Raw genomic sequence first — 131,814 nt, forward strand, 5'->3', positions numbered from 1 at the left:
GGTGCGGCTGGGAAAAAGCCGCTGAAGTAAGAAAGCTTTGCTCACTCGCTCTGTCACTTGCTGCTCAGCTGACGCTGTTTAGCCTGAAGAGCAGAGGAGTCGCATCAGTGCGACCAGCGTCTGCTTCCTGAGAGCGGAGGCTGTGCTGGTCCGCCCCACTTCAGACCAGCGATCTGTGGAAGGGACGTGGAGCAGGACGGCCTCCTGCCCGATCCCGTGGGGGAGCCCGGGGGGGTGGGGGGGGGTGTGGGTTTGGAGGAGACGTTCTGTCCCCAGGATGCGCGCGTGTGAAGCACAGAGAGGCTTGCTGTGTGAGAGGCAGCGCGCTGTGTGAGAGGCAGCGCGCTGTGATTTAGAGCGTGCTCTAATGTCCGAGTGGGCGGCGCTCCAAGGCCCTGCTAACCCCGCCGTGTTGCCGCGGCGTCCAGCGCGCTGCTGAGACGGGACGATCGATGCTGCCTCAGAGCGCCAGAGGATGAGAGGATGAGAGGATGAGAGGAGGGTGGAGAAGTGGAGAGGGAGCGGAGTGGAGAGGTAGTGGAGTGATAGCGCTGACTCGGGGGAGGCGGGGCAGAGTTGGGTAGTTTATAGTGTGTATAGCCATCTCAGTGTGTGTGTGTGTGTGTGTGTCCTCTGTGCTGTGTAGTTTATACAGTGTGTAGAGCCATCTCAGTGTGTGTGTGTGTGAGTGAGTGTGTGTGTGAGTGCGTTCTCTGTGCTGTGTGTGCTGGTGTGTCTGTTCCATTGTGACTGGATCAATAGTGGTGGTTGGGGCCCCGTGTGGGCGGGGCTGGCTGGGGCGGGACTGCTGACACTGTCAGAACAGGGAGATTATGTCTCCTGTGAATCTCTGTGAGTGTCTGTGAGTCTCTGTGAGCCTCTGTGAGTGTCTGTGAGTCTCTGTGAGTGTCTGTGAGTCTCTGTGAATCTCTGTGAGCCTCTGTGAGCCTCTGTGAATCTCTGTGAGTCTCTGTGCGTGTCTGTGAGTCTCTGTGAGTGTCTGTGAGTCTCTGTGAGTCTCTGTGCGTGTCTGTGAGTCTCTGTGAGTCTCTGTGAGTCTCTGTGAGTCAGCAGCTTCACTCTGCTTCAGGGATCCTCTGCGCCACGTGCACTTAACCCTTTACTCCCCAGGGACCCCTACTGCACTGTCTGACACCTACTGCAAGCAACAGCCCTACTGGTGTGCTGATCACTGCTCCACACTGCAGCTCTGAACACTGATCCGCACGGCTGCTCTGTCTCGTACTCCTCCCTCCAGCACTGCCCAGTTTTGTTAGCATGCTATTTTTGTCCTTAGGGCCTGGAGCCAATGTCCCCCCGGTGTTTGGACTGGATGTGACAGACGTTTCCGATTGGGAGAAGACTGTTCTCACACCTGCCTTAGAGGTTTTGGATAGTCTTCAAAAGGTATGGAGGCTTTGTTATAAATACACTCTGGGTTTAGTGGCCGTTGCCTGTGTGACTCACAGCGCACGTTTAGTAAAGTCCCTTGTTCTGGTGTACAGAATTAGTGTCCCATCCTGGATTCAAACCCGCAACCCTCTTGTCACAAACCCCACTCTGTCGCTGCCCGTTACATCTGCTGAAATCCCTGCCCCTGTCAGTCCACACGGACCGCAGCCAATGGGCTCACGGCTCCAGTAAACCCTGTTTCACTGCTCCATGCAACCACAGAAGTGCACACTTGTTGCCTTTAGTGTCACGCCCCAGTCTGCTGTACTGAGCATAGGGCACCTGAATGAGTCCGAATCTGATGGGGCGGTTATGTGGGAGTGCAGCAGGCCGGGCACACGGCCTTAGCTAAGGGAAACGCTGGGGCAGTCTGCGCTGAGACAGGGAGAGACACAGGGGTCCGGGGGCATGGCCTTAGCTAAGGGAAACGCTGGGGCAGTCTGCGCTGAGACAGGGAGAGACACAGGGGTCCGGGGGCATGGCCTTAGCTAAGGGAAACGCTGGGGCAGTCTGCGCTGAGACAGGGAGAGACACAGGGGTCCGGGGGCATGGCCTTAGCTAAGGGAAACGCTGGGGCAGTCTGCGCTGAGACAGGGAGAGACACAGGGGTCCGGGGGCACGGCCTTAGCTAAGGGAAACGCTGGGGCAGTCTGCGCTGAGACAGGGAGAGACACAGGGGTCCGGGGGCATGGCCTTAGCTAAGGGAAACGCTGGGGCAGTCTGCGCTGAGACAGGGAGAGACACAGGGGTCCGGGGGCATGGCCTTAGCTAAGGGAAACGCAGGGGCAGTCTGCGCTGAGACAGGGAGAGACACAGGGGTCCGGGGGCATGGCCTTAGCTAAGGGAAACGCTGGGGCAGTCTGCGCTGAGACAGGGAGAGACACAGGGGTCCGGGGGCATGGCCTTAGCTAAGGGAAACGCTGGGGCAGTCTGCGCTGAGACAGGGAGAGACACAGGGGTCCGGGGGCATGGCCTTAGCTAAGGGAAACGCTGGGGCAGTCTGCGCTGAGACAGGGAGAGACACAGGGGTCCGGGGGCATGGCCTTAGCTAAGGGAAACGCTGGGGCAGTCTGCGCTGAGACAGGGAGAGACACAGGGGTCCGGGGGCATGGCCTTAGCTAAGGGAAACGCTGGGGCAGTCTGCGCTGAGACAGGGAGAGACACAGGGGTCCGGGGGCATGGCCTTAGCTAAGGGAAACGCTGGGGCAGTCTGCGCTGAGACAGGGAGAGACACAGGGGTCCGGGGGCATGGCCTTAGCTAAGGGAAACGCTGGGGCAGTCTGCGCTGAGACAGGGAGAGACACAGGGGTCCGGGGGCATGGCCTTAGCTAAGGGAAACGCTGGGGCAGTCTGCGCTGAGACAGGGAGAGACACAGGGGTCCGGGGGCGTGGCCTTAGCTAAGGGAAACGCTGGGGCAGTCTGCGCTGAGACAGGGAGAGACACAGGGGTCCGGGGGCGTGGCCTTAGCTAAGGGAAACGCTGGGGCAGTCTGCGCTGAGACAGGGAGAGACACAGGGGTCCGGGGGCATGGCCTTAGCTAAGGGAAACGCTGGGGCAGTCTGCGCTGAGACAGGGAGAGACACAGGGGTCCGGGGGCATGGTCTTAGCTAAGGGAAACGCTGGGGCAGTCTGCGCTGAGACAGGGAGAGACACACACCCGTCACTTTACCCTCTTCTGCAGCGGGGACAATGGGCTCATTCAGGGGGTGGCCACGCACTGTGTATTATTCATGCCGTAATTAAGTCATAAAAGACCTCAGCGGGAAATGGATATCGGTCAAATAAGGAAGACACGCCCACTGAAAGACATCCGCGGAAAGGGCGTAGTAAAAGACGTCGACAAAAACCGGTAATAAAAAGAAAAATCAAACGCGATTAAATAAACGAGACACGAGCGGATCGCCGCGTGAAATTAAAATGATTGGCTGTTTTATCGTCAGACATTCAAACGAATAAATCTTCAGGTTGCAACGGCTCGGATCAATACGCAGCAGGCTGACATCATCTTCTTAAGGCGAGGCTTGTGGGGAGGTCTGTGGTTTGTTCCCATTCGTCTGCCGCTGATGAAACAAACCGTTTCAGATGGCGCTGTTTATTTCGCTACAGGGCGTGCGAGCTTAATCACTTTGGCCGCTCGTCACGCAGTCTTCGCCTCTCTGCCGCTTTGGCGTGAGCTCCCTCTGGTCTCACGAGCGCCTCCGCTCCATTTCAGGGAGAGAAGCCGGCCCTGGAGCCAATCAGGGTGGAAGGGGCGGAGCGGAGCAACAAGCGCAGCCGACACGAGTGCGAGCCGTGCGCCAGGGTGATCATCGGGGAGCTGGAGTGGGCAGGTGAGTTAGCGCAGGAGCCCAGCGCAGAGGCTAGCGGCCCTCTGCTGGGGTCCCCTCCAGGCACAGCGAGCGCAGTGTGGTCTACCTAACATCCTGTCGACTAGGTTTCAACCTCGTCTTTTTTCTGAAGGTTGGGGATAACAAAATATCTGAATGAGTTCTCATGTGTGTGTTTTTTTTTTGCAATTTCTTTTCAAGTACACCTGAAGTCCAAAAGCCACCAACACCATTTGAAAAAGAAGAGGAAGTCTGAGCTCGCCGCGCAGCAGCACCAGGCCTTGGCCTCTCCGTGTGACGCGCCACCCAGCACAGAGAGCCCGTCGTAGGCCACTGCCGGCACTCCAGTCCCAGGCTCTGAACGGGCCTACCTGAAGCCGGACGCAAGGGCCCAGTTCCTGCATGATGTCATGGCCCACGAGGGGCTTTAAAACTGTGTCCACCTGCACTTCTGTACCAGGAAACACTGCTGTCGTGACTGCTACTCAAAGCTGGGCGGTGCTGGCGCAGGTGGCAGGAGAATTTGCGGGCGTTTGCTCTGGTCTGCGTGTGGGGTCCTTCTCGGCTCCAGCTGGCTCTGAATTCGGCCTGGACACTCTGTTTAGTAGTCCTCCTCTCCCTAAGACCATGGTCTGAACACACTTTAATACGCACGGCTGCTGAATCCAGTCAGTGGCTCTGACCCTCGTCCATGGGGGGAAAGTATCTCTCCCTGGCTTTACTTTATTCTAATCTGGAACGACACACTGCAGGCCTGCGTCACTCAAGACTGTGCGTGTTAGTCTAAAGCGTGAGTGACTTGGAAGTATGCGTGGGACTTGCGAGGATGATTGTGTGTGTGTGTGTGTGTGTGTGCGTGCCCATGCGTGTGTATTTGTGCGTGTGCATGTAGGCTTGCTTTGTGTGTATGTGTGTGTGCAGGCTTGCTTTGTGAGTGTGTGTGTGTGTGCAGGCTTGCTTTGTGCGTGTGTGCAGGATTGCTTTGTGTGTGTGTGTGTGTGTGTGTGTGTGTGTGTGTGCGTGTGTGTGCAGGCTTGCCTTGTGTGTGTGTGCAGGATTGCTTTGTGTGTGTGTGTGTGTGTGTGTGTGTAGGCTTGCTTTGTGTATGTGTGTGTTTGTGTGTGTGCATGGTTGTGTGTGTGTGCGCACGCTTGGTTGTGTGTGTGTGTGTGTATGTGCATGTGTGTGTGTAGGCTTGCTTTGTGTGTGTGTGTGTATGTGCGCGTGTGTGTGTGTGTGCAGGCTTGCTTTGTGCGTGCGTGTGTGTGTGTGTGTGACTCAGGAGTCCTGATGTCACAGCGCAACTGTTGGTATAGAGCCCTGCTCTCCACATGCAGGACAGGAACATGGCAGCGCATCACTGACAGCGAACGTGTCAACAGTTAAAGTGTTCGCAGCTCTGGGACACCGATGATTCGCCAAGGAGGCGGTGAGCCGGCCTGCTGCCTGTTTGGATCAGACCCCTCTGGTCAGCACACTTACACATGACGCATCTTTTCTCCCAGGAACTTCTGTGCTGCTACTTCCTCTTCTTTATGTGCCTTCCTATTTACGCAGGAATTGGAGTTTGCGGTCGAATGTGAAGAGAAAAGGAAGTTTGGTTCAAAATGATCTTTGTCTCAAATGCGGGCCGTTTAAAGGAAAATGTATCTCTGTCATCCATATTCATTTCTTATGCAATAATACAGAGAATGTAGTGTCTTAAATTCATGGTCAAGTGAGAAAAAAATTCTTGTTTGTTTTAATCAGCATTTGGAATGCAAGCTAACTCAATAAAGCGATGCAATATTATTACACCAGTGTTGCTTTTGCTCCTCAGTGTTGCTCAGTACCTGCTGTCAGTGTCACTTTCACAGCAATCGGAGGTGTGCCAGAGCGAGTCTGTGAAGAGGTGCCTGTTTCCTGCAGAAGGTTTTGAAACGCATCCCACAAATGTAGCCTCTGATCTTGTCAGCAGTGGTCGACGCAAACAGAAAATCATTTACACTTCAAAATAACTGCACGTTCAGAGTCAGAAAGGTTGTTGATTAGACTTTACAAAAATATACAGAGTAAACTACAGAGTAATTTATGGTAAAGTTGGTCTTGAGTTAATAAAAAAAAGTAAATCTTGATTTTTTTTTAAAGTGCAAAGGTTCTGGTGGAAGAAATAAGTGCTAATTAATGAAATATTCAGCTAAGTTAAACTGATACTTGTTGTATTGTACTGACGTTGACATTGCGACTGTTATCCATGGCAGTTGGTGAATTGCCCTGGATGAGGAGCTCTTATGTGCTCCCTCGCAGTGACTGAGCTTTGGACCCCTTGGTCCCTCCATCTTTCTCAAATCTGGCCTGTCTCCATACTGGCTGTGTTTACGTGAATCAGTTTTATTGAGCAGCTAGAGTTCCTCTGTGGCAATTCCTTCCTGATCACCGGGATCACCAGATTTCTGGCTTCATGCAGGAATAGTGCAGCTGACATGGTTTGGGGTGTTTCTGTAGGGCTTTGAAGATGCTTAATGCACTCTTAACCAGGCTGGGTACATGGGCGACAAGTCAGAAATCACACCCAGCTGGACAAACGCAACAAAGGGGGTCAAATTCTTCCAACACCATTACCTTCCGTGATATGTTTGTTTACACGCGCACGAAAATAAAAATGTACGTTCGTGAACTGCCGAAGATGCCTAACCCCAATTCTGCTGGCTGTTGCCATTTTTGTTTTTATTTTTGGACCGCTTGTTTGTCAGCACGACAAGAGGCATTGTATGCTGACTGCTGTTTATGCTGCGTCACGGCTCGGATGGAGGAGGTAAGCTTGCGCGGTTTGTGACATGAAGCAGGCGTAAGTGGGGCAGTGGGTCAGCGTTCGACGCGGCCGCTCGCCGCTGAGGGCATTTATCCGCCATCCACGCGGCTTCGGCGTGGCACTGCGTTTTCAAAACAAAAACACGCGGGCCGAAAACGCCGCCGTCGCTGCGGACGAAAATATCACTGGCCCTCAGCGTGGAGCGGACAGCGTAAAGCACTCTTATTAGCATGGCTTTAATGAAGATGCCCCTGATGTGGAAGATGGGTGAAGACTACTACAGTAGATAGCTGGGTAAACGAGCTAGGCCTGTTTATAAAATCAACAGGACAAATGTTGAAAAGGAAGAGGGAGATAATGAAATGAAGTGAACCAAAACATTTAATTGTTGAGCTAGGCGGCTTGAACGCTGTTCGACCGTAGAACCGGCTTGTCCATACGCTTAGTTGACGTTCCTGATGTTTATGATTACATCACCTATTGCATCACATTCTCCACATTAGCTACATGATAGACTGTTTCTCCTTCCACTGTTTGCTCCTCACTCTCAAGGTGTGACTTCAGTGTTTTTATTACACAAGTGCTGAATGGTCACAAGCTTCGCTAACTCTCTGGAGTCCTTTCTTTTCACCGTTGATGAGCCTTCAAACCGCACAGGTTGGTGTCGGAACATTTAAACATTTTGTTTATTTTTAAAAATTTATTTTATTTTATTTTTTTTTTACAAAAATTGTTAATTAAATGAAGCTATACCTATACCCAGAATGCAATCCCAGCAGTGAAAGTAAGTTTCTCCCAATGGTAAAACACACTTGCAGTCTTCCAAGACTGTATCTGGTATTGTTCATTTTAATAAAATAGCTTTTCATTATGAATACCTGCTGTGGTAAAGACAGGTTTCCAGTGGTCTCCAGTTGGGTTCAGCCTGCTAACGATAGGTTGATTTTAAATGAGTCAGGGTTGCCCTGGTTACAGCTGCATTTGTTCCTCCCTCCTAACTGCACACAGGCACTTAAAAGGCTGCCAGAATTCAGGCAGATGTGGTTCTGATCTGCGCTAGCTCTCTGCTGTAGTTCTGTGTGTCCTGCAGGCAAGAACAGCAGTAGAATGGTATTGCATAAGCTGCAGTTCTTGTGCAGAGAGATAAACTGAGAGGAAAAACTGGCAATTCCAAGTTAGGGAGAAAATAAATGGAAGAGGGGAGGGGGTTGCTTGAAGAAACCTTGACATCAAGTGCCCTACATTCGGATTTGACACCATGACCTGTTAGTTCTCCGGTACAGTACGGTACATTGTGAGATTTCCTCACCAAAACATTGGTGCGCACAGCTTGGTCCTTTCTAAGTGGGTCAGATTTGTTCAGGCAAATATATTTATTTATTTCTTGTTCCTGGAAAGACGGCACTGAATGTGTGATTTATGTGGAGCAGTTAATGGGTGCATACTGGATGTAACAGGAACACTGACACCGCTTCAGTCCTTGTCCTCTTTGCTGTTATGTGATTCCCCAGACAAGCTGTGCCAGGGTGATGCCAGCCATGATATCTGCCCTCTCTTCTCTTCCCTGTTTTTCCTTCAGGTGTTTCGATCCTTCTATCCCTTGTAATAATAATAATAATAATAATAATAATAATAATAACTTTTCAATACAGGTAACAAAGTGCTTCACAATAGTCAATACCAAACACAGAAACAAATAAAAATAATAAAATAACATAAAATAAAAGCTCACCCAATAAACGCTTTATTATAAAAATATGTCTTGTTGGCTCTGATGCATGCACGTCACCCTCCAGACCCCTGTCTCTCCCCCTCTGGCCTTTACTGTTTACTCACTTACACCCCCCCCCCCCCCAGCAGAGCTACAGATTGTTTGTGCATATTTCCCCTTATGAGGACCGTGTCTATTATTTTCCTCCCTCTGTAGACAGTAGCCTCTCTCTCCTGCACTGGGGGGCTTGTGTTCTCCCTGTGTTGGCTGTACTTACTCTTCTCTTTCATGTTGCCTCAGCTTGCAGTGGTTCGATCAACCCCTCTGAATCAGTGTCCAGCAGACAGTGTTAAAGTTACTGCTGAATTTGGAATCTTACTCTGGCCAGATTGTGGTGAGATCTTCATAGTGTATATAGAAAATATACAAGGAAAATGGTCAGCATAGTTTTGCATGTAATAAATTACTTTCCAGATTAATTGGTAACAGCACTGATGGCCAAGAGCTCCACTTTAGAACTGTGCTGTATCAGGCAGCTAATATCCGTTCATCGTGTGTGAGTGTGTGTGTGTGTGTGAGAGAGAGAGAGAGATAGAGAGAGTGAGAGATTAGATTAAATGTGTCCACCTGCATGTGGCTTTGTTGAAATAAGTGAGCGGGGATGGAGCAGGTGATAGGGGGCGTGTCTCCGTGTCGTCACTGTGGTGCGGCCGGATTACTGTCGCTGAGCCCCGCTGGTGGGGGGGGGGGGGGGGGGGGGGGGGGGGGGGGGGGGCCTAAAGGCATCTGTGAAATCTGAAGAAAGTACTAATCCTGTTAGACAAAGCACCGCCATCTGGGCATGGCAAGACTGGGCCTCGAACCGAGGGACACGGGGAATGGGCCGCTCTCCACATAACCCACCCAGCAGCACAATTCAGAACCAAGCGATTTCACCCGCTGCGTTTCAGCACTCGCTACAGATTTAACTAAGTGATGAGTCATCATGATTGTCGGTTCTGTGGGCTGTTTTCAAAATCACATTCTGCTGAGGGTTTGTTCTTTTAATGATTTTGGGACTTGTACATGTTAGCAGTTTAACAAAAATAATTGGAAAGAAAAGACAAGAAGCTATACCAAATGCAAAACATTTGCAGGGCAAGTTTTCCTCATCCTAAGAAATGGGGAATACAGTGATTCATGAACGCAGTGATACAGTAAATGTGTATGTACATGTGCCAGTGCCACTGTTAATTTGACCAAGTTTGTGTGCGTCGCTGTATGGGAGTATATGCTTGTGGGGGTACCTGTTGAAGGTGTATGGGGGAAAAATAACTCCGGCAAATTGCACGTGGAACAGTGGAGTGCATGTGAGAACACGAGGGCACGTTCCGTGTGGAACACGGCACGTGTGAAAGAGGGTGTTGGTGCATGTTGAATGTAGAACAGCGGGGTGCTACGTGCACGCCCCATCGATTCGGGAACAGGTGGCCGATACAGCAGGGCCTCAGGAAGCTGGAGGTTAAGACCGCTCCATCGCTTTGTCCTCCCGTGGCGAGAACGCCGCTCGCACTGAACCCAGGCGGCTTTTAGCTGTGTGTCCGACACCCAGGAAGGACGCCGCGCGAAAGCTCGCCAGCGGTTAAGAGCAGGGGGACCGACGGACGAACGCCAGCGGTCTCCGTGACTCCTCCGGAAGCCGTGAGGTCAGGTCCTCTGACATCACGCATTTTCACATCTTCGTTCGCCTTTCAATTAACGAGCTCGGTCACGTCAAGCCAGTTATCAGTTTGAGCTGACCCAGTGCCCCCTGTGGAGGCACTAATTATCTTCCTGTTTGCACTTCATATTATTGTCAGTTTGTGTAGAAATTTGCTTTTTCTTGTCAGGTTTAGCAGTGCAGTCTTAGTCCTCCACCAGAAGTTTGCTCAAGGTAGTTTGGCCTTCGAAACACGCTGTTAAATATGAAGAAACACAGTCAGAGGATAGTCATCCCTGGAAATATTAAGAAAATAACATTAAGTGCTTTAACTTGAATAAAGCATTCACACGGACAGTACATTCCTCTTTTTCATTCTGGACACAGTGCATCATCGTGGTGCATCTTTTCAATTCTTTCAACCCCGGGTAGAGGCTCTCTTTTTTTCTCTGAGGAAGTGGTGGGCAGAACACCCCCCCCCCCCCCCCCCCCCCACAGACACACACAGCTCTCTCCCTTTATCTCCCTGTGAGATGGCTAGGTGTCTCTATTTTTCCCATATGGCTAAGTGCGATGGCTAAGTGTCTCTATTCTTCCCATATCCCCCATAAAATAAATAAAAATGCTCAGTATGCAGTTATGAGACTGTGCCTGAAAATTGGGTTTCTCCCCTGAATTCTCCTCCCATCCCAGAGGACTGAACGGGGAAGCTGTACAGCTGATGGGGAGGAAGGGCCAAGTGATGCGTTTTCCTCATTTTGACTTGGCTTGACGTGGTTTTTTTTAATTTTCCCTGAACTTCTTTGTTGGCCTCCATCTTGCTCCCTTGCTTGTCCAAGCAGCTGAGATGATCCCCTAATCTTTCAAACCCAGGGGATTTATAGGAGTTGTAGTCCACAGCCACAAACAGGGTAGAGTAATCCAGTAGTTTGCTGGTTTTTGTTATTGTTAGAACCAATCCAGAGATCTAGATCCAGCGAGTTCCAGATAATCAGCAGCTTTGGATACCTTACAACCTGCTTTTCTGCTGATGCCTTGCTTGCTCTCAGGGCAAGAGTTCAACGATGCCACTGTAAAGAAAAGGAAGAATAACAAAACCTAATCCGCAATGGCCTTGAGTATCATGACGAATAAACGGGATTAAATCTTACGGCAACAATAACCCTCAGTAATTCATCAAGGACTTCTGACTCAACATCCTGAATGTGTTCTTACCACATTGTTTTTTTTTTAACTTGTTGGTACCGAGGGAGCTCACTTTGGGAACCCTCACAACTTCTAAGACTCCTCCACCCAAAGTGGTGGGTGAGGCACCGGATAACTCCCCCGCCCCTCTTTTTCTGGAAAGCAGACACCCGGTTCCCGCACGCGGGAGCCTCTCCCCTCCCTGTTGTGCCGTGGGGCTTTCTGACTTGCTGGCGGTTGACTGTGACAGATCTGGGTCATTGTTGCTTCCTTATCTGTCACAGATCCCTCAAACGGCGGCCATTGTGTGTGGCCACTTCCGCACTCTATCTCTCAATAGAGCCAGCATTTGCATCTCCCTGATTACAGCCAGAGTAGAAACATCTCTGCTCATTATGAGGAACTGCCACATCCCAGAGCAGAGGGTCAAGGTGTGTGTGTGTGTGTGTGTGTGTATGTGCAATGTTTATGGAGGAGGGACAGAGAAGTTCTCAGTTCTCTAAGCATGATTTGTACATATTTTATTCTTATTAATAAAAATTGCCATTAGTGTGGTCATCCATCCATCCATACATTCATTATCTATGCCTGCTTATCCTGGTCACTGTTGCGGGGGGTGCTGCAGCCTATCCCAGCATGCATTGGGCAAAAGGCAGAAATACACCCTGGACAGGTTGCCAATCTATTGCACTTCTATAAACAAGTGCAATAGATTGGCGGTTGGTGTAAAAAAAAAGCTAAAACACTAAATTCTACCCTCTTGCTGTATATACTTCTCCCTCCATTATCACATCTGTTGCACCTCACCAGCAGCTTTGTTTGTTGTATTTCATTGAGGCGGCTCTGGATTTGAGCTAATGGAAGCCGCATGCACTGCTTTCGCTTTCAGCAGGTCACAGGGCCTAAGTGTGCACTTCACTTAAAATGCTCTAGCAACTGAGACACACTGGGCTGTGCGATTGCCCTGATATTTTTTTGACAGGACTGCATATACATTCACAAATAAATAAAAAAATATACCAGTCTTATTCTGCTGCTTCCTCTTTGTCTCCTGTTCACATGACATACCTCTGGTTTAGCATTTGTCATTTCCATCATGGTGAAGCTCAAGCCCGGGTAATTTGGGCTGATAAAACTGTCCAGACCTTGGAGCACTGAGAAGCAAACGGTGCTCAGAATCCATTCCCTTCTCCTCGTCTGAGGCAGCCAGCGAGCGGGCACCAGTGTGTGATGTGGCAGGCTGGGATTTTAGGGCTAATTTCACAGTACTGCCATGGAGAAGTGCTTTCACAGTCTTGGTGGAATGAAGAGTTATTGCCCTATTTTTACACGCATGCGCGCACACACACACCTATGCTGCTGTTTGTTAACTGTGCTTGGGTCATGGAAGTGATAGGTTGACATTGCCTTATCTGAAGAGCCTGGACAGTCGGCACTGCAGGCCTAACAGAAGGGATGCATTCCTGCAGGGGTAGCATAGCCTGAGGCCTCGATGAGCACCTGAGGGCTGTGTGTGTGTGTGTGTATGTGTGTGTTTACTGATGTTAGTGTGTGTGTGGATATTAGTATGTGTGTATGCATGTTCATGCGTGCTTGTGGATGTTAATGTGTGTGTTCATTTCTGTGTGCTCGTGATATTAATGTGTATGCATGCATGTGTGTGTGTGTGTGAATGTGTGCGTGGTAGGAGGCCTGCACAGAGAAGCTTAGAGGAGTGCACACACACACCCTGTCCTGGTAGCCCTCAGGAACTGAACTACCAGGACCAGGACCCTTCCTCCACACTGTGACTGTGTCAGATGGGAGTGTGTGTGCGTGTGTGCGGCTACCCTTGTGTGTATTTGCATATATGTGGCTTTTTGTTTTAACGTGCATGTATGGTGCTGTATTGTTTTGTGTCTGCCTGTTCTTAACCGTAGTCTCTTTGTGTTGTTTTACATGTATGGTGTTCTATGTGAAGGGATTTTTATTTTGTGCCTTTGTACAAATATTATTATGTCCCTGTGTTTAAAAAAAAAAAGTATTGAGTGTGTTCACAGGAATTTCTGTATTTCTATGTGGACATGTGTTAATGTACTTTACATGCAACTGTGGTCAATATATATGCTGTATATGTAAAGGAACAAGGATTTTGTTTATTTGGGTATCCGTGTATCAATGCCTGTGTATGTGTTTATGTTAGCACTAGAATGTGTGTATTGTTATGTGTATGTTCTGTGTGTTTGTTATTGTACATGCCGAGCGGCAGGACTGAGAGTCTGTGTGTGTGTGTGTACCCAGACGACAGGGGGACTGTGAGCCTGTGTGTGTGTGTGTACCCAGACGCGCGGAGAGAGGGGGGCTGTGAGCGTGTCCTTTGTTGGAGACTGTTTTTTCGCCACTGCAGGTTTCCTGCTGTGTTATGTAACAGGGGGAGCCGCTCTGTTTTTCTCCGTGACCGCATTCGGAGCCAGCCAGCTTCGCCGTTACTGGGCCAGTCTGGCCCGGGGGGAGGGCGAGGGGGGGGGGGGGGGCGAAGGGTCTTCCTGTTTTCACTGCGGCTTTTTTAAAAACGCAAAGCGCCGTCCCCCGCGGGCTGGAAGCGGAGCGGGCGCCGGGGCAGCAGCGAGCGGCGGCGCAGGGCTGCCAGGGAACCTGCTGTCCCACCAATGGCAACCCAGACTGCCTCTCAGCCCCAGAGGGCAGACGCAGGCGCACCTTCATAACCGTCTGCTGAGGTAATCAGGTCAAGAGAGTTGACGGTACATCAGGTTTGAAAATGTCTACCAAGGGGAGTTGGGGGCGGGGTGGTGGGTTGGAAATACAGACACGTATTGTACCGTTCAAGGAGGAAAGATTTAATTCCTCATTCTGTTCTCCCTATTCAGCGTGAACTAATGTTCCACATTCCCAACATACCATGCATACCACTGCCTGAACATTTTGTTTTTTTCTGTTTCCTTTTTTTTTTGTCTGCTTAATTCTTCACATGAAGTGGACTGCTGGGCTGGCTGTAAAAATGCTTAATGTTGCAAGTATAGGAGAAAACCTGAATGCATATTCAATGAAATAAAAATGCAACCTTGGCAATGAAAGCATTTGTTACAGGATGAGTATTTTGTGCATTGAACACAGGGTTTGCTCTATAATAAACCTCTGGTAATACCGTGTTCTGTTCCCTCTGTGGTCTTGTCTCTGCTGCTGCACCCCTGCAACCATGCACTAAAACGTAAATTTATCTCTCCCTTCCTCTCGCGCCAAAAAAAAGGGGGAGGGGGGACTGGGCGTCTCTTTCTCTGCCCAGCGCTGTTCAATGTGTCTGTGTGTACAAGGAGTGTTCCCTGGTGGTTGCCTGGCGACGGGTCTGGCCGATTGCCGGGGAGAGAAGGGGAGGGGCAGCTGATAAATGTAGGAAACAGGAGTGGAGTGGCTGGGGCCGCACTACACTGCAGCAGCCGCGCTCGGCCAGCCAGTGTTTCCCGCCATTTGAGAGTGGCGCGGAGGAGGGGCCCTGGCCCGGAGCCTTCACAAAGAAAGGAAGGAGACTTCCCGCCAAACGGCGGCTATGCAAATCGGTGGGCGTGGCCAATTGTGTCGTCCTGCTGCTGTTAACTCCTGCAGTCCCGGAGCTTTTGGTTCTGAGTCTCATTTCATTTTATCCTGTTGCTGGTTATGATTCGTACCACAAGTGCCTTTAGCTCGCTAACTTTAAATTTATGGAAAGCAGCACTTTCACTTTCCATTACATTGCTATTAATGTTGTTCGTTACCGCCCCTCCTAAAAAAAACGAATGTTTCTTAACTTGAAATTTTTAAATGTAATTATCACACAATTCGCTACTTTTATAAACATCCGCTGCGTCTTACATCTACTGACTAATACCCATTACCTAATGACATCTACGAACAACATAACATAGGGCAAAATGCATTAATAAAGTTTTTATAAGCTAAGTTATACGAAAATGTAATTGTGTGTTAGTATAACCTATTCTAAAACAAAGATTTTGCGTCGATGTATCAAGTTCGCCAACCGCACATTATATCAGTTGTTGCTTTTAATTTTTTGTTTCGAATCATCCATCATAATATGCCTATTGGTCATTCTGAAAGGATTGTCTTGAACACCGGCCTCTACATCTTCAAGTTCCTCTATCTCCAACAGGTAACTTAAATCATGTATAGAGACGCAAATCAATATTTGTAATGCAATACGACACTGTTATAGTGATCGTTGCTTAGATTACCTAAAATCGGTTTAGAATTAGCATCTATTCGCCGTAGTCTATCAAATGTTCACCTACATTACCTGTGACCTGCTCATGCACTGAGGTGTCCGTCCTCAAACTTGCTGCTAATTTATAACTCTAATAACAGTAGTAACAATGAACTGTATAAGAATTTATACAGCTCATGAGTAGTAGGCCTAACGACGATAATCTTTCTATGGTGTTATGTCAGGGGTCATGACCCGGAAATTAGCTATTTGTGTCTCACCTTTTCGATTTAGGCGAAAGCATGGGGACGATAATTCCCCACGGTTGCAGGTTTGCACCGAATGTAAACCTGCCGAGATCAAGTCCACGAAAACAATGGAACCAGTCAGTAGCTTGTGACGAGGGCTCGGGTCACCTTCTCTTTTGGGCGTGAAGTTGGCACCACGAAAAGGCAGGTGAGGAAGCTAGAGCAAGAAAGTGTAATTCACCTGTGCAAGAAATGGCGATTGTTTGGCAATAGAAAAGTGGAGCACAGTCGTTATTCTGGGCTACTGCAAACACTCCATTTGATAACGGACACCAGCTCACACAAAGCGACCTCGGTCGACACACCAGGTGGCTCCGCTGCTTGGCACTTCCAATGAGAAAACATAACAAATAATACAATAATAGGCTCATAAAGTAAAAGATTGCCAAGCAAATCGTCACCAACGGCCCGTGGTTTGTATTGCAGGCTACTGCGTACGAACTCATACACGATCTATGAATGTCCCTAACTGACAAAACAAATCTCCAACTGCCAATGAATCCACAGTTTATTACGTAGATACGTAATCAGTGGAACAAATGTCACTTGTTAAAGTTGCTTGCAAATAACCGTTCATTAGGCTACAGCCTACCTTCCTTGTCCAAACATGACCAGGCTGTTTTGGTGGGCGGTACCACAGGCTGTTATCAAATTTAATGGTTTAAGTAGTTAGGGGGTTTGTTTCTTTATATGATCAAGATATGTCGTGTGGTGACCTCAGAGAACAAAACGTTTTCTTTCGCGCCGTCAGCCTTCGTGCGCGGCGCAGATAGCGCGTCTTTTCAGCGTTCCAGAGAGTGTATGACTCTCAAGAGGTTCGGGGGAGTAAGAAAAATGCGAGAGGTTGTGTGTGAAATCGTGAGGTTTTGTGCGTAACGCTGGTTGTCAGATTAGTAAGTGTGTGCTTGAGTGGCAGATAACGCATTTGAGTTCTACAAGAATATTTTGAAAAAGAGTGAAGGTTTATGTGTTAGACCTGTCTCCAGTGTCGCATTTTTCTTATTTTGAGGCAGCGGTGCAATTTCTCGTATTTACAGTTAGCTCTTCAAAACATTTTGACTTAGCATATCATAGCCACAGTCCCAACGCATCCTCAAGCTCCCCCTGCCCTAAATCAGATAACTCCTCATGCCCTTAGTCTCGGACCTCACGTTCTGACAGAAAATACACACGCACACGTGCAGCACGTACATATGATATTTGGAACTAACTGACGCTTTTTAGGCGAAGTGCAGTGCTTTGAATCATTCCTTAACCCATATTTTACAACTTAACTTTTCATGGTGACTTTAAGTAAGTTAGGAACCGTATTAATTACTCATTAACCAATCAAAAGCCCAAAACAAACACTAACAGGAAATATGTATTTAACCTCAGTATAAAACATTTACATGTTAGTTATATACAACAACTTAATGGATGCCTAAAAAATAGACTCATTCATTGTTTATCTTTTGCTGCCCCCTTGTGGTGTAAAACGGAAACATTTGTTGCTGTGACGAGGAAATCAGGCCAACAAAACTGATTGAAAATAGATCCACGTAACTATCCTACATAACAATATGAAACACGGAATCTTTGAGTTTTAAAACAGACCTCTCGTATTATTTTGTATGGCAACAATTAGAACTGTCAATGCCAATTGTCATCCTTGCCAGACAATACACAGTGTATGATTATCATTCTATTTCAATCAATCAGTTTTATTTGTATCGCGCTTTTAACGAAGGAGCTTTGTCACAAAGCAGCTTTACAGAGAACCGGCCCCCAAAGAGTAAGCCTAGGGCAACAGTGGCAAGGAAAAACTCCCTGACTGATAGCAGGAAGAAACCTTGAGCAGAACCGGACTCAGAGGGGGAACCCATCTGCCGGGGCAGGCATCCTATTTCAGATATGTTTTTGACAACGTGGGATACTTTTACATACCGTGTGGGTATATATACCTTGCAGGATGCTGTGTTGCCGGTGAATTACAGTCCCGGCGTTGCACTTTGAATTTCTGCAAAATATGGTTGAAAATGAGAGAGAACGAAAAGACCCCCGAGGCAGAAGCGTTTGGTTATGGTCGAGGGCTGTGGGTTAACTTTGAAGCCAATCCACTATAGGACTTCGGCATTTGGCTGCTTTGTGCCTGAAGTTGGGGATGAATTATGTTTTCACCAATGCGCGACTTAATTAACAAAATGATATGCTTCAGTAACAGTAGCGCACTAGCTGACGTGTGTGTACAGTAGGCGTACAGTGTCTTCATCAGAACCACGGACAGCGTCCCGCGGTCTCCGGATAGAACAGTTATCTCGCCTCTTTTTTGTCTGTAAGTTGAGAAGGTAGATCAGCCCAGTTCTGGAGAGAAGGGACAGTATCCCGTAGCCGATTGCTAGCGCTTCATTCGTTCAGCGTTACCGCGTGGTAAAAATTTATGACTAATAAACATTTAATGTATTTTTGTATTTTTAAAGAGGTAATGGAAGTCTGCAGGGTTTCGCCGTGCTTCAGGAAATAACTTTCAACCCTGGCTCCTCTATAAATTGCGATCAATCATGTAATAATTACACCTAAACAAATAGGTAATTAAATTAGGTATGAACATGAGTGTAGTTTCTCTCTATTGTCCGTGATGATAGAGACGACTTCCTCCTCCTGTTGGCTGACATTAGACATATCACCTGGACGCCTTGATGTCATTTCCTACTATATGCATAATTGAGTTTTATGACAGAAACGTTAAAATATTTGGAGTTCACAATTAAATTGGACTGTTTTACAGCTATATACGAAGCATTAGAAGCATCCCTGCTTAAATGTGAATTTGTATGGGATGCTTCTAGTGCTTCATGAGAAGAATTTCATTGGAGAGAATTAAAATGCACACAACACCGGGCTGAATGTAATAAATGACAAGTTTATTGTTGCACAAAATGTACAAAATAACAAGCAAATGGACACCCTTCTCAGTTTCTTTCATCAATATGAAGTAATAAATCTGAAACCTATGACTACGGCCAGTCCAAAGGTCCAAGCCAAGAGCATGGGTTAGATAGACGACACATACCCAATCCAGATTCACTGAACAATAAAAATGAATTAAAAACACTGTATTTACACGTCTCGTCAGAACTTTTACAACATGCCATCTATATATTTATACAGTATATGCATGTACACATATACCTGTATAGAAAATATATTATAAGATCAAATTAAGTTTGACTTTCTAAGGGCTAGGGACATCCACGGTACAGCACTGCGTTTATCTCCTTTGATAAAAAAAATCCCCCACTTAAATTACTTATTTTTTAATTGCCTCATACTAAAAGAAGGATTTTCTAGTTGATCATAAGCACATTATTTTCATAGCCATCCACACCCAGCCTACTTTGATGCCTGGTGGAGTAGCCTGGGGTTTTTTTTTTTTGTAGAGACTCGCGCCCTTATTTACACCGTTTCTCTCGCGACTTCGCCCGCGGCTCGCTTTGTTCTCATAACTGCACGGGACTCGAGGTCACATGGTCTTGGACCCCGACTCCCATTCTGCATTAGGGCAGCGGCTAAGCTAGTCTTTGTCTTCCGTGTTACCTTTTAAGTATATTTTCATAGCGGAGATGACAGTTTATGTTCTCTTGGAAGAAGAAAAAAAAAACATTCCCCCAAGACTAAAAACAGTCCAGAAAACAACTTGGCTTGTGTTTTTTAATGACCATGCTTGGCCTACTCATGGCACACCTGTGAGATATATTTGTTAGAGGATCATTGGGGCCTGCATACTGAAGGGGAATGGATCTTCTCTTATTGTAACATGCACGTGACCCCCCTTGTTGGGTAGGTCACAGTTTAGAAACAGTCATTTACGGTAGTTAAAAGTGAAGGAGCATTACAGCAATATTTCTATGGCGAATAGATGTTGACTGTGCTGTAGCATTGATTATGGATCCTGGTTTAACCCATTACACTGGAGACTGGTTCAGGATGAACACATTGATATGACTGGAGCAGATTCAGGCCGTTTTACATTAAATGCTAATAGCACCATTTAAAGTGAAGACAAATTAAGGAGAGAAGTTCATTAGGGTGCGAGGTGTTATTTCATGTTGATTGTGTTTCCAATCTCCTTGTCTATCTGTGTGGCGTTAGCTTTTTGTTGAAGGCCATAAAATACCTAGTGAAATAATTATTCTAGTATCCTATTGTATACCTGTGTGTTTTTAAAAAACACCCAATTTTATTCAAACATCATAGAAAATAGCTTCTTGTGTTCATACTGTGCTTTTAGAGTATATACAGTCATGTATAACACTCTGAAATATGCATTTGGTGATTTAAATATCCTGAAAATGTTTTTTTATGTTTTGTAATAAGCCTATTCATAATATCTGTTGGATTTATTTATACTATATGACACGGTATGTATAACTGCCCAATCAAAATCACTGTAACTCAACTGAAGAAGTAGTGGCATTGAGGGAATTTATCTTTTGTGCCGTGTAGAAAAAATGAACTACATTACCCATATTGCAAAGAGGCATTGTCATGGGCTAAAGGTGACTACGGGTAAAATGAGGCCATGGTGTCAAGTCAAATTAATCAAAATGCAGGTACATAGAGTTTAACTGTACACTTAATTTCTAGATTTTTTTTCTTTACAGTAAAACCAGTGATGGCATTGTTTTCTTTGTGAGTGCAAAAATACTCTTCAGACTTACATTGGAATATGGACCTTTTTTCGTTTTCTTGACCGTAGAATTTTAATATAGTTTTCCCGTTTACTCTCCTGTCTTTATGTTCATCTTCTACTTTGTGTGTAATTCTGTTTTCACTTTTTTACTTTAATATATATCTCTATATTTTCTCCTTTTTTACAAAATGAGAGACATGAAGATGAGTGATTGACAATATATATTTTTTTCTTTTCTCCGCCTTTCAGGTTATTGACATTGAAATTGTTTTGCATTTCATTCTTGTAAACAGACGGGTTTCTGAGGTTGGGTCGCCCAAGACTGCCAGCCACCCCTGTTTGTACCTCCTTTGCCTTTTTTTCTCTCTCTCTCTCTCTCTCTCTCCACTCTCCGTCCATCCTGCACTCCCCCCTCTCTCCCCTCCTCCCTCTCTCACTGCAGCATGGCTCTGATTTGTTTGGAGGTGCTGTCATCATTTAGATGCCGTGTTGTGTACCTGCGGAAAAGAAATCAAATCTGTTTTTATCCCTGTACCAGCAAGATAGGTCTCACCATATGTCCTGCAATTGAATCCATTCAGCCAGCTAACTGCTGTCTGCAGACCCCTTCAGAATCCCTCCACTTCGATCACCTGCCATTTCTCCTGAGTCCTGAGTGACCGCAAGCTCAGACGGGTAGTTCCTGCTGATCTCAGACTAACCCTCCGTTTCTAACAGCTGATTGCAGCCCTGCTCCAAGTCTGTAGCTGCTGGTCCCAGACCAGCCCGTGCTCTCTCATGACAGATCTCAGACAGGCGCTCTTCCTCTAACAGCTGAGCCGATTTTGGCAGGCCTTAGTTAAGTACATCCAGCAGTCCCCTTCTTCAGTTTTTCAGTTCATTCATTAACCCCCCTCCCACATAAACTCTCATGCAATCAGTAGTCCCCTCTTTTGCTGTCAGTTGTCCCATTTACGGTATAGCCTGCAATACATGCATCAGTCTCCCTGTGCAGTACTGACCTCAGTGCATTCAGCAGTCCCCCCTTACAGTACTGACCAGAGAACATGCATTAGTATCCCCCTGTAGTACTGACCTCAGTGCATTCAGTAATCCCCCCTTACAGTACTGACCTGAGTATGTGCATTAGTATCCCTGTGCAGTACTGACCTCAGTGCATTCAGTAGTCTCCTCTTACAGTACTGACCTGAGAACATGCATCAATATCCCCCTGTAGTACTGACCTCAGTGCATTCAGTAGTCCCCTCTTACAGTACTGACCTGAGAACATGCATCAGTATCCCCCTGTAGTACTGACCTCAGTGCATTCAGTAGTCCCTCCACACTGTTTGAAGGCTGTTCTTTCAAAACCTTGATACAGCCTTTCATCTGCAGACAACAAAGACACAAACAGGCTCTCAGAGGAAATGTCACTCCGCTCTGAACCTATCTCCCCTGCTGCTCTAATGTCATAACTCACCCCCCCCCCCCCCTAAAAAAACCACCAGCCACCATTAGACACACAGCATAGATTAATTTGTATGGTATTTTTTCTGAAATCAACGGGAAAACAAAGAACACAACAAAAAAAGGAAAAGGCTAATTTGGTGGGCACCAATTTTTAAATATTTTACTTATGAGACATATATCATCGGTCTCTTTCAAAATGTATCTATAATTTACTCCATGCATGAATAATTTATGGTGTTATTGACAGTTTGCCTGTTTCTAATTAGTTTTAAAATAACTGTATTGCTTATGTATTGGGAATGTTGTTTTGGCGATGTTCCCACCTAAATTTTGGAATGCCCAATCATGTTCTCTGAAACACGTGACATCAGCCGCCACGTCTCAACACGCCAAGTTGAGCTCGCACAGACGCGAGTGAGAGGAAGGCACACTATGTGCAGCTGAACAGGCAAACTTGAGAGCACCCAGTCGAGCAGCGGGGGTAACTGGTGCATGATGGGACAGACACTGTTATCCTGCCTGACTGAAACCATCCCATCCCTGGGCAACGCACAACTGGCCATAGGGTTACCCTGTGGTGCTGCTGGCCACATTCAGCACTGGCACAGTCCAAATTTAATTACTGACCGTAGGGCCCGTGTACGCACGAGACCAGTGCCTTAACAGGCAGAGTCCCCTTCAAATGCCTCATTAATACTCCGACTTTCAGCAGATCCACAGCTGCTCTGCCATTGGCTGTGCAGTAAAAAACCACGATCTTTGATGTTTGGTCCAATCAGTCACAAGTGTGTGACCCATTGGCTAGCAAAGGCCACGCTAACCCCGCCTCTCTCTCCCTCTGTCTCCCTACTGTCTCTCAGGTCCCACCCCGGCGGTTGGCGGGAGGCTCTTACGTCGATCTTGGAGGTCTTGGCGAAGGCGCCCACGGGGTGGACGTGGTCGTAGAGGATGATGACGCCCACCATCACCCGCATGCAGAACAGCATGGTGTCCGTGTTGGTGAAGCGGCACCTGTACTCGCTGTGGACAGACGGACGGACAGAGGGGTCAGTTAGCCGCGCCCAAATGACCACCTGACACTTCAGATAAAACTCCTGGACACGCCCCTCTCTGCTGTCCAGTGGGATTAACAGTCCTTCCCTCTCCAGTCTCTGCCTCAGATGGTGTAAGGTAACTGCTCTGGTGAAAAATGGCTGCTGTTACTGGGGGTGGTGCTACACATTGGTGGTGGATGAAGTGAGTACCCCCCCTTAATTTGAAAGTGCTTTGGGATCAAAGGCTATATGAATGCAATCCATTATTGTTATTATTCCAGATGGTCTTTTCTGTGGCTACTGGGTATTATACAGCTGAACAAAGCCAGTCTCGTCATTGTTCCTGTATTAACCTTCACATAGTTATGTATGTTGTGCAACATGTGTATAAAAAAGAGATCTAGTTGTGCTAGAAATTTTTACAGTGAAGAATGGCTTTTTCCTCTTCCAGGTAGCCATTTTAATATTAATCTGGGAGTGTAGTCTTTTCTAAACTCAGAGACGGGACTCTGCTGTGTGAAGGAGCAGGCTAACTGACTCGGGGTACAGGTGAGCGCGAGGCTGGGGTTGAAGTCAAACTCACGGGGTCTCCAGCATGACTCTGCACACACACGCCATGGTGCTCAAGCAGTCTGTTGTGTCCTCAATTGGCAGCGTCTTGTTCTGAAACAAAAGCCGAAGTTGGTACCATACCATACACGGCCACTAGAGGGAGCATCTCAGCTGTGCTTGTGACTAATCTATGGTTCTCCATTGTTTCTCTTCCTTTGTGCCTAAGCAGTTTTATGGATCACAATGTAAGGGACCAATGAAAGTCAAAGGGGAATCCAGAGAAAATGTCTTAATTTGAGGACTCACCTCTGACACAAACTTAGTGGTGGCGTTGCTGAGGGTCTTCAGCATGGGCGTGGCCTCCGCGTAGAACAGTGACATTCGATTGGCCATTTCATTATTCACCTCATTCTCAGCATCCAGCTGCAGCAGGAAGAGGGGAAAATTGGGTGTTTATTGTCACTATTTCAAAGATAACAGAAAATGAGGACGTGAGGCACTATGTTTAGTATGTATGGTATGGGGTTCAGTTAATAAACTACACGAATGTGTGTTTTCCCACGCTTACAAAACACAATCAATGCAGCATCTTGAATATGTGGACATGATCTTTGTCTGCTAATAGGATCTTATCAGTCTTATCAGTCTGCCATAGAGTTATAGCTCAGTTACCTGCTGGTTGTTTAGCCGGTTCCTACTGATGGTCCTCCTGTAGTAACTGAAATCATTCTGAATGGCTGGATTTGTCATCTGCAGGGAGAGAGATGGTTATCGACTTGAAGGCTAACGAAAAGAGATATACATGGACAAAACAGGTCTTAACATAAGCTATCAGTCATTTGTAATAGACTTGTGTGCCCAAGAATTCAACAGCACAACATTAGCGACCAAATATTCATTTTTATTTTTCATCCTGAAGATTATGGCAATAGTGAATTAATTTTGAGGCAGCTTAAACCATGATATCTGTAAGCTAAAGGCAACATTTCAGAAACAGTGGTTATAGGTTACAGAAGCTCTGCGTGGAGGTTGTAAGCAGAGCAGGACTACTCTACCCTTGCAAGGTACAGTCACTTGGATAATTATGTGATGATACTATTCACAGCACTGTAATTCATAACTGAGGAAAGCAAGGAATAACTCAAGAATGTTGCCAGTTTGTGTTCCTAAATTACTAAATCGCCATGGAAACTTTCAAAAAGCCCAGCTCTAGCTCGGCTGTGGTAGGTAGTAATCCAGAGTGGAGACAGTAGATGGGAAGAGGGCAGAGCTTAGTGTGTTCACTGGGTCTGCATGACTAAATCCTCCAGTGGGGGGGTTCTATCCAGGATTTAAAGCTGTTTCCCTTAGTAACAAATCTAAAGCTGTAAATAAGGGATTAGTTAATCTTGTATCTTAAGGGTGTAAGGTCAGCTAGGAGGGACACATGGTTAATGAATTATGTTACTGATATTAATCCAGCTGCAGAAGTGTAAGTTACGGAGTGTAGCGGAGATTGATTTGTAGCTATGCTGCATACTGTACGGCAGTCACCTTGTATCTGAAAATCATTCGTTGGCCAGGGGTAAACCAAGAGGGAACGAATGTCTAGATTTGTCCCGTATTGCATGCGACAGTATTTCTGATTGGAACTCCAGGGTTTTATGTCTTCTGACAAACCCACGGTCAGACCAGAGCGGGGTTTTTATTGCCGTGGAGACGGCCTCGCGCGAGCCCTCACCTTGAGCTCGTCGAAGCTGAGGGTGAAGTGCAGGATCTCGGCGAACTGCTTGGCCAGGGCCTGCTCGCGCTCCAGGTGCTGCATGGGGGCGTAGGGCGGGCTCGTTAGCGCCTCCAGCAGGCTGCGCAGCGCGTTCTCTGAAACGGCAGACGCGGCTGGTCAGAAGGCCCGTTGGTCCCTTTGGGCCAGGCGGACAGCGCCCTCACGGCTCGCTGTGGGGAGCCCGATAGACCCAGGTCACATGCACAGGGATATGTGAGGTCCAAATTAAAACGGCAAAACACCTTTTAAAAGCGGATTTAAAAATGAAGATAATATTTTTTGAAAAAGAAACATCAGAAACGTGTTTTTTTTTGGGTGCGTCAACCCAACTATGGCTGGCTCAACAGGTTTCTAGTACAAGCTCCCTCTTCTTCCTTACTCAGTACTCCCCATGTAGAGGGCTCTCTTTAACTGCATATCAGGTAATGACACACTCCATTTCAGTCTAAGCTATAGAGCCAGTCCAGTTTTAATCCCACTGACTTTGCTTAATCTTCTCAGGCTTACGCTCCTTTTAATGCTTACTTATGCAATTATCAGGATTCCACACGCATTTTCACCATCCACCAATCACAGCTCTCCCAGTCCTGGCACATGTGCAATTCAGGTGAATTAAGCATCCTCTAACTGATTAAGAGTGAACTGCAATTTTCTTAAGTGGCTCAGCAGTAGCTGGCTAACAGAAACAGGAATAGATATTGATTTCAGCATTCTGCTGCTGTCTTGAGATCCCTATTTAACACAATGTTCGCTTGAAACACATTTTGTGCGCAGCCAATCACTGACAACTGATTATCCAATCACAAACAACACATTCATACTCATTAATCAGTAACAACAAATCATTGCTACCTATTATCTTTTAACATCTATGCAATTCATTAGGTGCTCAGTCAACTTGGCAGAGAAATACAAGTAAAAGGTGAACACATTTGAATCCACGACTGTGTTTTAAACTGAATACTTTTATTCTATCTAGAGCATATAGCAGGTATGGACGTAAAACGGTCACGTGATCAAGTGCGTTCTAAACTCAAGAATGCAACAAGGCAAGAATGCAAGATTTTACTGGGAGGTCTCTTTCTGTTCTTGGCAGGACTAAAAAACAGTGCGCATCAAAGCAGACTTTTCCATACTTTCCCTTCCCAGTAGCCATTGTGTTTGCTACTCTGCATTTGAGGGCAAAGGACACTCTATTACTCAGCCAATGGATGACAGAAGGCAGGAGGAGTACAAGTGTAAGTAAATTAAATTTATGGATTTTTGTAGTGTTGATATGTTTCTTGCTGGTGAAAGATCAGTAGTGGTAATGTCAAAGTAAGTCTGTTTCAGACTGAATGGATTTTAAGCGTTCTTACACTTGATAGTGCATTCTCGTAAGTGTACTTGGAAGTGTATTTTTGCAAGAACAGGCGAACACAGAATACAGGTATGCTGTACAGTTTGGACTGAACAGCCCACCTTTAATGTGGATGTGAATTTCCACCAGAGAATGACGTGGAAGACATCAGGTATACGATCAAAATGGCAGTGAGTAGCAGCCAAAGCTGCATTAAGTTTGTGGCTCCAGACTTGTACCTCTGCCAATCCTAGAAGATCCAGGAAGCCCTAGCTAGGCCCACAGCTTCACTCAGAAGTCACCGAGCCAGTATTGTGCCTAATATTCTATTTTTCACAAAAAGCCTTGTGTGTCTGGATATCAGTGTGCTTCTGGTCCTGGTTATCTGTCAGCCGAGGTGATATTTGAATGGATCAGGTGCAGTGATGTATAAAAGCCATGATCGCCCGGAGTCGGCTTGTTTCACAGCTTTCCCCATTGTGTCGTACAAATACTCATATTTACACTGCATCTGCCCAGCCACAACAACTGGGGCAGGAAAGTCATTCTGAGAAATTACAATAATTCTTGCTTTTGTTCCACTTCAAATCTTGATTGAAGGGCTGGTAAATCAACCAGTAATTGAATGCATAAATAACAGATTTATTTAAAATTAACCAGCACATGCACAGCCACTGAAATTTTCAATCGTCAGCAGTTCCAAGTCTATCTCTGTCCCCTCTACATGGAGAAAAATAAGAATTCACCACATCCAATTAAAACCACCACGCCTTAGTGATATCTTTCATCTTTTTTTGTGTTGAATCCATCTACTGAAGGTTTGTAGTATATATTACGTGTGCTGCTCTGAGAGCCATCCCTATCACTGCATAAAATACCTGAATCCCTGCAACAGTCAGCAAAAAGCCCTTTCCCCGTGTGTAGACTGAAGCATGCTTGAGTGAAAGGGGACAGGAGAATCGGGGAGGATGCTGGGTGGAGTTGCTGCTTCGCGGGGAAGCTGAGGAAGCCATCACAGCGGTGGGAGGGCGACTGCGGCTTCACAGCGAGAGACAAACAGGTGCCATCAGTATTCACAGCCTCGCTCAGCGTAGCAGATCCCGTCGCCATGGGAACGGTGCTGTGAGGTCAGCAGTCGGCAGGGGGGGCTTGAACATTTGGGGGGGGGGGGTCTCAAACAGCTGCCTTAAATGGAGACTCTTTATAGACTGGCCACTCAGGAGAGGGATACGCAATCCAAAAAATGATGAGTGTTCTTTTTCAAATTACATATGCTGCAGTGCTTAATTTGTGCGTGGAAACAGAGCTCACCACGTACCCAGCCTGAGGGAGAACTCGTAGAAGCGCTTCAGTTTGGCCACCAGGGGGCAGACTGCATTCCAAGCCTTCTCCTGCAGCTGTAGGTCACTTGGGTTCTGAATAGCCTGGAAAGACAGATTAACTGTAGCACCCATGTTCAGCACAGGTCTAGTGACATCTGCACTAACATCTATAACTCCCTTATTTCATGTGATACAAAAAAAGTTAATTCAGTATTTCATCTTGGACTACAACTACTGTTTGGATTATCCAAGTTCTTCGTTATTAGACTAAATCCATAAATTATTTTAAAGTGATTATGAATTGGTAACAGATTTATGTTGTACTACTGAAAAATCCAAAGGTCTAAATTTTATGGTAAAAACTGGAGTGCCCAAAATTGCAAATGACTTAAGTCTACGATGTTAATTTGAAGAGATATGATGCTTCCCAGTGTAGTAAAGTCCTTACCTCTCTTATCTCCTGCCCTGCCCCGTTGTAAGACTGCAGCTCTGCCAATATCCCATGAGCCTCTTCTAGCACGGCGCTCACCTGGTTCCATACCGCTGTCTCGGCCTCTGTGGGCTGGGCGTCTGCACAGAGAGAGAGGGGGGGGGGCGAGCGGGGGGAGGGAGGCAGGGATGAGAGAGGGCAAACGAAGGCAAGCGTACCTTTGTTCCAGGGTCACAGAGTCATTCTGTCACACTGGCGGTGGTGTTGAAGGCTGGCATAAAAGAGCATTTGCTATCTGGAGCTTGGAGCTTGCAGTTTACAGTGTAATCCTCTGTAGAGTGAGTGAATGTAAAAATCTTTTGGCTTGGTCTTGACCAACTGTGGGAGAGCTTTAGGGGAACGATGACCAGGGCACCACAGACGGTCAGTTGGGCTGGAATAACATGATTGAGGGGAAGTTGAGTGCACAAACTCATGCTGGGTAGCAATGGAAGGGGCAGCTTTCAGTGCCTGTGTTACAACCTGTCTGCTCCGCCCAGACTGACAGCTGTTTCTCCCCAGAGATCCTGTCGCTAATGTCGTCTGTCGTGCATTTGGAAGGGAACGCTGAGGGAAAAATCTGTCCAGCGGGGGAGATTGTGTGCTGCCCTCTTTTATCCCTTCTCCTCTTTCTTTGGGGCTGTGGACTTTATTAGAAGAAGGGTGGGGTCTTTATCAATCGGCAAAGGCTTTGCCTGACAGCAAAAAAAAAGGCTCTGAGCAGATTTTTCTGGGCAGCAAAGTGGTGTGAGCAGTAAGTCTTAAATCTCAATTCCTGGGTAAGGCATTGCAGCTGTGCTCAGTCTAATTGAGTCCTGCAGAAAAAAAAACTGAGATGCTATGGGAGATATGTCAGCGTAGTTAAAAATGAATAAACAATGTAATGTAATAAAAATGATATTGCCTGTGCTCCCGAGTGGCTCACACATTAAAGGTGCTTGCACTGGGCTGAGCCCTTAAGCTGGGAAGTCTCAGCCTGTGCTCTGCCATCAGTCAGTTACAGCCGGGAGTCTGAAGCTGTCTGACTGTAGACGGCTTCATTCTGCCAGGGGTAGGGCGGGTTTTAGCCAGCCGGGTTTCCTCAGGTTGCCAAGCAACGCGGCTGGTGTCCGCAAGCTACCAGTTGTCGTTCGCGAGAGGTGCGCCTCTCCTCCAATCAGCGCTAGCTCTCCTGTGGTGCTGCGTGGCCTACATTGGGCAAGTAACAAAGGACTGTGCATCCTTTATCTGCTTTCCTCTGCAGATGACACTGCAGGAACTACTGCCCATTTTGTATTAGGGAGAAATAAATGGGAAATATTATCTTGGATGGAAAAAAGATATTCGTTTAAGCCTTGCAGCGAACACTGGAGTATACCGTGAACTCTATAATGTTTCGGGAAAATCTGAGAACATGCACTTTAACCACCTGTGAATTGGTATATTACATATTTATTATATTACAATTGTTGAGTACAGAGGCAGATCAAGAAAAAAATATGTCTTTGTCCCAAACAATATGGAACTCACTGTATATCCTTCTAAATGTGCATATGAACAATAATGCCCTTTTTACATATTTTATAGACCATATAATATAAACTTCTTTCTTGCTCATGAGGTCATACTTGCCTTGCTACAGGCAGACTGGCCTAATTTGGCTAAAGGGATTGCCACCGTGTGTTGTTGGTTTAAATCCCAGCTAGGGTTCTCGAAGAAGCTACTGGCCAGTACTTAGGCTGGACTGGTCTTATGGGGATAAATATCCACAATTACAAGGTACGCAAAATACCCCAGTAGAGTTGTAGTCAAAGGCCACGCCTGTCTGTCTGTCTGTTTCAATAAATTGCGTAGCAAATGTTTGTGGCTATTGGCCATGGTCACATCAGCTGATCAAGCGGACAGTCAGCTGAACCACCATGCACTTTTTAATTCTCTCTTTCCCTCCACTACTCTCTCTCTCTCTATATATATATGTATATATATATATACAGTATATTCCACTCTTTATTTTTATCTCTCTTCTCTTCCCCTCTACCTGTTTCTGTTAACAGAATGAACAGTGTTAACTCAGTGCACTGTGACTTTGTGGGCATGTCTGTGAGCGGAACTTCGCAGGAGATTTGTGGTTTGGGGCTGATCACTTTGGGCGGGGCAGGATGAGCCAGAAAGACCACCGGTGCATGCATGTGCTTCCCCTTTTTATAGGCACAGGGAGTGTACTGAAATGACAGGAAATTGTACCCAAGCCCTTGGTGTACGTATGTGTGTGTGCGCGCGCGCGTGTGTGCGTGTGTGTGCATGCATGTGTGTGTGTGAGCGAGGATTCGATCATCTTCCACTAATGTCTCCCCCACAGAGAGCAGTAGGAGCTCCATACTGCTCCGTATTACTATAGGAATCGATCACTATTTTCCACTGGTCAAGCCATTACCGTGGAACTTTCATTTCACTTTCTGGAATGTTCCATTTCGCTTATGTTCTGTGAAATTCCAAGAACAGAATCAGGCTGAGGGCTACAGTACGGTGACTGTTATTACCTGACTTTTTTTTGTTAGTTCAGGGGGCATCACGAAAACTCATCATTGATTTAATGAATCGGATTATGAAGTGGTTCTGCTGTGAAACCACAGGGCTTCCTTCGTAAATGACTGGAGCCACAGGTAGATGCCAACTTCACAGCGATGCAGGGAGCCAGAAATTCACACCTGCCAAATGAGGCTTGATGGTTTTGTTTTCCTCTGAGGCTGTAGTTCTCCTGGGAGACCCAGGAGAGGACTGTACTGTGTACTCCCGTACCTGATTCTGTTTGGCTATACAAGCAAGCTCCACCACAGATTAGCCTCATTTAGTTTGTGCAAATAAAGTTCCATTTTTACAAATGGATTCTGTCGTCTGATCAGTGGAGATCTCAGAGGGGCGGGAGTGCCCAGCGCTGATCTTCGAGGGCTGCGGTCTATAAAAATTTCATTTTGCGAGCGCTGGTATCATCGTCTAATAGCCGTCCCACACTGGATCAGCTGCGACCCTGGACCCGACCGTGAGCGCTCTCGCGGTTTTGGAGACGGCTGGAGAGCCTATCAGACTGCAGCCCTGGGGGACCAGGCCTGGACGCGCCCGCGACACACGAGTGCATCTCGACCCCCGAGGGGCGAACGCTGTGGTTAAGTCGCGGAGACGCTGGAAAAAGGACAACAGGAGGGAAGAAGCGGTTAGACGGGGGTTAGAGGGAGACCGCCGGCAAGCGGTCGAAGCTGGAAACCGGGGTTACCGAGGAAACGGCGGCGTCTACGTTGCTGTTACCCCAGAGGCCCACTTCACACCCGGCTCTGACGGGCACACAGAGCGACAGCGAGACGTTGGACGCAGCCAATGACAGATTTGCAAAGGAAATGAAAGGATAGTGATAGTGGAATGGGGGTGACCATAGATCGTTGTAGTAGCTGTACAACTATTGAGTAAATAATTGTACTGGAGACGCAGAAGACACAGCAGGCATGGCATTCTGGGGAGGTAAATAGGCCGCAGGACGACTGATGTCAGTTGTTCATGATGCTTTCTGATTTATAACAGATTTAAGAGCATATTGTTTTTGTGCCTTGTTCCGTTCGGTTAGGTTTGAGTTGCTTTTCATCAGCATGATAGACCTTTAATTACCATAGCGTTTATTTTGTACAATGGTTGGCACTATACTTTCATTTCTACATACTCACAGTTAGATTTTTTTCATTACTACGCGTTCAATTTTGTGTTGGTGACGTTTCATAGAATCTGATTTAGAACCTCCCTGGTACACTAATATTCAGAGCTTGCTGAAAGGGTGTGAAACACAAAATAAACGCTTTCTGAATGCCAGCCTGCAGCACACACAACAGGACAACCCAGAACCAGAAGGTAACGGCATGAGGACAGACAATAACTTAAAAATCAAAAACGCAAAAAATAAGAAGCCAATGGTCTCACGTTCAAAGTCAAGGAAAACTATTTGGCCATGCTCAAGTTCGGCACAAGACAGCACTTTCAGGAGATTTCCCATGAGTCCCCTGGAACAGAAGAAGGGAGAGGCATGTGGGTGAGGGGGGGGTGGGTGTGTGTAAGTGTGTGTGTTGAGTGGGGGTGTAGAGGGGGTTGGAAGGGGCTGGCTGGGGAGAGCGGGGGCTACCTGGGCAGTGGTGGGAGGGCTTTGGAGGGGTGGGGGGGCGGGCACTGTCATATTTATGCTGACTCAGACACTCTCTCTTACGCCCTGGCTCATACTCTCCACTATCCACTACCCATATCTCTCCAGAATGTCCTAAGGGGACACCCATGATGGCAGACTTCTGGTATTCTGGGTAACCAAAGGGCAATCTCTGTGACAGGAAGGAGTCGATGGGGAAAAGGGAAATATGCGTGAAATGGGAGGAGCTTGCTCATGTTCACTGGGGTTCTGTCCCAGTGGATGCAGTGATGTAACTGGGCAGGACGAGTGTTGGGCGGTGATCCAGAGTGAGATGAAAGAGTGTCTGGAAATAAAAAAAAAATGCACGCCAACATAAACCCCTCCTTCTCCAATTCTCACGCCCCTCCCACCCAACCTTCATTGCCACCCCCTCACCCCCCACCCTCTGCCCCCCCACCCCTCCCCTGCTCCCAGGGGCTCACACACACGTCAGTGAACACTTACTTTCAAAGTCCAGGAAAAAATGTGGACAGTTCTCTAAATCCTTGCCAAGGACCTTAATGAGGTTCCCCATGGCCGGCAAACCTAAGTAGAGAAGACAGTAACAGACATACAGTACAGAGTAACACTCTCCCTCTCCACCTCTCTTTCTCCTTCTTACTCTCTCTCTCTGCTTCTAACCTCACTCACGTGCTCAACAATTCCGATTTAACCTTTCCCAAATAACAATTCAGATGTTTTTCCCACCCCATGCCCTAAATTACAACTTTTTTTCTGTTGAGAAATTAAGATAATATCAATACAGGGTTCTTTTCCGTATTTCAGCATTCAGTCTCTAGCAAAGTCTGAATTCAGCCACAAGCTGCCATTACCACTGGAATCATTACCACTGGAATCACATGTACCTGCAAGTCCCTGCTAATGACTGATGTGAATATATTTGTTGATTGCCATGTTTGTATATTTTAAAATGCATTTAATGCCCTAATGAATGATGTTCTATTGCAGTTCGTCTGTTTTTCTCACAGAAGGACAATAGTATGTTTCTCACACTACAGAGGAGCGTGTCTTTTAGTGCTGGGAAGCATGCTGGTGTCTGACGGCTATTTAAGGGGTTGTCGGCTTCACACCAAAATATCTGTCACTTTAGTCACCGTGTCTCTTTTCTCTTTGGGTCACGTTTGCCCGCTATATATAAAAACAGTGATGTAGTTCACCAGTGCTAATATGTACCGTAACAATTTACAGTAGCCTAACACATTTTCTACAGGTATGACTGGTGATCTGTATCACAGATAGGATACTTATTGAACCTATTGGAATTATATACAGCACTACATCAATGCACTGCTAGGCAATAAAGGGTGGATTAGCAGAAGATGTAGAAACATATGTTTGTGTGGTCAACCACAAATCTGAAGTAATTTGTGGTTAACCACACAAACATGTTATTCAACATTTGAATTTGTGCTGGAGGGCGATAACCAACATTTCTCATTCTGACACATGCGAAGATGTGCGGCCATGTTGTGCTGGGGATTTTGGGGGTGTGGGTGCAGGGGGGTAGGGGTGTCAGAAGAAAGGAACCACTGACCACTTTTCACACCCGTGTCTGTGTTATTTCACCATAAAGGGCCCATCTCTCAAAAGCGTCTATGGACGCTATCACTGAGTGGCGCTACACCAGTGCTCCTTCAGTAGCCTGTTTCCTATGCTGTGCAGTCCAATATGTATCCTTCAATGATCGCCTTTTAATTCACTCTGAATGAAAGCGTCGGCCGAGTAAATGAATAATGCTTGCGTCGCGCGCGGACCGATGCCTCTCACATGCAGTATTCATTTCCTGTAATGGGAGCTCCTGTGGGACGCACACGCTAAATGCCCAGGGATGATAGACGCCCATTATGCTGCGGGCCGGCGGCGCCCGGCGGCGCTCTGCAGAGCCACAGAGGCACGTGCGCCAGCACACAGCAGCCGGTTGTGTTTGCTTTGGAGAACGGGCCCCGCGTCGCCCGACCGCGCGCGGAAAAAAGGCCCCTGGAGCCGCCGCCGCGCGGACAGCTGGAAGCCCCGCGTCAGCGCCGAGAGAGAGAGAGAGAGAGGGACGGGCCCGGGCGGGCGGGCGGGCGGGGAGAGGGGGTACAAAGAGGACCCGAGCGCCAGAGAGACAGAGACGGCGATTATGCGTTTACGAGCGCGGAGAAGAGGCGGCCCTGTCAGCCATGAAAAAGCGGGAGCATCTGTGCGGCGTGGGGGTGAAGGAGGGGCGGGTGGGAGCCCCCCGCACCCCCCGCACCCCGGTTCTGTGAATGCCCCCGTCCCGCTTTTTACGGGCCGCATCTGGCGGGGGAAGCTTTGAATTTTGGCGCTGAAAGGCGACCTTATGCAGGACATTGGCCGCGAGGACAAGCCTCCTCAGTTCGCTCTCAGGGAGACGGGGAGGTGGGGAGGTGGGGTGGGGGGGTGGTTCTATTGTTGAAAGGGAACAATTCTTGTATCCCTGGTGCTCATGCCAGAGAGCGTGGGCCACACTCCCAGCCCCTGAATAGGGGAAGCGAGCAGAGAGCGCTCTCTTTACACACCGCGCCGGTGTCTCAGTGCTGCGGTCGGCTGTGGCTTCAGGCTGGCTGTGCGCTTTACTTTCAGAAGGCCATTGTGCATTAGGAAGGGAGGAGGGAAATAGCACACACACCCCCCCCCATATCAGGTACAACATTGAGAGAGTGCCCCGGGACATTCCGGTAGAGGTTCCTTTTTTGGAGGACGTGCGTCTCGTGACCACACACCGGCTCGCAGGACGACCGGTGCAGAGAAAGCGCTGTGTGTGTTTGGAGAATAAGATGACGCGGCAGGCTAATGCTCTGTTCTTACTGTCTCTGTTAATGTCTCACCCATCACTGGCGCACTGCAGCAGCACCAAGGACTGTAAACCCAGGGAAAAAATATGCAAATAAAACAACTTTGGAAGGAAGCTACTGAGGAGCTTTATAAGACAGAACCCCCCCAGGGAAAGGGTGTGCTTGCATACAGCAGACATTTATAGATGAGCGTTTTCAGGGCCATTGACTCAGTGTGTGCTTAGTACAACTAAACCATTTTCCAAGGGTGCGCATACGGATACCGGTGCTTTTTCCCTCTTGTTTTTGGAACGCTGATTGCACAAACTTGCTACATAATTCTTTGGTAGACTTCTGATTTTTTTTTAAATAGAATGGTTAACTTGCCTGTGTTGATTAATTGCTGATGATATAGCTCAGCTGTAGTGAAGCTGTGACCATGGGGGAGGGGGGGTCACAGCTTGGTTTTGCGGGTTCAAATCTTAGGTGGGAGGGCACCCCATGGCGCTTAACAAGAATGGCTTTAAAAAGCTCTCTGATCGATATGGAGACCTCTCCCGTATACACAATAAAGATGGTGTGGCTTTTTAAATGCCCTTCGGCCAAAAGGCACCGATGTATTCTGGACCGAGAGCAGGGCATGCTGGGTAATGGGGGCCCCTGCGGTGTGGTAGTTTGGCGGGAATGATGTACGTCTCCCCGGCTACGCTTGGACAGGCTAAAACGAGGTCCCCAGGAAATGAACATCACTGCTGCATGCTGGGCGGGCTAGTTAAACAGGACAGGATACTGGGGGCCAATCACAGTTCAAATATACCAGCAGGTAAATATTGGGAAATGAATTGACCAAACAGATGTGCCGATGTGTTGATCTAATTTTCTCACGACAAGGGTCAAATTTAGTAGTTTGTCCAAATACTGTTACTAAGTGTGACCACAACTGAATCATACAGTTCCTGGTCTACCAGCTCAAATTTTGATGAAGATGTTTCTGAAATGTGTTAGAGATGCAGTTTTAGTTCATTATATAGCCTGAAGTGCTATAATATGACTTAATTGCTATGAAACTCTACTTGGTTTGAAATAACCAGTTAATATTCAAGTGCTTTTCAACCCAAACAAACAGTCGTGTCCTTTAGGTTTCATGCTCTTAAAAATAGCTGAATTCCATAATAGCCATATATGTTTAAAATACCAATATTTAATGCCATAGACAAATGATTTATTTAGATATATATTCTCAATTTAACCCTTGTCGAGCACATTTTACAATTTATAATTTACACATATACATTTGAGACCAGGAGTCATGTATTTGCTATTTTGCTAGCGGCAGGCTGCACTGCAGGCCAGTTAGCGTATGAGGGCTCGGCTCTCCCGTCGTATTGGGTACGGTTTACGACGCAGGAAGCCTGAGGTAATAAATTGCGGAGGGGGTGTCTGTGAGCATGGAGAGGGAGGAAGGGGGAAGCCGGGACACCGCTAATCGCAGGAGAATGAAAGCCCGAAGGACGGGGCAGTCACAGACGGCGGCCTCTCACTCCCGCGTGAAATGAGCATCATCACTTCGGCGGCTGCGCCGTTTCTGATCTCAAACTGCGCAGACAGAGATCTCTCTCCCAGGATGCCCGAGATTACTCTGGCTCGCTGGAAGAGGAGCGCAAGCCTGCGTTAATGCATGTTCACCTGAGCCCCCCAGCCCCCGGCTGCACGGCGTTCCCGCCGAACGAAAGATTGAGAGCGCGCTTCAGCCGCCGTACATGGTCGTCAGACCCCCCCGCAGCGCCGCGTGCCGGCCGGTGGCGGAGCGCACCTCGCTGGCCCTAAACGATCTTCTCTCTCCCTCCGCGTTGCGTCTGACGCGGGCAAACGGCGCCGGCGCTAGCCGCGTAGCACGCGGTCCCCGTCGGCGCGCGGTTCGCAGAGCTCGCTCTCTCCTGTGGGCGTTTCTCTCACATCTTCTGAGAGAGCCGTCGTCAGGCCGCCCGTCTCCTGGCAACCGGCGACGGAGCCTTTTTCTGGCCCGACCGCATGCGGCTCCTTCGCTGCGTGCGCACGCCAACGCTAGGCTACGCAGCAGCGCGCTCATTCTCTTTCTCGCTCTGAGACACTCTGTGTCACTGTGCGTCTGTGTGTGAGTGTGTGTGTGCGTCTGTGTGTGCGTGTGTGTGTATATGCTTCTGTATTTGTACATGCATATCACACACACACACACACATCTGTTTCAGGGGATGTGCACAATATTTTCTGAAGAAGACAGTGGGTAGCACTGCTTATTTAAAAAAGGCTACTGCAACACCCTTATTCTTTGTGACATCAAGCAGTAAGAACGGTTTTTTTGGTATTACGACGCCTAAACAAAGCAGTTTGACCCCCCCCCCCCCCCACGCCCCCTTTTTCATATATATAGTTACCGTTACATACCAGCCTGGTAAAATCTTCTCAGTCCTGTTCTCCTTTTATTTGATCGTATTTCTCTATATTATATATTCCTTTCCTCCACTCTCCACTCTTATACTTTCCCTGCTTCCTCTTTGTTCTCGAGGTCCCCGGACTCCTCCGCCCGGCCGGTTTTAATCCCAGTCAATCCCAGCCCGTCCGCGTAATCCCTCTGAACCCCCAGCCCCCGTCACAGTCTAAGTGGGTTTCTCTGTCTCTATCGCCATGGCGCCGCACGCACTTTTTCACACTTCTCTTTTTTTGAAGTTCTATTTTTTCTTTCATTTTCTGCCACTTGCCAACTCTCCTTTTGTGTTCTGTTTTTTGTGAAGGGGGTGATGGGGGGGGGGGGGGAGGCGCAGTTACAGGGTAGAGTTTGTTGTCTGCACCAGTTTTTTCACTGCTGCCTCTTTCTATATATTTAAAGCATTTTTAGTATCTAAGTGTGTGCTCGTGAGTGTGTGGGAGCTTTGTCCTTGAAACGTGATCAAAGAAAACTGCTATAGTGCTTTAAGGAATAGGTTATTAGTGAGGTAGTGTATGGTAGGTGACTTGTGCCACAGTCAAACTGAAACTAATGGAAGCTAATAAGGAAGCTAATGACGAGGAAGTGAAACCAGCGGTTACATTTTCCATCTCCAACACAACACAGGCTTGGGCTTTTTGTTTTTTGTCATTCATGAGTTTCACAGGGCCTCAAAGTAGAGCAAAGTGCTACATTTTCACAATCATCTAGGCCCCATGTGATCAGTCCTATCAGCCACCGAGGGTCTTGCTGAAGAACAGACAGCACTGGGTCTTACTTAGGCCTACGCTGAACCTGTGAATGCGTATCTAACCTAGTGCATCATGGGGGTTTATGTGAATATTTCATCTGGATTTCAGCCAGCTGTTCTTTGTGCTATATAATGATAGAATGTTTTTTTTTTTGTGTTGCAGATTGTCACAACACAAACATTGTAGCGCTGTATAAAGGTAGGTTATCAAGGGGCAAGCTTGAATAGGTCTGGAACTGGCAGCAAGAAAATTAAGCCTGGTTTGTACTAGTGAGCTTGCAGAGCCAACACACAGCGCTAATACACACTGAATGTTGTAGAAGTCTGATGCCTTGATGATATGTGATGCTATTGCATTCACTCAGTGTGCCTTTATCCAGCTTCCTAGGGCTCATCTGAAAATGTCTGTACTGGTTTTTTTCCTTCTGCGTTCTACCTCTGGAGGCGGTGCTTTGAGCTCTGGGTGCTGTGATGGAGCACGTTTGTCTGGCCGTGTGGACTTGCGGCAGCTGGTGCCGTTTAGCTACCTTGCTCGCGATTTTCCTCAAGGAGCTCTTCACTGCATCAACCGGGGCTGTTCTGCTTCTTCAGAAACACAGCATCAGCACCTCGCAGCCTGAGAGAGGGAGAGAGAGAGGGAGAGAGGGGGGAGAGGGGGGAGAGAGAGGGAGAGAGGGGGGAGAGAGAGAGAGAGAGGGGGGAGAGAGCAAAAGAGAGCGAGAGAGAGGGGAGAGCAAAAGACAGAGAGAAAAAGAAAGAGAATAAGAGAGAGTCTAAAAATAGCTCTTAGAATAGTTCCTGCTCTCTGTACCTCCAGTGTCCTTGCTGGGTAAAGACAAATTCAAATTCAAATGCAAATTCCCCAGTGACTCCTCTCTCATGGGGGGGTACAGTGGGAGAGGACAGTACAACCGCACCTGAATCCTGCAGGTCTTACCCCACTGCAGGTGCATTCAGAATGTTTTCACTCGGATCTGGTGGAGAACTGGGATCTCTGGCTGCACTGAGGACCAGTAATTAGCAGGAAATTGATTTTTGAGAGGGGGGGTTGCATGGTTGAATCCCCATTGTAGTAATTCCGTTGTATCCTTGATTCAGGAATTCCAGTTGAATTTTTCCAATAAAAGTGTAATGCTTGTATAACAATGCAGACATTTGGGGCTGTTGGCCATTTGCTGAGGCTGGTTACATGAAGACCGGAGACCAAAATGGAGCCATCTGTAGTGTGAAGTATGCGCCAAATGTTATTGGATGCATCACAAATCTGAGATTTGTTAGATTATCTCACTAGGATTTATTAACTGAATTTTTTAGATTTCAAACGAGAAGCGTTTTCAAATGCATTCGACCGTCATAACACAACACTGTGTAAGGTAGACATTTTAGGTACTTCTCTGAAAAAGTTAAGGCAAAACATTCACAATGATGCTGGTGCAACTTTAGCAGTTCATCATGGGAGCTTAAAGCTGATGTATGCATATACGTATATGTGTACGAACACAAAAAGACTATGTGTACCATGCAAGACAAATTCTTGCTGACCGGAGCACTGATGCAAGGCTCTCAAATTTGAACAGTGTCGGGATTTGCCTGGAAAACACACACTAAACATAAAACCAGCGAATATAAATAATGGATGCTAATTCGCTAACAGGTACAAGGTCACATATACCTCTGTAGCTCCGGTGCCTTATTGTTCAGTTATGAGAAGCGCAGAGAGGTGTGTGACATCCCGGGTTGAGATGATGTGCCCGGGGAAGCGGTTCCTGATCAGTGTTATTCATTTCACATGTTTTACACATGTCCTGTTACCTGTGGCACAGCAGAAAGTTTTAAAGAGAGGGTTGCCCTGTTAGCCGGCAGCCTCTCCTGTGTTTAAGCATATGGGAAAGCTGTGGGAAGGAATGCGGAGGGCCCGTCCTCTGGATGGTGCAAACGAGGTGAGCGTGAGGCTAGGACTACCACCATCTGGAGAAGTGTGCGAATGCAGATTCAGCTTTACTTTTCATTTGCCTTGCACACGTTCTTATCTGGAGGAACTACTGATTTTCTAATCATTCTCAATTTTGTTAATTTGGTGCATCGCTGAAGAGTTTCCACAGTGCCCTGTTTGGGAATGAAGCCTTATATCTTCTGGTTATGGGTCCAGCACCGCTGCGCTGTGTTCTGAAGCCCAAAATGATCCGATGATCCGGTGTGCCGTGGCTGAGAAGCCGTGGATGACTGAAAGAATCTTGGCCGGCCGGTGTTGCAGTGGAAGGGGAGATGCTGCGGGTCAGGGAGTGGTACATGTGGAAATCATTGATTGTGAATTAGCAGCTGTTTCTCTGCAGACATACCACCCAAACACACACACACACACACACACACACACACACACACACACACAGAACTTTCAGAAATCTCATGTTATCATGGATCATGGGTCCCTACACCCAGCGATGAGGCAGGACTGGTTCATGGTGGACTCCCACAATGCTGTTCTCTGTGTCCGTGCTCCCCTTCACTGGCCCTGTCTAATTCCCTCCTCCTCCTCTGTACTGCTGTGTGACACCGGCAGCCTTCCCCTGCTCTCTCTGGACTCTCTGTGCCCTAGGCTGCATGATCTCCTCTGTCTGAGGAGGCCTGGCTCCAGAGCCGGGGGTCAGATTGGGGGGGTGCAGGGGGGGGGGTGTGTGGCTCAGGACCGAGGCGTACAGAAGCACTCCCATAGCTGAGCACTCAATTAAGCCTGCCACAACACTGACAGGGAGGTCTGTAACAGACAGGGAACAGAGAGCAAGAGCACGTGATTTAAAGGAGAAGCAAAGAAATCTGGGAGAAAAAGATTCACACACTCTCTCCCTCTTTTTCTCTCTCTGTCAGTACCAGGCCTTTTCTCCAGGACCATAACCCTCACCACGGCAACTGTACCACTATAACGTAACTGCCATAACTGACCACTTTGACTGTACCACTGTGACTACGGTTATGACTGTGCCACTGTGACTGTACTGGTATAATTGTTCCACTATAACTGTACTGGTATAACTGTACCATCATGACTGGAGCTTGCCTACTGCCCCTTGTTCGAGGTGGGGTTTGATTTCTATTAACTATCGACAGCTTTCGCCGAGAACACAGATGGGCGGTTTATGCCATTAACGCTGGCGAAGCAAACAAACGCGACGGAGAGCATTTTGCGAAGGTTAGGCGCCGGCCCAAAGCGGCCCGGTATCGATTAGCGGAGCATTCATTACAGCAGCGGACGACACTGCAGCGTGACCCGTGCGCCGCTCGCCGCGTTCTCCTGAGGAGAAAAACCGCGCACGGGAATCATTCACAAACGCCGTCCAATCAGAGAGCTCGCGCTCTCACGCGGGTGGGACGGCGACGCTGTACGCGTGAGCGCAGACCGCTCAGCAAGGCGCTTACACGCGGGCGGGACGGCGACGCTGTACGCGTGAGCACAGACCGCTCAGCGATGCGTTTACACGCGGGAGGGGAAACGCCACGAGATATTTCACAGGTCGGCCGCGATCCGTTTCATCACCGGAGTGCCGATGTCACCGGAGTCCATAAATCTGCGGCCGGCTCCCCCCCCCCCGCCTCCCCCCCCCCCGGGCTCAGCTCGCCGTTTGAATCAGCGCTGCGGGTCGCGGTCGATGAATAATGCATGCAGAGCCGGCCCATAAATCTGAGCGTACACGCCACGGAGCGCGCTCCGCACAAAGGAGGAGGACCGGCCCGACCGCTTTACGACCCGGCCGACGGGCCGCCTTCATCCCGCCCCCCGTCCGCTCTGACCGCCGTCCAACACCCCCCCGGCCCCCCCCGTCCGCTCCGTCCGCTCCGTCCCGCCCCCCCGTCCGCTCCGACCGCCGTCCCCCCGCCCCGTCTGCGGTCCACCGGCCCGACCCCCTGCTGGGCAGAGCTGCTCTTCGGGTCGCCTTTGGGAGCGGTCCCGTCCCTGTCCGTGACCCGGAGGCCCGTGACCCGGAGGCCCGCGCCGCGGGGTTGTCTGAGCGCGCCCAGTGCGGTGCAAATGAATCGGCCGTTAAAGCCGCGGTCGATGCATTGATCCGGCATCGAGCGCTCTGCGGTGCGGAGGAGGAGCGGCCCGTGGCACCCGGCTCAGCGGCAGAGGGACTGAGACGCAGGACGGGGCTGAACGTGGTGTCACCAGGCTACACCAGGGCCCGGACACCAGGAATCTGGCTGTTATCATGTAGTAAATAAACAGTAACTGAAGGTGTCTGTTGTAAATATATGTTCTTCTCTTCCAAATGAAAATGAGGTGAAGGGTATACTGTGCTGTAGTTCTTTAAGACCTTATGCAAGCTCTTGATTCTCTATTAGCAGAGTAGAGGTGTTCCTTCGTATCATACCCTGACTATGCTGCCATTTTCTTGTAAAATCATATCCCAGTTAAGCCAAAAAGCAGGTCCCTGCCACCCCAGCCCAGCTCAGTCGTGGCGACTCGCGTTTTGAGATCTCTGAAACCGAGGTCCATATGCACAGCGAGCAAATTCCATACAATGCACAGCTTCAAGGAGTAAACGGTGGAACTTTGACATAGTAGCACCAGTATGCCATTCTGAATAGAGCAATTAAGGAACCATGTTCAAAGGGGGCTGTCCTTGACCCGGACCGTTGGAATGCAGTGAGAAGCACGCGGCCTCTGATGTGGAACCAATGGGAGGTCGCCCTCTCCTGCCAAGTGCTCATCCCGAATCTGCGACTGACGCCTCTCCCCCCCCCAGACTTAATCTCGACAGCGACGAGCGCGTGTGACTCACAGCACCTCCTGTTGCGCTCGGCTATTGACGTCTGTTTCTATTTTGAACGTTTCCTATTTGTTTGTTTTTTTTTTCTCGGCGCCACCGTTAGCCTTCCTGTTTCACCTTCACCACAGCTTGCATTTGCGCTGTTGAACACGTGCTGGTGCAGTGCCGTATTACTGAGAAGACGACTGTAACACTGATACTGCACGTGCTCCTCGTAGCCTGGAAGCTCTGGTTTGAGTCTGGTGTGCGTGATAACTGCGTACTGTATGCACACAGTTTCTGCTGAACGCCATTGTGGCGATACGAGCACAGATGTGCTCTTTCAGACATTAGGCAAGGTGATAACTTTTGCTAAATTTACGTTTGCACAATGGACTCTCTTACTCGCAAACTATAAAACATTAGTTTTATGCACAAATTAATTTCAGGGTTTTTTTTAATATTTCATGTGTAGAGCTCTGGTTGGTACTGGTGCAAACAACTCCTACACGTTTACACTGTGGACAAACGGAGAGGATTCTGGGAGTCCATGGTCCCTGTGCACATTTATTACTCCTTCAGCGAAGGGAAGAAAGCGATATCAGAATCCCGAGCAGCCCGAGAACAAAAGGTGGCTGCAGAGGGGCTTTTTTTGTTGGTTGTCTGGAGCGGTCTACTCTCGTTAATTCTGGTCAGCGAGCAAGACTTTTCCAGAGGAGATGAAGGTTGAAGCTTGTACTGTACTGGCAATGAAATAAAATCATCCTATTGCCCACCCCTATTTCATGAGCAACTGGAGTGTGATGGTTGAGAATTATAGTGCACTCATTTCTTTTGATGAAAATCTCTCAAGAGTGAAATTATTAGAACATGTTTTTGTTTTTTTAACAGCCATTTTGATGAAGAAAATCAATGAGCAGTATCGCAGAGCGCACGTCATCTTTGCTCAATTAAAACCGGGACGCCTCTTCCCTCTTCCTTTCTCTGGTTTAGCAGCTTAATGAAGCGCACGCACTTTTCATCTGAGTTATTTTTGATTTCTCCACGCTGGCGATGCTAGTCAATAAACCCGGGCCTGGGGAAGGTCTGCAGTGCGTATGTGCCGTATTAGCACCTTGGTCCTCTTCCATTCTCTGTCTCCCAGTGTGAATACCTGTCAAAGATGCTACGTGCAGTCAGAGATCTTTGTGGGGACCGAGCCCTCTTTACATGTAGCTTAAAATGCCATTTTGAAGAGTGTGACGCTATGGGAGCGCTGTGGAGGAGTGCATGTTTCGCCCTTTGAGCGCTGAGGCTAAGGAATGGCGCCCGCGTAACACGCACTTGACAAAACGGCGCGTTGTGCGAAGCGCTTGTTTGAACAAAGCACCGAGCCGCGTGCGCTCCGGAGTCTCGCCCTCCAGCAGTAATTACTCCATCAAAGCGAGTGACATCGCTGCCAAATGCCCACTGTGGCGCATGCTGGCATCGCGGGCTCGCGGACATAAATCCCCTTTCTGCTCGGCGCTTCCAACGGCTCCGTGACCCCGCCGCCGGGACCGTTTCAGAGGACGCCGTCGCCAGACAGCGCTAGCCGCTTCGCCCAGCGCCACCCGCTGTGGGGCTCGGCTGGAGGGGAAAGGCGAGGCTTTGAAGAACTCGCACTTTAAGCGCAGTCTTTAAGCTCTATAAAGACATGGAACCGCTCGTGAGTCATCTTGCTAACATGCGCTGGTTTTCTTTGTGTGACGCGCCCTGTGATGTGCTACGGAACCCTGACTGTGTCACTCCTGACTGACGCAGGCTGCCCCACAGCGTGGGCACAGCGTGGGCACTGGGTGGCTGGGCTGTCCTTGCTTCTGGGCACTTCAGAGGGCAGCGCATGCTTCATTCTTACAAATATGTGCCTCTGAGTATGACTGGGTATTCAAAATTGGGAGTCAAATAACCATGGCTAAAACTAAAAAAGAAAAAAAAAAAAGTACGCAACAAATGCAAGTAGCAGTTTACAGTAAGAAACGCTGCAACCACACACGCAGCCATACCGTACAAACTCAACCCTATCATACAGACTCAACCCTACCGTACAAACTCAACCCTATCGTACAGACTCAACTCTATCATACAGACTCAACCCTACCGTACAAACTCAACCCTATCATACAGACTCAACCCTACCATACAGACTCAACCCTACCGTAAAAACTCAACCCTATCATACAGACTCAACCCTATCGTACAAACTCAACCCTATCATACAGACTCAAACCTATCGTACAAACTCAGCCCTATCGTACAGACTCAACCCTATCGTACAAACTCAACCCTATCGTATAGACTCAACCCTACCGTACAAACTCAACCCTATCGTACAGGTTCAACCCTATCATACAGACTCAACCCTATCGTACAAACTCAACCCTATCGTACAGACTCAACTCTATCATACAGACTCAGCCCTATCGTACAAACTCAACCCTATCATACAGACTCAACCCTATCGTACAAACTCAACCCTATCATACAGACTCAACCCTATTGTACAAACTCAACCCTATCATACAGACTCAACCCTATCATACACACTCAACCTTATGGTACAGACTGAACCCTATCGTACAAACTCAACCCTATCGTACAGACTCAACCCTATCGTACAAACTCAACCCTATCATACAGACTCAACCCTATCGTACAAACTCAACCCTGACCAGAACCTGTTCCTGTAAATTGTGCTTTCCTTCTGGGAGGAGCTGGACTGATTATCTGTCTGGTTTCTTTCTCTTGTTCTTGCTGTTATTCACCTGAGTGTTGCAGCCAGCATCTGTATTGAGATCTTCTCAGTTGTAAATAAGGCCAGTTGCTTCTTTACTGCCCTTAACACTGCTTCCTTTCGAATCAATTTGCATCACAATCAGGAAAGGGATTCTAAATTGCAGGGACAAAGTGCACAGAAGTGTGTAGACACATACAAATTTGTCTCAGCTGTTTTTGAATCCCTGTTAAGACGCACAGTAGTTTACAATGCCTATGCTGTGTATTAAGTGATTTTTGCAGGTACAAAGACATGGAATTATTTTTATGTATGCGTTATATATTATACACACACACACACACACACGCATGCGCACGCACGCACGCACACACACTCACTCACACACACACACAAAGCCAAGGTAATAACCCAGCTGTGCATAGGGAATGGTATAAATGGATGGAAACAATTGGGTTTATTTATCCTGATTCCAAAACCACTAAAAGACAGCAGTAAATCCCTTTGTCTCCCTCCCTCTGTCTGTATCTCCCTCCCTCCCTCCTTCCCTCTCTCTCTCTCTCTCGCCTGCTGTCTCTCTGTCTGTACCTGCCCCTGGCTCTGCTAGGCAACAGCCGACCACTTGTGCATGAAAATGCACCGTGCCTTTGAAAATGCAAAGACAGCAGCGATGGTGAGAAGGGAGGAGGAGGAGAGGTCAGGAGGTAGATGCAGCGGACAACCTGATCAGAATCAGCACAGAGAGACGGACCCTGCTCGTGCCGCATTCCCCGCGAATCCTCTTTTTAATTCCGTTTTCTGAGACCGTCCTTTGGGGTCACCGGTGGCCTTTCCCAGCTACCGGCAAAGGAGAGATGGCTCTATTGATTTTGGGCGGGGAAAACGAGGAGGGGAAGAACATTAATTAAAGGGGACAGTGGTATTATGGACACCTGCGAAGCTGCCCTTGCTTGTGACCAGCTTAGATCTTTGGAGGGCTTTTTTATTGGGGTAAACCTTCAGTAGGCCTCGCTCCTCAAAGCACTGGGGCATTAAGGACCTCTCTCCGATTACACATCGGGGTGTGTACAGATTCAGGGGCAATATGAAAAATAAGTTTCAATTAAATTAGTCTCTCTGTGCCCTTTATCATTTTACCTGTGCTTGTTACAGCTAGCCAAAAACAAACCCAAACTGAAATTAAGTATGTTAATTAATAATAATTACAGCCGATTATGCGCTGACTGTTGGCAGGACGTAAAACCTAAATTTCATGCTTAAAGTGGATTTTACGCTGCAAAGTATTTTGAAAAGTCATGCTGAGGAAAAGTGGTAAAAACCCCGAATTAAGCATTAAGACGATCCCTTTGAGGCTACACGGATACTCTCAGCAGTTTCCTTTAATCAGTTAGATTAAAATGATTAAAATGAATCAACTCCTGTTTCTCTGTTTTATGCTGGCATTCTGTACATGCTTTTAAACATGAAGCTGCTCGCTTGCCTGGCTATCCTATTCAACTCTCTTCGACCTGGAAACGGCACCGCAGGGTCTCGCTGTGTTTGATGCTGTGTTCCGCGAGGACATGAAAGGCTTCACTTGGGCGGCTGTGAAGTTCTGACGACCGCCACTTCACCGTGGAAACACTCGGGATGTGGCTTGTCTTACTCGTACATTAAAACACAGATTTTCACCCTAAACTTTCCTAAATCCATCCAAACAGAAGGGCATGTTATAAAAAAATATTTCGGAGCCGATCACAGACATTCCCGTTGGACGGTCATGATGGCGGACGCCTCAAACCACAGAAGATACACGGAGCCTTTTATCTCCTGCAGCCCGGTAAATAAATGAATTTATTTTATTTGCAGCAAAATAAAAACTTTATGGAGCGGATGATTTGAAGTTTAGCGCGCGTGTTTGTTGTGCTTAAAGAACGCAGCCGCCACGCAGGCGCGCTTTGCGGCGGTTCTCGCTAACGTTGTGGGTCGGAGTCTCCCCCGCTGCCCTCATTACTGTTTGCGCAATCACTCGTCTCCCTCTATTATTCATATTCCTTCCTCAGCCTGGATGCGTGGTGCAGGTATTCAGCGCTACGCCAGCGCGCTCCCTAGCGATTGTCCGTCGTTATCCAGCTCGCGATGTGGGTGTGTTAAAACGATCGATAGTTCTGTCGCTCGCCTCGAACCTTAGAACCCGTGGACCCGCTCCCGTGGCTGTGAGCGCAAGGCCGCGGGTCTCGTTCAGAGTTTTTGTTCAGACGCGCGATGGCGGTTCGAGAGCTTCGATCGTGCCGCCGTGATAAACCTGCTGGGATCTTTGTGCCATTGCAGCAAGGGCCAGTCAACGGAGAGAGAGAAAATCTGTCAAATGTTTCTTCCGCACAAATAAATGACTTCGTGTCTTTGCTTTTCCTTACTCGTCTGTGTCTAGAGAGACCTGTGGAGATTTGTTTCTCGTGTATTTTGCGAGAGCAGTTTATGTAGCATTCTTTTTCCATGGGAGAAAAGGCAGAATTGCTCTATGCTAACACGGTAGTGACATCTTTAGACTTTACACATACGGGCCACTTTCGGAGAAGGCAGGCTCCTTGCACAGTTACTTCATTCAGTAATAACCAAATAACTTTCAGAGATACGCTGGGGGTCTGACAGCTGTGACAGTAATGAGTCGATATCGTGACCTGCAGGCACATGTAATGCAGCGGCTTCATTCTGCAGAGTTTTAACTGACCTAAATTTGAGGTGAAAAAAGAAAACCGGTGTAACCAGCAAAAGATGATCACGTGTAAAGCCACATGTGTTTGCCCAGTCTGGGCAGTTAGTTACTGTAAGACACTAAGGGCAGCCCTGAGATGGGCCAACAGGCCTGAATCTGACACTCTGGATTACTGATGAGTGGGTGTTAACACCGTTCTAATTGGATCACAGCTGATCTGCACACATGATCCCAGATTCCCTGACACTTCGGGGTTATGGACAGACAGGGGTAAGCTTGTGGGTGTGATATGATCACCCCCCCCAGCTCTTTAATCCCTGACCTTTGTCTTGTGGGAGCAAACAAAAACACCATTGTGAAAACAGTGAGGCTCTTTGACTGGCATGACTGAAGTAGAGCATTCACAGTATAGGGGATGAAGAACAAAGCTTTGTAGACACACTTAAAGATCTCAGATTCTGGACTTCATTTCCCACCATGCCCTTTGTAACATGTTTTCCAGAGCTCTGTGTATTGAATGAATCCCATTTCAAATGATGTTTGGGTGACCAGGACATTGTGTAAAACTGGAGCCATGTCCGACGGACTCATTTGTTCACAGTTGCTTTGTTGCGAATAGGTGACGCACTTGAAATGTCAATTTTGTCCTTTGATACCTGAGTAAGCTTCTGGCTGGCCTCAGAAAATTGTACCCTGGCTGCTATTCCCTCTAATCTGAGTGAGGCGACAATTTGAAGCACATCCTCTCCACAATAGCAACTCAGGCCATTTTAAATTAGATGTGGCTACTTCCCCAAGGGTGGAGAGACGGTATGTTCCGGAACATATTTGCTTAATCCCACATTCCTCGCCAGGAAACCCAGCAGATAGCAGCCTTTAAGAAAGGTGGACCACCTTAAAGCAACACAGGACTGCAAGACCAGCGGCAGCAAACCAAAAGATGTACAACCACAGCTTGTGCCACTGTTCAAAGTGATTAATATAATTTCATTTATTGCAGCATTATCGTGGTTGGATCTTTGAGCCGAGTTGCCAGACCACATCCAGACAGAACACTGCTCAATTTCCTTTGAAAACCAGACCCGGCCTCATCTGAACAACAGTAAATTTATTGTGGCAGCATACATTTTCTGAGTTAAAAAAATAATAATAAATCTGCACTGCAATTTGCTCCAAGGGCTCTGACAAACAAACAGACAAAAGGCAACGTGTTTTGGAAGGGTGAATAGCAGCAGAACTCACTGAAGGCTGTATCATATAGTCATATTAACACAGAGCCACAGCAGTTGAATCCCCACGCCTGTGAACAAAGATGAACTGCACTCATGAGAAAAAAGCTTATGGTTAAAGGGAGTACTGGACAATCCCCAACCCTGGAAATGCCAAATCAAGTGATGAAATGTGACCGACGGCTAATGTGTACCAAATTGAAATTCACAGAATTCCTGTAGTCAATTTGACTTGATTGTATCCTCCAAGGGCATTCTGGGACATGACCGCCCCCCTCATTCTCTCCACGTTGGCCCTACTGACCTGACCTACTCCCTCTAGCCTTTGAGGCGCACATAAAGGAGGAATAAAGGGGGGGCAGTCTTACTCTGTCCCAGGGCATTTGTCTCCCATAATGCCATGCTGCAGTGAGGTCTCACTAGGCTTGTCTCAAGGTTACAGAGACACTCTGGCAACTCCCCACCCCTCCTCCTTCCCACGCTCCTCTCCTCTCCCCTCTTCCTGCTATGAGAGTCCACAAGAGTCCCCCCCACCCCCCAAAAAAAGGGGTACAGTACTGTTCATCTCAAACGAGTGGGTCAATACCAGCAGGTGCGCTGTCCCTAAATGAGCAAATAATCTTCAAAAGTAGCTGGCAATGTGCTTCAGGGTGAGAGTGAGTGTGTGTGTTTGTGTGTTAAATACCCAAGCATCATTCACTGGTGCACACCACAATAGAGGGTGAGGGTAAGCAAGCAAGAGAGAGAGAGAGAGAGAGTAATGAGAGAGGAGAGAGCAATGGAAAAGAGAGTGAGAGACAGAGAGCCCTGATAAAAGAGAGAGAGATGTCTTTACATTGGCTTGCAGAGCCCCAACATGGCGCTAAGCCCAGGACCCCCACAGGGGTGCGGGCTGTGGGGGCAGGGGGCTGATGGAAAGGAGGCACATTGCCGCTATTTATAGGGAAGCGTGCGTCTGACTGTGCGCCTTCATTTCCCCCCTGAAGCACCCCATCCCCCATATCAGCCTGCCCACGGTGGAAATGAGCGCGCTGCATCCCGGGCTGTGACAGGGGCGATGAGGACAGAAAGGGGGGGTACAGAGGGGCAGTGGTCATTGGAAAGTGTGATGAGGTTTAGGTAGGTTTTTGCATAGGAAAGAAGGTGGATGGGGTGTTTCTTAAAGGCAGTGGAGTGGTGAAAAAAATACCCTTTATGGTTAAGAGACGGAGGAGAGGTTGACAAAGGAAATGGTCGTGAAGGAAGCGTAGGAGGATGGACAGATGGGAAGACAGACAGACAGACGGATGGACCGACAGACAGACAGACAGACAGCGGCAGGCAGGCGGCAGGGGAGAAAGAGAAGCAGGCGGGCAGGTTTCCATGGGCAAACAGAGAGATTTGGGGTGAGAAACTTGCATCATCAGAGGCAGCCAATGAGAAGCGCCCTTCAAAATGTTCAAAGGGAGTGTCCTAGCAACAGAGGAGTAGATACATTTTCAACCCCCCTTGTCAATTTTTCAAACATGGTTAAATAAATAACCAAACAATCACAGTCCATATCCGTGTTGTACCTCTGGAGTGTTCCCGGCTTCTAAATATCGTCTGATTTTTTTGCACCCACGCACCGCTCCCACCCCTTTCTCTCTCCCTTCTCTGGCAAAAGCAACGTTAGATCAACGTTAGCAACGTTAGCTCAAAGGGATTTGCATACCCTCGCATCCAAGAGAATGAAGCAGTGGATATGTGCATAATCTTTATGCCTACCGTACGCACCCATATATGCTTACAAAAGAACATTGCTGTAATATTTGCTACAGGGTTATGTTTTTTTTTTTTTTTATGTGATTGCTCTGTGTTATTTTTAATTGTCAGACCATTCTGAACCCATGCATCTACCAGGATTATGGACAAACCCAGTCAGACAGTGTTGTTTTTCACACTGCAAATTCTCTCTGTGTCTGTCTGTCTTTCTGTCTCGCTGTCTCCCTCTCTAGCTGTCTCTCTTACATACACACACACACACACACAGACAATGCAGACCTCTGTATATAAGTCAACACATAGCAAACATGAATACACAGGACTCCTGAGGCATGTGCAGGTCCATTGACGTGCACTCCTCTCCTATTGTAAATCCTCTCCCCCGTTTTCCTCCCCATTTCTCTGCGCATTCGGAGCGCGGGCAGGAGATTAAAAAGGAGTGCCCCTGATGTACTACATGTCTCCATTCATTCCTTCATTCATTATTTTCCCTCTCTATCCCAGCGACCCATGTCCAACTGCCCCCCTGCTTACGAGCGCCATCACAGGCTATTGTTTTTACGTGCATGAAAACAGACACGACACACACACACCCGCGCACACACACACACACATGCGCGCACGCACACACACACACACACACACACACACACAGATCTCAGCCTATATCCCTGTGTGTCACAGAAGCCGGATGAGATAAAAGCTGTTTACAGTTACAGATACTGTGGGTTAATCACACCTCATCGTGTGCAGAGGACTGCAGCCCTGGGCAGATGAGCCATTATGTGTGACACAGATAAATAGAAGACATTCAGAAATCCACTGGGTGTGGGAATGTATATATATATCGCATCAGCGCACAAACACACACACACACACACACGAAAAATCATACGTATGCAGATAACTAATGCTCACATAGACCAAAACCCACGTACATACACATGCATATACGCGTATGTCCACATATACATGTATGTTGTGCGTACCCGTATAAATAAGCACACATGTAGGTCTGTCTTTCCTGACACCCGTCCCTCGCTGTAGAACAGCAGCCTGTTCATTGGCGGTGCAGCGGAGCGCCAGGTTACCGCGGGCTGCGGGGTTTGAGTCCGGGTCCACCTCGCGGCAGAGCGGTACTGCGGAGTGTGTGTGTGTGTGTGTGTTTGGTCTTTATTGGAATGTACTGCAGTTATACAGGGACCAGCCCCAGCTGACAGAGGTGCCGGGTGCCAGGGTAATACTCCCTTTCTCCCCTCCGCCCTCTGCGCCCACTGAGCGCCCGGTGAACTGCCCCTCAGCTGCCCGCGCGAGGAGCGGCATTTCCACCGGCCGTTAAACGCTCCCTCGCCTCCCGCCCAGAGAGGCGGAATGAATGAGAGAGAGAGAGGGAGAGAGAGAGAGAGGCGGTGGCGGGGATGCTTACCGTTCGGTGGAGCTGTGGACGACGGTCCGTGCCCTGCTCCGTCTGCAGCCACGCCAGGAGGAGGGGGAACGGGGACGGCGGGAGAAAGGACGAGGGGCGCGGATGGAAAACGAAAAAAAAAAAGCAAGAAGTCCCCAGGAAAAGGGCGGCACGTGGAGAAAGGGCCCTGCGTTGCTTTCTTTTGTTTTTTTTTGGAAAGCGCTCCTTTATCCGAGTGACCCAGATGGCCGGGGAATACTGAACCTGTGTCTGCTCTCGCCTCACGCAGAAAAGCTAGTGCAGCGCTGCGCTTCCCTCTTTCTCTTTCTCTCCTGTCTCGCTAATGCTCACGCTCACTGGCTCTCGCTCTCTCTCTGTTTCTCTCTCGCTCTCGCTCTCTCCCTCTCTCTCTCTCCCTCTCTCTGTATGCTCAAGACAGTCCCTGCCCAGCAGCTGTTAATCTATGTGAAATAGAACGCTGTGTTCCTCTCTCTCTTTCTCTCTCCCTCTTTCTCTCTCTGTCTCTCTCCCTCCCTCTCTCTCTTTTCCCCTCTCACAAAGACCCCCGCCAGCCCACCCCTTAACACCCCCTCCCCCGACAAACTGACATCTTCAATAAGGGGGGGGGGACTGAGTGTGTGAGAGTGTGTTTGGGGGTTGGGGGGGGGGGTCTTTTAACCCTTCCCTCACTAGCTCTCACACAGCAGGTGTGTTGGGGCTCCAGTGAACTCCAAGGGAGGCCCCAGGCCCCAATCAGCCCGGGCTAGTTATCGCCGTGGCGATAGCGCGTGGCCAATGGGCCGTGGCTAGCCGCGGCACGGCGCGTTAACAGAATGGCCATTGTTCGCCCCGCGGATCCGCTCAGTCGCCGGCTGGCGTCCCTGCCTTCGCGAGCCCACCCAGAGCCCCTCGGTCCGTCTCCCCTGACTCCAGCGCCAGGCCTGGGGCTTTCTCAGTGGCCCTCGCACATCTTTTTGTGTGGCAAGCTGAGCTCTCATTGGTGGAGCTGCCGGAGGCTCACAGACAGAGGGTCCTCGTGTCTGCAGTGTGTCTTGGCATTTGTTTCAGGAAGGTAACTGAGGAGCGTAGCCTCAGGGGATGAATGTGAGTAAACATGGCCAAACAAACACATTTCAGAATGCATCAATTTAGAGATTTTTGCCATTCAGATGTTTGCACTTGCTGTTACATTTTAATTCAGGAGAGTATTATTTTGAAATGGGTTTTGAAATGTATTAATCTTTACTGATGAAACATTTATTGATTTCCTCTCTTGGTAAATTCAGAGGAAGCAATATTTCCAAGGTCATTACAGGGCAGTCTTTATGACCCCTTTCATAAGAATAGCATTGATTTATTTTGAGGGGTTTTATATTAATTAATAGCCACATTTTAAAAGAAGAACGATCTCTTAGAAGCAAGGTGGATATATGTATTTATGTTTCACTATAACATATAGCCATGTATCATGGTGTGGATGTGTCAGTGACTACTGTCCACAGAAGACTTCAGGAACAGAACTACAGAGGCTTCACTGCAAACCATAAGTTAGCTCAAAGAAGTTGGGTGGCCAGGTTATAGAACCTAAAAGAAGGGCAAAAGGTCTTGTAGACAGATGAGATGAAGATTGATAGCGTGATAGCAAAATGTGTGGAGGGAAAAAGCCCCCCCCCCCCCATCTGTGATACTTGGTGGTGGGGGTGTTGTGGTTTGGGCATGTATGGTTGCTCAGATACTGGCTCACTGCAGCAGCAGAATGAATTCTGAACTGTGTGGACACATCTCATCCGCTGAAGTTCAACCAAATGCCCTGAAATTAGGACTATATATAAAAAGTACTGTCATTTCTGGTGTATAAAATAACCTTAAATAAAAGCTGAGACTATGCACTTTATTAACCACGTGAATTATTTGATTACAAATTAAAGATTGTGGAGTACAGAGCCAAATCAAGAAAAAAATATATCTATGACTTCCTGGATGAGGACCTCTGAAGACGGTGGCAGATTCCCAGTATCAGAGTGAAAAATGATTCTCTATTAATAGGAGTAGGCCTTCCCGTCACCCAAAAATGCAAGTGAAGCTCTCAAGCAGGGATTACTTCTGCAAGCAAGTTTCACTTCTCTGTGCTTCAGAAACCAGGGCTTTCATTGAATCAGAGAAACCAGCAGAATGAAGAATTGCACAAAGTTTGTACAAAGGTTGTACTGTACATCAGAACATAAATGAGCTGTGAAGTAGGGATTAGAGAAAGTTTCATGTTTACACTAAACGAAAAGAGAAGAGAAGACTCCAATTACCAGGATGCACTGGTACAGACTGTATCAGACAGAAACAGTTGCAGGGTATACAATGATGCAACACCTGACTGTCTACAGTCAACATTGTTCTGATTGTATTGGCAGGCCTGCTGGTTAGCAGGTGACAGGAGGGATAATCCCACTGCATTCCAGTTGCATTCAATTGCATTACATCATTTTTATTTAATGCCAGACAGAATGTGAGCTAATCCACAGCTACCAGTGTGTCCTGTCACGGATTGTGTACCTCTTTTACTCAATTTACATTAGGAGATACAGTAATAGGAATCAAAGTCAATGATACAATCTATCGGACGGATTATATTACTGTGGCTTTAGGAGTTGCACACTGTAGCAAAGCTATTGAAGTTTTACTGCCAACTGCTAATTTATCATGGTGAAGCTGTTACTCAGCCATTCTCTTTCAGAGAAGCATGTGATGACTCCACATTTATAGCATTCTGAAAATAGCCGTATCAGTGGCACAGCATATACAGAGATAACTGACACCAAGGTCTTTACCCAAACAGCTTTCTCCTGATATTACTGAGCAGTATACCCGCGTTGGCTTTGCCAAAATAGGGAAAGCTCACAGCTTATTTGGCTTGGTATAGGACTCAGGATAATTGGAGGAGACAAAGGCTGCCAAAATGCAATGCACTCCATGATTTCAGGTGAAATGCTGACTGCCACTTCTTGCAGGTTTATTTTCTGCTGATATTGTTCTCATCCTTCTGTCGCCGGATGGCTGTCAACAAAAATTCATTATCCAGAGCATCTTCAATTTTTTCTCCTTTTATACAGCAAGATATGTTGTACCATTCTGCAGGTGAGAGATCATTTCTCAGCTATGCAAGTTAATTTTCATTCACTCGGTGAACACGGCATCAAAAGTGACCAAGATGTTGATCACTGAAATGACCAGGGAGGATGAGCAGTAAAGCGAGCAGTGAAAATGATCAGTCAAGACAATCAGTGAAGAAGAACGGCGAGTTTGTTTCTGTGCTGCGGAGGGCCAGAGTGCACAGCTCTGGAAATGACTCTGCTTCCTGTCTGAAAAAGGGGAAACGTGGTCAACAGCGGAGAGATGAATTGTAAATTGCAGGCTTCCCTTCTGATGGCGACTTCATGTTCGTCCATCTCTACAGCTGTAGCCGCAGAATGAGACGCGGTCATTTTGTGTGAGAACATGGCGTGGAGCTGCTCAGCCGCTGAGACTGAAGTGGCCAGTGTGAATGCTGAGAGAGCAGCAGAGGGGAGCTGCTCAGCCGCTGAGACTGAAGTGGCCAGTGTGAATGCTGAGAGAGCAGCAGAGGAGAGCTGCTCAGCCGCTGAGACTGAAGTGGCCAGTGTGAATGCTGAGAGAGCAGCAGAGGGGAGCTGCTCAGCCGCTGAGACTGAAGTGGCCAGTGTGAATGCTGAGAGAGCAGCAGAGGGGAGCTGCTCAGCCGCTGAGACTGAAGTGGCCAGTGTGAATGCTGAGAGAGCAGCAGAGGGGAGCTGCTCAGCCGCTGAGACTGAAGTGGCCGGGGTGAATGCTGAGAGAGCAGCAGAGGAGAGCTGCTCAGCCGCTGAGACTGAAGTGGCCAGTGTGAATGCTGAGAGAGCAGCAGAGGGGAGCTGCTCAGCCGCTGAGACTGAAGTGGCCAGTGTGAATGCTGAGAGAGCAGCAGAGGGGAGCTGCTCAGCCGCTGAGACTGAAGTGGCCAGTGTGAATGCTGAGAGAGCAGCAGAGGGGTGCTGCTCTACTTCTGTCCCTCAGACCAACGCAGCTCTTTTTTTAGACCGGTGCCGCGGTGCGCTTCTCTCACGGATACGCGCCGGCAGTCTTGAGAACTGTCGCTGTCTGAGGGTAACGTGCACCTGAGGTATAAATAAATACACTCCCCACCCCCTTTGGCGTCCCCATTTCTTTGGGGGTTTGTGGTGAAGGTTATATACACATTAGAACCACCTGTGATACATTACCACATCCTGAGAGCAACCGTCTACAAATGTTAGTGTGTTTTCCCAGAAGAGGCTTCCACAACCTTGATGTATAGGAGAGTTGACTTTGACTAATACCCCTAGTCTTTGTTAGAGTCAAAGAAAATGTCTCCCTGACTCTTTGCGCGATGCAAACTGTGCTGACTAGCTTCCAGCAGGACGGCGATAAATGTCGATGTTAACCTAGAGATGGCTAATGAGAGCCATGGCGTGAGTGACGTTGCAGAATTTGGCTGGCACTGATGCTGTCTCCCTCAGAAAGGGCAACGCTTGAGGACCTCCAAATGTGGGTATGCCCCCTTTTTGGTTTTTGGAGGGAGGGAAAGTTGCCACCCCTGTATCGACATAAGTTTCCGTGCAGTAAGAGTCAAAAGGCATCTACATTCAGCCGTTTGCTCTAAAAGCCACTTTGGGTTCACACTGAGCCGGGCCTTGGACACGCTTTTCAAACTAATGGCCTTGAGCTCATAGCAGTTTGAGACCTAATGATGCCGAGAGACCAAATATTTTTATTTAATGGGTGAGAAGTGCGAGCCCGTAATATGTTTTGTCTGCGTGAGAAAGGCAGCTTCAGATTTGATTAATATAACCTTTACCACGGTCCCTATTTGTCATTTTGTAAATGGCCCCACATAACAAAATGGGCCTCATTGAATTCTAAATTCAGTAGGAATACAGTAGGAAGCGGACTCGCAGGAAACTACATTTCCCATCTAGCCACGTGAAGTGCTGTTCCCAACTGTGGATGAACTTGTTGCAGCTAACTGCACTGACGACACAGTACTCTGTAATTCAATGTGAGACTGCTTTCCTTTTTTCAGTTAGACAGTTAGGGATCTATTATGTCATACTACACAGGAAAAGACCTCCACGCAAGCTGCTCCATGGACAATACAATTTGTGCTGTTTCAGAGGTCCCTGACCTTTCAACCACCCACTGGCACCTTTTGTCAGAAAATGTGTTTTTAATACAACTGTGTCCCTGACACAGGTGGAGGTGCCCCCTTGTGTCTGGAGGTAGGAAAGGAAAAACACCTATTTGCTGAAATATTTATACCTGGGAATTATTTCCATGCCATTCTGCATTGGGGTTTGTATTATTCATGGCCTGTCCATTATTTTTTGGGTCAATTATCCCTTGTCTCTTGTGGCTTTTGTGTAGGATGGACATTTATCTTACTGTATGCACATACATTTAAATATGATTTGTAAAATTCAGTTTTCATCCACTATAGTGGTTTTCCCCCTTTACCTTTTATTTGCATAGTTTCAAAAAAGAAAGCTTTCTTCTGATTCATAACAACCATGATTTTCCATATGGCGGGCATATATTCTCCCTTGTATTTGTATGTCAGTTTTACTCAGGCGATTCTGGTTTAGCACCTTGCCCAGGGACTCAAGAGTGTCCTACCAAAGCTTCAAACCTATGACCCTGTGCTACTGAATCCAGAGGCCCAGCTGTCAATTCTCACCACAATCTGGATTCAGGTAAGAGGTTAATCAGCTTTTACATTTCCCATGGGTATCAAACACAAGAATGGATCTATTTACTAAAATGAAATTGCCAAGGCGAAGAGAGTCCCTAGCTTTATCATCGATAAACAGCATGAGTGCAAGGGGAAGCCTCGTCACAGGCTAGGCTCTGTGCAGTGCTCTTAGAATAGGATTCCTAGTCCTCATGCCAGTAGGCGCTACTCAGTGTGATGTGAAATTCATCACACACAGGCAGCCCACTGAACGCAATGTCACCTGTTTCCTCAGCCTTCTCCATCCTATTTCTGTCATATTTATTCTCAGGCATTTTAAGAAGTGGCATTACTCACTGCCAGCTCCCCACCAACCCCCCACCCGACCGCCCCCCTTTCCCTTTATAACAACCGCCGCCCTCCCCACACACCCCCGCAGAGCGTGCGCAGATAGTACGCTCTACCCCTGCTCTCGCTCGCCGGCCTCTCTCTCTCTCCTTATAAGGCCAAAATGCATTGAGAGAGGCAGCGCGCGGAGGCTGTACCAGCGCGGGCAGGCAGGTAGGGGACAGCGGCTCGGAGAGAGTGGGGGGGGGGCTGGTTCTGAAAGGACAGCGCCCAGCGCTCTCCCCTGTAACCGTGGGGCAGGGGTGGGGGCAGACTGGGATTGGGGAGGAGGGCTGGGGAGGAGGGATGGAGGACGCCGGGGTTTGGGGAGACGCTGGAGGGGGAGCAGACAGAAGCAGTGGGATCGGTGCCGGTCCGCGCCGCGTCTGTCCCTGTGTGAGCCTGTGTCACACACCTGGACCTGCTGGACTGCGCCACCTCTGTGCTGCGCTACGCTGTGCAAGCGCCTGGGTCTGCACTGGGGACGATGTGCATGGGGTGTGTGTGTGTATGTGTGTGTGTGTGTGTGTGTGTGTGTGTGTGTGTGTGTGTGTGTGTGTGCGCGTGTGTGCGTGTGCTCTATTTGTTGGGATTTTAATTACTAGGCACAACCCCCCAATTCAGGCGCAGCTCCTGCTAAGAGAGAAAAAGTGAGCCAAGAAATTATCCAGCCCTTTTGATCTGTGCCACTGGAGATTTTCTGGAACAGAAACATTTATTTGGTCAGCCTGCTCTTCTCTCCACTTGCATGAAAAATCAGAAATGTAACAGATTCTCCCTTTCCTGCCTGATTTAAACATGTTTAAGCTGTGTAGGATGAAGCAGACAAAGCCATGTCACAGCGACGAGGAGAAAAAAGACAAAGGAGCACTTGCTTTTTGTTGAACATCATGTATCGATGATTCCTAATCAGATTACGGTCTTTATTAGGGCACAGGAGCTCCGGCAGAGCCAGAATGAGTGACAGGAGGTAAATGCCCTGAATATGAATACTGTTGTCCTGTGTAATGACAGCAGTTCTAACTACAGTTATGGACAAAGCACAGCAATACAAATGACCACTGTTACATCGATTATACAAGACGGATGGATATAGATGGATTATACAAAACGGCTTCCTGGCGTTATTTATATGTAATAAATCTGCTTAGTGTTACAGCACTTACTGAATGTAAATGTTTGTAGTTAGGTAGCTGAGGTGGAATCAGCGAGGACGATATGATATTGATCGGCCCAGTTGATCAGAGGTTATGTGCCTGTATTGAAACCTGATCAGAGCGATGGATGATAGAGGTGTTTGCTTTTCCTGTGGTCATTAGCTCCGAGGTGCTGTAGCAGGGATTAATATTCATGAGTGTCACGTGTGCCGTGCTTCTTCAGGCTCTTGGGAAGCCGGTATCACTTCATAACAGCCAGACTGGAGCGGAGGGGATTACAGAAACAGGCAGAGCTCGGGGACTTCTCTCCTCCATGCATAACAATGCACAGAATTAGCATTGAAGCAATGGGGGGAGAGGAGCGGATATGTGTGTTTGTGTAATGTGAGTGAGCGTGTGTGTGTGTGTATCTGTGTGTGTGTGTGTGTGTGTGTGTGTGCATGTGTGTGTGTGTGTGTGTGTGTGTGTGTGTGCGTGAGTGCATGCATATGTGTTAATGTAGGTTTTTTTGTATGTGTGTACACGTTTTTACATTGTGTGTGTACCTGAGACTGGATTCCTGGCCACACCCCCTTCAGCAGTCCCCCTCAGCTAAGTACATATAAACGGTTAAGGCAGGAGCAGGGGATTGTGGGTTCTCTGAGGCGTCAGAGCCGGGCTCTCGTGGCCGCTGGGGTTCTGGTCCAGTGGCAGCATATGGAGCAGATGAGGAGCGGAGTGGGAGGCGCGCTGGTGATGAGATACTGAGGAGCGGAGTGGGAGGCGCGCTGGTGATGAGATACTGAGGAGCGGAGCGGCCCACGCTTCCCAGGCGCCGCGGCGCGGGCTCGGGCTCGGGCTCGGGCTCGGGCTCGGGCTCGGGCTCGGGGTCGCTGCGTTCAGCAGGCCCGGGCGGCCCCGCCCCGCTCCGCTCGCTGGGGCGCGCGAGAGTCTAGCGCTGCGTGGACGCGCCGCTGAGCCCCCGCCCGAGCCCTGCCGCTTTTACTCAGGGTTCACATTGTATCGACTTATACAGCTGGATATATACTGAAGCAATGCAGGTTAAGCACCTTGCTCAAGGGTACAACGGCAGTGGGAATCGAACCTGTGGCCTTCAGTTTACCAGACCAGCTCCTTACCCACTATGCTACACTGCCGCCCAGTTAACCTCACAGTCTCAACTGAAAGTCCAGTTCTGGGAAACGGACGGGGGAAAAGCACGCGATCACACACTGTGACCAACGCAAGCCCGCCCGACACACAGGACAGGAAATTTCCCGCGAAGGAAACGGACACTCACCGAATGACGCAGATCACGCGCTCGCGCTCACTGTGAATACACCGTAACCCCGCCCCCACGCCCCCCCGGCGTCCCCGTCGCCTAGTCGTTGGCGGGTCGTTGGCGGGTCGTTGCGAGGCGGCGGGCGGGGGGAGAGGATGTTGTTTCAGCTGGAGCTCCTCCCAGGTCTGCACGCGGCCCCCGGCGGGGATCAGACGGAATGTGGCGACAGGTGCGAATTGGCGGCGCAGTTTGAGCGGAGGTGTTTTACACCCTATTTGCCTGATTCGGAGCGTCGCCACGGCGAGAGAGCGCGGTTTCCCGCTCGTTCGCCCCTCACCCCCCTCGCCCCCGTCGCCCCCCCGTCGCCTGCTAATAACATCTCCCCCTTTTTTTAGTCACTGGCTTCTGCGTTGGGCGATAAAAGCTTTTGGGCAAAGTCTGGGATAATGGCGTATGGGAGATGCAAATCCTTTTAGTCACAGGTCCCGCCGAAGAGAAAGAAGATGGAATAAACCAAATAGAGAGAGTGAGAGAGTGAGGGAGAAAGAAAGAGAGAGAGAGTGCGAGAGAAAGCGCTTCTATAACCCAGATGTGACAGGCAGTATAGAGGGGTAGGGGGAATGCAGATTTTGTTTGTTATCATTATGAAACATCTGTTCCTCATCATCTACCTGTGGGCTCCTGCATTTTGCTCTGAGGAGCCGGCATGCAGACGGGAGTGTGCCCCACGGGGGTTGGGCTCGAGTCAGCCCCTCCGGTAAAGAATGGTCCTCTTTAACAAAGGCAAAGCCGGGTTTATGGGGCCTTTGGAGATAAGCTGGGCTCTCATCGCTGCGCAATGAACAGACTTAAGCACTGGATCTGATGTTTGTTTAGATCAGAGGGAAATGGCATGACGGTGACACTTATTTGCATACTTACGCGGAGAAACAGCTCACACTTGACTTATAATTTGCTGCTTGGCATGTGGTACGAACATAATGTGCAGTACTGAACTCCATCCATCAAAAAGGAATGATATTAATTGCTTTGAGATATTTTTGATCTGAATTCGTACATCGGTTATGTAAAAAAGGGTGCCTTGACACAAGTGGAAGCTAGAGAGAGAGAGAGAGAGGGGAGGGGGGGTGGCTCTCACCAGAAAATCACAAAGCATTGTGGGTAAAAGTATGACTTATATATGACTGATTATGTAAGATGTGTCATGATCCCTCTCAGGCGCAGTAGTGTTACTCATGTAGTTACTCACGCCATTCATGTGTTTGGAGGTGGAGGAGAGGCACTTAGTCCCGCTCTGTTCACCGCGTGCGGTCGCTCCGGCCAAATGAGCCTGGGCTGACTGGCTCGTGTCGCAGTTCGTACGCGGGCGGAAGGAGACCGAGACGGCGTCAGAGACGCCGGGCCCGTGTCGTCCCCGCAGCCGTGGACGAGCGGAGCGGACCCAGGACCCGGGACACCCGGACGCAGTCTGGCAGCGCGTTGGCGTCTCAGGACCCGATCGCGACTCGACTCGAACACGACTGAAACCTTCATCTGAATGAATCCAGCTGCTCACTGTACACGTGAGCATGTGACAGAGATCCAGAGATGCTTTCATATACAGCAGCTAGGGGGAACGCCTGTTGTACAACAGATGGAATTTTCAACAGACAACAAAGTTTAACTACCCAGTGTCAATCAGAACCACTAATGAAGTGTAACTCCTCTGACCTGAGGTTATCATTAAAGGGAACGTGTCTGGCAATGTCAGTCAAATTGTCACATCCTCTGATGAAGGGTGACTAAGAGGCTTTGGGTGGATTGGCAAAGGAAGATACCCCCACAGTTCTGGTCCTCCCCACTTTAGCAGGCTCCAGGTGTCCAGTGACCTGCGGTGTAGTGCAGCTCAATGTGGAGCCATGCTCCAGACCCTGGCTCAGAGCTCAGAGCCTCTAAGGTAGGGTGTGGCCGTGCTGGGCTGGGGCAAAGAGGCAACAGCCGTCCCCAAAACATAGGTCCCCATATGGACGGCAGTCTTCAGGGAGACACTGGCGGACCTGCAGGGAAACTACAGTTCTGAACGCTCCAGTTAATCGCCATGGTGAATGCGTTTAATGGCGAAGCCCTCCTACTTGCAGGCAAAGCTTCCTCCGTGCTGCACTGACAGCACAGTGGTTAAAACTGCCTGGGTTGCCTGAGCGATCCGTAACCATGATTACAAGGATTAAAAAAAAAGAAAAATATCGCACTCAAATATGACTCACCAAGGATACATACTCCTCTAGCTTATAGCTATTTGAGAGAAGATGGAATAGCCATGACTGAAATTGGAGATTGAAACTTTATTTGAATTGTTTGCTTATTTCTCACCCTTCTCCCTCTCTCTCTGAATATTGAATATTTGTGTAGATTTGTAGTGACAAGCTCTCTTCATACAGGGTACCTCTCTGCCCATCAGCAGGATAATGTTCACAGGGAGTAGAAGGGAGTTAATGAAAACAAAACCATCAGACCATTTAGGAATCAGGCCATAGGTGGGATAAAACAGAACACATTCAAATTAGATTATTATTATAATAATTTTTGGCATTTGTGTTAAGCAAATACTACATTGTCATTCACAATTGATGATGGTTCTTGAGGTAGCGTGTACATGTGACACGCCGCCCCCCCCCCCCAAAAAAAAACCAAAAAAAAAAAAACACTGTATCCTCTAGACAGTGGTTTTTACTGTCAATCTCCTTTCAGTCTCAGGACAGGAAAATGGGGATGAAAGAGGGACAGCCATGACACATTCACGGCATCTCAAACGGAGGGCAGAGAGAGCAGCTCCTTTGTTGGATTACAGGGACACATTTGTTTGACATGAGATCTTTGGCACTTTGCAGAGCTCAAACAAGCGGTGACATATGTGGAGTGTCACAGTGGGGGGGGGGGGGGGGGGGGGGGGGTCATGTGTGGCATCCAGCACGTTCCCGCCCCTCCTATGAACACTGAACTGTGTGATAGGGTGTCATATCTGTTAATCAAACATGAGCCTTCCTTTGTATAATCTCCCAATTCATTACCGAGTAGATAAGTACATTATTTTACGCATCGATAAATAACCTCAGCGGACTGATATGCTGATGTTGTTCTTGAGAGAGAGAGGGAGAAAAAGCCAAGTACATTTCAGACTGTGACTGGTTGCCAAGGTTTCTGCTGCTGCTGATACTTTTAGTGCTGGTGCTGCTGCAGCTCTTACAATTTCGTCTGCAACAGAAGAACGGCAAAAATCAATGGCGCTGTTATCGTTATCGCAGGAAACGTGACCGCCTGTTTCTGTTGCAGGGCGTCTGCATTGAACTCTGGGAGCTTTAACAGTCTCACGCTCAGCGAGACTTCGTTAGAGGTCCATAAAGACGAGTGACTTTTGACCTCTGGGCTACAGCCATCTGCTGCTAGGAAGGCCGTGCTGAGTGGATCGGGCTGGAGGGAAGAGGGCACACAAAGAGCAGGGGGGGAAGGCGGGAAACTCTCCATTATCTTCTCGTCTGCAAGCTGTTGTGGAAGTCTGCTCGGGTCGGGTGGCTTAAGGGCGTGGGGGGATGGGTCCTGCATGGCCCCGCTCCTCTCGGCTCTGGGGTCACTGGGCTGGGTGAGGGGGTTGAGCGCTCAGCTAGCCGCCCGGCCCACCCAACAGGAGCCCGAGGGCCACGATGCGCCCAGGTGACGGGGGGGGATCGCTCCTTCCATCCGGCCTTCTTTACAACGAGGCCGGTCTGGCAGCCTGGGCCCGGCCACAGGACGCAGGGAGGGAACAGGCTCCAGAGCCCAAGAGAACAATAACTAAGACAAAAACAGGGCCACATCGCCAGGAGAGGGTTGGACACATTCACCCTGGGGGGTGGGCATAAAGAGGAACAGAGTCATTATCCCGTCCCCCCAGAACAAGGCAGAGACAGAGAGACTGTGACCCTCAGAGCAATTTAGTCCTGGGCCCTGACAGACCCCATCACTAACACTGTACATCAGGAGAGACGCACAGGCACGTAATTGGCGGAGTACTTCTAAGAGGACAGTAATGATGTGCCACAATCCCGGTCATTAATATCTATTAAGCGTCAAATCAGTTTCCTCAGATAGCATTTCTGGTCTCTCGCTGTCCAGTTCAGTAAAAGTCTGATAAAAATCATGACCCGTGTGAGTGTGAACCACCCCCTATCCCCCTCCCCCTCTCCACTGTCAGGTGATCCGGCATGAAGCAACGAGTAGGAAGGAGAACAACATCAGCAGCTCTGTACAGTGACCTTGTGACCCACGTAGGTTGGCTGTGATTGGCTGAGACTGCTTAAGGCTTGTGTCAGAGCCCAGAGCCCTCTGTCCAGCCCTGAAAAAGCCACAGAGCTGCCCCCTCTCACTACACCCCTGGGGTGGTGACTCCAGCTAGACTGGCTGTTTCGGGAGAGCCAGGGTGGGTAAATAACAGCTGCTCAACATGGACAGAGGGGAAGTGGAGAGGCCTGTTCAGCAGAAATCACACAACAGTCCTGTGTGTGTGTGTGTGTGTGTATGTGTGTTTGTGTTTGTGTAGGTGTGTGTGTGTGCGTGTGCACGTGCTTGTGCGTGTGTGTGTGCTGGTACATGTGTATGGGTGTTTGCGTGCGTGTATGTGTGTGTGTGCTGGTACATATGTGTGTGTGTTTCTGTGTGGGCGCTTGTATGTGTGTGCGTGTGCATGTGTGCTTGTATGGTGTGTGTGTGCGTGTACATGTGCGTGTGTGTGTGGTGGTACATGTGTGTGTGTACATGCTAATGCATGTGAGAATATGTCTGAGTATTTTTTAATATCTAGAACAAACAAGGACCTTGCATAACATTGCTTGTTTTTGCTGTAACTGTTTGCGGTGCCATGACATTTGACATTTGCTTGATAAGAAGTGGTCCCACAATGGCCCCCCTAAACCACGCACATGTTCATTGTTACTTCCTATTTAAATGAATGAGCTGGCCCAGGGGACAATACAGTGCCTGGATAGTGAGGGGTTAATGACGTTTCCAGACACAATGGTCTCCGTATGAGGACCTGGGGGCAGGAGGGGGGGAGATATAGCTGACCACAGGCAAGAGATCATTACATTACATTAGCCAGGATCCCATCACAGCTCACAGTTCACAGTGCGAGCACGTGAGTGTGTATGCCTGCACTGTGTGTTTGTGTGTGTGTGTGTGTGCGTGCGCGTGTGTGTCTATGTGCATTTGTCAAGAGGCGGTTCTACAGTTATATCTATATCTCTATGCTGATTTCTGATGTAACTGTTTGTCCATTTAGATTTTCTTTTTGTTGTGCTGTATATACTGTACAGTATACTAATCATAAACAATTACTTTTAGGCTGTGATTACAGCTTCTGAGGTGTAAAAAAACAATGGCTATTGGAAGGCCTTCATGGTGTCTGGCTTTTTATGTATTTTCATAATTCAGATCCACACACCTAAGCACACACATATGCACACATTCACACACAAACCCAAGCTGCTCTGTGTCCTCACCCCCCACAGACAGAATGTAAGGAAGACCCGGGTCATGTGTAGTTTCGGTATTCAGCGATTGAGACGTATGTGATTATGTGTGCGATGGCCGCTTAGCGTTGTGCGTCGCGCTGCGAGCCACATCTGTCATAATCCACATCTGTCATGATCGCGTTACCGTCTGCGGCCGCCTGTGGCGGTGATGGCGCATGGCCGCCGTTGCCCTGCGCAACATGGCGACCGCCGGCTCGCGCGTGTAATTCCAGGGGCTGCTTCTCCCAGACAGAGCTGAGCGTAGCGCTACAAAGCACCGGCAGGCTGATAGAAGAGTGGCTTTTCTCTCTGTCTCTCTTCTTCTCTCTGTTTCTCTCTATCTCTTTCTCTCTCTCTCGCTCTGACAGCCCTCTGCCTGTGTGGTAGCCCTGCTGCTGGGGGCCCTGCTGGTCAGGGTGGGAGGGGGGGGGGGGCTATTGGGGGGGTGGAGTGGGTGTTGGGGGGGGGGGGGGCGGAGTGCTGCAGCAGCTGAGCCTCACTCTTTAACCCCCCCCCCGCACCTTCTCCTCTGCACACGCCTCTCACCACGCCGGCCTCCTCTAACCCCAGCCCCCTTCCCCATAAAGCAATTCTGCCATTTCACTGAGCTGCTTAACCTGGTACCAAGCTCAATTTGCCTCATAATTTCTATTAAAAAATGAAATCATCATCATCATCATACTGAAGGAAAAATGTTTTGCATTGACAGCAACAGGGTGCTATTAAAAACCAAAATAATATCACTCGGCCTGAATGTTTTCCCACACTTAAATATAAAAATATAGTCAGTGCTTAACTGTTCTTTATCGTGATTTATATCAGTTCTGTCAGTTTATTATCTGTGAAATCGCTCGCTTTACCAGACTCGAGTGTGGTAATATCAAATGGATGACACAATAATGAAAGGCAGGTGTGTACCGCCATCTAGTGGGTGTGCTCGGCCACTGCCCCTATGAAGAGACTGCATTGAATGGATTGCTGACCAGAGCAAAACCGTTTTATAGTTAAGAAAATTTTTTCATTGCTTAATGTGCTTGCTTATTTACATGCATGACTGTGATATGACGGTTACGGTTTTGAGGGTGTTATACCATAAACAATTACAAGTGCAGGATCATGTTTTCTTTTCCTTTTCTGCTTATTGTAGCATGAATACCTCTCTGTTATTTTAAGAGAATATTTTTTATTTACTTAGGTGCAACCTGAATTTTTCCAATGAACTCCGATGGTATTATTTGATTAGGGATATGATATTTGTATTTATTTATTTTAAAAAATTTTCTTTTAACTATAAGTGTTTTAACTCAATATAAAATGGAAGAAAACGTATTTCTATTAGAATTTTTCTCTTTTTTAATGCCAACCATAGTTTGATATTTAACATACACTGAAAAGTGTAAGTAAGAAGATTTATGAAATATTTTTCACTTTTATTTGTAAATGCACATTTAGCAAGTGTCTTCCCATGGAAAACTGTTTTAACACTTCCTTTGACGAAGATGAATATTGTTACCATATTTTGTCAGTAGATGGCAGGCTCCCCTAATGATAAAAATGTGCAAAATGGCCGTTTCCAGTCCTTTGGTTTCAGATCTTTTATGTCTATGGCAGTGATGGTGATTAACTGACGTAGAGATACTCGTCAATTTAATCATTAAAACGTACGTAGTTTATGCAGGTTTTTGTATGCATCCTCACTGTCACTGTTAAAGTCATTCTGGGGTAAAACGTATGCCTATGCCCTGACAATAATCTCTATCTCTCTCTCTCTCTCTCTCTCCCCCTCCCTTCCTCTCTCTCTCTCTCTCTCTCTCTCTCTCTCTCCCTCCCTTCCTCTCTCTCTCTCTCTCTCTCTCTCTCTCTCTCCCTCCCTTCCTCTCTCTCTCTCTCTCTCTCTCTCTCTGTGTTTATCTGCATGTGCGTGAGTGGAGTGTTCATGAAAGCATAATGTGGCTAGAGAGGCAACAGACAGGAATCTAAAGGTTAAATATGCATGCATGAATATGTTTACTATACAGTATATGAGCATTCAATACAATGCGAGAGTGTGTGTGTCTGTGAGTGTGTGACTGTGTGGCGCGCCTCTGTTGTGATTATTGAAGCCAGAGAGAGAGGGACCTCTGCTGTGTTTCCATGGAAACCTGCAGCCACTGGAGCTGGGCCACACTGAGGAGCAGTAGGTGGAGAGGGTGCAGGTGGGGTGGGTGGGGAGGTTTGTCGACCAAGCTGGGTGCACTGGCGGGGTGACAATCAACCAGCCAACAATCAAAGTCACATATCCTCCTGAGACCCGGCAGGTACAAAGTTTTTGTTTACATGTTTTGACAAAATCCTATTGTCATGGAGGCAAAACAGTGTTGCACTGAAAATATTTAAAAAAAATATATATATATTAATTTCATTTGTGTTGAATGTTCCCTGTATTGTAGCTTTCAGCAAAGTCGAATAATCAGGTCTTGAGACTCATTTCCCCAAGAGGGGGCAAAAGTGAATCTCAGGATCTTGGGAGGATATATAAACAAAGCAATCAAATCATCCGCAGATAAATGAAATCAACACGCTTGTAAACATGGGCGAGGGGGAGTCCTTCAGAGTCAGAGTTTGGAGCGACGTCTGCGGCGACGCTTCCTTTCCGAGCAGCGCGAGTTCTCATCCAGCCTGCAGAAGCGAGGGGAAACTGGGCCTGGTCACGGGGCTCTCTCAGGGTTCGAGTGCATCAAAGAGGTGGATAGCCCCCTGGGAACCCGTGCCACACGAGGGATGAGAGACAATTATTTTCTGTGAGTAGGTAATGATCCGGGTGTGTAGGGCCTCTTCAGGGTTTGGCAGCCCCGGCGCCTGTCTCCTCCTCGACTGTCCCCTCCACTCACCTGTGCACCTGTGATGGACCGAGGGTCGAGTGCCTGACCCCAGAGAACCCCCCCCCCCCCCCCCAAAATTAACAGTCCCTCCTAATGAGGTGTGATTTTAGACCCGATGACGTCACTGTCACTGGTCATGTGACACCAGGGCGCCTGACTCTGACACTGATGGATAATTTTGTCACAGAGACCAAGGCGTGGGGAACTAAATCAGCCTGACTGTGGATACTCGATGGCCTGGCGCTCTAACTATGGCTTGTAACGCCCACGTGCAAATAAACACACACGCACGCACGCACGCACGCACACACATGCACGAACGCACGCACGCACACACACACGCACACACAAACACAGACACACGGTGCATGCACACTGGAGCTCACTTCCTCTTTCCGGCTGGCTCTCGGTCCCTTTGTCCGTGTGAAAGTCACACGCTGTAAATCAGCATGGCCCGGGTGCTCTTCAGCTTTCTGGCCAACTGCGGAGGGGAGACGGCTTGTGGAGCACGGGTGGGATAAATCACACCCCAGCCTGCTTCAGCCAGCAGCAGGCTCCATCCCACACACAGGCACTCCAACGGGAAACCTTTGAAAGTGTTCCCAAAGCTTCATGTATTTGTGTACACATGATTCAGGCATACACAAAGCAAACACACACACACATACACATGCACACACATACAGACACACACACACGTGCATGCACACACGCTCACGCGCACACATACGCACGCACGCACATGCATGCACACGCCCTCACACACACGCACTCACATACACACACACAGGCACGTGCATGCACAAGCTCACACACACACGCACACACATACACACACATGCACGTGCATGCAATGATTAGTGATTAAACTGATTCGTGTTTTTACCTGCAAGTTGAAATTGATTTTACGTTCCATGCTGAGAGCTAATGAAACTCAGCTGTCACAGGGAAAATGTTTAGCTGGATGCCAGCACCATCCTTTACCAGCTAGATGTACTAATGCTTGTTGTGTGCATCCAAACAACTTATTTCTGTTCAGAATTTCACATAACCAAGTTTTGTGCTTCACATTGGGTGTAATTTCAGCTCAAAAAGGCTGTTTTCTTCGCTCTGCCTGATTTAATGGTTGTGTCTATAAATAGACCTGTCTGTTTCTGTCAGCGAGCTCCACTGAAATGGGAGCTTTCTTCCCTCCTGGTCCACCGTCGGATCGATTGATAGGTCGGAATTATCGAGCCGGATGGAGGAGAAGTGCTCGTGTCTGAACCGCTCCGCTCTCTGTGAAGTTGGGGTCATAGCCACAGCATCGCCGTGACAACAGGACCCGCAGTGCCTCGTGCCACTATTTTAGTCAATGCCATCGAGAGAGAGAGAGGGATAGATGGGGAGAGAGGAGGCGAGGGAGAGAGAGAGAGAGGGATAGATGGGGAGAGAGGAGGCGAGGGAGAGAGAGAGAGAGGGATAGATGGGGAGAGAGGAGGCCAGGGAGAGAGAGAGAGAGGGATAGATGGGGAGAGAGGAGGCCAGGGAGAGAGAGAGAGAGGGATAGATGGGGAGAGAGGAGGCCAGGGAGAGAGAGAGAGGGATTGATGGGGAGAGAGGAGGCGAGGGAGAGAGAGAGAGAGAGAGAGAGCCCTCAGGAAATGAAATTACGTAAAAAATGTATCCAAATTATTATTTTAAAAACTTAGATCCTAATAAGAACCAAGGGACACTAAGTTGATTAAGCTCTGATAAAAAAGAGGGTGTAAGTGAAAGTGGGTGTAAGTTCAATCCCTGAACTCCTCCCTAACACATCAGATACCAAGCAACCGGTACACTGAATGGATTATTAGCATTTTGTTTATATTTATATATTACTGTAGTTTTTAATTATTAACTTTTTATTTATTATCATGTGTATGTTTGAGTGTGTTAGACAGACTCCAATGACATAATTCAGGCATAAAAGAACACAAACACACACACACACGCTCATGCACGCACACACGCACACACACACGCTCATGCACAGGCACAGGCACACACGCACACAAGCATGCATGTACACACAAACACACACACACACATACACACACGCTCATGCACGCACGCATGCATGCACGCACACAAACACACACACACACACACAGACACACACACAAGCGCACCTGTGCATTGTTGACCACCTGAGGGTCTTTGATACGTGCTGTGCTTTAATCTGTGTGTGGTTCTGTCTGCCTTTGAAGTGATAATCCCTGGCATCTCTCCTTCTTCTCTCCCTTGGTGTCAGGACCTGCCTTTGGCTGAGTCGGCCTGTTTTTAGACCAGCTGCCCCCCCCCCCCCCCCCCCGAACAAACACCCTCCACCAAGGCCATTCCACACTGCTGCTGCCGCCCACCCCCTCAAGCCCCCCCCCCCCCCACAGCACAAACATGGCAGCAGGCCACACACCTGCGAATCGGTTCACTTTGGGGGAATATGACAGCAGCCACAGGAAACGCACATCCTGTTCAAAGCTAGCACGGTCCGGGCGAAATGACCAATTTCACACTTGGTTTGAATTCTTACGAAGGTCTGGTGGGCATGTGGGTGGTCTGAGGAGCGTAAAACTGTCAATGTGAATCACATAATGACGCCCGCTTACGGCCGACTTCACAAAAAAAAAAAAAACATTCATTCTTATTTTCGCTGTAAGTCCGCAGACAAAGAGACACACACACACACACACACACACACACAGTCTCTGAAGTGCGTGTCTCTGAAGTGTTCCACCTCGTCAGAAGAGGACCAGCTCAGGGCTCAGCTCTTCACATCAGAGGGAGCGCTGAGCACAAAGTGGCGCTGCGAGCAAGCGCTGCAGACACGAGAGGTGGCCTGGGCAGCTTAACTCACACACTTTGTGGACAAAGCCTGGAGGGCCTGGAGGAGACATTCAGTCCGACTGCACCGCGAAGCGCTCTCACGCATCAGACTCACAGCTCTCGGAGGGATGAGTCATTACAGGGGAGGAAGTGACTGTGCCGGCGCTCTGCGAGGGAGGGCGACGAAGAGGACAGGGGAACAAGGGCAGAGAGAGAGAGAGACTGAGACACTGAGAGACAGACAGAGAGAGAAAGAGAGAGACTGAGACTTTGAGAGCGAGAGAGAGAGACAGAGAGAAAGAGAAACGGGGGCGCTGGACAGGGTCGATGCTGAGGCAGAGACAGAGAGAGACAAAGAGAGATGGGTAAGAGAGGTAAAGAAAGAAAGGATGACAGAGCTTTAGAAAGGGCAAGAGAGAATTAGATAGCGAAAAACAGCCTGCAGGGATGCCTCTCTCTGAGATGTAGTAGAGAGACTGCACATGTATGTGTTGAGCATCCTGAGCATAAGCACATGTAACAGGAGATCAGAATAGGAAGCTGACCAATCAGCTGATGCCCTGCCAGGCCTTGCCCCCCCCTCTTCCGTGGGGTTTAAGGTCAGAATCCCGTTGAGCTCGCTGGACGTTCCAGGACATGACACAGGCGGCGCTAGGGAGGAAGCTCGGGTATTCTCCCCCCTCCATATTGTGAGAGGACAGGAGGCGGGGCTTAATGGATGACTGATGGCCATGCGGGTGGCTCTGGAGGGCTGATGCGGTTGCCATGGAAACTGGGTCAGCTCTGCAGCACCCAGGGCAGCAGATTGCGTTAGCGTGTGCAACAGGTACCATACAGAGGCGGGGGGTGGGGGAAAGAAGAGGAGGAGGATGGATCTGTGATGGATGGATGGGAGGGAAATGATAGTGTGAGGAGATGAAAGAGTGTGTGTGTGGTGGACTTGGGGGACGGGGTACGGGGGGGGGAGGGGTGTGGATGAAAAGCACATTCCCTAGAAACGGCATGCGACAAACGACAGGCCGTGACACCCATTTGAGCAGAGGAACAAAAGGGGGAAAGGCAGGCAGTGTGCAACAGGAAGGTGTATTGTACTGAGAGATGAGTCATAGAAACAGAGGGAGTGAGAGACGGCGAGGGGAGGGGAGGGCTAGGTGTTATGGAGCATAGCCACGTTAGCTATAATTAGCATAACCAGTAGCTTAGGGGCACCTGCCTGTGGCATCTCATTCTCCCTTTTTGCATCCACCAGAAAATAAGCATCACCCTTCTGATGCTTGTGCACAATACCAGGTCTTCCTGCAGCCTCCAGCATCTATTCCGCATAAATCACCCATCTCTTCTCCTCAATATTTACATATCCACATCACCAAGTGCAGCTAAAGGCAAAGACATGCTAATTTCACCTTTGACCTGGTAACCCCAATCAGTGTGTTGCTATGCTAACTACATTTTTTAATAGTTTTACACGGAGGGCAGTGTCTTTGTTACTACATCGAGTGAACATGATAATAACCTATAGGTTTACCTCCAGATGTTCTCTCTGATGTGATGCCAGCATAATTAAAGCCGGTGTGAACACTCAAATTAAATCTGAACAGCTGATTCTGTTTTGGAGTTATTAATAGCTTTGTAATATTATTTAGAAGAGATGATATGTGTAAAATAGGTTCAGCGTCTCCCTTGGTACTGAGCCATGCCTCTTGGAACACACTTGCTGCACTATATATTTGATGTTAGGATCACAGAGAAAGCCAATTGGAGACAAATTCGGTTTTTATGAAGGCATGCAGTGTGGATGTGAAATATAAAGTTATTGGCAGCATCCATAGCATTATATAAATTAAATTTTAAACATCAGCTGTTTTCCCTACAGGGTAGCTTTGGGGGGGCCTTAATTTCATTTGGAAAAATGAGACGTTGTTTTCATAAAAAATACTGTACCTCAGAACTTCTCGTGCAGACTGTGGACTCGTACTTGGTATGAAATAACGCACCTGTCTTTGTGCTGTTTAAAACCATAGATTAGCAGCACATCACGTTCCGCGATTCGTTTACCGAACTGTTCCATCCACTGCATCAGATTCCAACACAGGTGGCAGCAGAATGATGAACTGCCTCCCTGTGATGTGACATATTTCTTCAGTCATATTTCTTGCAGAGGATGAAAACTTTGAGGTTGACATAGATAACAAAGGAAGAGGAGGCCTGCATCCTCTGAACGAGCTGTTAACATCGGTCCCCTCTGTGGGACACATCAGCCAAATGTCCCACGTTGCTCCATCCCCAGCTTAGCGGTAACTGACTGAGAGTAATGTTTTCTTTTAATTAGTTGCCATAGGTGCAGTAGGTTGATAAATACATGGCAGGATCGCTGTTTCACCTGGTCTCATTCATCAGAAGCCTGCAGGAATGTCTGAAAAGACTGATCCTCTCCTCCCATTAAAAAATAAGGAGGCCGCCATTTAGGTCAGACTCCGAACTCTGCCTTCTAGCTACAGCCTATCGTTGGGAAATAATAGAAAGGAAAAGTTCCTTCAAAGCAAAGTTAGCGCGCATAGTTATGTATTTCCTGCAAAATTTGTTGAATATGATTGCATACAAATTATCTGAATAATAAAATGTTTTCAGCAGAATTTTAATAGGCTCATGTTTGGGTTGCAAATCTCACCTGGGTTATTAATGGGACAATCATATGGGTTGACTTATTAGACAGATATGTATGAAATTAGGAGTCTGCAGATAATATATTTTGTGATTGTGGAGTCGCTAAAGTATGATAGTTATTTGATTGTGAAGGTGTGGTCCTTAACCAATGATTCTATGGTCACTGGGTTGCAATAGGCTTTTCTTTGATTAGTAATTGCGAAGTATCTGGCATATAGTAAGTTTTTTTTTTTTTAACTTTCATAGTGAGAAGGGTCAGAGAGATTGTACTAGTGATTTTGTGGATTTGAGATTGTATTTGCTGGTCATTACAGTGTGAAGGGCTGTGGTAATTTGCTCAGTGGGTTTGTTCATATACCAGTTGGGACCAGCTGAAACCGGCTCCATTTCAAGCAGGTAGCGTACCAATGTGTCTGGATTTGCTGTGTGCACCGCATTAATCTAGCCCTGCCAGCCCTTTCTCATTACAGAAAGGAATTAATCAGCTAGTAGATGACCTGCCATCCTCCCGTGATGAGATGTGCCTTTGTATTCTTAACGAGGAATTAATTATCAGACAGTGAGCTGCCACTGTCTCAGACTGCCTCTCCTACCCCCCCTCACCGGTCCCTCAGAATTTAAGAGAGCCGGCAATCAGGTAATTACGAATGACTGCAGTAGACAGCATTGTCATATCACACGGAAATTTCGAGGAGACGCGTGGAGCAGCGCACCCTAACTTTCCAAAGTGCGTATGAGAATGCCACCCTGATTGCTTGCACGCCAGATTGCTTAAGGGACAACAACCCAATACAATCATATTGGCCATTCTGATTGGTGGAAATGAGAAACTTGCGCATTTCTGTTGATGACCTCACCTTAAATGTCCTCCTTTTTGAGTCCAAAGGTTTCTGGGTCTTGTTGACAGAGACTAAGTGTCTTGTGGAAGTGTATTTATCAGTTGGCTTATGTGTTCCCTTTCTCCAATGTATCTGTACCTAAATGAGTGAACACTGTGACTGCTCTTAATGTACATCTTCCCCTGTCCTCCGTGCAGTCTTCTCTGAAGCCAATGCAATGATATTATATATATTATTGTCACTGAATCAATTGATGAGTATGAAAATAATAAGAATCATATGCTATGGCCTTTGCAGTCATCAGATCTCAACCCAGTTGAACACCTATGGGAATACCTATAGACAGCACTCTTCACCACCATCATCAAAACACCAAATACGGGAATATCTTTTGGAAGAATGGTGTTCCATCCCTCCAGTAGAGTTCCAGAGACTTGTAGAATCTATGCCAAGGTGCACTGAAGCTGTTCTGGTGGCTTGCGGTGGCCTGACACCTTACTGAGACACTTTATGTTAGTCTTTCCTTTAATTTGTCACCTGTCTGTGTATATATAGTGATGGACAAGTGAGGCTTTATCAGCCCAAAAGGTCAATGGAACCAATTATGTTTTGTTAAGGCCTTCGGTCAGTTCATATGAGACAGTGATTGGCAGGAAATGATGGAGTTGCATTTAAACTGCACACTTTGCATTTTTGCAGAGTCCCTGCGCTGTTCACCGGCTGACAGAAGACGAGTGGCGGGCTGTGATCTAGGCGGCGGCGGGCGGTCGGAAGGATGACATTAGCCTTATTTCCGGTAATGAGCCGCGCGGCGCGGAGGAAGAGGTCTGCGTCTGAAAGGTCGCGGGTGTGACTGAGAGGCGGGTTCTGACGCGCCCGTCGCAGAGCCCCCCCCCCGCCCCGTGATTGAGCGCTCCCGGGCACGCGCTCGTCTCGCAGACTGATCCGGCCCCGCCCTGCCCTGTCCTCGTCTGCTCCAAGCCAAGCGCCGCCTAATTATTACCGCTCGCAATTAGCCAGTGGAACACATTCCGATCTCTAGACGCTAATTAATTTGTTTTCTCTGTTCGCGGAGAGAGGGATGCAGCGGTGTGGGGGGGGGGGGGGGGGGGGAGCGTCCTTCGAGGCGAGAGGAAAGGTCACGCAAAATAAAAGTTAAAGCCCTCTCCTCTGACGCGGCTGATCGGAAGTGGCTGCCTGCCTGCATCGTGTGAACCCAGGGAATGTCACAGCACCCTTTAGATCGGAATTCAGTGATCACGCATTCGGTAATTAGGCGAGCTGCCTTCCTGATGTCACCGTGACTGACGCCTCTGCCCTTCCGGATCAAGCGACATTTACCTTGTCTTTTTTAGCGGGCATTCTTCTCTGAGACGCAGGGCTCAGCTGAGAGGGATGAGGGGCGTGTTTGGGGACGCGTCGGAGGCTTGGCTTCTCCTCACAAGAGCAGGTGGGCTCTGACAGGGCCAGAGCGGCTCGCAGTGGTACCGGGGAGCCTTGGCAAAAGCAGAAGGGACGCAGAAGACCCCGTATGAACAAACAGGCTGCTGAACTCCAGGTCTATAAATACCTTCACCGGGAGAGAGGAGGGAGAGATATTCTCGCAATCCGTGCGGAGGAGTGAGGTGTAATGCGCTCAGGTCCCCCTTGGGACAAGCGCGGTGGTCTAATGAGTTCCCGTTTCTTTAGTGTTCCCCGCATTAGGGATGCAACCCCTGAGTGACTAAGCCTCATTTGGACTCCATTTCAAGCCAGCAAAAAAAAAAAGAAAAAAAAAAGGCAAGAATCCATCATCTCTGTGCTGGATGCAGAACCCCACAGGGACACCTAGGAGTTTTGAAGCTTGGTAATCAATTCCCCGAATCCCTGGCTTACTGCTGAGGGAGGGCCTGAAGGATTTGACTGCGAGTGCACAGGTTGTTGAGCTCAAGCTCATGTAAACACTGTTACATTTCAGCCAGACCAAGCCCTGCCTCAACATAACCATGTGACTGAGCATAAATTCACTTGCATTGCCCCTTTAATGCCATCTTAAAGTGGCCTGGATATACTGTATATGGTTACATTTATGAAAGTTCCTGTTTACTACCTGCCTAAAGTCCAGCTAGAGCTCAAGCTCCACCCCCCCAATTGGAATAGTCCTTCCAATTGGTCAGGACCTGCTAAGCCATTTTCCTGTGGGGTGAAGTTTGACATCTCTCATTCTGTCTGTCTGTATCTGAAGCTTATTAGGGAAGAAAAGACAAAGACATCCATCCAAGGTCCGAACATCTGGCTTGCCATTGCTGGCTGCCACCACCAGAGTGTGTGCTGAATTCACATGAAGCAGATGTCAGGGTCAGCTAGGCCACTTCTTGAAATGAAGTAGAAAATACTGTTAATAATGACAGAAGGTGTGTGCAGGGAATGAGGCAGGTAGAAAAAAAACTAGGATATTAATTATTGCTTTTATTAGTCACCAAGTCACCAAGCAACAGTGCATGTATCCACAGTTAGGCCTATACCTTTAAATGGGACCCTATGAACAGGATCAGGAGGTAAACAGAATGAGACTTTCCTTTCAGAGACAGAAATATTGTGTATATAGCAGTGCGCTATCCCTCCATGTAAAGATTTTGAATTTGGGACCAGTTGAAACAATCACCCTAATTTGTATCTGAAAATAACTATTTTCTACCTGAACCTACTACTACTACTACTACTACTAATAATAATAATAATGCATGAGATGGGTAAAAGAAAGCTCTCTCTCTCAAGTTCCCCAGACAGCCTTTTGTTCCCGGAAGGGAACTATCAATTCACAAAGCTTCTCTTACATACGTTAGATGATGAGACACATCTAAGTCATGGAAAATTGTTCCATACCAATATAACCCATGGTGCAATTTTACTAGATATGATGTCTTCATCTGAACTAAAAATTCACACGCGCAGGTACAGAGTAATAAAACTTGGACCAGAGCTGAAATGTCACATATTCTCTGATATGGATTTTACTCCATATTGTATTCAATATTGTGTGTTTTTATATTCACTTGAGACTGGCCAAACTCAACTAATTTTCATTTCCATATGCACTTAATACCTCTTGAATAAATATTTACAGGTGTGTGTATGGGTGTGTCGACATGTGTTGCCAACTTTTTTTCTGCTGATAGCATCAACGCAGGCACGTATAAAGAACCCTACAGCACCATTCATGAACGCTACATCTAGCTTTTACGAACGGAACAGAGTCCCCCCCCCCCCTCCCCGTTGGCATGCCAGCATTTACGTCGTTGGTAGGAAACTGGCGACACTCAATTAGATATGCAGCGCTAGGAGATGCTTTCAGACAGACAGCTCAGGGTATCGAATTAAGATGAAAAAAACTTGCATATCGTTGTCTCTAGCCAATCAGCAGCAACATTAGGCGGTCCTTACGCATAGTGTCTGTCGTTGGCAAGGGAAACGCAAGCAGTCCATTCACTTTTAGAAAACAGGAAAGAAGGAGAAATCGGTGCCTCGGTGGGTTTGCAAAGTGCAGTCGGGGTATCGTTTTAAATAAAATAAATATCCAAAATAAATACAATTTCTTTTCGGTCACTGTAAGAGGATACTCGTGTCTCAAATATATCAAGCAAAAGGAATTAACATTTGATTCTTTCTGGGTAAGTGGTTTGTTTTGTTTTTGTTTTATTGGATGTGATTATTACACTAACATAAAAGATTATTAATCTATTGATTGTGTTCATGCATGTGTAATTTAAAATGACAAACGACAGTGAATAAGAATACATTTGTATTTATTAGGGAAAAAGCGAAGGGGAAAGGGGAAAACTGAGTGTCAGAAAATTTTATTTAGCAATATTTTTCATATATTATGTGTGCTTGCAATTTTATTCAGTATTGTGACAGGAAAAATACGAACAACCCGCCATCATGTTCCGGACAAAAATGTTAAGTGAGATTGAACTGCTTAAGGATGCGCGCAGTGCACAGGTGGTTCTGATGCACTCATCTGTCGGGAGCATATTGCGTGGGATCAGTCCATGTGCTGGTATGTCAACATGTATGCTTGCGTGACTTAAATGCGTATGATCACACACGTGTAGAGCAGTGGTGCGTCAAAGACCAGCGGTGCGTCAAATGCAAAGCAAAAAGCGCAAATTTAATAGTTACTCCTGGGATTTATGGGCTTCAGTGTTGAAGGCATGCTATTCGGTATCTTTTGAAACAAAACTAAACGAACGAACGAATTTTGAACATTAAGAACTACAGTCAGTGCTAATAGGCTACTTCCATCGTAGTTCTGTGCAGTTCTGGCTCACTGTTTAGGGAAAAATCAGAAAGTATGACACAACTGATAATGGAGACCTTCAGAAAGCGGCTGAGTGAATTTAGACTCAGAGATGAATACGCAGCGTTTGTGATCAGCCGGTGGCTCAGTCCCTGGGAAAGACTTTTGTGTCTGCTCGCGCTGTATGTGCGTGCGTGCGCTCCAGTACTTGTGCGTTTGTGTATATATGTGGGCCGTTTTCATGGTAGGGATTGGGTTTGTGTCGGTAGGAGGGAGTGAGGTTGAGTGTAGTTCAAATTGTGCATCTGTCGGGTGATAGGACTGACAGGTCACGCCGACTTGTGGACGCTTTTTCTTACCTTTGTCAGATGTTTATATTGTTATTATGTTACTACATTCGGAGCACTACCGTTTGTAGGCTACTCTTGAAATACCACAGGTTTGATGGTACTGTAGAACTGCTTCAACTCCATGTGAGTGAAGATGAAGGCAAAGTTTATTTGTTAGCTGTTATACTGAGAGGGGTGGTGGAACTGTCTGATGCAGGCGTGTAGAGTGTTTCGGGGAGTACAATGGGATGTCAGTTTGCATTGTACTTCCTAGCTCTGTCTACACGTGCTTTTGGCTTTATATGTGGCTGAACATCACCTCCTCTTCTCAACATCTGTGATCACCTGTCCATCACAGCAGATGAGTCTGTGCAGTTAGGAGGGAGGGGCGGAGGTCTCTGAATGAAGGCTTGCTAATTTCTGCGTCAGAAGATCTGTAATCAGAGCCTTCACGCTGCCTCTTTGGAATATTCCATTGATTCCAATTTCCAGTCCTGTATTCCATTGCAGGTATAATGTTAGCCACAGCGGACATCAAATACGCACAAAAACTCTTCTGAAATGTTCCTGTTGACCTACTGCACGGCTTGCTTTTGGAACTGAACATGTACAAACACACTTATATTCTTGATTTGCTGTGATGAAATGTCGTTGGAATTTTGTAAGTACAAAGATGATATGCATTATAAAAAATATTACCAACTCTAATTAATATGATCCAATTCCAAAAAAACACTAGATGCTAGACGTTTTGTGGTTTTCCTTTTTGCCAGCCTTCCTGCAGGCAAATACGTCACTGCTCCTATGCTGGTCAGAAAAATTGATTTTTGTGTGGGGGATGGGTGCATGTGGCGACAAACGCAAAGTTTGACCTTTTAAAACATGCTTAATGAATGCAAAGCACAGGAATATAGTTCAATTTTTAGTCAAATCAATCTAAAATGACTTGAAAAAGTGCTTCTGGTTTCACAAATTGTAAATTAAGTTAAAAGGCACTTATTATTTTTATTATTTAGAAGTGACGCTTTCCATGTTATGATTTTTATTTTTTTGGCAGATCTTTTATTTGTTGAGTTTCTGCTTTGTTTCTTTGATATTAAGAAGGGTGGCTTTTTATTGCACATGATAGTAAAAGGAGACAATCACAGCAGGAGATGCTGTCAAATGCATTTAGTGACTGTATTTATCCGATAGAGCCTGGGGACAGGTTGGACGGCAGGAGTGGATTGTTCCATATAACACATAACTCACAACACGCATGAAGTGGATTGTTCCATTTAGCTAACACGTAACTCACAACACGCATGAAGTGGATTGTTCCATTTAACACGTAACTCACAACACGCATGAAGTGGATTGTTCCATATAACACATGACACACAACACGCATGACGTGGATTGTTCCATATAACACACAACACACATGAAGTGGATTGTTCCATATAACACACAACACACATGAAGTGGATTGTTCCATATAACACATGACACACAACACGCATGATGTGGATTGCACCAGCAGATATTTTGGATGCTGAGACATATTCTGCCACACTCTTCTGTGTGTTCAGAGCTATGAAAAAAACATACACAAGTTAAGCATGCTATCCCTAATTAATTTACACTGCATATCCCAGCAACTGGGGTTACTGTACAATACATACACTTTTGGACTTTGATGCACTTGATGATCTTGTTTATATTGCACATTGGACCAAACATTTGGTCATTCTAAACAAAAAGAGTATACAATTAATCCTACATTATATTTCTGAGTGTTAATATTAGTAATGAAAGTGAAAATGAATGCAGGTCTTGTTGTTCTTTGTATAGTTTCATGCAGTGCTTTGGGTTATGGATTATTCACAAATGAAATGAATTGAAATAAACATCCCTTGTTTATGCAGGGCAGCATTCTTTATTGAGGGAGCTGATGCCTTGGCACGCAGCGGCTGCTTCAGCGTTTCACCCTCATATTCGACACTAACACTTTCCCTTTCTGCATATCTTAAGCTCTGCATAATCATGCTACCTGTAGCCTATGCCATTCAGGGAAGATCAATGCTACACATGCCCTGTAATTTAACGGATACACTAAATCTTGAGTAAGTGTATTGGTAATTGAGGGGAGGGGGTTTATGAATGAAATGCCTCTGTTTCACTCACACGTCAGATCAGATTAATGTCCCGCAAATCAAAACCCAGATGGATCAGCTATGACAAACACAGACCAATCAGCAGTTTCAGACAGGGTGCAGACGCTTGGATGGCTGGCAGTTATCAGCTTTTCTGCGTTCTGAAGGAGCAGAAGAGGTGGTGACGGTCCGGGGTTTAGAATGAGCTATTCATGATAGGGCTGACGAAATTCAAATCGGGGCCTGAAAATAAATGAAAATGAGGTCCTGAAATATTAATGGGTTCAAATGCGCCCGTCGTCCTCCTTATCGGTCGTGACATTGGGATATCTGTTCCGCGGTTCGGGCGTTCCTCCCTCGCCAGCCTGTGCCCCCCTCGCGCTCCGTTTCCCGCGGGAGCAGGAGCCCGCGGGCACCGCACGCCGAGCCGGTAGGGGAGTCTGTGCGAGCGCCCCTGCGATTCAGGAAAGGGCCGAGCGAAGCGTTTCCCCGCAGACCCGGCGAGGCGAAGCGGAACGGGCTTGGGCGCGCGTACGCTCTGGGAGCGCGGCGTGGCCCCGAATCGAAGCGTCCGCGGCAGGGCCGACCTCGCAGGCCCCCGTCGCTCTGAACCGGGCGGCGGGACTACGCTAGCGCGCGCGCATCTCATTGGAGGACGCACGGGTCCCAGGCCTCTAAAAATAGACGGGGCCCCGCGGATCGATGCGTCTTGCCATTTCGCCGGCGGCGAGAGGGTTGCGTGCATCAAAGGAAGCTGGTTTGCCTGCCGTTCATTTGCAGAGGGTGCTGTTCAGAAGTGAAAGCCATTCTACACAACTGAGATCCAACGTGTTTCACGTGACTAAAATGGTCTTATCCGGAAAACGCGCAGGATGAATGAGAGGAGGGTTACGTCTGAAGAAGGCTTTCTCTTTCATGCGGGGCTTCTCCGGAGAGTGCTGTGGTGCAGGGTGGGGCGCTGAAGGACTTGGGAAATCATTTGAATTCTGCAATTCACAATGTAATCATTTGGCAGATGCTTTTAGTGAGAACCACCTGCAAAAGTGCTCTTAACATAGGAAGCAAACGGCTCTAGAGCTACGAACAGTCTTGGATGCAATCATTTAAGTGCTACCATCTAGGTGCTTGCCTTAAGACTGGCAATAATGCATGAGGAAAATGATTATTTTTTCTTGTTTTCTTTTTGTTTCCCTAACTGAGTAGAGGGTTTGCAGAGTGGAGGCCTATGTAGACCTATCTGATCACTCACAGGATGAAAATCATGGGCATCCTTGAGAAAGAGAAGGAGGGGGTTTGATTAATCAGTAAAAGCAAGAAGTCACCAAAGAAAAAAGACACAAGAAGAAGCACATTAATATGGAGTAAATTCCACCTGAATCTGGGTTTTTACTTGGTGTCATTTGATGTTAGCTTATCAAGGCTGAAAATCACAACTTATTTCCGTTAATGTTTAGTTTTCCAATGTTAAGCACTGGCCTTTCTCTTTTTGCTTTTTTTGGCATTTACTATGTATTATTTTCCAGTATGAACCACACATGTCAGTGAACATTGACATAGGTTGCCTTTGTTTTGGTTTTTCTCACCCAAGGAGGAAGAGCGGAAGCTTTTAGCAGTTCATCGTGATTCACTCTGAGTTAAAAAAAACAAAAAAAAAAAACAGTGTCACACCTCTACGGCTGCACCTTAGAGACTGCACACACTGCTGCTGCGTGGTGATTGGTTGTGCTACAGTCTTGCCACCAGTGTTTAAAGAGACTCTGATGACTGTTTCCTCATCAGCGTCCCAGTCTTCCTTTTGTGAATTCTGAGCACGCTCACAGAGATGCATATTGAAATTTATGACATGCTTTTCAGAATGATTTGAAATGAGTTTGGCCATTTCCCTAATGCCGAATAGAGAGACTGCACACATAGCCAAACAGAGTGACATGGCCCCGTGGATTGTATTTATGTGTTATGTTATGTTGTATTTCTTTTAACCTTAGATATATGCCTTAACTGGTCTTGTGATGCATCCCGTGGGACATTACAGTAGGTGTGGGTGAAGGAATTTGCCTGCTGTGGGAGGGGCAGCAGTTTGTGATGCAGTCATTCAAAGTGCACTCAAAACCCAGAGGTTGAGGCCCCATTTGCTGCACTTGGGGAACTCAAAAACCTGCAGAGCTCAAACTCAGGTCCCCTATTAATTGTGCTCAACGCAGAGTTCACATTACAACAAGCAGGTGTTCCTGGTGTGGCATTTATTAACCTTCTTTCACCTCTGTTGTGTTGATGATGCATTGATTTTATTCCTGTAATAGAACTGGGCCGTGTGTTTGTGTGTGAAAGGGCACTTTCACACCAGGCTCTTTGATCTTTTGATCCCTACATACAAAGCTGTAAGTAAAACCTGTGATAGTGAGATAACTGGCACCTGGATGGAAATTAAAATAATTGCACCAGGACCCGTGTGGAGACTTGGACACTCCCTTGTTAAGTTGTTTCCCAAAGGACAATGTCTACTACGGGCAGATAGAGCACTTTTTCACAGTGTGTATTGTGTAGGGTATGTCTGTTCTTTGTAACATAGTTGTACATTTTCTTTTTTCTGAAGGAGATTGGCATGCTAGCTAAGCACAATTGTAATCATTCTATGAAAAACCAATCCATTCCACATGTGGCAGCAAACCAGTCCATTTGTAGACGAGTTTGACTGCGAATTTAAGTTGAAAAGTAAAGCTTGTGTGCCAGGGTATGAATCATTTCAAGACAGTTTAAAGACTCAGGTCAATTACATTGAGACAAAGATAAAAACAAGTTAATTATTTAGTAGAATTATGAAATATTTCTCTTTGAAAAATCTTTTCATTGCAATGCATACACCACTCCATTATTGAGGTCAGTTAGTGTTGGATTATTTCAATTTGCTTTCAACCACTAGGGCTTTTAATGGATGGTGGAATTTTACTGTTATAACTCAATGAGATGCAGCCTGTTCACAAATCACAGAACATAAAGAAAAACAACAAGAGGAATACGCAGATTCAATCAACTGAAATAGAATTCAGCCTTAGACCCAAACTGGCCCCCCCCCTCCCCCCCCCCAGCACTACTCCCACCCCTACCTTTGAGCCTGAAGTATTTTTAAAATGTGTGTATTGTGTGTGTAAGGATAAACAGGAAGTGCTCTTTCTTAGAAGAGGTCTTAGTCTCCAGTCTCCACGTAACTGCCTTGTTGGGTAACACAACGAAAGTGCAGCAAGTGGAGCTTCCGTTGTCAGTTATTTCTTTGTACATCAGACGGCTGAGTGCCCGGGACCTTCGTCTCGAGCTGGGAGCTGACGGAGGAGGAGATCTGCATTGCTATAGAAACGCTGCTTGATACGGTTCAAAGACTTTAATTTAAAATGATGCAGCTGTGCCTGGTGAAGGAGAGGCAGACAGGAGAGCGTTGGAAATTAGAGAAGAGTGTGCATGTATGTGTGCGTCTGTGTGCGTGTGTGTGTGTGTGAAAGAGAGAGAGAGGACTCTAGTAGAGACAGTATGGTTGCCAATCAAGACGTGTGAGTAAATATTTAAGCACGGTTAACTTCCACAATGTTGTGGCTTGAATATTAAATTGAGTTTCAGTTTTTAAAATACTATTCTTCTGAAACATCAAATGATGACTGCCATACGTTGCTTTTTCTAGCAATGTATTCAGGTTTCGGTGATAAGATATACCAAGATAAAAAGCAAACTTCTAAAATTAGCATTTTGTAAGAGTACCTTTCTGATACCTTTCCAGAAAAGATGTTGAGGTAAAAATGCTGATTATATATACTTGGTTGGTCTGTACACCTTAAGGAAAGCATAGCTTATTCTTTGGCTACCAGCACTGAAAAAGCAATGGATTTAGTGACTTAGCTGATACTGTAGAATGTGTCATGTTTCCAGCAAACTATAGTGTGTTGCCATCATGTTGGAGGTGAATGCCTAGGAGAATGCCTTGGGGAAGGCACTGCTGGGACCAAAACATGGCTACTGACTGTCTTGCCTTATTGTTTTCTTGGAGTGCAGGAGAGCTTGTAACTGTCTGCATTTTGTTATTGATATTTCTGGCTGATTAAATTTTACCATATATCTGATGGGTTTAATAAAAACAATACGTTTCTTTGGATAAAGTGAAGGAGATCAGTTAACTATTTGTGCAGAAATCCAGAATCAACAATGGACTTTGTGAAATGCAAATCTGTCAAAACAAGGCTGCCTGGTAGTCATTAGTTAAGTTAATCCAAATATGACCACTCGATCTAATTCAAAATATACACTGAATTCTCCTTTGAATGTATTTTTCTTAGATTAGCTGACATTTACTTTAAAGTACCTGCACTTTGGTTAAAGTACTTGCACTTGAACTTACAATATTGCTTGAAGCGAGTGTTACTTTTGCAAAGGGTGCAATGGAGTGGGAAGCTATCAATGACTGAGCGCATGTGTGATGCAGTTGTCCAAGGTTGTCGTTTTCATTGTTATTTGCTGGTCTCGTAGACAAGGGCCTGTTCTGTCTGTTTCCCTGACAACCAATTATGCAGGGGCACTTTCTAAATGATAAATAAAGCTCACTCTTCATGTGCCACGTTTTCCGCCCCAAAGAGGCTGGAACTCGTTTTTTCTAATGTCCACCATCTCTGCAGAGAAGCCATGTCTCTCCATATCTTTTCTGTACGTTGGTCTACATGACCTATAAGCATGGTTGGGTGTGGGTCCATCGGCGTCTGACCAGTATGGAATATTTACACAACTGGGAGTGCCAATCACTATATCAATATAAATGCATTTCCCCTCACATGTTAGTCATGCTATAAGGCCTGAGAATTTACTGACTGCCCCCACTAGCGTCTTTTTCCATGACTGTTAGCGTAACATCCCTCTGGTACGTGCAGCAGGACCTGCTTCCTCATACTGCAGACATGTATAGCCACTTTAGCTATTGACCAGAACAGTGTGACGGGCTGCCTCTAAAAGGACTCCTTTCACAGTTATGCAACATAGTGGGAAGCAGTAAGTCTGACTCGGACTGTGACTCCTGTGGCTACTGTTTAAATGGATAGAATCCAAGCTATGTTATTCTGCCTGGATGCTGACATTGGTTGAACTAATTAATATAGTAATACACAGTGAGCTCCATAATGTTTGGGTAAAACAAATAGTTTTTCTTGATTTGGTGCTGTACTCCACAATTTTAGATTTGTTATCAGAAAATTCACATGTGGTTCAAGTGCACATTCTCAGCTTTTATTTTTGGGGACTTTTTACACACCATGTAGAAATTGCTGCACTTTTATACATAGCAACCCCCCACCTCCTTTGGGACATATTAATGTTATGTAAATGAAAGTAGACATGCTTAGTACTTTGTCATATCTCCATTGCATGCAATGACTACTTGAAGTGTGTAACCATAGACATCACCAGGTACTGAGTATCTTCTCTGGTGATGCTCTGCCAGGCCTGTACTGCAGCCATCTTCTGCTCCTGCTTGTTTCTGGGGATAGTTGCCTTAAGTTTTCTCTTCCACATATGAAACACATGTTCAGTTGCTTTCAGTTCAGGTGAATTACTCAGTCAGTCAAGAATTTTCCTGTTTTTGCCTTTGAAAAAATAATTTGTAGCTTTGGCAGCATGTCTGGGATCATTTTACATGCTGTAGGATGAAGCACCGTCCAATGAGTTTGGAGGGATTTGCTTGAAATTAAGCTGATAAGATGCTTATGTACAGAATTCATTCTGCTGCTGCTATCAGCAGCTGCAACATCATCAGTGAAGACATGTGAGCCAGTACTTGTGGCAGCCATACATGCCCAAACCATAACACCCCACCACATTTCACAGTTTGGATCTTGGGCCTCCACAGTTTGCTCTTGCCATCAGTGTGATACAAGTGAATCTTGGTCTCATCTGTCCACAAGACATTTTTCTGGAACTATGCAGGCTCATTTACACTTCTTAGAAAACTGTACCGTGGCTATCCTGTTTTTGTGGCCAACTAGTGTTATGTAGCTTGCAGAGTAGCCTCTGTAGTTCTGTTCTTAAAATATTCTGCTGGCATTAGTCACTGACAGGTCCAACCCTGCCTCCTGAAGAGTGGACAGATGTTTGGTGGTTTTTCTTCATTATGGTGAGAATTATTCGGTCATCAACTGTAGAGGTCTTCCTTGGGCTACCAGGCCCTTTTACGATGTCTGAGCTCAACAGGGCTCTATTTGTTCTTGATGACGTTTCAAACCGTTGATTTGAGTGAGGCTAAGGTTTGGTGTATGTCTTTTTCTGTCTTCTCAACCTCATAATTGCTTCCTTGACTTTCACTGGCACAACTCTAGTCCTCATGTTGACAAATGACAATAGCAGACTCTAAAGGCAATCAAAAGTCTGGAATCAGAACTAGAATCTCTTATACCTGCTCTGTTATACCTGTATTAAGGAAGCAATTGGACACAGAAACCTGGCTGATCAGAAACACTTTGAATTCATTAGTTCCAAACATTATGGTTGACAATTTCTTAACATTTATCTTTGTTTCAGTGCTTTGTCCTTTTTCACAAGCAGCATGTCTTTATATAGGCTGAAATTCTCAAAAAAGAAATGACCAAGAGTGTCAAGAGTGTTTCATCGAAGGCATCAAAGAGGACCAGTACAAGTTGAAGTAAAAGATATAACAGGCAATGGGTGGAAAAGGATGAAAATTTGAAAGACATCCCATTTTTTGTTATTTTGGTTGTGTACTCTAGCACTTTTGAGTGTGTGTGTGTGTGCACGCGTGTCTGTCTGTCTGTCCCTCATATGTGATAATTGTGTTTACAGGAGTAGAAAAACTTATAGCGTACAGCAGAGAATAACTGATCACTTTTGCAGCACTAATCCACTAAACTTCCTTAAAAAGCTTATGGTTGTTTAGGGACTCTGAATGGAATTTTTGCTTAATTCATTCTCACAGCCTTAGGACAACATGGGATTTTACAGAATTGTGACATGGCTTTGTTGACGGCTTTGTTGATTGAACATGTCACCAGTAATGCTAATTTTCAGCACCGGTTTTACACATGATCAAGCCATAACAGTTAATCAGTGTTGTCACAGTTTGAGATTATGAGGCGCTGCTTGATTTGCACTGTCAAAATTTGTGACTTTGCTCTGTGAAGCAGCTTCTGACAAAACAAACGAACAAACAAACAAACAAAAATAACAGAAAGGAAGGATACAGGGGTCTTCAGCCAAGGGAGCCTGGTCTTGGTTGCTAAGCCTCTGACCTGGTGTCACTCAGTTTTCCTCCTGCTGGTGATTTGCACTATGCGGGCGATGGCGGCTGTTGCAGAAGTGGACTCCGCACCAGCCGCAGATAGCCATCAGCGCTGAGAACGGAAATTGTGAAATGATGGCTTCCATCTTCTCCACAGAGCTGTTTTCCCATTTAAATCTCATAGCAAGCGAGACATAGTCCTAAGGGAAAAGGGGCTTGCCCATCAATAAACACAGACCTGTTTATCAATAAGGGGTGAAGTATTCTGCCTCTCTTTCTTTCAGCTACAGTGCAGGGACGTTAATTGAGGGGATTTCCAAAAGGCGATTATTTTGCAAGTACAAATATTGCGAGATCCAAAGATTGGTTTTCCATTATGCCCCCCCGCCCCCCCGGTGACTGGCATTGATTCATTTGTTCGTGAGACGCTCGGGAATCGTGAGTTAATCGCATTTTGTGGAGGCACATCTCCGGGCTGGGCGATTCGCAGGGAAAGTTCAATTTTCTGCGACGTTTCCTCCCCTGACAGGCTGATAGAATTGGCCCACCCTGGTCCCCAGAGCGATGCCCTGCTGGCAGTATTGGGCTTTTGTCGGGAGGGGGGTTATGGGAGCCTTTTCTCTGTATTGGTGGATTGCCTTTTAGACTTCTTCCTCCATGAGCAGTTTGTTTCTCCAGGCTTCTGAGGTACCTGTGCTGTTTCTGAAAGCACAAACTTGCTGAATCTGAAGAGAGATGTCCATGTTTACCCTCCTGTGATCTTAGAATGCTCATATCCCACTGAAGCATAAAAAATCATTAACAGACCACTAGAATGGAGCGATGGTAGGGATCTGAGGACTGGGGTCCTGGTTGACTGTACCCACTTGAGCCCCTCAGATGTTTATCATCTTTTACCCTTTCCTTCACCATGGTTGCAGTGAATATATTTGTTGCGATGTGCATAAAATCAAGATATTAACATCTGCATGATGCAAAGAAACTCGAGAGTACTTTAGAGAAAGTTTGATTGTTTTCCATTCTGAAATAGTCTTTCAGAGCCAACGCAAGAGCCTTGTTCACCTGTCATCAACCTGTCAGCACATAACCTTTCTCAGCTCTCTTTGTGGCCTCAATGCTCCCAGAGGTCAGGGAGGAAGAAATATTCTGGGTAAGTGTGATATCATCCAAAATTAACGACAGGCGAATGCAGCTAGCTTTTGACAGGTGGACAGCTATAACGCATTTCTTCGATGAAAAGGACAATTTCAGCAGACCATGCAAGGATAGTCCTGTCAGCATTATTTAGTTTTCTTGCAGAGCAGTTCATTCCAGTACAATGCTGTTTTGCCTGTGTTTATTCGGCTCATCTTTCATTCCTCTCCATCTGCCTGTGTGCTTTAATGCGATAACATTAAGTGCATGACTGCTCCATTTGGATATTGTGTTTTAGGCAAGCAGGAGTGCAGAGTAAGCCAACACTGACATGCAGTAATAATTCCTGCTGTGCAATTTTGATTAATTGACTTACTGATGTGAATGGTGAACTAAAAAAACGGCATGATTCAGCACAATTAAGTCTTTTATAGAGTCATACTTTTATAGAAAGATGCATTTGTATTGTTGCATGTATCATACAACATGGTATCTTTTCTCTAGGTGTGAGACCTATGGATGCTTGGGCCACCTGTTGAACTTTTTGAAATATAACCTAGTCCTACTCTATGTTTGAATTGAAATTGGTTGGTTTTTTCCGAGTGCAAAGCAAATCATGGGGGGAAATGAATCATTTTGTGTAATTTTTTTTTCAAACCCCTGTTTTGGCCCAAACTGGAGTGTGTTATATTTCTCCAGTATAAGGAGATAGCAGATCTGCTGACAGATAGCTCACAGAACGTTATCACCAGCGATGTCTTGTGAACCCTGTAGTGGGTGGTGTTATGTGCTGTCAAACCAGACAAGACTTTGGTCTCTTTTTCAAATGTTCTAAGTTATGAGGCGCTGATAACACGTAGCCACCCACATTTTGGGATTCATTAATTTTTGGGATTCTACCACTCTACCAGTATGAAGTAGAAAAGAGCATGTGATGTTCCACTACAGAAGAGAAGGAGGACAACAGTGGAGAATGTGTTGAGGCATGTGGGTGGGGGGGTTGTGACATGGTGTGAACGTAACACAGAGCAGCACAGTTTGTTGTCTCTGCTGTAGAACGGTAACTGCAGGGCAAGGGGAGCACGGCATGGCAGGTACAGAATGTTTTCTCTTTCTTGACTTTGGCCGAATGTGAACAGGCAGGCTCTGTAAACTCCCGGAAGGTGATTCCACCCGGTGTCTCGCTGAGTGTGATTCTACATTCTTTTTGACAAATTTTCACATGAAATTGCGTTTCTGCCGCTCGGTGCCGCCCGCTGCCCGCCGGTGGCCCGGCCGGCCCCCGGCGAGCTCTCCACATTGGCCCCGACGGTGCTGTGCTCTTCTGGGATGTGGCATCCTGTCGGGGAGAGCGTGCCGCAGTCGGCCCCATGGCGACCGCGCGGCTCAGCGCGCAGCGGGGTCCGGGAGAGGCCGCCGCGGCGAGCGTGTCAGAGCATGTCACAGACGAGCCGCGGTGTGGCAGAGAAGCAGTGCGGTGCCATCTTACCGAGGAAACACCACAGCTGGCCTCCAGGGTTCACAGAGTCAGGCTTCGTAGGGGTCGGAAGTGACCACATTTGCTGCATGAACACTACATACTTACACACTCGCTCTGTGCGATAAATGCTGCCAAACAATGATCTGTAGAAACAATGGAACAGTTGACACTGAAAGCCAAACCAAGATATTCAACCCAAAAACATAGAGGGATACAGCAGGCATCGGTGAGGGAAACATGCTGATGGTGCATTCCAGGCTGGGTGGTTAGGCTTTGCAATGCTTACTTGCTTCCATCTGCAAAGGATCTGAATAGCAGCTGACAGACCAGCTGACCGCTGTTTTACTTACGCACGAAACTTACGCATGAGTTTGGAGGCCGAAATAAAGGAGAAATTACCCTTGGCTTGTCAAGTCAGTGAGGAGAGACAAGGAAATCTCTCAGAGTCTAATTATAGAACAGTCTCATTAGATGGAACTAGTTACCTTTACAATGTCCCTGCATAGTAATATATTAAGAACACCTTTTGCACTCAGAAATTGTCACAGTTCATTGGTGACCAGCCCGGGGGTATCCTCTCGCATCACAACCTTTGAATGGCAGTCAAACACACGAGAGACGGGCTAAAATCTCAATATATTACCAAAGGCTTCCACCCCACAACCCTGCCCATCTACAGCTGCCTGTCTTAACCTGCCAGGAGCCCAGTCTCATTCACACAGTGCCCGTGGCAGTGCTCCTGGAGGGGTTGCTGTGATGTCACAGCTCTTTGTGAGTTGGACACCGGGAGGCCTCTTCTGTTTTTGGTTAAAACCCAAGACTGGGGTCTCAGTGGAGAACTGCTGAGACTGATGACCTCACTGTTTTACTGTGAATTTTCCTTCATGACTATTTTTACAAGGAAGCATATCAAACATGCTTATGGAGGACAGGAAGGGAACTTCAGAAAGGGTCCAGCCAGGAACAGGATAACCAGTGAGAAATATGCGTCTTGTTCTGTCATCCATTTGAAATCCTTCACCTTCCTGGAGCAAGACTGCCCACAAACCAGTTTTCAGCGAGAAAGGGAGATATGTGAGGAGGAGTTATTTAAAGATGACCTCATAATGAAAATATGACCTTCTGTCAGAAAAGAAAAAAGGAGGTACAATTAATATAGCTAGGTATTAAAAATGAATGTGGTCCAATCTGGGCCACCCCTGCAGCAATTCTCGCCTTCTTTGGTCGAGTTTTCAGACCCGTTAAATATTTCATCCTTTTTAATAGGCGGAGAGCATCAATAAATTAATCAAGCGACATTGATTTAGTACTTCCCCTTATTAGTTCCTGTTTCTCTCGACCCCAGAGAAAGTCCATTTCCAAAGCACATTCCTCTTCCTCTTTCACTCTAATTTCAAATTAAGCCCCTACTCATAAAACACTAATGAGTAGAGACTTTATTGGGAAAAAAAATCCTGAAAAAATACCATTAATTACAAAAGATAAATTTGCTAATATAAATTACTCAGATTTTGTATTTGTCATTGGAATGGAGAGCATTCACCTCAGAATGCTTTATCACCACCGCAAAAAAATGAAATAGAATAAAATTAATCAATGAACTGCAGTGCAGAATTTCAATTAGAGGACTGTTGTATGTTATCTGCATCATTTGCTTAGCAGATAACCCCACATAGGTGACCACTCACTGTGTACGTAGCTTTCAATCTGACACGATCCCTCGATCCAGCTCTGTGCTCACTGGAGCTTTGTTGAAAATGCTTTTCTCAAGACGGTGGCCCCCCTGGGGATCCAGCCCCCACACGCGGCACCTCAGCCGCTAGGCTACGCTGTCATCCCAATTACAGTTACACTCGGTGCTCCACAGCCTCTTTCGCAGCACTGCAGCTCAGGCCACTGGGAACCAGTCTGGACTGTCAGTTCAGGTCAGAGACTCTCTGCTGAAGTGCATAGTTTTTTACCGCACTCTGCGGTCCTTGGGGAAAGAGAACCTTTTCAACAGCCAGGCACCTTTGTGTTGGCTTCACGGTGGCACGCTCCTATCTGGTAGAATACAGCGTTGTCCCACAAGCTCCACTTTTACCTTCCAAGAATAAAGCAGTGCAATTAAAAGCCATTTCCCAAGACTGTTAAGTCTGTGATTGGCTGATTTGTTGCATGTTAGCTTTTGCCCTTTTGCTGTTCGCTCTTTGCAGTGCTTGGCCCTGCTTGTGGTGGTGTGCCACAAAAATTGTTCAGTAATGTCAATTAAACTGTGCAGTTGAGAAAGTCTTGAGAAAATCACCATAGTTGAGTGTGTCTGTCATCTATAGCGTAGCAGTGGTTTTCTTGTTTCTGTTCTGATTATTAGGTTCGCTGGCATTGTACAGTTACAAGGGACCTCTAGTGGGTCCAGCGACTCACTTTTGGTGGAAGGTAAAGAAAAGCAAATAAAAAAGGAATAAAATGCAGGTATAATGACACTGCTTCCTTTGGTCAACCCAAACCCTAACCCTTACCCTAATCCTGCATTTTCCCACCATTTTCAGTTGCCAAGAGCGAAGAGCGATGGGGAAACACAACAGCAAGCTCGCCCCCGAGGTCCTGGACGACTTGACCAAGAGCACGGAGTTCAACGAAGCCGAGCTGAAGCAGTGGTACAAGGGCTTCCTGAAGGACTGCCCCACGGGCATCCTCAACCTGGAGGAGTTCCAGCAGCTGTACGTCAAGGTGAGCAGCCCTGGAAAAAGCCCCGATGAGAAGCACACGGGCCGTTTGACTCGTACGTAGTTCGAGTCAAAGGTGCTACGGAAAAAAAAACCGCTCAAACGCGTTCGTGTTTCGGAGAAAATCAAATTTCACAGTATCACAGAGGGGGTAGTCAGGCACTCAGCCTTCTCTTCAGTCTCAGAGCAAGAGGGCGGGAGCCAGCCTATCCAATTCACTGAAACCCTAACAACGAATCAAATTAGCCCATTGGGTGACATTGTAGAAGGTCGAATAATACCTCTAGCAAGTCCATACATTAACCCGGGGTGACCGACAAACTGATTGCAAATGAATTCAGTGGATAAAGTCGTCTGCTTGCTCAGCACTCCCTCAGAACTACCTGATGGGAACCTGCTGTTTGATTACTCGTGTTTTCGAAAGCTTCTGTCTTTTGACAAATTAGCGCATCACAGCCTGCCTGTAGTGTGAGCCCTGTGGGCTATCGGCTCTGTCTTTCTTTCTCCCAGTTCTTCCCGTACGGCGACGCCTCCAAGTTTGCTCAGCACGCCTTCCGGACGTTCGACAAGAACGGGGACGGCACCATCGACTTCCGGGAGTTCATCTGCGCCCTGTCCATCACCTCCCGCGGGAGCTTCGAGCAGAAGCTCAACTGGGCCTTCAACATGTACGACCTGGACGGTGACGGGAAGATCACGCGCATGGAGATGCTGGAGATCATCGAGGTGAGGCTAGCGCTCCGTGTGTGTGTGGAAATGGGTGTGTGTGTGTGTGTGTGCGCGTGCTTGCACGTGTGTGGGGGGTGAATGTGTTTATATTTGTTTGTTTGAGGTTTTAAAATAATTTTTGAGACATACTCTGTGCAAATCATACTAACAGTGGAATACAATATAATAATAATAATAATAATAATAATAATAAATAAATGAATAAATAAATCTTAGTGAGTCAGAGTACAGCACTTTTTGATGCAATTTGATGATAACCTGTTGGGCTGTATAAAAACTGCAGATCTGACATAGGACGGTCTACCTCTGGACAGACTCACCCCTCTCCTCTCACCCCCACCTCCTCTGTGTTCCCCCAGGCAATCTACAAGATGGTGGGCACGGTGATTATGATGCGAATGAATGAGGATGGCCTGACCCCTCAGCAGCGTGTGGACAAGATCTTCAGCAAGATGGACAAAGACCACAACGACGAGATCACACTGGAGGAGTTCAAGGAAGCAGCCAAGAGCGATCCCTCTATCGTCCTGCTACTCCAGTGCGACATGCAGAAGTAGGGGTGCGAGGAACGGGTGGGGTGGGGGGTGGAGGTGAGGGAGAGGAAACTCCCTAGGAAGGAGAAATGGAGGGAGGGAAAAGAGATGGGAGAGATGGAGATAGAAATAGAGGGAGGAGAGTGGACAACAGGAAAGGGGAAATATAGAGGGAAAGAGAGAGAGAAGGGGAGAGGAAGATGTGTGTGTTGGGGGGTGGGGGGTGGGTGGAGGTGTATTGGGGGTTGGAGGGGTCTTTTAACGTGGTACCTTTAATCTAGCTGTCAGGTTGTGAATAGAGCTAAATCTGCAGGGTTTTAACTGTCTGGGCTAGACACCAAGTCTGACCACATTATAAAACCTATTTTGAGCTTATGAATTATTTAAAGAGGGCATCATTTTCCCAGGACGCACGGCTCCTGTCAAATGCGCTTACATTTGAATTATCAGGTCCCTTTTTGTATACAGTATTTAGACATTTGTGTAAATGAATCTGCTTCAAATTCATATGCCACAATCTTTTGCTGCCATATCCAATTGCAGTCAACATTAAGGTGACAGTTGTCCTCAAAATTCATCAAGAATAGTTTCAAAGACAAGAAAAATGAAATAGAATTAATGAAAATGTGAGCATTTTATTCAGTATAAAAAATCTGATTGGCTGCTGTAAAATATGTCCCTTTTTCTGATGAGCAATTCTTCTTTTTCTCTTGCTATTTGTTTTCTTTGCTCTCATACTGGTCCAAGCCCCTGACAAATGTCAGACCAGCCTCTCGCTTCAGCAATCTGACAGCTAGTGGAAAAACATCAGTGCTAACTTTTCCTGAACAAAAATCAATTTGCGAGAGGAATAGATAAAAATAACCGTGAATGATTTTTGTGATCTCGGAATTTCCGAATGGTGTCCCACTGTGAATGCTAATATTCTCAATCCAAGCGCGCACACACACACACACGCGTGCGCACACACGCACATGCGCAAACACACTCTCTCTCTCTTACATACACACTATGAACTACTTTGTTATCATGCAATAAGAGCAGGAAAACAAATTGCAATACAAATGGAAAAATAATAATCCTGTAGTTGGCTGAAGTTCAAAAGATAAATATGAAAGAAGCTTTAGATACCGCAAGGCATGTAGGCTATACTGCAAGCATAAGAGTGAAGGATGTATGCAAAAAGCAGTTTAAAAACAGAACCAGATTCCCCCATTAAAAGCGGGAACTGCATTTACAAATGAAGAGGTTGCCCTTTATCAGAATATTCCTTCACTTGTCGGAGAAAACAAAACAGCAGTTACACTTTACTAAAGTAAAAATGTACATGGTAATAACAGTAAATATGAATATATGTAAATGTTACACGTAATTCACATTGTTTTCATAGAGCTGCAGAGCTGTAATAGTCTGCGTATGGACATGTATAAATACACAGCCGTGAGCTGCGTGCGTGTGTGTGCTCGTGCACTGTCAGCTGAACTGAAATGTCATTAAGGGTCTTGTTATAATTGCTTGAGATTCAAGTGTACAAATCACATACTGCTATACAAAGTGCTGAAGAACAACAACTCTCGTAGCTTTTGCGGTCTCCCGTGCGGTGCGATGTGTATATCAAACCGTTTCCATTACGGGTTGTGTCGTCGCGTTGGGTTTCGATGTCGTTTTACTTCTCATTTTTCCAGTCAAAGATGTCCTGTTGGCATTCTTCTCCTGAGGCTTTTAGTATTTATGATAGCAAGGGATTTCAACATCACGCTGCATCTTTTTACTCAGTCGGTTGTCAACTGAATACTTTTAAGGAATAGCTTTGATGTCTAAGCTAATTAAACACATTTTCTTTTTTTCTGAAATGTAAATGGGGCATTTTAGGTTCGATTAGGAATTTAACGCCTTATAGCTCACCTGCACAGAGATCAAGAGTAAATTCAGTTCTGTACCGCTTCACTACTGATTGAGCTTGATGTTGTACTACCACCTAGTGGCAGAAAGCAGTAACTGGCTTTGTTCTACCTCCCATGCCAGCTGTCATCTGTTTCCATTGAAATGGAGGGCAAACCAGACTAGCTCCAGAACGGAGCAAAGAATATATTTATAGGAAATCCCTACCTACCCACTCCCTTTTTTTTTTTGAGAAAATGCTTTTAAGATGGTTTCTTGATCATTTGAAGCAAGTAACACTTGAAATTATCTAGCAAGACATTGCACAACAAAGAGAGCAGTGTTTGTGCTGGTGTTCACTTTCAGGAACTGTGCTGATCTCAGTGATTTATGTTGACAGACACACTCATACAGTACTCTGTGGTGCACACCACAGATATCTACATGATTTATACAGCTATGTACTTGGTTGATGTTTAGTGATTGCTAACCAGCATGCTAATAATAATAATAATAATCAGAACCATCAGCAGCATCATTTCTAGAGAACTTTCAATTCAAAGAAGCAAGTACCCTCAAGTGCTTTACAGTGGAATAACAAAGAACACAAACATTAACATCAGAAATATAAGATTCTTAAAAATACACCCAAAATCACATGTTGCTAATAATATATAAGAACAGATTGCATTTATTTATTAAGATTATTAAGTCTCTGTATATATGAAACACTTCCAGAGATAGCCAAAGGGAAGGTATTTTCACAGGCAATGTGTCTGTAGAGGCAACAACTACTTTGACTTGGTCTGTAAAAATCCCAGTTCAAGACGCAATGCTGACACGGGTCAAATGGTCAAAGTAATTCAAACATTATATTTACATTATTTGTTTGCTTAAACTGAACAATTACTATTGACATTCAGATTAAGTACCTTACTCAATGGTCTAACTGCTGTGTCTCACCTGGGGTTTGAACGTGCAGCCACCCCCAGCCCTTGCATGGCCCTGTTGAAAGTAAGGGGATGGGTACTCAGAAAACTACTACTGCTGCTGAATTCACATTAGAACTGCAGTGTTGCTAGAAATATAGTGCTTGTGTGAATCATTATCACGGCATCAAAAACTAACACAATTTCATGTGAAGCTGGGAGGAAAAACAGAAAATCTATCTATCTATCTATCTATCTATCTATCTTATATTACTATCTATCGTATATTACATATACTTGTATTATATACAGTACAGGCCAAAATGATTAGGCCACATGTGGTAAAAAAAACAAAAAACACTTTAGGTATGGAATAATTCGGTATGGAATTTACCTTACAGGCCAGAGATTTAAAAGAAAACTTAAGGTAGATATCTTTGTATGTTATTGTGGGTAGAAATAGAATAAAAATATTTGTACATTGGTCCGCTATTCAACAAATGCACCTAAATTTACTGAATTCTTCACTATCAAAGGTTTAAAAAAAATAAATAAACCACAGGTGGCCTAATACTTTTTGCCTGTACTATATACAGTATATATATATATATATTATTTTTTTTACCATCTCCCAATTTTTCATGTACTATTGTGTACCACCATATTCTGTAGCTATTAGTCATATTGATCGTGTGTGTGTGTGTATGTGTGTGTTTCTTAGATATTATGTTTCTAAGAACCTATTAAGAATGAAAATAGAAGGGATTTTCTGCAAAATTAAAAGACGATACTTGAAAGACGACACTTGGCAACTATTATGAACAAAACGCTTTTCATCAAAGATGCATGCTGTTCTAAAGCTGTTAGTTGAAAAAGCAGATAATTTCTAAATGTAGGCTACATGCTGGTATGACAACATTATTGATATGCTTCAGGGTTTGAAGTGTGAGGATTTACTTTCTGAAAATGGTTTCATGATTTGTGTGAAACGGTCACAAGCAATACTGTTTCACACAAAGGGAAATGTGTAGAATACACTACATACTATAATCTATTTAAATATTAATATAACAGATATAAACTGAGCATCAAGTTGTCCAAACATAGATGTCTGGCTTAGGCAACTTTTTTTAAAATCAATTTTATCACTTAAATGTAAAAATACAGCAGGATCTCAAGCTGTCAATAAACACTTTCCCTTGTGTGCAGGTCCCACTTTTTCAACTGAAAAATAGACCCATCTCCCTCATTTCTTTCACCCTGTGGTGGACAAACAAGGCTGCAAATGTCTTAGAAAATCAATAGAAGAAGATTCGACCTTGGTCTACACCTCTGGGACCAACAGGTCTCGCCTTAGTAAATTCAGTCTAATGCATTTTCTGTGTGTTTTCCATGGCCCCCACACATTACAGAGGGTAGGTGTGTCCGCTTCTAGCCTGTATCCGCTGACAGAATAACTGGGCCAGGGTTTGGAAGAGGTGGGTATAGACAAAATGGTGGCTACAGCATTCTTGGTCGTTGGTACCATGAATTGCATAAATTGAACAATTTATAATGAAGATCAATGTGCCAAAGACGTTATGTGATGGAGGGTTTAAATTGCCACAATAAACTTCTCCCAACAGAAAAGAAATGTTTATTAGATATGATAAAACAGGAAATCCCAAATAAGAAACATTGATATACTGTATGTTAAAATATTCAGTATATAATACTAAACCTATTATACAGTATAAGCAATCACATGCATATATGACAGGATATATGTTATGCTGTATATTTTACAGTATATCCTATAATATGTGCATAATATCACATATGAAAATGGGGATTAATACATGTACTTTACATAAGTACAACATATGCTGTATATTTTAACATTCATAGCATATTCAATACATTTTATTTAATTATTGTAATATATATTACAGAACCTTTTCAAGAGTGTACTATTGGTGGCAAAGGGAACTGTCTACCCCCTGAAAAATCAATATATATATAATTCTATATATGAATTCTATATATAATTATTAATCACTAATAATTAAAGTAAAAGGAGAGAAAACATTTGTGCTCAAAGTTTGTGCAATATGATCCTGTTTTGCATTGTTTATGTGCTGTGAATGTCTATTTTTATGACTTACAAGGATAACTACTTATAGTTCATTCGTTCAATATTGTACGGCTCTTAGAACAAAGAGATGTGTAATTATTTTTAATACATAGAGAATAAAACACATGGATGTCCATCAAATGAGCTGGAGTTGTTTCTTATTTCTCTTTCACTGAAGTGGCATCACATGGTACATTTTGAGACTTTGTGTACCCAAGATGCATACAAGTCCTGTAGACCCACAAGACCCATATGAACATCAACACTCAAATAAACACTGAATATTTTGCTTTACACTTGCAGTCGTGATTCGCGAATCACTGGCGAGAGGATGAGCAATCTTGTTGCCATGGAAATGGGACTGGACATGGACCAGGGCAGACAGATTCTGGTGTCATATGAATAAGGGCGACAGATTCCACTGATGAAGACAAATCCATCCACGTGGATGACTAACCAGGGTCAACTAAGCGACTAGGTACGCAGAAAAAAAAATCAAGTAATGGTAACTGTAGCAAGGCTCATTCGTAAACAATGGAATTATGGCATTTGAGTTCGTATTGTTTGACATTCTTAGACATTTTCATTTTTGCCAGCAGTTCAATATTAAGGTTTAATTTGAATTAAAAAATGTTTTTAATTGACTAAATTCAGGCAAAGGTGAAATCAGTTGGGTCGTCACAGTTAGTGTGGACACCTGATCACTGAATCTAAACATCATTTGTGGGTAAAAAAAAAAAAAAGCAAGCAAATGGCAATGAGCCAAAACTGCCTTGTTTTTGTAAACCCCTTGTCTGTGATGTCATCCACAAGACATTGCAATCCTCACGACTTGAGAGTCTTGCAGAGCACCGAAGTACAAAGCAAGATTGTTTTAGACAGGACTTTGTTCCAAAACAATTTAACTGAGTGGATGAATATATGAGTTTGCAATGAAGGTTGAGGGGACCTTTAGATTTAATCATTGCAGCACCTGTTTTTAGCACACACACACTCTTATATCATTAATGTTGCTATTCTGGGTTGACAGCTGGGTTTCTTACACAGAGAGGGGAAAATGAGCCGTGGGAAAAAGGCTTTGAGTATGACTCTAACGGCTTTGCCACATGGCCGGCTGAGAACCTGGTTAAACTGCTGACCGATCATCTGCTGGTCAATTCCACAATTGGTCACGCTGCCAGATTTACCCTCCGTGGCCAGCAGGGGGCAACGTGAGCACCAAACGCTGTCCTCAATTTTCCCGCTGTACTGTGGCCAAAGCCGGAAACTCGCAGCAACCAATGAGTGCGGAGATGCTGGTGACTGAAGAGGGAGTCAAAGCGCTGCTTAGCAACTGGTCCTCACCCCCCTCCACAATCCTATTATAGGGGGTGGGGTGAGGGGGAGAGAGCGAACAGAGAGCCCTGCTCACGGACATGAGATGGATGCAGAGAAGCACAGAAAACATTGATGAAGAACACAAAGGGTCCCATTATGTCCTAATGCAGCAGCAGCCAGTATCACACTAAGCATGCTTTACCAGGCCAGGCATAGCAATGCTTTTTGTTTAAAGCCATGCCAAAGAGGAAAACAATAGCAGTTTGGACCTAATAGGTTTAATAATGCACCAAACTAGCAAACTGCTTACCTCCCAGACCAAACAAATAGCCAAATACCTTCATGCCTGCAGCCTTTAAATTGCAACAAATCAGCAGCCAAAAAGATGACTCATGGTGCAAAAATTATTTGATATTCTTTGATGTTCCTTCAATTAAAATAAATACCAATGCTGAAGTATCTGCATGCAGCTTCTACCCATTCAAAATATTTATGTGTGTTCAGCAAAGCCTGAGCTAACCGCTCACGTGTAAAACATACAGTGGAAAGAGGAGCAGGCATCTCTGTTCAGTGTAACCTGAAGCCCGTTCTGTCAACTGGCCTTTGGCGTGAATAATGAATTGCGACCCCTCCACTGCAGCAGTCTGAGAGAGCCGGCCCCCAGGGCGAGAGCGCCCCTGTCATTGGCTGAGAAACACCGTCACTAGCGTGTGGGCTCCGCCCAGCAGGGGGACCCAGCGAAGGGTTAAAAACCGTGGACAGACTGCCGATTGGTTGGCTGCCTGAAAGAAAGGGGGAGAGAAAGACAGAGAGGGAGCGAGAGAGTGAGAGCCAGAGAGAGAAAGGCGGAGAGAGAGAGAGAGAGAGAGCAAGAGAAACAAAAAAACCTCGCACAGCGGCAGTAGGAAGCAGACTGCAGTGCTCCCGGCTGAGGGGAGCGCACGGCGAATAGGATCAGACTGAGGCTGAGCGTCTCCCCGCCCCCTCATCGCTCCACGACGGCGTGAGTCCGTGCGGGATTCGCAGAGAGCTGCAGAGGGCACAGCCCGGGCGCTCGGGGGCTGCGGGCAGTGCGTGAGGGAGACCAGAGGGTGCGTTTGTCGGACGCGGCGTCGGGGAGGCGGACGGCGAACGAGGTCTCAGATCCGGTTCATGAAGAAGAGGAGGCGGGATGAGTGTGGACCCTGGGCAGGACACGGGAGCCGCCGCTTCCACCGCCAACGCCACTAATGGGGACAGCAAGGCCTCCTGGGAGGACCCTAAGGATCTCTATGATCACATGGGGCCCATCAAGAAACCCAAACCGGTGAGTTGGACTCAATCCATGCCTTGCCATTTTCCCCTCTCTCACTGGCTCATCTGTCACTGCCCGCTTCAATTCCCTCCTTTCTCTGGTTCACCCCCTCCCCTGACCCGGTGTGATGGGAGGGGTCTTTCTTGCCCACTCTTTCTCTCTCTCTCTCTTTCTCTTGCTCTGATTCCCAAGGGCTGATGAGGTCACGCTTGACATGTGGGGCATGCCCGATCGCGTGGTGTTTACATGGCGCACACGCGTGTGAAACGGCCATGCGTGCCGCTGTCAGTTCCCAGTTGTCACTGCATGTTTCCGACAGTCACTGGACGCCACCATTCACAACTGTGAAATGGCATGAAGAGCTGCAGTTCTCTAAAAGGGGGGTCTACGGGTTTCAGGACACGACAAAAAACATTCCCCGTGGCTTTGAGCTTTTTCTGCAAGGCAACTGGCCTCTGCATGTCCTAGTGTTCATAATCTCTTCCCTTGGAAACGGTCGTATCAGAGGGACTCTGCATAGGATTTCTAATGTAAAATGTGAACATCGTTAGGTAACAGCTATTAGTAGGGAGATAATTCTGTCTGAGCTCTAACAGGTGCAGCGAGCATTGGCTTATTCTGAGAGGTCTAATGCTCAGTAAATCCAATGTGGACAGGATAAAAGTATGGCAGATATGATTGCGTTTTGCTTCTCAATGAAAATGGTGAGGCAGGGGAGCTTTATGATAAGTAATGTAGGTTGCACAACAGTTGTATGTATGCAAATGAGTTTGTAAATTTGTATGTATGTGCGTGTACACGTGTGTATGCTTGTGTGCAAAAGGGACATTAACATTAGCACATTTCTATTACAAATTTAATATTTAAAGTATAATATTTTTCTGTTAATTTCTGCTCAATTTGTCATAAAAATACAAGTAAACGTGGAGGTAACTCAATCTTCCGGCGTTCCAGGCGGAAGGATTTTGCAATATTTAGATTATTAACAGTCAAAATTATTGTACTAGTTTTCAGGCGGTTAGTTCTATTTACTCACTAAGTTAGTAGACAGCAGGGGACGATGAGAGCGCCTTAATGTGATTTTCTTCCTGTTCCTTGTTCTTGTGCTTTCATGTCTGATGACATTACTATGTTAATGTGAGAGAAGACAGGCAGTTGCCTTCAAACAAACCTTTGAACACAAAAGTGAGGGTCTGTTCTAATTCTGCACAACACAAGCTGATAAACACCTTCTAGCAAAGGCCTCTGGTACCATAGTTTCAGGGTTCTGTATTTGTTTCCGAGCAGCACTGGTGTTTTTCCACCTATAAATACGTCCCAGCTCTTCTCTCACTGTACCTTCCCTTTCCCAGTAACCTCAAATCAACATCCACACAAATCAAGTTATTACCTTATCAATGCCAACAATTTTAGTAGACTTATCTAGGTGTCTAACAACCAGTAATCATGCAAAGGCTTTATGAAATCAGGGGTTGCTTACTGGAACAAAGGAGATAAGTTTTACCCTCAAGTTTAGAGATCAGTGGCTGGGCTACAAATTGACACAGCACAGGCCAGGGAGGTAGAGAATGATCGAGTGAGAAATATCACACATGTTTAGGGCCCATGGATTTGGTCATATGGTCAATTAGCACATTAGCAGATGAAATCAAGACTAAATTGTGCCAGATAAGGATCAGGACACGTTTCCTGTAGCGTTGCACCAACAGGGCTCCTCCAGTTAAGCGAGGGAATACTGGAATAAATGACTCACGCTCACGTGTGCATCAGATTTAGAACTCTCTCTTTCAGTTTCAGGGCAATGCAGAATGCCTTATCAACACTTCTTCTGTGGTGTCCTCAGCTCTCTATATTTCTTTTGCGAAAAAAACCCACTATGGTTTCTCACACTTTTGACAGAAGTCATACTTATTATGACTGTAATACTTATGATTTCAAAAAGTGCTACTACTTACAATTGGTTCCTTTGCCGCATACTCAAATTAAATTATTGATTGACATATGATGTCACTATCAACCAATAAAAAAGCCACTTGCTGACTGTCAAAATTGATGCAACTGTCCTTTTATGAAGGGGATGATGCGACGGGCCAGGAAGGTGGAGGGAGGCATTTTCTTTGTAAGTATCGTGAATGAGGAGAACCTGCTTGAATAAATCAATGTCTAACATCTAACTAACGTGTGACTTGGAGGCTTTAAAAATGCAAGCATGCTCTGGGAGCATGGGTTGCCTATTTGTGGATATCTGAATGCTTTTTAAAAACAACACATCTGTAAACATTATTTTTTGCACAGTACCCATTGCTGCAATTTATATGTATTTTTTCCGTAATATCACAAATGATTACCTTTGTTTTTCCATGCAACCCTCTCATTCAGTACTTTCAGACAATACAGATGAACTGCCCTTAGTCTGGAAGTCTTCTTTCAGTTTTTGATTCCATATCCCAAACATTTTCTTTTCATCAAAAATGATAGCTCACTGATGAAAAAAAATATTCACTAATGAAAAAGAAAACATTCAAATGACAATTTCCCAATTATGAGTTAAAAATAGTTGTCCACTGTCACACAAAAGACAGTTACACGATACGATCAAACGTATTTGGACACCCCTTGATCTGGGGCTGTTTTTTATGGTTTGGCCTAGGCTCCTTAGTTCCAGTGAAGGCACATCTTAATGCTACAGCATACAATCACATTCTGGACAATTGTGTTCTTCCCCAACAGTTTTGGGAAGGCCCTTTCCTGTTTCAGCGTGACAATGCCCTTGGGTACACAACGAGGTCCATGTAAAATGGTTTTGTCGAGAACAGTGTGGAAGACCTTAACTGGCCTGCACAGAGCCCTGACCTCAGCCCCATCCAACACCTTTGGGATTAATTGGAAAGCCAACTGTGAGCCAAGCCTAATCGTCCAATCAGTGCCTGACCTCACTAATGCTCTTCTGGCTGAATGGAAGCAAATCCCTGCAGCAATGCTCCAACATCTAGAATAAAGCCTTCCTAGAACAGTGGAGGTTGTTACAGCAGGAAAGGGCAGACCAACTCCATATTAATGCCCATAATTTTGGATGAGACGTTGGATGTCAGGTGTCCACATACTTTTGGCCATGTAGTGTACTTCATGCCAGTTGAATTAGTACATCTAGAGTTTAAATAAATAAAAATAAACACACGAATTAGCCTTAAATGCTTGCCCTTTAATTACTTACTACTCTTCACAGGAAAACCATTCTCACACTAGGAAGCTCACAGAAGTTTGCATTTGTAGGCAAAGGGGTAACATGTCATTGCAGGGTGACGTCTGGCTGGGAAGCTGAACCAGCACTAGAGGCACGTAGACCGGGTCTGTGCTGGCTGTTTGTGTCTCTGTGCTTGTGTGGCCTCCCGACACACATGGCTGACACTCTAGCTCCATTCTCCCGGTGGCAACCGAGTGCCTCTCTCGTCTAAAATTAGCCTCCTCAGTGTGTCCCGGAATGGGTGGGTGAAGCCGGGTGTCGGGCAGCCGGGCTGCCCCGTTTGGAATGTCGGAGCAGGCCCTGTTGATCCGCTCTGTGGGAACAGCAGGGTCTCGTCGCCCTGTCACATGCTTTAAACAGCACTACGCTGGACCACCGCCACCCCCACCCTAGACCCCCACAGTGTGCAGGAGCCACCAGGCTCTGCTCGGGCTGCGAATTACCTTATCGGTCAGGATCTGGTGTTTTTGGCCTGGAGTGTGTGTGGCTGACAGAGAGGGGAGAGACAACAGCATGAGCAAGAACAAGCTCTTGCTTCGCTAAGTAAAATGTTCAGCGTTAAATCAATCTTATAAAGTATGGATGATTCCCATTGTACTCACATGTACTCTGTTAGAGCTGAATGAACACTGAACATTTTACTGTGCAGGCTGCAAAGGAGCAGCAGTACTGGGGTCCTTCTGCATGCAAACCACAGCACAACATGGTGGGAAAGAATCAATGAAAGTGCAGGCTGAATAAAGAATATTATTGACAAACACTACTTGTTATGAAGGTTGACAGAGCACGTGGTCTACATGCCTACTGTGTTATATTTATTTAGCTGTACATAATGATAGTGAGGGGAGAGTAATGAGGTTTCACTCAGGTTAACCTGTTAATAGGCAGAACTATAATAAGGTTTTGATAACTGACTTGCTTGAACCAATCAAACCAACTGTTCTATCTGCAGCAAAACACAATTGGGTCAGCTCAGCGAATCACACTGACTAGCATGTGGTAGCTCTGCCCATTTTTGGATTCATGTAGCCTCACGCTGCCATGACTACATATGGACAGCTACACAGAGCGCAGCAGAGCTCTTCCCAGGAAGCAACCATAAAATTCAGCAACATCTGCCTCAAAACCTCCCCACAGCACCACCTCTGGTTGAGTTTAAACTCATTAACGAGTCAAATGGAAAGAAACAGCGACCACTGTTTGTTGCTAGAACTTGGCGGATGTTGAATAATGCTCCTGCAACTGCAAAGTCGTCTTAGTGGTCTCAAAATGACTGAGGGAAGCCAGAGAGGTGGTAGAGGGGTTAGTCCTCTGACTTTTCTCTCTCTCTGCATTTCTGCCCAGCCCAATCCGGAGAATGCTGTCACCATCGCCGTATCAACGCGGGTGCTCTTCCGCACGGAGACGGAACAGAAGATTTACGAACAGAGGGGTATTGAGGAGTACCTGAAGTATCAGGTGGAGCACGAAAATGAACCCTTTGCTCCTGGACCTGCCTTCCCTTTTGTCAAGGCAAGAGACACACACAGGCACGATTGTGAACTTTGTTGTCACTGTGCAATAGATGTTACTATGGTGCAATATCACTTTAATTCAGCCGATTGTCTTTAGAGTTATGTCCCGTTATGTATCCATGTTTTCATATATATAATGTACGCCTTTTAAACTGAGATGAATAGGGTTAATTTAACAGCATCAATAGTGTATTATGTGTTCATTTATGACGACTTTCTCCTTATCTCCATATCTGTGGATGTGTGATCCCTCTCTTTCTCTATGGTAATGAGTGGGTGTGTTGGTGTTTGTGCTGATGTATGGCGCCCCCATGAGGACACGTCTCACACTTGACCATTCCCCGTTGTTCCCCCAGGCCCTGGAGACAGTGAACGAGCAACTGCGGATGCTGTACCCCGAAAGCGAGGAGCTCTTCGACATTGTGCTGGTCACCTACAACCACGCCCATGTTGGGGTGAGGCTAATCAACACCATCAATTACCACAGTGAGTCCAATTAACCACCTCACCATTGGCCAGTTCATCGGGTGACCATTAAACACATGCATGAACACACAAGCACACGCACGCACGCACGCAGACACACACGTACGCACACACACACACACACACACACAATAAATTAATTCAAAGACCAGTGTGGGATTTAGTTGGTAAGAAACAATATCTCTGTGAATTTATAGACAGTGCACAATGTTATTCTTCACAAATGAGGGGGCCTCAGTGCTCCCGCTGATACCTCACTTCTCATGCAGGCCACATGACCTATGACTCATCTCTGATGACGAACCACAAGCCTGCCGCTTCCTGGCCCGGCTCAAATCCAAACCAGCTGTGGCCCGCTTTGATCTCCCCGGTAGCTAATAATGTGAACCAAGCCTAACCGCACTCTCACCATGCACACAGGCCCAGGGGAGTGGGGTACAGCACAGTTTAGACTTCTGTTCCACAAAAAACAGACTTTCTCAATGTGAAGAAGAGATGCGATTGGCTGATGTCAGGGTGATGTTGTTCCAAAGCAAGAGAAGAATAAACAGAAGCCCAGTGAGAGCATAACGCAACAGTAGGATGAACTTCCTGGACAGCTTCCTGTTTCCATCTGATTTGAGAATACCACCATATATTATCGCCAGTGAACAGACATGAAGGCATTTATAACTCTCCCTGGTCTACATCCCTGCTGTTCCACTGATTCATTTAGCCGTCTCTACACCCCTCTCCTATTCCGCCAACTTCTTGTCATTATTTGACTGACAGTTTTGGCTACATAGGCTAAATCACAATCTCAGTCTCAAAATGTTGGGCACATTCTAACAACCAATTACTGAGATCAATACAAAGAGACCATTCAAATGCAAATTTCAACAAGGTGGAAAATGAGCATCCTGGTTCTATGGTCGTCTTGGTGACGGGGCATGACCGTTTCATGACCGAGGCCACCCGCGGCGAATTCCAGTCAAGGACAAACACAAATGCACAAAGAGGACTTTTAATGAAAATCCCTCAGCGAGCTTACCAAGGACCAAGGTCTGCTCAGACGGTTCTTCAGATCAGCTGCCCAGTTGCCGACAGTGAGGAGACCATATAAAAGCCTTTGTAGCAGGCCTGATGTAGGGGTGAGGGGGGTGGGGTGGGGTGATGGTGGTGGTGGTGGCGAGGGGGTCAGGAGATGAGGTGTCTCTCACGCTCTGTTTGTCATCCCGGGGGAACTATACGGAGCACAAGGGGGAGGGGGCGTTATCGTGTACCCCACTCTCTCAAAATAGCCTGGCCAATGGAAACAAATACCCTGGCTGAGCTACTGTTCCTTCACACTCTGTTCCCTCCACTGTTCTCCTCTCCCAGAGGCCCAATCCCTCTCTTCCTTCTCTCTCTCTTTTTCTTTGTCCCTTACGCATTCTCTCTCCTTCTACCTTTGGTGACTTTCCCCTCTTCTTTTCTTCCCTTCCCAGTTCTTCCTTCCTAATTGCTCTCTTTTCAGCAGGGATTGCATGCTACATGTAGTCCTGTTCTAGCAGAGAGCAGCGAATAACCGCGTGCTTTAGATGTTGCCTCCCGCAGAAATGGACAGAGATGTGACACGAAAATGTTTGGCACATCCAGTCAAAATGGAGGTGGAAACAAAAATCTGTTCTAGATTTTTAAGCTCTGTGGTCCTCCTTTTTGCACAAAGGAATTCATCTATCACTGTCTCTCAACCCCAACATTTCACAGTTTGCACGCACTCATCATGAAAGATTTTCAGTGGCTATCTCATTCAGTTTGGTGACTGCAGTAGTTTTGCCATTAGTAGTGCCATTGGGCTTTGCTTTTGTAAATGGCCCCAGTATCAGCAGCAGTTTGGAGCACCTTTGTGACTGTCGCCTTGTGCGTTCCACAGACCTTTTCATTGAGCGCTTCTGCATGACGGGAGGTAGCAGTCCGATTGGGTACCTCAAGGCCTACCACACCAACCTGTACCTGTCCGCAGATTCGGAGAAGGTCCGAGAAGCGCTGGAGGAAGGTGAGCGGGTCTGGTCTGAAGGCTTTTCCGCTAAGGCCATATCACATGACCAGGTTCCAGTCCCCACTGGGGGGGTGGGGGTGTCGACCCTGAAACTATGACAGGGGCCCGAATTTGAACCAGCAATCTCTGTCACGTCACTCAGGCAGTGAACCCTCCAGAATATCAGATGCAGGCAAGACGCGAGGGTATATTTAGATTCAGCGTGATTTGCTAAAGGGAAGACTGGATAACGTAATTTGATTCCCCCATGCTGTAAAATGCTATATGACTACAGAAACAAGCTTATGTTCAAGTGTACATTTAATATAAGCAGATCTTGGGTAGAAGTATTGAATGAGCATTGGAATGTTTTTGGCAAAATCCAGTAAAACATGTCAAAATCACCAATATTCCTGGAAAAAATATTATTGTGTTGATGATATTTTTTCGATTAATAATAATAATAATAATAATAATAATAATAATAATAATAATTATTATTATTATTGTTATTATAAATATATATGTATATATATATATCTCAATATAAATGGAGAAAGAAGAATTAAAATATCCCTGTCATATGGCGCTTGTGTATCTTTCACTCTGCTACTGTTGTGTGTATGAGAGAGTGTGAGAGAGAGAGAGAAAGAGAGAGAGAGTGTGTGTGTGTGCTTGTGAGTGAGTGAGATAGAGAAGAGGATTGTCATACAGGCAGTATGGCTGCCAAGCAAGACGCATTTAAGTAAATATTTAAGCACAGTATATTGAGTTACTTCTGCCCGTGTAGTTCATTCTGTGTGTTTGTCTCTCTGTGTCTCTCAGGTATTGCAGCTGCCACCATGTTCATGGCAGAGAAGCAGATAGAGGTGTCAGAGACACAGCTGCGCGTGGCCTTCGATGGTGACGCCGTGCTCTTCTCTGACGAGTCTGAGCGGATCTTCAAAGCGCACGGCCTTGACAAGTTTTTTGAGCACGAGAAAGAAAATGAAAACATGCTTTTGGATCACGTATGTCAAAGCATTCAAACAGGGTTGCAAATACATCTGCACTCAAATGTAACATGCACATGCACATATATGGTTAAAATACTAGAGCCCCACTGCAGGGCCGACTATTAACTATAGTCAGACTTCACACATGTAATGACTTGCAGGAGCTTTTTAAAGCATTTCTTCACATTACAAAGGTTTTTTCCATTATATTGTTTATATAGTTTATGATTTAAGTTTCAGCATTTCATTTCTGATTTCAGATTTCCTTTATTTGTATTTAAATATTATTATGTTTATTGGAAAGTATTCACAGATAATCAGCTCTAAAATGTTGCATCAGATGTTTTCAGAAGATGCAAGGTTGCAACCTTGCATCCTCTGTAAATGATCTGTTAATTCTGCCCAATAGTACATATCTATAGTAGCGCTTACATAGCTAATTTTTTTCAGGTGAATTGCCTTCCATACTGGTATAACAGTAATCATGGTAGAGACAAGCTTCATCAAGTCCAGAAGGGGTGAAGATGCCAATCCTTGGTATTCAATCAGCACCCCACACAGTATGAATCAATAAAACTATGTGACAGAAAAATCTGCAGTTGGATGAAAGTGGCTATTAAAAGTGGCTATGTGAAGTGGCTATTAAAAACTTAAAGTCCAACAATTATCCCACCACCCTAGCAGCAGTGGATTATCAATACACCTGTTCAATTCTTGCTGGCTACTATAGGAGCTGACCCAGGGTCCAGAGACATTTGATAAGTAAAACCATATGGAACAAAAGTATCCAGACTGTGTAGTGGTAATGGTGTTATCAATTTTGTATTGTTGGAACAGTAAAAAAATGTGCAACAAAAAAAGTTATTAGCTTGCAGTTCAAAGTTCAAAGTTCAAAGTTTGCAGTATAAGTGGTATGGTTGAAAAACTGTCTCACCTCCACACTAGCTCATTCATTCATTCCAAACGAAAAGCACTTCCTCATTACTTCTTGTGTCCTTTTCCCCTGTGCAGAGTTAATTTACAATAGCCAAACTAAAATTTAATGCATAAAGTTTTCTTCATAATAAACTTGATTCTTAATAATGATGATTTGATCTATGATTTGGCTCCGTCACAATGAGTGAACATGACAGCTCGACCCGTTACGTAACAATCTGGCAGGATCTATGACCTTAGTTCAAAACCAAATACCATAATGGCTTTTTAACTCCACAGACTGCAGCACATGAGTAGCATCGCTTTTAGCAGCTGCGCTTCCATTTCTGTTCCTCTCTCTCCAGGGGCCACTGAAGGGGTTCCTGGAGTCGCTGGGGAAACTGCAGAAGAAGTTCTACGCCAAGGGCCAGCGGCTTAACTGCCCGATCCGCACTTACCTGGTGACCGCCCGCAGTGCGGCTAGCTCGGGCATCCGGGCCCTGAAAACGCTGCGAGCCTGGGGCCTGGAGACGGACGAAGCCCTGTTCCTGGCAGGGGCCCCCAAGGGCCCCATGCTGGAGAAGATCCGGCCCCACATCTACTTTGATGACCAGATGTTCCACGTGAAGGGGGCGGCGGAGATGGGCACGATCGCTGCCCATGTGCCCTATGGGATTGCACAGAAGCACCAGCACTACAAAAACCCAGCTAACAAGGAGCCCAATGCCAGCGACTAGCACAAATGATAAACCACGCAGAAAGACTAAGAATGGAAGATGTCCACTTACCTTCGTTTGAATGTTTTTTTTTTCTTCTTTTTTATCAAGCACACTTTGTGGAGTGTGGAAGAAACACAGATATCTGTGCTCAACATGTGATGTCGCACCCTGATACAAACTTCATTTTACCAAGCAACAACAAAAAAGGCTTCAAACTGCTCCTTTTGGAAACGAACTGCTCGATATTCCAAGTCTTTTTAAGACTTATATTGTGATAATCGCATGAAACATCTGTTCACTTGTGCTCTCCAAATACCTCGACTTTTCAGTTAGGCTTTTGAATCTTTTTTTGATTGTTGCATATTCATATACCTGGGGTGTTTCGATGATCAGGTTTGCTGAAGCTACAGACATAGTCACACAACTTTACAGGTGCAGTGTGTAGAATTTAGTGGCATCTAGCGGAACGGACTTGGCACAAATGAAATATAACATTCATAAGTATGTTTTAATTAGTGTATTATCCCATGAAAATAAAAATCGTTGTATTTTCGTTACCTTAGAATGAGCCCTTTATATCTACATAGGGAGCGGGTCCTCTTCCACAGAGGCCACCATGTTTCACCACCATGTTTCTACATGTTTTGCTGGGTGGCGCGATTGCACCAGTTGGAAGACGAAGAAGAAGAAACAAGAGACTGAGTGGTCATATATTGTCTTGGACAATCCGTTTGTGAAATATACGTGCATTTGTGATGCCTGGGTACCTTCCAAAATAGCTGTGTGTAATACCACACTTGTTGTGTACGGCGTTGTCGCCCTTTTTAGTACAGTCTGGCTTGATTGACAATCCATTTATTCAGTAGGAGAGAGTATAAGCTCTCTAACGATGTATAACATGTCTCATTTTGCTTTTGGAATAGCGTTTTATTAGTCAGCATAATCGAAAGTTTTGTTATCATCGCATTCACTTACGCTTTCACTCTGTGGTAGCATTAAAAGACGCTGCACCTCACAGGCCACCGTAGCTTCTCCTATGTCGTTGGAAAGGGGGGTATTTAGTTGGTTGCAATCTGCAACCTCACTGCTAGATGCCACTAAATCCTACACACTGTACCTTTAAATAGTTAAAATGTTTTGTTGTTGTGAATTATCAATATAAAAAGCATCATGAAAATATGGTAGAAACAGAGGGATAGAAGACAATGAAACACTTAAACACTGTGCAATAGAGGAAAATATATTTAACTTAGTTTTATTTGTTTTATCCGATGTTATGAGATTTTTAAAAAATGTTATTTAAAATAGTTTCATATAATGTTCAGTATTATAGATGTATTATATGCAGGGGAGCTTCTGTTATTGCACATGAACAGAAACCTTTAACCAGAAAAAAATAACCATCAGGGGTATTATAGTCCCATTTTAATCCCCAAGTTTAGCCAGCAAACTCTCTAATCTGTTTTGTGCCTTACAGATACGAAGTAATAGTATGTTTAAGGCAAGGCTACACAATGAGTTAGGTCCACACCATTAATCAAAGTAAAGAATGCAAATGTTTATTATTCACAAAATTATATGCAAATTAAGTCTATGTATGTACTACGTACAAGGACAATAGCCCTATGAGTAAACTGGCTCGTGTGCTGGGGATGCTTGTCGATGCAGCGCGGTTGGCATTCGAATGCAGTTGAGAACGTGTGAGACATCACGAGGTGCAAAGTTTGGAATTTCAGTTTCTATTTACGTCGCTGAGTTGATTGTAACCCCTTTGACTGGATCCTTGGGATTATGTGCAAACAGCGGCTACCACCGCAATAATGGCAGATCCAGCGAAAGTCTATGCCCAAACGATTGTTGTCGAGTGGCTTTCTTTTCCCTATTCACCCCTTTCATCAAGTGCCTCCATTTCCTGCTTTTAATGGCCTGTTAAGCGTCCAGGTTTATAGGGAGATGTCAAAAACATACATGTGTTAATGCGTAATAAGAATGATCGGTCCTTACATGCTGTCGTCTTCCTGCCATTGTACATCTCATGTCCGCAACGTTTCCAAATCAAAGAGTTACATTTAATCGATGTGACACATGGAAAAGTTTAGCTTTGTAATTCTGTCGCTATGCTTTCTATGTTGACTGTCTTCTGTGTGGCATCTTATTTATATGACAATTGTGGTTTGTGTACAAAGCAGTACAGTCTTAATGTGGTACTGTCCAATTAAAATTAAAGTTATGGCAGGAGGGGTGATCATATAATTTAAATTTTTATTGGCAGGATGGGGTTTATGGGAAATAATTTATTTGCTTAAGGCAGGAGAAGGTGGTCTTGTGCATGGAAAGGCCAGATCCTGCATTTATAAGTCTTTACCAACAGTAATACACATTTGACCCAGAATGAATTTAGTTTGATGAAGTACCCTAATGAGAAACAAAGGATTAACGGACAAACCCTGCATGTTCAACACTCCCTTTGTGGCAAGCATTAAGCAGGTGGAATATATTCTCTCCTAAACTTCTTATAGATGTGTTATGAATGTCAGCCCAGAGTTATTAAGTATTAAAGTGGATGCTGAGCATCAAACCAACTGGTGTCTGAATCTGACTGAAATGTCCATTTTAAAAATCAGTGATGACCGAATAGGCTACAATGATGTCTTATTAAACCATCCCCTATCCTCCACTACAGTTCTCACTCTGGAACATGATTTATTAATGTACAGTCCATGGGCCCTCTGTTGTTCCATCTCCATTGTACTATTGGTGTATTCAGAATTTAAACTGTACTGTTTTGCTGTGTGTGTGTGTGTGTGCGCGTGTGTGTGTGTGTGCATGTGTGTGCGTGTGTTCATGTGCGTGTGTGTGTGTGTGTGTGTGTGTGTGCGCGTGTGTGTGTGTGCATGTGTGTGTGTGTGCGTGTGTTCGTGTACGTGTGTGTGTGTGCTTGTGTTCATGTGTGCGTGTGTGTGTGTGTGGCGCAAATATACTCTGTTAATGAGACTCTGTGTTTGTTCTGTAGCATTGTATACTGTATGTTGGCATGATTGTGTTTGTTGTATATTTTTGTGAACATTTTTATTCTCATGTCTATGCTTTAAAAATGAAACAGGTATTAAATATCTTTCGTTATATGATGTAACCGACTACTCTGCTTCACTATATTATTGATGATGTTTCAGATCTGATATCACCCAGTATACTGAACACTGTCAATATAGTTTATAATTAGTGTGTCTTAGAGTCACAAGCCCTTAAACTTCATGAGAATTCTTATCATCCCGCTTTGCCGGCTCATGATCAGGACATTGGCTACTGGTACGTGACTGCCCCCTAATGCTTTCATTAGAAATTTCACTGAAAACAAACAACAAATTATAGTCCCTTAGAGATCCACTGTAAATGTGAGAAATGCAGTTCTTTCATTTGAGTTCAAAGACTTTTCAAATCAGCTTCATATTGGGAAATTACTCTCTGAAGGATTTGAACAAGGTAGGTATGTCATCACTTTTAGCATTATCACAATACTTTCTGTACATGATATAGCTCAAAAGTTATCCAAATACCCATTTTACTATGCTTAATTACTGTAATTCATCAAGGCCACAAATATGGCACAACTACTTGTATTGTATGACTGTGATATTTGCAGTTTAACTGAGAAAATGTCATTTTACTGTGTAGTCATTGATTAATCACGACCATAAAACATGAATGTGGCATTAAATATGCATACATACAACAGTATAATGGGTTTCCACCACAGAAAGAGTACCCTAAGTGTAAACACAGTTATTTTAACTTAAAAAGCACCTAACTACTTTAACCACTGCAGTGCATCAGTCCAGAGCTCTCAGTAAACATAATCTCAACAGAAACATGTTTTCAACATACAAAAATGGCAGGATACGCACACTTACAAAGCACTGTCTATAAGACATTAACTAAAACATGCAAAATCCAGGCCTGCAGTTAAAGGTATTGATATAAAAATGAGGCCAAGATACAATAAACAACATTTGCTCTCTTTGCCCACACAAAGTGAACAAGCTCTATTCCAAAGCAATACTACCCAATGTTTCTTCGGGGCGACATAGCTCAGGAGGTAAGACCGATTGTCTGGCAGTCGGAGGGTTGCCGGTTCAAACCCCGCCCTGGGCATGTTGAAGTGTCCTTGAGCAAGACACCTAACTCCTAACTGCTCTGGTGAATGAGAGGCATCAATTGTAAAGCGCTTTGGATAAAAGCGCTATATAAATGCAGTCCATTTACCATTTACCATTTCTTAAATTATTTCATGTAACTTAGCCCTGTGTTTTTTTCATCTTACCATCTGAACAGAAAGTGATTCTAACTTGAAAGTGTCAAATGCCATTAATTTATAGTGGAACTAATCTGCTTTGGGTGAATGAAAAGCACATCATGAATAAATGCATTATTATTATTATTATTATTATTATTATGATTATTATTATTATTATTATTATTATTATATACATTTTTGCTTTCAAAAATTGTGTTAACAATTTTTTTATTATTGTACATTGTAAAATTAATCATACTAATGTACTTATTTGGCTAAAGTTTATCTGACCCCCAAACATGCAGTACATTCATGAGGCAAACATGTTTCTTGATAGGCCTGTAAGCTTCTAAATGTATTTAATTAGCCAAAATATTTGTCATTTTTATCAGTACTGCACTGTTTTGTATGAAGTTGTACAAGAAGTCAGAAGATACAGAGGTTGATGTTATTTAGGCCTGAAAGTCTGTGGACATTGAGATTATTTCTGTAGGAAACCCTGAAAAGTTCCAAACTGTCACAGTTTCTGTGCAGGGTAGATCATTTTTCTGTGCCTGCACCGGCTCAGTGATTAGCATTCCGATTAGCCACTCGGCTAATCGTTATTTTGGTGTGTGGGGACGATTAGTTTCGAGCTTGCAGATTAGCCACTCAGCTAATCGTTATTTTTGGTTCCTGTGGGAGGATTGTTCCTGCTCTAACATTCCGTGCATTCCTGCAGGGTTACCTCTGATCTGTTTCACCTGTGGGTTGCTCACTTCTTCCGCTGATTACCAGCCACACCTGTGGCTGGGTATTTAAAGTAGGCAGTAGGCACTGGAACGGTGCTTGAGTGTAACATGTTTTGCTCTAGCCAGTTCCCTGTCGCTTTTCTGAGCAAGGTGTAAGGATTTTAGGAACCAAGAAATTTAAAAGAATTCTGACTTCAGTTTGTTTGTTTTTTGGGAAAAAGGTATTAGGACAGTATATGTCCAGATTCTGAGGTTGGTGGTTTTAAGGGGTTATTGTGTCGCCTTTGGGGCACAAACCTTTTCTTACTAACCAGTTTCCCCCCTGGTTTTAGTTGGCCTCAGAACGTCTTCTGTTTGTTTTTGAAAAGACATTTTCTTTTTCTCTGCTTCGGGTCGAAGTCGTTTATTCTTCTTTTTTCATTTCCCTGTTACTTTATTTTCTTTATATACTCCTTTTTCCTCAGTTACCCGTTTAGGGGTTTATTCATTTTTTGGGATACGTCCCTTAGGAGTATAGTACCCCCTTCTTATTTCGTCTCTCACGACACTCAGTGGTTACTGGAGTGCCCCTTTGGTAACTTATAGATCTCCTGTTTGGTCGCGTCTGGTCTTCACACTTCCCCTCCCTCACACAAACTCTCTCGTTGTATGGAGCATGTCATGCCAACGCATAACTTGACGGGTGGCACACCTGCCAGCCCTGAAAGCATGCTGTCATGTACTTCCTCATTGCACCAGTAGATGGCAGAAGCATATTTCTCATGCACAAAAGGAAAATAATGTACACAATACACAAATTTGTTAAAAATAAGAATTTGATAACAAAATTTTACTGGATGGACAATATTGCATCTGTCTTAGGCTGATAAAGAAATGCCATGTGGTTAGAGTTCTCATGTCCCTGATCCAAGAACAGCATCCACATTTGAAACAATACTGAACTAGGAATGGGTAATCCTGGATACTGATCCTGGATTGGTTTTATATCAAACACCAACAACCTCTCTGGCTTTATTTGTGAAGAATGCACTCAATATCATGTATCAATACCAAGGAGAACATTAAAGATTAAAAGCATTTAAAGATTATTCTCTTTTCACATGGTCAGAGCGATATTGCAAAGTATGAGAGTTAGAGGCTTTTATACAATGGCTGCTCTTTATTAGTGTTGAGGTAGAATTTTCCATTGTAATATTACAGTCAGAAAATTGCTTTTTTTTTTGCTTGTGTACTGCAAAATTATATAACCCATAAATATATAACCATATTCCAAATATATTACAACACCTTGCTTATTATTTTTTAAATGTATGTTGTATTTTTTATTCTGCATAATAGCAATTATCAGCTCTTACATTTATCTTTAACGTTTCTGTTGGTATTTGAAGGTGAATGGGGAACTGTGCATTCTTGGAATACATTCATACAACGGTATATGCATTAATACATTTACTTCCTCATCCTGTACTGCTGTCCTTTCCCAAAGATAAAAAATACAGGAAAGCCCAGGAAGAGGTGTGGCTAGAGAAACAGAGTATGTAAGAGTATGTTCAAGCTCATAATTCTATTTCATTCTTGTCAGAAGTGGCTCCTTTGACTGTACAGAGCCCACGATATCAGGAATCTGGTAGGCTACATGACAGGTAAAATACACCATAAATCTGTATTTAATTATAAGCATAGAATGTAAAATGCGTGCCATTTATTCACAGTGACATTCTCCGAAGCAAAAGATTTAGTGAGAGGCACACATGCTTACAGCGTATTGGAAATGGTATATCACATCCAGCATAATTGGATCCAGTTTATGTGCCAGATACAGTAATGGCAGTTTCTGCAGCTACAACTCCCACGCCCCCTTTTCCGTGAGTAGGACACACGCCGTTTTATCATAGACTGAAGGACAGAGATGGCCATTGGCTATTATTCTTTCTCGTCAGTACGCGCCACAGTACCAAATGGTACCAACAAATTATCGGCACTTCACGTTTTGATTTGTTAACTGAGCGGCCTCGGACTGCCGCGGGTGTGCGATTACCGTCTCCCGCCTTGGTTCGAAAGTGCCCGTTTGTTTATTTGTTTGTGGCGCTCGGTGCCCGGAGGAGCGTATGGCTGCTAAATCAGAACACCAACGGCGTTACAGCTTCACAGACGTCGGTGCGGCAGTAACGACAACGCTGAGACTCTTATCCCAATGACTGATGTGTGATAACTCAGGCTTCAATCAGTGACGTGGCAAAATCAACGAGGTGTGAAAAGATATATGAACCGGAGAGTTTTCTATGCAGTCAACTTTGAAAAAATTATATAGAAAGTTATAGGGTGAATTCGGGTAATCTGGGACATTGGGTAATGTGGTACACCTAACCTCCAGTGTGTTTATTTCCTGTTCTAACAAAATCTAGTCAACAGGACTTTTACTATAGGTTTAGCATGGATGTCATGTGACTGAAATCACACGACTTTATGGGGGTGATGTCACAGAAAGGGGCAGGGCACTTATCAATCAGGAAGCTACCCTGGGAATTGCATGACAAGGTCAGTGATATAGGATTCTGACAAGATTAATGTTAAGGATATAAATCTGTCATAAATGAGACAATGTTCCTAATTGTTATAAAATTATGTTTGTGATCTATTCAAGCAACAAAATATGCATTAAAGTGTTGAAAATGTGTTTTAGTTTTTTTTCTTTCAAACATTTTTTAGTTGTCCCACTTTATCAAATATGATTGAGAATGTGGGACAGCATGCTTTGGGTAATCTGGGACAGTCATTTAAGTTCTTCAAATGGGGGAAATATGCATTTAGGGACTTCCTGAAGTTGCATATATAGTTATTTAAGGTTTATAAGTCTAACGCCGGGAGACAATGTTCTGTACACACACGCACACACACACACTCTCTCTCTCTCTCTCTCTCTCTCTCTCTCTCTCTCTTCATCACTGTCATACCTGATCCTTCTCTCTCTCTCACACACACATACATGTATAGTTTGCCCAGGCAAATTTCAAAGCCAGTTTATATACAGTACAGTATAGTGAATAAACAGTTACCCTGATAAGTAGTATACCTGCACCATATTATCGTATATAGTACATATAGAGCCTAACAATGATCTACATGAGCATACATCATAGGACACACATATTGCTGGTGCTAAACAATAAATCGTGAGCATTACATTATGCTTCCTTGCAATGTTCTAATGAACAAGGCTCAAATAAGCTATTAGCTTCCTCGCTGGGGAAGTAAAGTGGGGCATAAACAGGCTTCCCATCTCCCAGCTTGCCTTGGAGGTTGCACAGGTCTAAAGCTCTGACAGGCACGCAACAGACCTTTTCTCCACTTGGGTGGGGTCACTGAGGGACAGGAGGGCTTGAGTATCTGAAGGGAGGAGCTGATAGCCGCCAAAGGAGAGATCTTGTCTGGACTCTCACTTTAACGCATGGCTTGCCGTTGATTGGCCCCGCTGAGCTGTGCTATTAATGTGTGCTTGTGGCCTCTCAATGCACGAGATCTCCTCTCAGATATTACAGTGGTGGCTTGGAACAGGTCTGCTGTTGACTTGGACCCAAAGACTGCTCAGAACAGACAGGGGAAGGCCCAGGGAACTGGACGACTCCATGGGAAATGTGCCTCTAGTACTTATCACTCACAAGACTGGAGATCAGAATAATTAATGATAATGACAACCGGACTGATAAATTAGAGAGTGCAAATAGTATGCTTTTTTCTCTGGGCAAAATCCTTGGGAAAGTGCATGCTCCTCTTATTATTCACCGAGTATGCTAGACACAAGATGCTTGTGTGCAAGCCTACTTAATGTAATTTTTAATAACCTGTCAGAAATTACTCGCAAATTGTTAGACTGGAACTTGGATAAAGGCTTCCAGACAGCCGTTATATTGTGCTAATCACTTTACAGATGCAGCACATTCATAAAATTAATCAGGAAGGTTGATGCATTGCCCACGTCTGCTGTACACAGAGAGAGAGAGAGAGAGAGCGCGAGAGAACTGGCCTGAGATCAGTGGCATTACCATAAATATTGCTCGGCGACAGCGCGTGGTCATTATCGACGGCGAGGGGTGATGTGGGAGGTGTCGTGCCTCAGGTTCATTTAACATTTGGGCCTGTGCATTATCGAGTATGGGAACAGCGATAAGGTCAGGCTGACTGCCACTCCTCTATCTCCCCTGCTGACATTTTATCTGTTATCAAACCAAGACTGTTCAGCCCCTTCATCAAGGGTGCGTGTGTCTGTGTGTGTGTGTGTGTGTGTGTGTGTGCGTGGTTGTGTGTGTACGTGTGTGTGTGTGTTGGGAATGGGGGATTGTGAGGGGGAAGGTTCTGATCCCTCCTACAGACTAGAAGATTGCCACTTCTGAGTGCAGAAAATTGAGCAGAATATTTTCTCTGTAGTGGTGCATTTATCCTGAGACACAAACAATGAGATGCAAGCTAAAGAACAAAGTGGTTGGCTTAATAAAACTAATACTAATACTAATACTAATACTAATGCTAATACTAATACTAATAATAATAATAGCAACAACAACAACAACAATTGTTATTATTATTAGTATTAGTATTATTATCTAAACCATTTGCAAATTCACAGTGACATTCCCAACAGTGGGGAATGAATAACAAATAACTTGAAAAACATATGGCATTGCAGATATGTGCATTTGCATTTCAGTTTTTCAGTCTAACTTGGTTTATACCATGAATAAAACAGATTCCCCAAGGAAATTACAAGGAAGCCCTGAAATTAGTCCTCAGATTTCCAGATAAGGCTGCACTTATATAACTTTTTTGGGCTTAATCACAACTTCTCATTTTCTTTTCACTTTTTCCACACCACTGGTGATGCGCACCAAAAGCCAGGTCTGGGGAGTCTAGAAAGCTGTCTCCATGGAAACAGGTTGAGACTATCCTTTGGGGAAGCGGGTAATCCATGCTCATTTTTTCAGTATTTATCATATTGGAAACTCCTTGTTACCATAGAAACAAAAGACCCTTGCACCTCACAGCCTCAAACAAGCTGGTCTTTGTCCAAAACTCCAGGCCAGTCTGAACTGGGTAACTTTTCGAAGAGAGGCTAGTTACATACAAAAAAATCACACAAATCACACAATTTTCCACACAAATGATCTCTGTCCAGTTTGATAACTTTGTCATTACAAAAACTAATGCCTATTCAAGGTGAAGTCTTCACTGGCAGAATTTCAGATTTCAGTCCAAGTGCTAGTTTGTTCATATTTTATCTTATGAGCTTTAAGAGTTTACAGGTGCTATGTGATCTAAATCCCCATGTGAAACAGTCCATTTAAATTTCAATTTCAAGCCAATTTCAACAGGTGCGATGTCTTGCAGTAGAGATTTTGGTTTCATACTTTCAAAAATTAAATGTTATGGATTTTTAAGTAGGCCGAATTAAAAGACTAGCTTCCATTTTGGAAAAGGCTATTCATTTTTGAAATTATTTATAATTATTTGCTTTCTGTTCAACAAAAACATATGCACACACGACCTCTCTCAGGGCTAAATTTGTGACTGAAGACAGTTACTCAGCTATAACCGAAGAAACTGATTCTTTGGCTGCAGCAATAAAGGGAAAGTGTGTGAGAGTAGATGGCAATGCCTTATTAAAAATTCATGTTTTTTTCCCTTTCCCTCTTGTCCAAAAATGTTTTCAGACTTCTCTTACTGTTACTTATTTTTTTCTGCTGTTTCTTTCAGATGTAATTTAGATATTTAATATTTTGCACAGAAGGCTTGCTTAATATTTAATTTCGATGATCTTACATTATCAAAAGGATATTTTGGTGCTTCAGAACCGCGATTTAGGATTTTCTCTGCACGTGCATTGCAAGACATCAGTAATGGCTGAACATTCACTTTCTGCTGGAATCCAAAAGAAGCAGCCTGTCCAATGTACTCAATGCTATATCTGGAAGCTATTTTCCAGAGGTATGGGTGGCTTGGCTGTGTACAGGACCAATAATGAGGCAAGAAGTGGCAACTGCAGCGATTAATTAGGAGCAGCGGTGGGAGATGGCTAGGAGAAGTGATTCAGGCCAGCGCTGTCCGTGGCCCTGCAGCACTGCTGTTCAGCTGAGGCGCCTAGGAGCCGTGCGGATGGGTGAGTACTGAACAAACAAGCTGCTCTTTCTGCCACGAATCGACCCTTCCCTGGCAAAAGCACAACATCACTTTCGCTAACAAGAAGCCGAAGTATGTACTTTTTGTGGGTGCCAGAACCAGGTTATGATATGAACGCACGCATTCTGGACCTAATAATGCTCTTTTTGCTCATAACAAGAAATCTCCCACTCACAAAAACTATGATTGGTCAGTCTTAGTCTGGAAATAAAAATGTGTTCAGTGCAAAAGGCTGAGCCGTTCCATAATGACATATTGAGTCAGCAAGTTATAAGTACCATTTCCAGTCGCTTTGCTAGCTTGCTAGTGGTATGGACAGGCTGTGTGGAACTTTGCTCTGGATTGTGGTTTGGGTGCAATCCACTGGAACAGTGCACATTTGTGGTCCCCTCCCAGTCTATATCTATAATCAAATTATTATTTTTCTGAAAATAAAATCAACTATACATAATAAAATCAACTATACATAATCCTAGGGTGTAAGCTACTTTTTATATATTAATGTAATTGCTTCATTTTATTTTCTTTTATTTTTTTTACCAAAGACCAAATGACGAAAATCAGGCATGCATACAACTTAAATACACAATACATGAAGAAACTCGCATTAAAACATAATAACATTATTACCCCTAAAGGGAAATTTGGACAAATAATTCAAAACGTGCCAGGAAACAGTTGGGGAACCTGAAGATGGTATATTGTCTAGAATTTCATGAGCAGACTATGATTGTGACTGTTGGATGGTGATATCGGAGTAATATTGTTTGATCAGAAGACACACAGGCCTGCATAACTGTTAGACTATGACAGTCATTAGATCCTGAAGGGAGACAGACTGGCCAAACTCAATAGGAAGGAATGTAAGACCTTGGATACCTGAAGAGGAAGACATTTCATAATGATCACAGCACTGTGAACTGCAAAATGACAAAATTCATAAGGTGGCCATAGTGTTTTTTTTTTGTTGCTATTATCTGTGTTAGCTATTATGAAGACACATTTTTGACACAAGCTATCTCGATTGTTCAGTCCTCTTAGTTTCTGTGTAAAAAAAATCGCTTCTTTTTTTTTCATTTGTTTTTGCCCTTGTTGGCCTCTTCAGAATTCCTGTCTCAAGAATTGGAGTGGGAATGTTACGGGGTCATTGTACTTCAGATATGTGCTGGGCTGCTGACGACAGGTTTTATGTAATGTTTTGCATTGTTTTGTGCAGGTGAAATTATGCCAACTCTATATACCACAGTACTTCATACATCATTTCAGTACTGGGAATGTTGAATGGAAGCATTACCGCTGAGCAGAACGTGGTTCTCAGGACACAGAAGTGAAACCATTCATCACATGCCGATCTTTCTTTGTCGTTTCAAATTTTACAATTTTATGTTTTTTCATTTTGTCATATGATCTGCAGTACATATTGATTTCCATGGTGAGTAGAAGTGTTCCTTCTGAGAAGATATGTGAACTCAATAGAATCCATTTCAATGTATTTCTCAATAATATAATGACCCTTTTTAATGAAAAGTTAAATAGTAAACAATAGTGCTGTTTCCCCCTGTTTCACTTAACTCTAAGTCATAGCTAAAGATAGTCAAGATACACTGATTTTGTGCAGCTGTGTTTTCATTCAGATATTTCAGAAAGCACCACAAACATTTCACATGTATAAAAAATACAAAACCCTCCTTAAATTGTAAAGTGGGCTGCAGGTAAAAAAGGTACAGTCGTGGTGGGTGTGTATTGGGTTGGAAAGTTCAGTTATATGTATTGATGGGATGGGTGGGGTTGAGTTCATTTCTGATCATTGATAGGTAGGGATAGGAGTTGGTTGTTGTAAAGGCGGGTGTTGGCAATAGGCAGGGATAGGTGTGGATTGTTGGGAAGGTGGATATCGATCAGATTGCAAATATTTTGAATGTCACTGCCATTGATTTCCTGTGGCAAAATCAATTTCAAAAGCTCCTGAAAGCAGTGATTTCCAACAGGATGTATGGGGACATTTGGCTTTGAAAATGAATAATTAATACAATTAAAAGAGTGATAATATTATCATGTCACACGATGCATTCATAATTTAGAAAGAAAGAAATCGGGTGAGTGCATCACTTTTCCCACCACACAGCTTCTGAATAAATTCCTGGTTAATGCATTTACATTAGTATATTGCTACATTTGTGGTTATCAAAATTAATTATGCAATAGCTGCCATTGCCATTATTTGTAACGAATAAAGTAGGAGCCTTGTTTGTGACCAGCGTTAATTAAATTCAAGCACAGCATCTTCCAATTTTGCTTACATTTTTCAATATCCTCCCACTTTGTCTAACAAGAGACATATTGGCTTGATGAAGTCAGGTAGTTCCCTCTTGACATTTCAGGCATGTATACATCCACGTATAGAGTTCCCTCCTCCTTCACAGATCGCAGATGACAGTGACTCTGATTTACAAATAAAAAACAACCCCACTCCACCAACTACACCACCTTGTTTCAGAGAAGAGTACAGATATGCAGTGCCAAACAGCAAGCTACATTCATTTATCTATTCTCTTTCTCCATTACCCTTCATAGCGACAAACCTGTTTGATACTACCTCTTTGATTTCATGGATTGTTTTGGGCCACAAACTGCCGTTTGGAAAACTGAGGGAGTGCTCTGCAGTCAGAGTAATCAAACCTCATACTGGTTTTCTTGTCCATCAAGTGAAAAGATTGAATTCTCCATCCCCCCTGCCTGATTCCCTGAATTATTGTAGTGCTGCCTCACTGCTTTGGCCGGTTAGCTCTTAGCTGTTCTTCAGCGGGCTCAGTTGACAGAAGTGAAAGTGTATCGCTCTCACACAGCTTGGTGCTCCGTTTATGTTGAGTTCTGTGTAAAGAGATGAATCCAGCACAGCTGGTTCACTGCACTAGAAACATGTTCTGTTGCAAAAAAAGGGATTGTGGTACCAACTTGTAAAAGTAGGATGAAAAAGGGCTAATTAATCCCATACAATGCACTCAGTTAGGCAAACATTACAATACTGAGTGATTAATTAATACATTCCTTTGTTAATACCATTCATGACTAACTAGCAACACGCGCTCTACACGTTTTAACAAATGTGTTTCTAACAAACAAGCCATAAATAGATAATACTGAAGGGGAACAAACTATCAGCATGAGTACAATTTGACAACTAACTAAATTCATTATTACGCATACACCCCCACAACAACCAACCCTAGCCACTAGAGCATCTAATGGCCAACAAGAATGTAAACAACTCAGCAAAAACATGATCCAAACATACAAAACTGCCAAGTTACTCTAACATACAAAGCACTGTCTATAAGTCATTAAAACTACTCTTAAAAATCTAGGCCTGCCATTGAAAGTATTGATATCAAAATGAGGACAAGTTACAACAAACAATATTGGCCTGTGTTTTTTCATCTTACCGCATCACATCCATCCTGGGCAGGGTCATGAGGGGTGCTGGAACCTATCCCAGTGTGCATTGGGTGAAAGGCAGGAATATACCCTGGACAGGCCGCCAATCAGTCGCAGCATTCAATCACAAACACACCATTCAATCACCATTCACTCACACCATTGGGCAATTTAGTCTCCGATTAGCCCACCCATGTCTTCTACCTGTATGTCTTCGGACTGTGGGAGGAAACTGGAGTACCTGGAGGAAACCCATGCAGACAATGGGAGAACATGCAAACTCTACACAGAAAGGCCCAGGCTGGATTCAAAACCACAACCTTCTTGCTGTGGGGAGACCATGCTACCCACTGCACCACCATGTCACTGACCCTTCGTGTCACATCAAAGTCTGAAATAACAAACATTTTATTTTAACAAAAACTATTAATGTTATGCCTACATTTCATAAATACATCACAAAAAACTACTGAATTGATTCATTTTGTATGATAGTTAAATGTACCAGAATGAATATTTCCAAGTAGTTGATGAAACCAGGTAGTCGTTAAAAGTCAGGTGGTATTATCTGGGGTGAATGAACATGACCCAGGGATTGTTAGTGTCAGCAAAACCTGTTTTTTTTCTCAGTTTAGAAAATATTGCTAAATTAAGTGACCTGAGCAACTGAGCTCCAATTTCTCCCACACAAGCACTTAGTTCCAGGAAGGGATAAATGTCACTGCAGTCCCTGGTGCTGTAAAAGTATCCTCAAGCCAGAGTCATGGATGTCCTGGCCCAGCAGGAGGTGCCCTATACAATCCCACCAAGAGGTCCTTCCTCTTCTTCTCCTACAGCCCCTCCTCAATATCCACCATGTCGCTCTAACGATTGTGTGCTACAGTCCATCAACTTAATTATGGAAAAATAAATAATTTCAGGATGCACTTGTTCACTAGACTTTTAATTTAAAGAGATATTTTGGCTGAAATAAAACTAAAATCACAATTGTGTGTGTGCATGTGTGTGAGTGTGGGCATGAACGTGTGTGTGTGCATGTGTCTGTATGTGTGTGTGTTTGCATGTGTGCGGAGGAGTGTGCATGAATGCATGTGTGCAGGGGTGGTCTACATCTACTTCAAAAATGTGTCTATTCTGTATCCTTATCCTCTCTTCTTCCTCTTTTATGTTTTATTTTAAAAGCCTGTCTCTAGGGGCTGGGGTCAGAAAGGGGACTTGGCTGTAAAGGCTTCAGTACAGCATCTAATGATTGTATTGGACAATGTATCATGGCTAAATTGTGTTTGCACTGATCAAACAAACAAATAAATATAATAAATAACGAAACACTTGCACATGTCTGCAGAAACGACATCGCCACAGCTCTGCAGTGCAGATCGATGAAGCTTGAGTCCATGCACAGCTCGCTAAAAGCACAAGCATCTGTTGCTAGACGACAATATAATAGACAGGACCGCCAGCCAGCAATAGTGTCTCTCTCTCTCTCTCTCTCTGTTTGTGGAATTGAGAGGATCTTTACTATGTGGAGTCTGTTCAGGATTGTCATCATATTCTCTAGTTGCACAGCCACCCAGAATGCACTCAGATACATCACGCAGTTTCTCTCTTCTCCCTCACAAATCACTCCCAACCACTCCCTTTTAGTTATGTATCTTATATTCTTCTTTCTTCATATGCAAAGGTGTCCATCTCCTCCTTCAGATCCCTTACACTCTTCCCTCTGCAAAACCACAGAACACCTAAATATGCTAAATCTGGCTGCACTTGGAGACTGCTTACTTAAATCGGTAGTTTACATAAAAATTTTATGTGAATTATTGATTTTATTATCTCGATAGTTTTATTATCTCACTGTTTTCCAGAAGTTCAGCTCCATCATCTATTAAGTCATGAATCATGAACGACTTTCCAGTTTTTCCCAGGTTGCTTAATGATAGTCTTACATTTTAAGATTTTTCTTATTTTATTTTGAATTCCCTCCTGAAAATCCCTGTTGTGAAGCACTTTTCTGGGACTATGAATGCAGCACTCAGGCAGAGTGTAGGTCACAAGCACTGGTGCAATCGAATGCTGAAACACAATACAGACTGTGCTGTGAAACATAAATTGTGGTGCAGCACCCTTTCTTGAGACTGAAGATGCTGAAAGTTGAGTGTTGGTCGAGGAGGAGACTGCAGTGGAATGAAAGTGTGTTTTCAAAGCGTAGCTACAGGCGGAAGGAATGCAGAGGCAGGCGGAGAGATGCAGCACTGTAAGTCACAACGAACTCGCCTTGACAGAGCCGGTCAGGGCAGTATCAGCTCGGCCGGCGTCTAACAGCTTAGCCGCTTTAATTAAAAGAGACCGAGTGGAAAACAAGGGAGGAGGCTGCAGGATGGTTGCCATGGAAACAGAAGAGTGCCCCCCCCCCCCCCCCCCCCAAGTGATTGCACAATAACAATCAATAATCAGGATTTAAGAGTGATTTGAAAGACCACCAGGGCCCAGTGACATGAAGTGCAAGGCAGTCTTTGTGACACAGCTAAGGTTCCCACTGGACTCTGAGGTCCCCAGTGTGTTTACTGTTCAACTCAGATAGCTCTCAGACATAACCTGAAACCATTTCTGCTGCTCACATCTCCACTGTCCAGTCTTCCCCTGGGGTTCTTTCTTCTTGCAATTTCTCGGCTTGAAGGTATCAATTTTTGAAAATGTTCCCTCCTAAAAGTAGACATTTTCTCTTTCATGTATGCTGGGAAAAATTAAGAGTTTTGTTTTCTAAAGCTTCCAAGAGATTCTCCTGGTTTTCCTGCCTGATTTGTATTCCATGTTAGCTGTGTGATGTGAGTGGTTTCTGCATGATAAAAATGATAAAAACAAATATGCATATGTGCGAGTGTAGAGATAGGTAGACATATAC

The 131,814-nt window shown here is 45.6% G+C and overlaps 4 protein-coding genes across 11 annotated transcripts in view; 3 read left to right on the forward strand and 1 right to left on the reverse strand.

Moving 5' to 3' along the window:
• The window catches only part of trit1 (tRNA isopentenyltransferase 1), a 42,852-nt gene extending 38,132 nt beyond the window's left edge, over window positions 1-4,720 (forward strand). For both annotated transcript variants that reach the window (XM_035430878.1, XM_035430880.1), the window contains 3 exons: window positions 1,298-1,407; window positions 3,666-3,783; window positions 3,982-4,720. In XM_035430878.1, the coding sequence (XP_035286769.1) occupies window positions 1,298-1,407; window positions 3,666-3,783; window positions 3,982-4,109 (356 nt within the window). In that variant the 3' untranslated portion in view covers window positions 4,110-4,720. The remainder of the gene's footprint in view (window positions 1-1,297; window positions 1,408-3,665; window positions 3,784-3,981) is intronic.
• Window positions 4,721-18,530: 13,810 nt separating this feature from the next.
• On the reverse strand, window positions 18,531-53,431 carry fam49al (family with sequence similarity 49 member A, like). 5 transcript variants are annotated; one of them, XM_035429952.1, is made up of 12 exons: window positions 53,031-53,431; window positions 38,968-39,056; window positions 32,190-32,269; window positions 28,227-28,348; window positions 27,775-27,880; window positions 25,076-25,212; window positions 24,028-24,105; window positions 23,662-23,778; window positions 23,387-23,466; window positions 22,663-22,789; window positions 21,618-21,688; window positions 18,531-20,817 (listed from the first exon to the last, which is right to left on the reverse strand). In XM_035429952.1, the coding sequence occupies exons 3-12, from the start codon at window positions 32,260-32,262 to the stop codon at window positions 20,754-20,756; spliced, it is 975 nt and encodes a 324-aa protein (XP_035285843.1). In that variant the 5' UTR covers window positions 32,263-32,269; window positions 38,968-39,056; window positions 53,031-53,431; the 3' UTR covers window positions 18,531-20,753. The 5 variants fall into 5 exon arrangements, with proteins under 5 accessions (XP_035285843.1, XP_035285846.1, XP_035285845.1 ...); XM_035429955.1 differs by lacking the exon at window positions 32,190-32,269 and adding an exon at window positions 32,893-32,973 and having other exon boundaries at window positions 53,031-53,426; XM_035429954.1 differs by lacking the exons at window positions 38,968-39,056; window positions 53,031-53,431 and adding an exon at window positions 37,650-37,935.
• A 26,301-nt stretch (window positions 53,432-79,732) lies between these two features.
• Window positions 79,733-101,945, forward strand: hpcal4 (hippocalcin like 4). Of its 2 annotated transcripts, XM_035429851.1 has the most exons (5): window positions 79,733-79,946; window positions 91,328-91,447; window positions 95,440-95,620; window positions 96,127-96,342; window positions 96,705-101,945. In XM_035429851.1, exons 3-5 carry the CDS (start codon window positions 95,459-95,461, stop codon window positions 96,900-96,902), a joined length of 576 nt encoding a protein of 191 aa, XP_035285742.1. In that variant the 5' UTR covers window positions 79,733-79,946; window positions 91,328-91,447; window positions 95,440-95,458; the 3' UTR covers window positions 96,903-101,945. The 2 variants fall into 2 exon arrangements, with proteins under 2 accessions (XP_035285742.1, XP_035285741.1); XM_035429850.1 differs by lacking the exon at window positions 91,328-91,447 and having other exon boundaries at window positions 79,739-79,946.
• Window positions 101,946-103,878: 1,933 nt separating this feature from the next.
• On the forward strand, window positions 103,879-115,081 carry nt5c1aa (5'-nucleotidase, cytosolic IAa). Of its 2 annotated transcripts, XM_035429848.1 has the most exons (7): window positions 103,879-104,424; window positions 106,487-106,531; window positions 109,001-109,168; window positions 109,527-109,656; window positions 111,551-111,673; window positions 112,481-112,665; window positions 113,931-115,081. In XM_035429848.1, the coding sequence occupies exons 1-7, from the start codon at window positions 104,290-104,292 to the stop codon at window positions 114,300-114,302; spliced, it is 1,158 nt and encodes a 385-aa protein (XP_035285739.1). In that variant the 5' UTR covers window positions 103,879-104,289; the 3' UTR covers window positions 114,303-115,081. The 2 variants fall into 2 exon arrangements, with proteins under 2 accessions (XP_035285739.1, XP_035285740.1); XM_035429849.1 differs by lacking the exon at window positions 106,487-106,531 and having other exon boundaries at window positions 103,881-104,424.
• Window positions 115,082-131,814: the final 16,733 nt, after the last annotated feature.

Source organism: Anguilla anguilla, chromosome 8 (assembly GCF_013347855.1).
Source record: "Anguilla anguilla isolate fAngAng1 chromosome 8, fAngAng1.pri, whole genome shotgun sequence".
Classification (NCBI taxonomy): Eukaryota; Metazoa; Chordata; class Actinopteri; order Anguilliformes; family Anguillidae; genus Anguilla; species Anguilla anguilla.

Excerpts from the sequence above, each read along its gene's own strand:
- fam49al (XM_035429952.1), bottom strand. The coding sequence starts at position 32,262 with ATGGGAAATCTCCTGAAAGTGCTGTCTTGTGCCGAACTTGAGCATGGC. Across the intron at positions 28,349-32,189 it reads AGTTTTCCTTGACTTTGAAC|ACGCCCAGCCCACAGAGGCC; the intron begins GTGAGACCATTG and ends CTCTCTGTGCAG. Across the intron at positions 25,213-27,774 it reads CGAGTTCTCCCTCAGGCTGG|AGAACGCGCTGCGCAGCCTG; the intron begins GTACGTGGTGAG and ends CTGCCGTTTCAG.
- hpcal4 (XM_035429851.1), top strand. The coding sequence starts at position 95,459 with ATGGGGAAACACAACAGCAAGCTCGCCCCCGAGGTCCTGGACGACTTG. Across the intron at positions 95,621-96,126 it reads TCCAGCAGCTGTACGTCAAG|TTCTTCCCGTACGGCGACGC; the intron begins GTGAGCAGCCCT and ends TCTTTCTCCCAG. Across the intron at positions 96,343-96,704 it reads AGATGCTGGAGATCATCGAG|GCAATCTACAAGATGGTGGG; the intron begins GTGAGGCTAGCG and ends GTGTTCCCCCAG.
- nt5c1aa (XM_035429848.1), top strand. The coding sequence starts at position 104,290 with ATGAGTGTGGACCCTGGGCAGGACACGGGAGCCGCCGCTTCCACCGCC. Across the intron at positions 111,674-112,480 it reads CCGAGAAGCGCTGGAGGAAG|GTATTGCAGCTGCCACCATG; the intron begins GTGAGCGGGTCT and ends TGTGTCTCTCAG. Across the intron at positions 112,666-113,930 it reads AAAACATGCTTTTGGATCAC|GGGCCACTGAAGGGGTTCCT; the intron begins GTATGTCAAAGC and ends CTCTCTCTCCAG.